This window comes from Gorilla gorilla, chromosome 14, assembly GCF_029281585.2.
Source record: "Gorilla gorilla gorilla isolate KB3781 chromosome 14, NHGRI_mGorGor1-v2.1_pri, whole genome shotgun sequence".
NCBI classification, from domain to species: domain Eukaryota; kingdom Metazoa; phylum Chordata; class Mammalia; order Primates; family Hominidae; genus Gorilla; species Gorilla gorilla.
This window is the reverse complement of record NC_073238.2, coordinates 102,277,063-102,421,241: the sequence shown is the minus strand read 5'-3', so window position 1 is coordinate 102,421,241 and position 144,179 is coordinate 102,277,063. Positions and strand designations below refer to the sequence as shown.

Here is a 144,179-nt window from a genome sequence, read left to right as displayed (position 1 = left end):
ACCAAAAGCAGCCACAACAAGTTACCTCTTTTGTCATTCAACTCTGTTTCTAACATTAAATTCATTTCATTCTGGCAATGTTTTCCAAAATTTCAATGACTACAATGTCTGGAATAACTTACAAAATGAGGAAGGGTGTGATCGACTGTAGCCCTTGCTACTGCAATTGCTATTGAACTCCTTGCTGCTACTCATTATCTCTCCATTTTGGATTCCTCTTAAAATCTAGATTCCCATTAGGTGTTTAGTACTTTTGCCTATCTAGGTGCTTCATAGGGTAGCTTGACCCAGACCTTCATGAAGGGTTACCAGGCCCTCATTGAGCTATAATTGCTATACTTGCCTATTTGGAGTTAAAAATAGACACAAGAGATTCTGTGACAGGTCACCTAAATACAAACCAATTTCTCTTTCCTCCTCTAATGTGGCAGCAGTTACTCCCCTCATGATGCTCAGGATCAATTACTTGTACCAGAACATTAACTCCTTTCTTCTCTTGTTGGCCTGTTAGCACAAGGAGCCTAAAATGGCTAGCTAGTGGCTACAGCCTAAGGTTTAGTGGGACTCCTACTGTGCCCATCCAGTGGAAGCACTTTTCTTCTGGAAACTAGGAAGGAGAGCCACAAATTACTCAAGCAGGTCACTGGTAGTGTTAGGGGGTGGGGTCACTCCTACTTACACCTTTTGTTTTCTGGGCTCATGTATTCTACTGTGATATGGGCATAGTGCCATATAATGGCATTGGATTAAGATATATATTCTATCTTGAAAGATAGAGGCTTTTTCCCAAGATTATCATCTCCTAGCTGGCTTCTCAGCTGTGTCTTCAAAATGTTATTTCATTGCTCTGTCAGAAAGAAACTTATAATGCAGCATTTGGATGGAGCAAATGGATTCCATTGTCATGTGCTCAGTACACATTCTTTGCTGGCAAGCAGATTCCTTGGTGTGAAGAGATGTTACGTGGGATCCCATTTTGGAAGATTAAATAATCTAGAAGCCCTTGGATAATGCCTCTGCAGGCTCTATAGGCAATAAAGGCAAATTCATGAAAAAATATTTGACAATCTCAATCAACATGAAATATTGCTTGTTCAGTGTGAAAGGGATCTGATCTAATCAGCATGCATCTAAGAAGCTGGTTGTTCTATTTGATGAAGGTATCATATTTGGAGCTCAGTTTTGGTCTCCACCATTGGCACGTCATTTATTCTGTAGCATAAGTAGTCAGCACTTGGTTTGAAGAACCCTGTGCAATTGGGCCCATACATATCAGATACTTCTGCCACCATAGCATTAATATTCAGGAATCCAACGCATAAGCACTGTGTTAACTTAGAACATAGACTGGCAGAAATGTACTGGCTGGATAATCAGTTCTCTATTTACTTGTTTAGTGATGCTTCTTGTGGGCACTGATTTGTGATACAAAGATCTTCACACTTGTTTCCTGTGTCCATAGGTCCATCCACATACCTCTTCCCCAGGTCTCCTTGTCATCACTATTTCAATATCACTTTTTCCAATAACCTGACCCACAAAGCAAGCCAATCTGTATTGCCTAAGAGTATGTGTACCCTTTCTTAGGCTTTTCTATCTCCACTGAAACCACCCTAGTCTGTGCACATTGAGAGAATTTCTTTTACTGCTGTCATTCAGGGCCGTTTTTGAGAACAGTTGTTGTGAAAAACAAAAAAAAAAGTCAATATTTAGCTTATATTGTCATACCAAGCTGACACACTTATGAACCAAGTTCAGGTGTTTTCCTCCTTCATCAGCTCCTCATAGAGAGGCCATGGGGCCATAGCTATCAATTGAGGAAGAGGCACTGGTTTAGCATTAGAAGGTGACATGAGGGGCCAGGCGCAGTGGCTCACGCCTGTAATCCCAGCATTTGGGGAAGCTGAGGTGGGCAGATCACGAGGTCAAGAGATCGGGACCAACCTGTCCAACATGGTGAAACCCCACCTCTACCAAAAAAAAAAAAAAAAAAACCAAAAACGGGTGACATGGGGTTTGGGGCCTATATTTATGCAGCTTACTTGTCCTCTCTGGGTATGCTTGAGCTCACTTCCATTTTGGGATGGATTGCTGCAGACCCACACTTACGACTTCGTGGATCTGCCAGTGTCTACCTCATATGAAAAGTTTAGGACATGTGGCCGCTTGCTGTCCCGTGATCAGATGCTCTTTCCAGTAGGTCACAGAAATATGCCAAGAGCTGATGTGCAAATATTTTCTAGTTTTCTGCTGCAGATGGCCTTTTCTTATTCTAGAGCCCTTGCATTTCTGTACACTATAACTGTTTTACCAATACTTGTCAATCTTAGCAAACACTTGGTAATCCACATGACATATTTTTTCTACCACAGATGCCTCAGGTGCCATGGGATCTTATATAACCCAAACAGTGGGTCCTTTTATATCACAATTTAGAGTTGTTAACAAACCCTTTTTCTGTTGTGGGCCTCATTCAAATTTAGTAGCCTTATACAACAATGAATGGGTTAGAGCAGTATTCCATGGTATGGAACATGCTGATATCAAAACCAAAAGATGTCTTCCAATCTTTGTTTTTTTTTTGTTTTTTTTTTCTTTTTCTTTTTTTCTTAGCTTTCAGAGGCATAAGGTGCAATGACTTGCCTTTCAGTTTGGGGTGTAATATCCTAGCATGTCTTATACAATTGGACCCTAGAATTTCACTGATGTGGCAAGCCCTTAAGTTGTTGTAGGGTTTACCTTGCATGCTCTAGAGCACATATGTATTAGCAAGGCATTCAGAACATTTGCCATTTCTTGCTCATCAAACACAATTAATATTATGTTATCAATATGGGTAGATGAATGTGATATTTTTCAAAATGTCTGGAACATCAGAATTCCTTTGGATTATATTAGAAAATAGGGCAGAGGAGTTACACAGCACTAGAAAAACAGAATGAGTATATATTAAGTCAATGTGAATTGCTTCTAATGTTTCTTCAATGCGTAAACTAAAGAACACATTCACCAGATCAAAGTCACAGGTAACGTTATCCCACATAAGAAAGAATACTACTACTGGCATGGCAACTACAATTAGGGATACTAATTTGTTAAATTTGTGGCAATCCACTGGCCTCTGCCATTATCCATGTGATTTTTTTTTTTTTTCCAGAGGCCAGACTGTTGAATTAAATAGAGATATCATGGTCACAAACTACATCTTTCAAGTCTTAGAGGGTGGCAATAATTTCTGCCACTTTTCGTGGGAGAAAATTTTGCTTTGAGTTTTCTTGACTAAGGGTGAGGGAATTTGAGTAATTTTAGGACTTCTGATTCACCTTTCCTCCAATAACAGGTCCAGGTCAAGGAAACTGAGCTGAACTTTTCTGTCAGCTGCGAAGTATGTTTATTACAAGTTTATACTTTAGAACCGGTGACATTATCACTGGCCATGTCTTTGCAAGCTAGGACTGGTCCAGGACATAGTTTCTTAGTTAAGATCCACGCACTGCATTAAGTTATTTTGTACCAGTGTTCATTTGCACACTGTATCCACCAGCCCTTGAAAGATTCGGATATCCCAATTTACCTCATGTATGGTTATGTAGGCAAATAATAGTAGATCTCTTAAGAGAAAAACTGAGGGAATCTCTACTGTGTAGATTTTCTGAGATATGAGTGTCTTTCCACATAACCACCTGTTTTGTCTTCTGGTCACGGTTTCTGTCTGAAAACATGATCAGGTCTGGAAAATTAAGCAAGCTATTATGACTTTCCATGATGTTCGGGTGGCTGCCCTCAGCCTTTTGTTCATCTATTAATGAATTTATATGCATGCATATTCAGTATGTTTATTTGATGCCTATCTTGCCCTGAGTCATTTTTATGTTCCTGTAACAATCTTCCACCCATAACATTTTTACCTTTCTGACCAATCAATTAAAGCAATATTTTATATGAAATATAAGTGTTTATGTCTTTACTAACAGAAGCCTAGTTCTCTAATGTTTCCTACCATCACTCTAGATTTATAGAGGTCAGTCCTTACTGATTTTTTCAACACTACATTCCATACTGCATTGTTAAATAGAGTAGCCTCCTAGCTGCTCTGAGGAATGTGGCCATCTTGTAGTTTTTTTATTGTCTTCTATAGCAACCCCCTTCTACCCCACTTAATTCCTTAATCTTTTGGATTATTTCCTCTGAGTTGATGATGGAAGTTTTTACATCTCCACTTTATTTAATTTGGAGTGTTGCTCCAAGAGCAACCTCATTCATTTATTAGTTATTATTTCTAATTATTATTATTATTTAGAGGTGTTGAAGTCATTTTGTGTACAATGGCTCTTTTCCCTTAGCAGGCCTAGCACTTTCTTAGTCTGGTAGTAGATCTCCTGGAGAGAAGAGGAAGTCTGGGAGAGATCCTAAAGAGGGAAAGCCTTGTCTTGTAAAGCAGCTGTTTTATTTGTGTTATCACCACAGTCATCAAACAAAGAAAATCTCTATTTTTTCAACCAAGTATAATGAGCCAATTCCAAAAAAAAAGAGGCTAAGAGGAGGTAATAATCTGAGAATTCAAGGTTCTGAAGTGCATATGCACAGACATCCCCATCCTAAATCTCAAAGTTCCACTCTCCCTAAAGGACCTAACTTTGGCATCTGGGCCTAAAGTGACCTTTCTCTGGTGTCTGCCATTCTTACAGTTAAGTCCAGTGTATTGTCTTCACTGCTGATTTCCAATCATAGAAATTGATTCTCCTTGATATTTCCAAAGAAGCTCTCTGATGCTCACACTTTGGTTTAAATTGTTGATTAATAGATTTGAGCCTATATTGTAGCTCGATACATAAATGATGCTTGGTTACTGGCACCTGATTTCACAGTCACATGTATTAGACTCATCTTCATATTCTGATAAGGGAGATATGTAACAGTGCTCTACAGATCAGAGGAAAAATGCATTGGAGAAATACATATTTAGAACAATTATAGTAATGTATGCTCAGTCTCTGATGGGGTATTGATTGGTTTTAGAGATGACTCAGGAATAATTTTTGTGAAAGTTGATTCTTGAGCTTTATGTTATTGAAAGATAAACTAAGATCCTCCATATATATATATATATATATATATATATATATATATATATATATATAGAGAGAGAGAGAGAGAGAGAGAGAGAGAGAGAGAATTACATTAATACTAATAGTGTGTCATTAAAGGATTTTAATCTGGGTAAAGAGATTATCTAATTTGTTGCCTAGATATATTATCTTGAGAATAGTTAGGTGTTTATTGCAATAGTTTAGCCATAATTGATGAACTTCTTAACTAAAGAAAACCAGAGACAATGAAAGGCTGGTTAATAAGAATGACTCATGGGTTTCTTGCTGAGTGCCTAGGAGGGTAGTGGAGTTGATGTCTGAAATGGGAAATGTAAGAAAAAAAATGTTGAATATATGGTTCCTATTAAATATTTTGAGTTTCAAATGCCAGTGGAATCTGAGATGAATATTGCAAAGCATTTGTTTTAAATGGGTGGCAACCAATCAGACTCTATTAGGGCATTCCTAAACATTGTAAACTAAAGGTGTAGAAGAAGGTAAAGGACAGAATAATAGAAAATGCCCAAGTTTGAGAATTAAGAAGAAAAGGGTTTAGTTGTGACCATACTTATATTTTATGTAAACTAAATATATCAAAATGCAAAGTGAAAGGTTTATCCCTCCTCTCATTTTCTTTTAAAATTAGCTGAGTCCTCCCTTGCACTATCAGACATAAATCAAATAACTGAGTCTTAGACAATATTGCACTTTTGATAAACTTTTAGAAAGGAAAGGATATGAACGCTGTCTAGAATACTTAATTATTACCTAAATTCACCAAGGCAACGATCAGCAAAAAAGGTGTCATGAGCTAAAGAGTATTCAGAACAACTGCTTTCACCTTTACACAATGGGTCATGTTACTTCATTTTATTTTTGAGAAACAAAAAAGCATAACTATTACATAAAAAAGTAAGTAATTTTTCTAAATGAGATGTAATTTTCAAAACATCTTTTTATAAGATAGGAATAACAACTTTTAATTATGATTGGGATTTGCACGGAAATACTGGTACACCAATTTAATCAAAAGCAGATGTTCCACTTTCAGTTGTTTTCCAAAATGAGGAAAGATGACAATAGCAACTTACTAACAAAAATAATAGGGGATGTAATATCTTACTAACGTTCATTTTACTAGGATGCAGACCTTGCCATGGGTATATCTTTTGTCTAAACTAGGCCTAATTATGATAATAGATTGCTAATTTTGCTTTACTTGAAGTCACTCCAAAAGCTTAAATTCTTGCAAAATGTTGCTATTCATTTTTCATCTCTTCTTCCTTTGCCACTCATAATGATGATTTGTCACTTTGTTTTAAAAATTCTAGATGGTTCTATGACAAATAAATTAGGCAGACATCCCACACAGATTAGGTTATCATCAATTCCAGATTTTCCTGGGCATCAATTTTTCATTTGAATGTTATATTTTCCTTGTGTTTAATTCTTCATAGTCTGAATTCACTCTCTAAAGTCAGTTAAAAATCATAGGATTTTTTTTTGAGTTGTTTTGCAAATTTTTCCATTATTTAATTCTAAAATAAACATAATGTTTAGAGCAAAGTCCCTTGAAAAAATATTAAAAGACCCACTTATTTTTGAGTCTGTTTTGCCCGCAGTAGTTCTTGCCACCTATCTTTTAATCACCTCGTTGTTCATTTGCAACAAATGGTAAAAAGAGAAATTAATGAAAGCAAATTTAATTTAAAAATTACGTAATAATTCAAATGAGGGAATAAAATGTCCTAACTGTGGCCCTGTTTAGGCTTTTAAAAAGGTGGCTAGAGAGCTGAGTACATATTCATCCATCATACAAAAGAGTAGGCAACACAAAGCCTTTAGTATATTTGCTGAATAATATAAAAATTATGAAAAACTGTTATGTATCAAATGTGTAAAAGGGTAATTTAGAAGAATTTGAATAAATAGTTATATTTAGTTTTAATTACATATAACAATGATTTTAACAGCTTGATAATAGGAAAAGTTGATGAAATTTTGACATTTAATTGTTGAAGAGTATTGAGAGTTTTAGGAGCAATTTTTGTTATTAACACGAAAGTTGAATATGATAAGAAGTTAATGCTTTTATGATGATGGCGATAGGCAGTGTTGACTATATAATTTGTCAGCAACCAGCAAAGCTTTCAAATTTCACAGGTTTTGAAAGTAAATATAATAATAAATATTTATGCTTTGAGTGAATTATTTATATTGCTTCACTTATGTTTGTTTGAAAATAAAAAAAATTATCAAAATATTTTTTCTTTCCTTTTGTCCATATTTTTCCTTGCCAGCAAGCAACCAAATAGGCCACACTTCAAAGGGAGTTGTTGGTAACATTGCTCTGGAATTGGTTATACAGAAAATCGTGGTCACAGGTAATCTTAAAGATATAACTAAATGTTCAAGTATGACTACTAGACAAAACCATAGAAAGAACTAGTTTCACAAAGGACAGTTCTGCCAAACCTATATTGGCTTATTTTAATGCAAATATTAATACTAAGACTGAATTTAAAATTAAAAAAGTAATAAATGCTGAATCATATGATTTAAACTATTCAAATACCTGTATGATAGGAATTCTCCTGGCCAAATTGGGATTTATATGCACCAAATAATCAGATGAAGAATGACATGTTTACATTACATCTGGATGAATAGCCAAGGGAAAAACTTTTGATATTTTCTAAAACATAAAGGTTTCTTTATGAAAGAAATTATAAAATATTTTATTTGAAATATAAAATTTTATACACAATATTTGAAGTATTCTTAATCATGACAAGTAGACCAAATGTACATTAAAATAATTATTTTCAAGGTTTTAGCAAGCAATGTAGTGTTTTTTCTTAAATGAGTACTTAAGTTATTCTGTTATTTGATTCATTTAAAAAAATTATTATGTATAATTTCCTATACAAAATTTGAGAGACATAAAATGGGTTAAAAGTTTATGCTGTTAGTTGAATACATTTCAATCTTAATATTTTATTCATGCTGAAAGGTTGAATTTAAATAAAATATGTTAATGGAAAAATATTATTAACATTCAAAACAAAGTATATTATATTGGTATCACACAATCTATTTGGTTTATTTCAACAAGCTCATTAATGTATCTTATTGTATATGATTATTATTTATTTAAACAGGTACTTCTTTATTTTTTTCTCCTATTTCCACACTCAAAGCCAGTGTCACATTTGATAACTAGCTGTCAAGGATATTTAATATCCATAATCATCTATTCCAGGAAAATTTTCCTAGCCAGATGGCCAACACTTGCAGTAGACTCATCTCCTTCAATTTATGATTAAAGAATGCTAGCACACATTTCTTTGTGATTGTTATATGTGTACACTGATTGTAATTAGTGCAGTAAATTTTTATGTATTAGCCATATCCCATGTCATTTAATAATTACCAAATGCCTATAATTTTAAAAATTAAATATAAAGTGTAATGCTTCTTTCATTATACTATTTGAAAAGTTATTTCTCTGGCACCATTTGAATTTAAATAGAAATTCAACTAATAATTATACATTTTAAAGTATTTATAAGGATAATTGACACTAAATGCCTTTTTAATGTTTGGAACCCAATACCTCTTTACTTTAAAAGTAAGCTATTTTGTTACAAACCATAGGATATAGAATTAAAAATTCAAAAGCAATGTAAGTCCAATACTAATAAAACACACAGGTAGCATTCAATATTATGTATTTATAGATAAAACATTATCATAATTTTTTGCAATATATTTTTAACTCAAAACACATGTAAAATAAGTTAAAATTATTTTTGTAAAAAGCATCAATCTGCTACATTATTTAAAAATTTTTATGCTGAAATACCGCCATTTATTTAACAAATTACTCCATATTTGATTAACATTGCCAATATGAATTACCCTATATTTGATTAAAATATGGCAATTCTATGCTACAATGAGTAACATTAATATGAGAATGTCCTTAGCATTAAGACTTTTTCCATATTTTTTTCTTTTACGATATGTCATTAAAATTGTGCATATAAAAATATGCCAACTTCATTTTTTGTTTATTTGTATTGTATTGATATTCATATTTCAATGCCTGCATGTGAACATGAGCCTTTACCTGAACAATATCCAACATTGTGTAATAAAGGTTTTGTCTGTTTTAATATCTGGTGCTATAATAGAAAAAAAGTCTCTCCTTATCATTTATTTTACTTTATTTGAACAATTACATTTAAAGTTGCTTTCATGTATTCTTCTTTAGGGATATCTTATTAATATAATGTCTGTATTTTGCTATAGGAATGCTCATTGTTTCACTGATTTGCAAAATTTTTTACTACCAAGGAAACATACTTTTTAATTTTTTGATGCAAGCAAATATTTCTCAATCTGTCTTTAAATTTAGTTTACCAATTCTCCGATATATAGCAGTGTTTTTATTTATATATAATTTATCATTCTTGTGTGCTATTTGTCATTGGAACAATGCTTAGGAAAATAGAGGACTAATTATTGTTATTTTATTATTTCAGTGTTTTATATTTAAAACTTAAGTAATTCACAAATTTGAAGTTTATTATCGTATATTTGTTGCTCCTGTTTTACGCAGGTTTAGAGTAATTCCTGGAATTTTTGTGTTGATAGTTCTGTAATTTCTGTAACATAATCTCATACAATTTTCCATCTCTCCTTTCCGTATGTTACACTTTTGAAATCTCTCTGTATATTACAGAAATAAATTATTCAAAAAATTTGAAGCCACTGAGTTGTATATATACGTATATATATATATAATATATCCTGTTTCATAATTTTACATCATATCTTATGCACACTAACTTTGCATAATATAGAGCACCAAAAGAAAGCAAAAGAGAAAAAAGATGAATTATATTACTTGCAATGTTTTTAGATAAAGAGTGGCTGGAAGCAGGCAGATATCCATTTCTGGAGAACATGATTGAGACTCTTGGCAAAAGTACCAATAGCTAAAGGTCTGTAAGTATATAAATCTATGAAATATCAGTGTTAATCTCTTGAAGTTATTCGTAATGCTGATATAACACTGAATTTGTTGGAATCATAGCTTTTCAGACCACTGCATAAAGATTCACTTGCAGCACGAAACAACTGTCAAACTAAATATGTGTTCTAATCTTTTAAAACCATTTAAGTCTCATAAAATATGGCTTTAAATAAGTTTATGTAGTAATATCCAAGTCAGTATAATGTTAATGTATTGTTCTGATTATTATAAATATAATAAGAAAACTAATTCATATTTTAAAATTCCTGATTTTCTGTGGAAATATTATTTTGAAAAATCCCTCAAGCTCATTGCATTTCTGATTGCCTTTTCTCTGTAACTTAGTAACATCTACCAGTAAAGATTCCCCAGGGAAGATACACATGTTCCCAAATCCATCCTCACTCACCTATGTCACATATGCTGGTGGCAGTGTCCTTTAAAGTGGGATAGAATATCATTGGTTGTTGCAGACTTTTCCATGGCCCTATTCCCTCAGAATAGAGCTATCATTTAAAAGTGCACTGGCTTGCCTCAAAGGATGCCCTGGCAGCTTTGTTGACTCCTCCCCCTTTAGGGTCCACATCCCCAGGAGGAGCCAAAAGCTCTCTTGCTCCCTGTTTTGGTGATCCCATCTGTGGAGGTACTGGAATCGGGATACATAATCAAACACACATATATATAATAAGCATTTACAACTATTCTCATTCTGTAAGATTATTATGCCTGGAAGAATGATTCTCCAACTATCACTCAACTACAAAGTGGCCAAGAGCCTGAACGTGACATAAACAATTGAACCTGTTGTTTAATGAATTTCCCCTGGACCCATAAAGTTATTATCAAAGGAAAGAAAACAATTCTACACTACCTTTCTGACATTCAGGGGCACTCATCTGAAATGTATTTTTGTCGGTACAGAAGCCTTTTCAAACTTTCTATCACCTGCCTTTGAAATAAACCTATCTAATATAGTATGGCATGACTCTTTCTGTTTTCTCTTATGATAAAAAAAAATTTATTACATTACCTTTATATTACCACTGAGTAGCTTTCCTAATTCATTTTCAAATCCTCTTGTAGTGTTCCTTTTTCCTTCTCCTCCTTATTATCTTTTCCTCAATAATTGGGGGCAATGTGTGGTAAATACTGAAAGTCTTACATTTCTCCGAGCTCTACAAAAGAGACCTCTTCATCCAAGAACACAAATATATGCAACTTAGAGCCACTTGGTGTTTTTAGCTCTCTATTTAGTTGCTCCTCCCAACTTTCCAACTTTTTTTTTTTTTTTTTTTTTTTTTTTTTTTTTTTTTTTTACCTATAAGTATTAAGACTTAACCTACACTTCTACAGTTCTATTTGGAGAAGTTTCTAAAGCAAAGTGGCAACTACATTCTCCTATAGTGCTAACACTGAATCTCCACAGTGTCTTGACTATTAGTGGGGTGTGTATATGAAACAAGGAGTCTGTTTTTTAGTTCTGACCATAGGCAATTACAAAGCCCTCACCTACCAAGCCTCACAGGAAAGAGCCACCCTCCACACAGCAAACCTGGCACACAGCCTGTGCACTGTGGTTTCTGAAAGGAGCTGCCATGTAGGACTCAGGCTCCCAGACCAGTCATGAGCATTTGCATTCCTAGCCCTATCACCTTCATTCTCAAGTCTCTTCATCTTTTAAGAAAGGCTGAAGTAGCTGGGACAAATATCAAGGAGGTAGGAACCCTTAAAAATTATAAGGCTCTGAAGACTTGGGATGAGGAGAGAGCCAATTCAAAATCAAAGACCAATCTGAGTTGAAGGTATAGAAATCAGGGTGGGCATAGACTATATGCAGAAGAAGAAAGAGATCAGCATGACAGGAACTTGTCTTGCTGGAAAATTTAAAGACACTTGAATGAGAGAAATGCACGTTCAATATCAATTCTACCACTCTTTAGCTATGCGACCTTAGGATAGATAAAACAGCTTACTTACTTAAAGTCAAATAGAAATTCTTGGTAAAAAGTTAAAGATGTCTTTTAAGAATCTAAAATATGTGTATTCCAGGCATTGCAGATTAATGTTAGCTATTGTTAGCGTTATTGAGTTCTCACCATGTCATGCTACACATTAAAGGTTATAAAAGGTGAAAAAGACAAGGCCCGTTCTTTGAATTGCTCACAGTCTACTGGAGAAATATTGATATATTAATTCAGCCATAGAATTTAGTCTCCTCTTTCAGCTTCTATGCTAAGCATAATGAACAGAAGCAATTGACCCTTATGCCAAAATCATTTAGCTCATATGAAATCGTGTGATGTATCTCATGGAAGCTGAAGTAAAAGAGTCAATGCTATGACATAATTAATATATTAATAAAAACATTTCTCCAGTAGGTTGGAAGTAACTCAACATGAAAATTCAGATCATGTTGATCCAACTGCAGACCATGTTACTGATAGTTTAGTACTTGGTGAGAAGACACTAACATGATTATAAGATTTTCAGCCTGGAAATAAAAAGACTAAGATAATATCAGTGATGTTTACAAATGTGAGAATGACAGAAGAAAGGAAGGACGAAAGGAAGGAAGGAAGGGAGGAGAAAGGAAGGGAAAGGAGGGAGAGAGAAAGTAAGCAGGCAAGAAAGAAAGAGAAAGAAAAGAGAGAGAAAGAAAGAGTGAGGGAGGTAGGAAAAGAGAAAGGGAGAAAAGAAAGAAAATGAGACAAAGAATAAAAAGGAAGGAGGGGGGAAGGGAGGAGGAAGAGAGGAAGAGAGAAAGATAAAAAAGAGAGAGAAAAAAAACTAAAGAAAAAGAAAGGAAGCAAGCAAGGAAGGAAGAAATTAAGGGCACAGAAAGCATAAAATTCCTCCAAAAACTCTATACCAGTAGAATGTACTATTTACTCAAAATAAAGCTCAGAAGGCAGCTATTCCATGAAGTTTGCTTTGCTGGCTTCCCTCATTTTGTTCCTTTACCCCCACTAGATTAAGGTCCCATGTTTTCAATTAAAAAAAAAAAAGGCAGGGGGAAGCTTTTTTCTGCTTATATCTACCATAGTGGTGTTAGACAAGGTTTCCAGGATTTCAGATGGCTACTAATTTCTTTTTCCAATCTCAAATACATTGCTTGACACATTGCATGAGCCAAATAGCTTCCACAGGGAAAAAAGATATGAATGTGGGAGCAATCTTTAAAAATCCTTAAAATTCTTAAAACCATTAGAATTTTTTAGAAAAACTAAATACATACTTTTCATTAAGTAAATACTGCAGATTAAAAGCATTAAAGTAAATTAAGGAACATGCAGCTATTCTGTTATTATTATGAGTATTACTGCTAATGTTAGAAATATCAATATAATGGTTTTATGTATTTAGAAGAGTAATGATAGATTAGCATAAATATCTCAAGATGTTACAAGTCAGAAGCCAAATAGAAAAGAGGTAGCTTAATTAAGCGTGGCGTTTCTTGAAGTTTTTATAAGATTTGATAAGTAATAAAAGATGAGATACTGACAAATATAATTTGCATTGTGGCATTATGCTGTAATTAGTTTATCAGCAGAATACATAGTTCAGAGTTTCCAGAACATGAAGGTTTTTTAAAAAGAACTGTAATCTGATTTTAGTACCAGATTAAGTCACCCAGAAAAACAAGAATCTCGCTCATTGTGTGCCATTTCTCCTGGTACTTTCATTCTGATGTCTATCTTATAATAAGGAATGGGCTCCAACCCAAATGTATTGTGAGTGGTTAAATGGCAGTGTGTCCTCTCTTCCAGGTACTTTTAAAGGCTGAGTCACAACTTACTTTCTGTCTGTGGTTATAATTCCATTTTCTTATAGGGAATGTATCTATGGCTGCAGCTGCTGATCAACTGCTGCTGACAGCGATTTTTGTTTCCTAAGTGGGAGGTAACTATGCCTCTTTTTGAACAATTTTTCAACATGGCATTTAGCCTAGAAAGAAACACTATTTTCCTAGATGTTCTTGACCTCCAAAGTCAGATGAACTTCTTCAAATCTTCTCTCATCCCACTTATGTACCCATTCTCTTGCCGTTATCCAGATTCCTCACTCACAGGAATTGAAGTACTCTCAAATGTGGGCTTTACCCTTGAACTTTTCTCATTCTGAGAGATTTCTACATTTCCCTTGCTGATAGATCTTCCATTACCCCCAGTTTTTACCTCCTTCACCCCAACGTATCTCAAAACCTACATGCTTCTCAAGTTTCCACTTAATCACAAATTGAATATTAAACCTAACGTTATGGGTGATATAAAGGTGAATAAAACACAATCCCCTCCCTAGGAAGCTCATGGTCTGACATGGAAAAGTGACAGACATACATTATTTAAAAAAAAAAAAACAAACTACTGGGAAGGTCATATTTAGAGAAAAGCATCAGATTTAGTGGTGCACATGAAATGACCCTTATTTGAGTATAGTGCTTAAAGAGCTATAGAGAAGGACTTTCTGCCTTAAGTATAATTTGAAGGAGAAAGATGGCATTCTAGGGGAAGGGGCAATATCAGCAAAGTCAGTAAGGCCATAAATAGCATACTATATGTTAGTGTTATGTGAAAGTGTGAAGAGTGAGGCAAGTGCCTTAACATTGAAAATAATATTTTCTGTCTTATAGACCTTAGCCTAGTTCTATAGGAAAAAGGGATATATCAGGGTTTTTAAACAAGAAAATGCCATGATCAGATTTTACAACTCTGGTAAAAGTGTGGAAGAATGAATGAAGTTAGAAAATGTTGATGAAGTTGAACCCTTACCTTATAGAAACTCGAAATGAATCAAAGAAATAAATGTAAGAGCTACACCTATAAAACTCAGAAGAAAACGTAGGGGAAAACTTTATGGCATTGGATTTAGCAGTGCTTTCTTGGATATAATACCAGATGAACAGGCAACAGCAAGAAGAAAAATAGATAAACTGACTACATAAAAATTTAAAACTTTTGTGCATCACAGGACACTATCAGTGGAGTGAAAAGGCAACATATAGAATAAGAAAAACATTTACAGATAATGTTGATCTCTAACAAGGGATTAATATTCAGAATATATAAAGAACTTCTACAACTCAACAATAAAAAATATAAACAACCTAATTTTTAAAAATCAGAAAAGGTCGTGAATAGAGATTTCACCAAAAAACGCACACATGAACAAGGAGCACACTGAAAAGATGTTCATGGGTAATCATGAAGGAAAGCAAATCAAAACCACAATGAGATATCATCCCACACACATTAAGGTGACTACTATATTAAAAAAGCTAAAAATAACTAGTGTTGGTGAAGATGTGGAGAAATTGATGCTCTTGTGCATTGCTGCCAGAAATGTAAAATGGTGTGGCTATTAAAGAAAACCATGTGAAAATTAACTCAAAGTAATTAAAAATAGGATGAACATATGATACAGCAATTCCACTTCTGGGTGCATACTCAAAAGAATTGGAAGTATTGACTCAAAGATATGTTTGTACACTCATGTTCACAGCGACATTATTCATTGTAGTCAAAAGGTGGAAGCAAGCCAAGTGTTCGTTGCCAGCTGGATGGGTAAACAAAATGTGTTATATACAGACAACTGAATATTAATTAGCTTAAAAAATGAAAAGAAATTTAATGCATATTACAGCATGGATGAACCTTGAAGAGATTATCCTAAGTGAAATAAGCCAGTAACAAAAGGATAGAGACTATATGATTCTATCTATGTATGGTGTCTGGGGTAGTCAAATTCATAAACAGAAAGTAGAATGGTTGTTTCCACAGGCTGGAGGGAGTGGGAATAGGGAGTTATTGTCACATAAGTATGGGGTTTCTGTTTGAGAAGATGAAAAATGTCCTGGAGATGGATGGAGGTGATGGGTGCATAACAATGTGATTATACTTAATGCCCACCGAGCTGTATACTTAAAAATGGTGAAAATTGCAAATTTTATGTTATATGTATATTTACCACTATTAAACAAACAGACAAATGGATGGCCTAAATTTAATTACTATTAGTAGGCAGGGATAGGAGAGAATGAGTTGAGAAATAGCTACAACATAAAATAGCAATATATGGGGAAAGAGAAATGTAACCGGAAGGGTAAACTACACTATGTAATCAAAGTAGGTTATATTTAACCTGTCTTCTTTTAAGTTTTCAGAAGTAGTGGTCTAAATATACCAGAAATGGTAAGTAAGACAAAATCTTTCACATGGCAAAATCTTCAGACCAGCAGAACCTGAATGAAGGTAGAGGGCTCAGGAGAGTCTCCAAACCATCTCTATTTTTAATAAGCTCCCTAGATGACTTAAAAGCATATCAAAGTTTTCAAATAAAAACACTGGAGAGAAAGAAAGATTAGGAGAATGAATTGGGACATCTGGAGTACAAGATGAATCATATAGGTAGGTGGAAGCTAACCAGAGATAGAGGTGCATGAAATACAGGAGCAGTTAACTGTGTCAAACGCAGCAGAGATGTCCACTAAAGAAAAATATATTTATTGGGTTAAAATAGCTAATTACTGGTGACATTAGCTGGATAGTGTCAAAACAGTTGTGGAATCATAAATACAATTAACATGGGTTGTGGAAAATAAAATATCAATTGACATGATTTAAGAAGTTAATGGTAGATCATGATTTAAAAATGGATTAAGTAGAAGAGAAAGAAGGAAAGAGGCATAATAGCTAGAGGAATAATAAGATAAAATAAAGCTTTTTCATTCACATGAAAGGTATGTGAGCATGTTCATAGACAATGTAGACATCCAGCAAAAGGAGTGAGCAACAGAAGAGAAAGGAGAAGAGACATGAAGCATATGGATTATAACCAAAGAACAAGGTAACCTTAACTGGAGGTGGCTAGTTAAACATACGCCTCTCCTGGATTTCTGAATTTTCTTCAGTGCATGCAGTAAGCCTTAAATTGCTTCGGTTGAAACTAAAAAAAATTTTGTCTCATAATTATTTTCTTTCTCAAAAAACTATGATGGTACTTACGTTGTGGTGCATATTTTAGGTACATATTCAAGGAATTCAGAATCTAAACATTTCTACACATCTCATAGTTTGTTGTCTTTTCTTCCTCAGCTTGAGATTCAAATAAAAGGCTGGAAAACTTATGTCCCATTTTACAGTTTGCTTCCTCTCTCAGGATGAGTGCCTAGGGGGCACCTCTATACATGCACTTTAAAAGGAAATGTCACACATGTACCTATGCTGCAAGTGAGGAGTTAAATGGGGCCAGCAGGACAGAGCACAGCTCTTAAAGACTATCTTCTACAAGAAATCATAAAAGTCCTTGCAGAGATAGCTTCATTTCCAGGTACTGAATCGTGATCTTACTCATTTCATTTGTAACACACAAATTACAGAAGAGATTAAGAAACACTTCAGGGTTATAGATATGCAGAAGAGCACCCCGCACAAAAAATCTCACCGCCAGCACTATGAACAAATTACACCATTTGTGTGTCCGTCTCCACTTTAGGTAAAGGAGCAGTTGAACTAAGAATCCATCTGGCCTAGGCAACAAAATATGCTCAATGAAATTAGTTTTTGAAAGTTTGATGCCAGAAGTATATTATGTCACTAGACAAGCGTGGATTATGTTACCAGGACTCTTCTATGGAATAAAATATTAAATCCTTAAGTGTCTCAAAAGAACGCCAAAGGAATAGAGCTAACTCAAAGTAGTATGATAAAATGTTTGACAGCCTTAGAGAAATTTAGAAATAATTTCCCCTATTTCAAAATTGGGAATCCTCCTCAGACTTAAACAACTAGAGGAGTGGGAGATTCGAATAATTAATTACTTCATGTAGGAAAATATGCATTTTCTATAAGAACACACAGACACCCAGAAAAAAGCAAGTGTAGTTTATCAAAGTGGTACTCAAGTGGAAGAGGCTCGGTTCCTACTTATTGGAAAATACTTATTTTTTTAGTCTGCTATTTTCTATCCTTAGGAAAGGACATGCAAAAATCATGTGTTTTTCACAACTTGTGAAAGCCACAGGCATATATAAACGTTATTTAAAAAATCCACTGTGCTAATCTGCTCTTAACGGTAATGAAATATTTTATGTAATTATGTAAAAACTACAAAAAACAACAGATGAATATTTGCCATTCTCCATTTTCTATTGTTGGCAGAGTCATATATACCCAGAAAGATGCAAAGCATTTGAAAAGCTAACCAGCGAACCGGAATGATGAGAGAAATATTACTGATACCAAAACATGAAATGATAAAAATATGTTTTTGAAACACCTCATAACCTATGTCAAACATTGTCATGCAAGTTATATTTGGCTAATTTTTCTTCTTCATCCACTGCATTTATTTATTAATTTAAAAATATTTTCTGATTGCTTTCTTTGTGCCAGATACTGGTCTGAGCACTGGGGATACTAGAGAAACCAAAAAATAGCAACAACGATAACAAAACCAAACCAAACAAAACCTGTGTTTGTAGAATTAAGTTCAAGTGAATTCACTCTATTGTCCAAACTTGACAATTCTTTCTATATATTATTGTTGGTAACTGCCTCCTCATTTCCTATTCTTCTGTCACTCTTTTCCTCTCATTGTTTAATCTGGGTCACTGAAATGCCTCCCCAAGAAATCTTCCTTTTCCAGTGATTCTCCTTTTTAACAAGTGAACCCTCCTCTATGATTTATTTTTCTTTAAAAAATTTTAATTATGAAAGAACTCTGCTCAAACGTTTAATTGCTTTCTTATTGCCTAGAAATTCGTCAACATTTATTTAAGGCAGTTTATTTATGAAAAATGATTTGATTTTCCAGAATGCTCTGCAAATTATGCCACTTAACTAATCCTAATGTTAAAAAGGACTGCTTCCTACTCTCAGGAATGTCACTTGGATTTCTGGCTTCCATGCCTTGGTTGCTGCTACACATCAGACAATCCCCACATTTCCCTGTTAAAATTTTTAACTTATTTTTCAAACACTTGAGTATACCTCCTCTTCTATAATATTTTTATAATCCCCAGGCTAGTGCATCTTCCCTCATTTTAATTCTCACAACCTCCCTTTTCATTTGCATGAGAGGCCTCACAGTTGCCTTTTCTTATATAAACTTTTCGACACATTCTTAGTTTTTTGGAGGCAGAGGGCATTGCTTCTGAGTCCTGGCTTCATTACTTACTGAGTGACCTTGACGTACTTCACTTCTGATTCATTTTTCCCACAGCAAAGTAGAAACAGATTATTTACAGAATTATTAGAAATCATGTATGTAGAAATCCACAAGGCATCTGCATGTAAACTACCATTTGAGAAGTATGGCTGTATATTCTAGAATAGAGACAAATGCTAGGTTTCTTTATGGTTACAGTCACAGTGCCTGGCCAATATCAGAAATGTAATACATATTTGTAACATATTGTACTGGAGGACAATGCTTATTTTCAATGAACGTCATGACTACAAAATGCTGAGTATTTAAATAAAACCTGAGACTTTTAAGCGCAAATATGCATAAAATTTGGGATCTATTCTAGGTACTTATAAATAGAAAATTTTGTTTTCATTTAATTTTTCTCCATTATCTTCCTCTTGTTTCACTACACAGGAAGAAATATATTACATTAATACATAATCAACGAGTAAGCTACTTCATATTGCATTATATATTTACTAAACCTATGCATTATATTTTTTATTGCTTATTCCTCATTGATGACCTTTCAAAAATTAGTTGCAATGGAAGTTTTAAAGCTTTATTACTATATGTAAATTTCTTATTAAAAGAATCTGATTTTTCAGCAAATCCAAAAGTTAGATATGAAAATTAACTTTTTCTTCTACCTTATAAAAAGAAAGTTTTCAAATCCAAAGAAAATAAGACTTCGGGTACAGATAAGTGTTAATAAATATAAAAATTTAACAATAATAATACCTTATGATAGTCTACTGATTTTCACTGCCAACAAGTGAAAGTAGTATTTTCAGGGGGAGTCAAGGGAGTGAACTTTTTTTGGTAAAAGGAAGTCAAGAGTTGTAATTACACCTACAACAATATTGTAGTGAGTAATCATTATAAACATACAGAATTTTTGGATATAAACTATAAAAAATCAAAAAGAGCAAAAGTTTAGAAAAGTTCCTGTAATTTGAAAACTAATATATGTATATGTTTTAATTTTCTGAGTTTAGTCAAAATTGTAGTATGGAATATTTGGGGTATGAAGTCCATCTGTAGCATAGAATATTTCGGATATAAAGAGATGAACTTCTTCAGGCATAGCATACCTTTCTCTAAAATACCCAACAGTTAGAAATTCTGTCCATTTTGTTAATACATTTTGGACTATTTACATTCTATTATTAAAGGAAATTACCAGAATTGCTTAAATTTTATGAATTTAGGTATAGATTCAAGTTTAATCTATACAGATTTATGGAACAAAAATTAGAATTTTTTTCTGTGATTTGAAAATAATTGATGATTTTCTAATATGTTAATCATAGTTAAGTAGAATAGTCATATATATTTGACCAACATAAACTATATTTATAGATATATATTTGTTATAATCATGTAGCTAGAATCAGAAACATATTTGAAATTACAAACACAACAATCAAAGAAACTAGAATGTCTTTAGTGTGAATAATTTAGCTACAGTAAAATGTTAGCAAATTGTTTTTATTATGCCTGATCCATCAGTTAGTAAAGTCCTATATGGTTGCCAGCATGTCTTGTAACTGAAATCAACTAATTATTCCAAGTCATGAGTAAGTGAAGAAGAATAAGAAGGTAACAGAAAAGAAAGAGGAAAAAGAGAAAAGAGAATAAACTCTCACTGTAGTGCCTTGCAGAAACTAGTATTTTCCACCTAGGTAGCTGATTCCCACATAGCAGTTAACACAGCATGAGATCCATTCATAATTTCCATTATCATTTCTGTTTTTAGTAATCACTTTTTGAGTATCCATACACACTACATTCCAAATAAATTACATTATTTCTGGATAAAAATAAAGAAAATTACAATGTACTCAAGAACTGTGACTCCTAAGACAAATAATGAATTCAAATAAATAAATAAAAAGTATTTTATTTAACGGTTATAGTGGCAAACAGACAAATTCAAATAGGAGATGAGTGGAAAACTCAGAAATACAGTGGACAGCCAATATCATACTGAATGGGCAAAAACTGGAAGCATTCCCTTTGAAAACTGGCACAAGACAGGGATGCCCTCTCTCACCACTCCTATTCAACATAGTGTTGGAAGTTCTGGCCAGAGCAATTAGGCAGGAGAAGGAAATAAAGGGTATTCAATTAGGAAAAGAGGAAGTCAAATTGTCCCTGGTTGCAGATGATATGATTGTATATCTAGAAAACCCCATTGTCTCAGCCCAAAATCTCCTTAAGCTGATAAGCAACTTCAGCAAAGTCTCAGGATATAAAATCAATGTACAAAAATCACAAGCATTCTTATACACCAATAACAGACAAACAGAGAGCCAAATCATGAGTGAACTCCCATTCACAATTGCTTCAAAGAGAATAAAATACCTAGGAATCCAACTTACAAGGATCATGAAGGACCTCTTCAAGGAGAACTACAAACCACTGCTCAAGGAAATAAAAGAGTATACAAACAAATGGAAGAACATTCCATGCTCATGGGTAGGAAGAATCAATATCATGAAAATGGCCATACTGCCCAAAGTAATTTACAGATTCAATGCCATCCCCATCAAGCTACCAATGACTTTCTTCACAGAATTGGAAAAAAATACTTTAAAGTTCATATGGCACCAAAAAAGAGCCCGCATCACCAAGTCAACACTAAGCCAAAAGAACAAAGCTGGAGGCATCATGCTACCTGACTTCAAACTATACTACAAGGCTACAGTAACCAAAACAGCATGGTACTGGTACCAAAACAGAGATAAAGATCAATGGAACAGAACAGAGCCCTCAGAAATAACGCCTCATATCTATAACTATGTGATCTTTGACAAACCTGAGAAAAACAAGCAATGGGGAAAGGATTCCCTATTTAATAAATGGTGCTGGGAAAACTGGCTAGCCATATGTAGAAAGCTGAAACTGGATCCCTTCTTTACACCTTATACAAAAATTAATTCAAGATGGATTAAAGACTTAAACGTTAGACCTAAAACCATAAAAACCCTAGAAGAAAACCTAGGCATTACTATTCAGGACATAGGCATGGGCAAGGACTTCATGTCTAAAACACCAAAAGCAATGGCAACAAAAGCCAAAATTGACAAATGGGATCTAATTAAACTAAAGAGCTTCTGCACAGCAAAAGAAACTAACATCAGAGTGAACAGGCAACCTACAAAATGGGAGAAAATTTTCGCAACCTACTCATCTGACAAAGGGCTAATATGCAGAATCTACAATGAACTCAAACAAATTTACAAGAAAAAACCAAACAACCCCATCAAAAAGTGGGCAAAGGACATGAACAGACATTTCTCAAAAGAAGACATTTATGCAGCCAAAAAATACATGAAAAAATGCTCACCATCACTGGCTATCAGAGAAATGCAACTCAAAAGCACAATGAGATACCAACTCACACCAGTTAGAATGGCAATCATTAAAAAGTCAGGAAACAACAGCTGCTGGAGAGGATGTGGAGAAATAGGAACACTTTTACACTGTTGGTGGGACTGTAAACTAGTTCAACCATTGTGGAAGTCAGTGTGGCGATTCCTCAGGGATCTAGAACTAGAAATACCATTTGACCCAGCCATCCCATTACTGGGTATATACCCAAAAGACTATAAATCATGCTGCTATAAAGACACATGCACACGTATGTTTATTGCGGCACTATTCACAACTGCAAAGACTTGGAACCAACCCAAATGTCCAACAATGATAGACTGGATTAAGAAAATGTGGCACATATACACCATAGAATACTATGCAGCCATAAAAAATGATGAGTTCATATCCTTTGTAGGGACATGGATGAAGTTGGAAATCATCATTCTCAGTAAACTATCGCAAGAACAAAAAACCAAACACTGTATATTCTCACTCATAGGTGGGAATTGAACAATGAGAACACATGGACACAGGAAGGGGAACATCACACTCTGGGGACTGTTGTGGGGTGGGGGGAGTAGGAAGGGATAGCACTGGGAGATATACCTAATGCTAGATGACGAGTTAGTGGGTGCAGCACACCAGCATGTCACATTTATACATATGTAGCTAACCTGCACATTGTGCACATGTACCCTAAAACTTAAAGTATAATAATAATAAAATAAAAAAAAACAAAAAACTAAAATTAAATTAAACCAAAAAAAAAAAAAAGAAATACAGTGGAAAACTCCCCTATGTTTTACTAATATACTGATATATGTGTGATTAATAGAAACATCAAAATAAAAATAATTCAAAGTAATCAGTATTAAAATTAATATTTGATTAACATTTAATAGGCAATTTTTTAAGCTAGGTTTCCAAATTAAAGTGAGGAAAGGAAATTACAAATTTATATCCCTTCTATTAAAATTGTATATTTTTATATGTTTCTCTGTCCATGTAGCTACTGTGTGGAGAGTAATGACTGGTTCTATTTTGTCATTTTAAAGTACGCATTGTATGTGGAATATCTCCTTGATGCTCAATGAATAAGAATCAACCTAGTAAGACAAGGCATACTCATTCATTTATTTACTTACACTAAAAGGATATAAACTCTGGCCACTATGTTAAAAGGTAAATCAAAAGGTAAATCAAAACTGGCCAATTTCTTTTTCTTTTTTTTTTTTTTTTTTTTTTTTTTTGAGACAGAGTCTCGCTCTGTGGCCCAGGCTGGAGTGCAGTGGCGCGATCTCGGCTCACTGCAAGCTCCGCCTCCCGGGTTCACGCCATTCTCCTGCCTCAGCCTCCCGAGTAGCTGGGACTACCAATTTCTAACAAGAACCATTGTCAGTTGCCAAAGAGTGACCAAAGTAATGTTGCTGCTTATTTTATCCCACACTGACCTCACTCCCAGCAGATTATGAAAACTTGCATGATTTTAGCAGTAAAAGTAAAGAGTAAGCGTTACACATAACATACCTTACAGTTTGGCCTTATTGTGCTGCTCCTTCTGAAAGCGGTCAGAGTGGCAGTCATCTGACTTGACAGGATTGTGATATATACATACACATAGTGTATATACATTTTTGCTGTCTTGGTGGCTGTCTTCTCATTTTCAGAAGGCATTTCTCTACCACTTTTTCTGTTAGCCTTATGGTCTTCAAACAGTGTTTTTTTCACAAATGCAGCTATTCTGCCTTGTCAGCAAAATGTGTCTGCTACTGTCACTTCATAGGCATAATCAGGCTGTAAAAGGTTTATATAAAAATTATCCGGCTCACATGATAGAAACCATGTAATTTCATGGTATTACTAGATAATTAGTTAGAAATCCTTCCACAATCCAGCTCAGTTATTAAGGAGGGCCACTTTATTTATGACTTGGCTAATCATTACATAGTAAGGATATCCAAAAGAATATTCTCTATTTAGAAATGTACAAAATTGCAATGGTTTCTTAAAGTTTGACTAGGCAGAGGCTGGCTTTAATGAAAGCTTAGTAATATATATATTTCATTTGAAAATTAAATGAATATTTTAAAAAGGCATCCTGGAAGTTACAGTATTATTTAGAATTGTATGTATTTGACTGAACATGAATTTTTCATAATGTGATTTTAAAAACATGAAGATGCCTACTGCAAGTATCCAAATTGCTCCACTAGAATTTACATACTGCTGCATGAAAAGTTATGGCCACACCTTTTGCATTAATACAGTATTTTCAAGGGTGTATGTCTGTAACTGAAAAAAAAAGCACTTGGCATTTAAATTGCCTAATGCAAAGTATTTGAACAGCAATTTTAATTTTAAAGTTATATATCCTTTTTCACTTTTTTCACTGACAAATTGGATTAAATGCACAGTTAAGAAATGGTTAAGAAACACCCAAAATGAATTTACAGTTGGGTTGGATTTAGCAACTATAATCTGTTTGTGATATTAAATTCTTTTCTGATATAAATCAAAGTCTAAAAATACCCAAACTTTATGCTGTCAACAAAGATAATCTAACTTACGATGCACCTTAAGTATTTATTACATTGGTTAATATTACAAAGAACTATATGTTGCAATGTTTTAAAAAATTAAAAATCAAATGTAAGTTACTAGAAACATATTTCCAGTCAATTTATAGGTTATTTCCTTCTGTATTCTTCAAATATAAAGACAACAGGAACAACTCCAATTCTAGGAAATTAATTACACATATTAAGACCTGCCAAAGAAATTCAAGGCAGGTAATAGTAGGTGAATATTACAGTGGAGAGAGAAAATCCTGGAGATGGATATTCAGCTCATGTACTAGGGTTAGATCAGCAGCTTTGGGTAGTTAAAAATAAAAGGAAACTCCTGAGGATACAACACATCTCAAGCCAAGTGATGTTCACTCAATTTCTTTTCTTTTACTGATGTTTTCCCAGCCGCTATCAATTATTTCTAATGAAGATTTCTTTCTTCCCTAACCCACCACATAATATAATGTAGCTACCAACACGCAGTGGTTTTTACGTCTAAAACAAATCCATGATCCATTTCTCTCTCCCCGCTCCCCGCCCCTCCTTCTTGTTGGTAGTGTTAGAAAGACACTGAGGTAGGGTTAAATGTTTCATTTTCTTCTTTGCCTACCAGTCTCTCTTGGCATATAGACAGGGACTAGTAATGACACACACACACACACACACAAACACACACACACACACACACACATTCAAACTAAGCTCCTAATGCTCCTACTGACAGCAAACAGACAGACAAAAGCCATCTACACATCAGAAGGAAATTGCAAGGAAATATCATCACAGAAACTAGGCCCAGGGCTTTGCATTTCCAATCAGGACTTTTCCTGGGAACTATGAATGAAAAAATGGAATAGGCACTGGAAAGTGCCTGGCATATACAGAATTCTACGGTTGTTTGGAAACAACCTCAGAAATAGTCTCTCTTCCAATTTTTCTCTTTACTCTGCTTTTGTTGTTGTTGTTAACTTCATGTTGCCACCAATGGCTGTACCTTGCGCCAGCCCCAGGAGCCTGTGAAAGTGTGGGAGGTGAGAGAGGTTTCACAGGCAGCTATCTTGAGAATCTAAGTAAGGAGAGCAGGCAATTTCAAATGCAGCAGCAGAAAAATGCTTCAGTTCAAGAAACACTAAACTGTTCTGACTATTCTTAGTGGCTATTCCAAAGTAAGATCTTTGAGTGACTCAGATTATTTTAAATATCAGCTTGTATAATCTTAAGAAGTTCATAGATTAGTGTAGTTTTCAAAATAAATTATATAAATGCGTAGCCATTTATAACCCAAACTTAACTATTTTTAAGAAGTTAGGGAAATGAAATAACAGAAGAGTTGACCAAAAAATAAAAAATGCAAACCAATTATTCTTGAATAATGGTAAGGCAAAATTCACTTATGCATGATATATTTTATATTACTCCCCAAAGAATTATTACAAGCTTTAGGAGTACTCAAAGCAACAAGGTTAAATGAAGAATAAATTTACCAATTTGCAAAATTTAATTTTATACACATACACAAATAAAACAATTTTTAACAAATTTAAAATTCATGGTCCCCCAAATTATTTTTCATTATTTAACTCAATAGGAACTTTCAGATCAACACGTAAATATTGTAAAAAATAGTTGACTCCACATTATGCAATATACTATAGCAAAGGAATATTAAAATAGTAGATAAGAAAGGGCACTGGAGTTTTGTAAAACAGGAAAAAAGAAGTCCTGTATTTTATACATTGAATATTTATCCACAATAGCATAATTTGTCTGAAAATAATGATCTACAATTATATAACAAGGAGTATCTTGGGATATTTCAATATTTTAGAAATATTTTTAGAAAATATTTTTTAGAAAAGAGGTATAGCAAATGAGAATTATGCAACTAAATCACCATTCTAAGAAAAAAATGTCAAAAATAATCCTACAATGACATACTTGAAATGTTTCATATCCAACAAGGCAAAACAAGTAGAAAAGGGAGACTAATTCACAATTAGAAGTCAATATTTTACATGGTTTTGCACTTTTGTCTTTATCTCAATTACGTGGCACCTCGTGTCAGATTACTCGTAAAAAGTCTAAAAAAGGGGGCCGGGTGTGGTGGCTCATGCCTGTAATCCCAGCACTTCGGGAGTCTGAGGCGGGTGGATCATGAGGTCAGGAGTTCGATTCCAGCCTGACCAACATGGTGAAACCCGTCTCTACTAAAGATACAAAAATTAGCCAGGTGTGGTGGCGCGTGCCTGTAATCCCAGCTACTTGGGAGGCTGAGGCAGGAGAATCACTTGAACCTGGGAGGCGGAGGTTGCAGTGAGTCGAGATTGCGCCATTGCACTGAAGCCTGGGCGACAGGGCAAGATGCTGTCTCAAAAAAAAAAAAAAAGTATAAAAAGGGAGAGATTAAAAAAAACCTCTATTTAAATTTAACCTGCATTGGCTATATTTGTACACTGAAAATCTCCATTTTTTTTCTAGATGAAAACCATATTTTTGAAATATTAGTATATTTGACAATGAAATCTGAAGATGAGTGAGTATTGCTAACATCTTGCTTACTATCCCCTTAAGATGAAAACCATATTCACTTGACAAAGTATAGCCTGCAATGGCAACATTAGTAAGCCACACTCTGTTCTGAAAACATGACAGACAGAGATGATATCTCACATGTCTTCTTGGCATCATTTTCTTCCAGTGATTGGTAAGATAAAAGGATTGCTAAAAGTATGTGCTGCTCCTTCCTTCTAATCTTCAACAGGTTCTTGTTGTGTACAATTTATAAGAAAAATGCTCATGATTGCATACAAAATATGAAATAAAAAATACACAGATTGATAAAACGAGCAACCCGCCCTGCAAAATTTGTATAACACAACATGAACGAATGTATTATATCATAAAACACATGCTGAACAACGGAGACATTGTTTGCATCTTGCTTCTTCAGTTCTCTTATGTTTGCAAACACAAAAGATAAGTTTGCTGCACCAGTTTAAAATTGCTGGCCATGTGAATTCCTCTTTATTAGTTATGTACTGGAGTGTTTTAACATATGTTACAGATAATAATGGTATTGAAATAGTGACACTATAAGAATACTTAATCATTTTGTCATATGTAGTTATATTATCTTACAGAAAATATATTTAATGCCAAACTTTGAATTTTCTTTTTAAAAATCCCAATCAGAAGACTAAAATCAATTATGTGGTTTTGATCACATTTTAAAATAATGAGTATAAAATCTGTTTATTTTAGAAGAGAAACACATTATAATATTATTATTGAAGAGCTATATTTTTACTTAAGAAACTTTAAATTAGAATTAAAAGGAATATTTTAAAAGAAAGAATTACTTGTTCATTAGAACACAGCTTTCACAAAATTTAATTATATTTATTGAAGTAGAAATAAAAGACTTATGTACCAATAAATGACTTAAAACTGAACAGTGGAATGCCAAAATACATTTTTTGCCCAAGCTCATAGTAATAATTATGTATATTAAGTAAATATACATAATTATATATGTATAAATATATACATAAAATATGCATTTTAAATTATGCATATTAAGTAAATATACATAATTATTATATCAACCAGTCAATGCCAAAAAACTGTGTATATTTTCTTTGCTTGTTTTTAGAACTGTAAGCTAGTATCAGAATAAACATAGCCGCACATATGAAAAAATGCAACTGTTAGAAATGCACTCCATTTTTCTATTAATATCCCATAAGAAAAATGAAGCAAATGCAGTTAAAAACAATTTTTTTAAAGCTCTGATATCTAGTAGTTGGAAATAATTAGATTTGGTGGCTATCTTATGTCTTCTTTAATGTTTTGATTAAATCCCCTATCAATGGATACTTTTTAACCAAGATGAAAAATATAAACCACAAAAAGGCAGGTGAGTTATTGTTTTGGAGGCCTACATTTTCTACTTGATTGGCGGGCTTCATCTTCCATGTAAGATGAATGAGTCAAAATACAGTATTTCTGTCTCTGGTGCTGAATTGGGTTTCCAGCTCGGCATCCCCTAATATCATTGCTGTCACCTATCCTGTGACTCTGTAGCTAGAGGTACGTTCTATAGACTTGAAATCTTTTTTGATATCCGAGGCACCTTCATCATAATATTACTATCATCAAGCAGAATGTCATGAACAAATTAACAACTAGAAAAAATACATTTGCAGCAACATGAGTGTAACTTCTGTAAGTAATAAACCTCGAGTTAAAATTAAATCCAAAAGAGAGAAGGAGACTGAAAGGGGAAGTATGATTTATCTACTTCAGTTTTCCTAGCATACATTAAAGCAGAGTCAGTGAATTCCTAGTTATGAACAATTAGAACAATGTAAGTATAACAAATTTTCAGAACTCAAAGTAATGTAACCATTTAAAGAGAGGTCACAATGTACCGTGATAAAGCCTTTAACTGAATTGAATATTGTCAACATGTACAAAGGTTTATAATCACTTTAAAATGTCTTTGATTTCCATATACAGACAAATGCCAAAATCCTTGTACAACAATTTCTCAAATAATATTTTGTCATTCAACATCGTTTCATTACAAACTTGATGAAGGAAAAACAACCAACAAACAGAAAAACCCTGCAGGGACCACTGTCTGTGTGGAGTTTGCAAGTTCTTCCTATGTTCTCATGGGTTTTCTCTAAGCACTCCAGTTTACTCTAGTATCCCAAAGATGTGCATGTTGGGTTCATCGGTGTGTCTACACTGTCCCAGTCTGAGTGAGTGTGGGTGTGTGTCAGGGCACCCTGCAACGGGACGATGTCCTGCCCATGGTTAGTTTTTTTTTTTTTTTAGACAGAGTCTCACTCCCTCACCCAGGCTGGAGTGCAGTATCACGATCTCAGCTCACTGCAACCGCTGCCTCCGCGTTCAAGCTTCAGCCTCCCGAGTAGCTGGGATTACAGGCGTGTACCACTACATCCAATTAATATTTGTATTTTTAGTGGAGATGAGGTTTCATCATGTTGGCCAGGCTGGTCTGGAACCCCTGACCTCAAGTGATTCACCAGCCTCGGCCTCCCAAAGTGCTGGGATTACAGGCGAGAGCCACGGCGCCTGGTCCCACGATTACTTCTTGCCTTGCACCCTGAGCTTCTGCGATAGGCTGCAGCCACTGGAGACCCTGAACTGAAATAATTGGGTAAAAAATAATTTTACTTGATTTTATTAATCATTCATATATATATGTGTATATATATGTGTGTGTATATATATGTGTGTATATATGTATGTGTGTATATATATATATATGTCTCACATACATTTCGATGTTTAGTATTAGAAGTGTTTTGCTCTTTATTTAGAAATTTGGTGATGTTTTCGTGACCAGAAATATGCCCTAGGAACTTAACTCTTGTTTACATCATTAACCTATGGTAAAATTGCTTTCCTTATGTGTTTTTTTTTTTTTTTTTTTTGCTTAGAGTCGCAGTATCCAAGAGCCTTTCAATAACTTTGAGTGAGTATTTACTCTATTTACTTTAGTTTCCAACCCCTTCTGGCTTGTTGCAATACAAGAGTTACCAGGTAAACATGCTATGTTACATACAGTGTATGAAAGGAATAGGACAATCTAGATACAGAGATAAATATTTTAACATTCCTGAATCACATATAATTATAGTAATTGACGCTGTAATAATATATCATGAAATGTAGTCCAACAATAATGTAAAAATGTTAATATGGATCATGTGAATAATCACTATATAGGAACGTTTGTACCAAGATTCCATATCCAGAATAAATAAAAATTTAATGAGAAAAATGTGAGACTCCAAGCGTCTAATCCTAGTTAATACACAATCTCATTCCAGCATTTCAGCTATAAATCAATAGAGATACTCAGCCAAAATATAAGGATATATATTTTTTACGACTGAATAAATATTTGGTAAAGGAAATGACTTTCTTTTTTTAATAGAGATTTTCTTTATAGCACCATAGGTCCGGTGTAGCAGTTCCAGATGATAACAACTACAAAGAGTTTTATTACAGAATGACTTCTAGAAGAAAAATGTGGCAACAACAATAACTTAACTCATTTCAAGTAAATGAGATCAAATGGAATTTTGTCCAGTACTTCTAATATTTCATTATACACGTCTAACAACAACGTGGAGGCAGATTATAGTGTAGTGAGATTAAGAATTTGTTTAAAATTATTTACCCAAAATTCCTAGAAGATTATCATATTTATTTATTTACTACATGACAGATACTAAGTTCAGAACTCCTTAAAGCTAACATAAGATTTATTATTTTGGCCGGACACAGTGGCTCATGCCTGTAATCCCAGAGCTTTGGGAGGCCGAGGCGGGTGGATTACCCGAAGTGAGTAGTTCTAGACCAGCCTGGCCAACATGGTGAAACCCCGTCTCTACTAAAAATACAAAAATTAGCCAGGCATGGTGGTGGGCACCTGTAATCCCAGCTACTTGGGAGGCTGAGGCAGGAGAATCACTTGAACTCAGGAGGTGGGGGCTGTGGGAAGCAGAAATTGCGCCACTGCACTCCAGCCTGGATAACAGAGCAAGACTCTGTCTTGAAAAAAAAAATATATATATATATGTATATATATATATACACACATATATATGTATATATATATACACACATATATATGTATATATATACACACATATATATGTATATATATACACACATATATATGTATATATATACACACATATATATGTATATATATACACACATATATATGTATATATATACACACATATATGTATATATATATACACACACATATATATACATATATAATACATATATATATACACACACATATATATACATATATATATACACACACCTATATATAGATATATGGATAATTTTATAAATTGTCTTAGTTTGGTAATACCTACAATCTTAGTTTCCTTTACTTCACTGTAACCTCATTTCGTCTGCATGGGAAATTTCTTGTTTTATAGAAAGATTTTCAAATGGAAAAGAATCTTTATTTATAGTACATGCAATAGAGAGCAAAATTAAACCAAACATCACTGCTCCTATTATGATGGTTACAAATTTTTCATAGCTATGGCCCAGAGTACACATGTAAGAGTATGAAAATTCATACTACTCTTGGTTATCATGTGAAAAACCCACACAAGTGTTTTTTTCTAATTATTTATAAATAAAAACTACTTCTTTAAACTAATACTTTCTTCTTTCTCTGGTACTGGAAGTAATATTGCCTATAGTATTATTCATAATACATATAATGACTAAATTTTGATGTGATTTTACTTTAAGACATTTCAAATAGAAATTTAGCCATATAAAATTTGCGTTAAAGATGTACACATTATTTAATTTTAACAAAAATAATTTAAATTTCTGAAAATACACATGGGATTGTATTTTTCCAAGTCACTTTACAAAACTATTTATAATAGGATATAATATATTATGATGTAATATATTATCAATATGTAGAGCTTACTTTTTCACACAGTTGTCTAGATGTTATGTCGTCTATTTTTCAATTTAACAAACAAAAATGTAATTTCAACTATAAATGTGGGTACTCATGCACAAGAATATCCACATTCCCACTTAAAAAGACAGACACACTGATGTTCTTATGTTAGCACTATTCATAAAATCATGTTTCATGTATTAAAAAGAGATTCAAATTTTAGGAAAAAAGCTATGTATTTTTCTTTTTAAAAGTATTTACTATGAATCAGCATATTATAAAACATCTTTAGTACCCAACATTATAATTGGTTTTGCAGTTCTAATTTGGAAAACTCATTGTTTAAATGACTTGTTTTTGATTGATTTTAGTTTAAATGTTATTTAAATGCTCAATGTAATAGCTACATTTAGTTTATTTGTAAATTAGTCAACGTATTATTTTTATTTTACACAACAAATAATGATTTTGTTTAAAAATAACAACAGAAATTCAAGTTAATTTTAAATAAATAAGTGTAAAACTGATTTGGTATGAAGAAATTAGAGAAAATAACAGGAAAAAAAGATATTTCCTAAATTCAAAAAAATCTAATTTTCATTTTGATTATATTAGTTACTTTGAAAAGATGCTTAATATTTATTTTTCATTATTCCACATAAGTATAGTATTCTTAAATGTAATCTATATTTTATATTTATCATCAGATTGCTATTGAAATGCTTTGATAATATTAATATCTCATGAAACAAAACTATTTTCTATAGGTGTAGTTCTGCAAGCATACATTTTATAATGCAAACACGATATCAATGTATCTTAATGTATTAACATTATATATTCAATATAAAATTTATTCTTATTTTGGAAGGAAAATTATTACAAGAGTTTGTAAAGGAAAAAAATAGGTATTTAAAGTACAAAGATTTTTTAGTAGTATTCCAATATTTTTAATGGGCAAAAGAAGTGAAAACAGAACTTTGAAGTACATGAATCTTAAATATAATGTTAAGGAATTAAAAGATGTGGCTACAAAGTCAAACTCCTTCACAATCTCAAATTATACATTCTCCAAAGTATTCAAAGTGATGACAGTAAGTAAATACTTCATCATCTAAGTACTCATCAAGGTTAAAGTTTGGATAGAAAGAATGAAGAATATATATTTTGCTATCAAAATAGCTAAAAGACTTCTAAAATTGTGCTGTTTGGTGTTCATAAGTGAAAGTCAAATATCTCTTTACTTATGCCTCCTTTTTTCTGATGTTATGTTTAACAAAACATGCAAATTGAAAGTTAAAATTATTTTACCTCAAATATGAATACAGCTAAAATTTTCATAGCAAATAAAATTTCCTAAATTATAATTGATGTATAAAAGCTTAGAAAAATATGTTACTATATATTCAAAAAATACTGTATCCTTTAGTCATGGTGCCTTATGACAAAATGCAATGACATCTTAAAATATTAAAACTCTTCCACTGAAATATAAGTGCAGTCAGCCCCAGAGAAAAATGTGTCCCTGTGTAGGCAACTGCCCTGAGGAATGTATTATTCCTTCTGGATTACTTTTTTACCTCGAGGTAACATTGTCATTAAAAAGATGAACTGATTTTCTACTCCCAGGGGAAAATACATGGTGCCCAGAAAAGCTTTCTAAATAGATAAACACCTCACCAGACTTAAAAAAACCGGGATCATATTCGTTGAAAATGCCTGAAAATTTCACCAGCATCTCCATTAAAGCATACCCTGAACTTTAAAACAGTAATGTAAGTGCAGAACAGCAACAATTACTTTTCTTATTATTTTTGAAAAATGTAACCAATTATACTATCAAAGCAAAATAAATAATTACAATTAAAGACTGGGAAATGAGTTTTATGCCTAAGTACTCTAGTCATATTTCCATTTTTTTCTTAACTATCTGAACTTAATTAAAACAAACATAGACTAAAAGGGAGCCATTTGGAAAATATTTTCTGTGTTTAGCATAAATATATTTAAATATCACTAGTAGCATCCCAATGGTTTTCCAAAAATTTTCATGCCAAAGTACTAAACACTCACCTGATATCCTTATCGACATTTGAGCCATCTTTGCAGTTTATGTCAAGATAAATGGCGTTACGATGGAGCACTCAAGAAGTTTTTGATATTCACTAAATTCACCTTGGTCTGCAGACATCTATAAGTACATATTTGTTAATCCATTAGGTGCTTACTGAATGCCAGGCACAATTCTAGAATATGGTGATAGATAAAACCATTATCCCACTATCTGTTTGTTTGTTTATATAGTAAATATTAACTGAAGCATTTCCTATTTTATTTACATTGTGTTTGGCCAATTAATTAGAAAGAAAAATTTGTGGTCAAAATAATTCTGGATTAATTGTCTTGCATGGGATGGAAACAACATTTGTAAAGAACAATGCAAATGTTGTAAGTTGTAAGATGATTTTCACTAAGACCTTTTTATTAGGTGTGAGTACCAGCTTGCTGCACTTCTAAAATCTTTCAAGATATTAGCTGTAATATACTGAAGTTTCTGTTCATTAATAGAGAAGGTAATGATTTATTTATTATGTTTATAGTGGACTTGTCATTGCTACCATTTTAAATTTTAATCATTAGAACTCTCTATTTATAACCCTGTATAAAGATTCCTCTAAGCATCTAAGGAGGATCTCAGATTGTCACTGAGACTAGTAAATAGCGGTAGTAATGATATTTGAAAAGTTAAAAATATAAATAGTTTTATTATTGGATTAACAGCCAAATTTATACCACAGCGGATAAAGGAAACTAGAACAACTTATATTATTAATCATTAGGTATAAGAGCAGTTGCTAAATTTAGAATATTAAAATGGTGAGTGATATATTGCATATTTATTGTACCTTTTCCAACTAATTCTGCAAAGAAAGGCCAAAGATCTTTAGATATTGTAAGTATGTTCAGTATTGTTTGAATTAAAACTGAAACAATGGAAATTACCTCACACATAACTTTAAAATGTGTTAAAAGCACATAAAATAAGCAAATAAAAATTATCTAATTTAGAAAGGTTACTCAATTTTTTGAGAAATAAATACCGATGATATATCTTATTAAATGTACTGAAAGCTCAATGTTATTTCAAAAGGTAAAAATATGTAAGAAAGTCAAGAAAACTAAACTAGTAAGTTCTTTCTTTTTCAAGGGTGTCATACTTTTAAACTTGCCATTAATTATCTACAAACAATTATTTCATTTTGTAAAATAAAAGTTAATGGAGAAATTAAAATGTTTTGAATTAATTATTTTACAAATATTAGACACATACACAGTAAGAGAAAGATGTTTTCTCTAAAAGATATAATCATCCCTTTCATAGGTGCATAATGTAAATAACAGTAATAGTTAATTATCATGTTGCTGATTTTAGAGTCACAGTTGTCATACGCCTAGCAGAGAAAACTTAAAATCTAAATTTCTTTCAGCTGTTCATAAACCAAGTTCATTGGATTCATTTTTACAATTAAAATTAAAGCAGAGACACAAAGAAAGTTGCCAAAGACACACCATCAGCCTGTGGTGGACAAAGAAACATAATTCGGAATAACAGAATCACCATTTTAATGTTTAGCCATTGGCTATCATTTGATAAAAATAACAGCAAATACTTCGCGCCTCTTATTTCCTCATTTGAGGCACAACCTATACTTTCAGTGAGGCAAAAAGCTAAGATGATGACTAAACCAAATCAACAGTGAAAAAAAATCCAACTAATTATATATTTATACACAAACATACATAATAGCAATATATAAAGCTAAGTAACATTTTGTTATAAAAATGATAGTGGAAATAAAATCCAAAATTATTTTAGATAGTATTTCAGTTTTTTGTCTCAAGAAAAACGATCTTAAAAGGAAACAAACATATTTGGAGAGTTTGAGAATTTCATTACATTATCTTTTACTTCCTGTAGGTATATATCTATTTACAAACAACCTCTCATGGACACAATAAGCAATGGTGAAGAATATATTTCTTCTACTCATTATTTTGTTCAAAGACATTGAAAAAAAATGGCCATTCTATCTTCCCCCATTTAAAAAAGTTTTGGTCTTAATTCTATTGGATCAGATTTTCCAAATTATACCTGTCATCCTAAAAGTGATTCTCATATTTGATGTTTCACATATTTCCAATGAATTGGCCATTTACACTCTTGTCAAGTATATAAGCAGTTGAACAGTTTAGGAAAAGCTTCTGTGTATGCTGCAATTATAATTTCCCTTCTGTATTCACATACCTCTTAAATTACTGCTGCCACTTCCCTTATGATGTCCAGGGGCTGTGAGAGACAGTGCATTTTACAAAATCACCTAAACAGGAGTAATTTCATCTCTGGGAGACTCCAAGTCACTGTAAATGTTTAACTTCAACACATATATTTATATTTGAAATACAATATTAATATACAACATACCAGCTCCCCCTTTTCATGTAAAATTATTCATTCTCATGTTTCTATTTGTTTTATTTCCTTAATATAAACCTACATAGTATTTGCTACCTCGTATATCACATATAAAGCTTTGATAAACTCTGAGCTCCCCAAGAACAATATCTAAAAATCCATGATTATGATAGATACATTTTAATATTAGAGGAACAAATTTTATTTAATCATGATTGAAAGTTAAAATACACTTACGGTCTAGCTGGTAATGTAAAATTATTTGAAGTTTCTAGGTTAAGACAATATGGAAATATGGAAGCTATGCATCTAGCCTAAAATCATTTGAATTCAAAAAAATTTTTTTAAGGAAATAAAGCTGATCTGATCAAATAAAACAGATTTTTCAGGAGTTACCACATGAGTCATCAGTTGGCAACCAAGTTTCTTAACGTTTGTAAGCACGCAATAGTGGCATTTTGTGAACTATATTATCTACCCTGTCAACAAAAGTGTGTAATTTAAAATATACTAAAAAAGAAATTGCCGCCTTTATGTTTTAGATGTTGTGTATTTAAAATTACTAATGAATCACAAATTCATAGTAATAATTTAAAATCCCCATCCCCTTATTCACACTAAGTCCTGCTTACATAGTTCTTGATTGCCATGTTAGAAATTGAGTCATATTTTTATTTTAATAATGTGGGGGATGTCATGAATTTGCCTTAGGATATTCTTAAAATTCTTTTGTTAGCAAAATAAAGAGATATATCACCTTCTTTTTTTTTTTCTTTCAAAAAATAACAGAGAAGTAGGGGACAGTGGTAGAATGATTCAGTTGTGAGAATTAAAGGCAATGATAGAGACCATTTTCCATGTGTCTGACCTTGGGCACAGAGCTTCTAAATGAAGAGACTAGGCCAAAACCAATAATAGGACAACGGATGACTCAGGTACATGCTATGCAAACAAATACCTTCTCTGGGGTAAAAATTCTTAAAGGAAGATGAAATTCGTTGTTAAATTACAAGTCAAATATAGTGAAAGCCATATGAAATTAGTAATTTCCTAAAATGCTTACTTTTATAGAAAGACCTTCTTTAATTTTCTGTATATATATATAAATTATATATATAAAATCTTGGAGAGGATATTTAGAATTTATAATCTGGATACTCAATAACTATCGTTTAACATTCAAAAAAACAATTTCCAGTAAAATACTACATTTTCATCTAAGAATTAGGGATCTTTCATCATAATTGGGTAACAAATATATCATTATACTGATTGAATGGGTTTAAATGACAGTCTGGTGAATGATTTTGAATATTCTCTAAAATTAGTAATTTCTGGATCTCAATATTCTCATTTGGATGTACCCATATATATGCTCATGGTCACTAGCTTTAAAAAATTGGGATGATTATATAATTGAGGTATACTGTTTGAAAAAACATAATTATAACTTAACTAGTGGTAATTTATAACTTCATATTTTAATATCTGGTACCTAAATGCTAAACAAAAAGAAAACTGTGAAGAAACCCTATTATGTGTATTGTATATCTTATGAAACTTTAGCAAGGGCAGATTTCAGCTATATAAAGAAAAATATTTACCATTAACTTTATATTTTGAAGTGAAAATTTAAAGTAGATATTAAAACAGAATTTAAATAAATTTGATAGCTACAAGTCTTTCACTATTATTAGAATTTTCAGAGTGATACACCCTTTTGACTGGATGTTAATATAGCAAAAAATATTCTATGTTTATAAAGTTAAAAGGCATATTTTTTGTGTGGATAATTTATGTAAATATATTATTACAGGTGAGATATATTTATTGGTCAAGTTTTCATTTTTATATATCAATTTTTAAATTTAATATTTAAAACTCTAGTCTGCATGTCACTGATGAACTTTTCATGCATGAAACATGCTAGTCAGAGTATTATAGTATCCTAAAAGAAATTTGCTAATCAGTTAACCTAGGATTACTGACATCCTTCAGATTTTATTTCAATAGGCAGGTACTAAATTGAAAATATGCAGAAATTTTGGTTTCAATATCCATTATTATGTGTTGTTTTTAATGAAGTATACAATAAGATTTTTGAAAAGTGTGTTAGTTGAGAATGCTAGAAATGATCACTAGTGGTAGAAATTAATTTGTGAGTAAAAATCTATAACATGTACACTCCAGAACACCAAAAACCACAGAATTTTGCTGCTCGCATAAATATATATGAATATAAATATGATTAAATATTGAAGTATTACAATCAAGAAAGAGTTGAACTTGTATGGTAATATCTTGAAAAAATTATTTAAATATACAAATCGCAAATAAGTTTGTCAATGTGGACCAGGTATAAATGAGTCTTCAAAATAAAGCCACAATGTCATCTGTGCATATGTTAAACTAAAATTAAAAACAACAACAAAAATGAAAAATATCCTTCAAAACAATGGTTCATAACTTCTACTTTTAGAAACATGAAATTTTAAAGTATATACATGTTTATTTTATAATAGAAATGTACAATATTTATTCATGATTACTAATAAAGATGCCAAAAAAAAAAAAAATCCTCAGTGGAAGATTTCCATTCAACATATCTCTATGACTATTACTTGACTATTACTTTCTTGTATAAAATGACTCTCCTAACATCTAATAAAAATGGATCTGACATACTTAGCATTGTGCAATATATCATAACATTTTGTTTAGATCTCTAAAAAATCAAATTATTTTATATTTGCATTACATCAACTTTCTATAAAACATTTCTATTTTAATCTTCAGAAATTATTTTAGGAAATAGTCTAAATCTCTCAAACTTGGAGTTAAATGTTGTTCTTTTAATACTAGTACAGTTTTTATAATACTAGTACAATTAACACGAGAAGTATTTGACCTGTGCTAGTAAGCCATGGTCTGCTAAAACTGGAGGAAGAAACAAAAAGTACTGTATTATTGTCACATTCAAAAATTTTACTGCATCAAATTTTCTGTCCCCAATCTAACATTCCTAAAACATTAAAATAAGAGTATAATTTGAAATCCTTGAAAATATTAAAATGTAAAAAAACTTGGGAAAAATGTGTGTGTAATAACTCCTTGATAATCCATCTATTTTTGTATGTCATATACATGCTACATATATTCATGGAAATATATATGGTTAGTCATAGGCATTAAATTGAATTGAAATTAATTATAATGTACAGCTGCAATATCAATGGATATAAAGTTTATGAGGATATAGATGTTAGACAATTATTTTTAGGCACATGACTAATGTCTATCCAACTACTTTAATTTTATTCTCACATATTTATTTGCAATAGTGGAGAATCTCAAAGGGTTTGTAGAAACTTAAGCATAAATAAAACTGTTAATATGGTATAGTTTATACTTTTGCAACATTTTATTCTCTTTGAAAATTAATTAATTAACTATGCCTGGTTCTAGTATTTAAATTTGTTGTTTTGATGTTCCTAGTTCCTTTTTCTTAGTGTAAAATTTATTCTTAAAAGTAGTCGTTCCAGGTATCTTGCCATGCCTGCAAATATCTTAACTTGGAGCCATCTGAAAAGTGCAAGAAGAGCACATTTCCAAATGAATTGACAGAATATTTGTGATTTGCTATGTTATCATTAATCTGGAGTCATGTGACTTTGGGAACCATCGATGGAACTCTTCAAATTAAATAGCCAGATTTTGGCATTTCAAACTAGGACTAAACTACGTTCACTCTTTCCCTTGCCTTATTGAAAAATAATGAAGAAAAAAGATAAAAAAAAGAGAAGGAAGGAGGGAAGGAGCAGATGTAAGGAAACAAGAAATAATAGAATAGAAGAAGAAAATAATGAATATTAATTTGAATATTTTGCCAACAAAACAAGGTAGTAACACAAATATAACTAATACGTAAGGCCAGAAACTGCGATCTTGGATTAAATTCTTAAATGGTAACTTTTTTCACCGTACGTGTGGATGTTCTCATTACAAACTAGTTTGATTTTCTTACTAGTATTGAGGAAACAGTGGTGAGGAACAGACTTGAGTTCCCAGGAAATTTGTCAAAAATTTCCACTTTTCATGTGTAAAGGTGATAATCTTCACTAAACAGAAGACATGTTCCAAGTCGGCTATCTATGCTAAGGTGGTTTAACTTACAACTTCAATCAATAGTTTAGCTGTAAATGATTTTTTATATTAGCATTCAAATTATCTACATTTTCTTGGAATATGTTTATTTTTTCTTATATAATTTAAGTATTTACATTATAATCACATAGACATAGAAATAATATTTTGTAATATCTACCTGGAAATATATGAGATTTATGCAACATATTAAATCGAACAAGCACAAAGAGTAAGCTTAGTTTGCATCCAAATTTAATTGGTGCCTGAAACATTACATATTTTCTTCCTCAAAATTCTGTGAAGAGAATTTGCAGGGTTTCTTACTCCAGTCATATACTACTGATATGCCCATTCCAATTATCTACTCAGTGAGCAACTTAAATCAACAAAAATCAAATATTCAACACTATACAACCTATATTCTAATTTATGAGTTAATGTATTAGCAGGAAGACGTTGGTAGGAGAAAAATGATTCATTTTTTAATTCCGTGCAGTTTCATGATTCTGAGATGATAAAAAATTTTTCACATTTATGAAAGGATGAATTTACTTTTATTTTCTTAACACAGTGGGAAAATATAAAAATTAAGGGGAACTTTTAAAAATAAATCTATAAATGTTATTTTGAAGATTAAAATAAAATATTGGACATCTTAGGAAGAGTCAGATAGAAATGAACCACCTAAAGGGAGTATATGTGACAAAATGATGTAAACTAATGCTGGTTTTACAATAAAATTTTGTAAATCTTTGAAAAATACATCACTAAACTTTCTTTGAAAGTTACTTATATTGCCCAGAACTAAGTCATTAATTTTATGTAATTCTTATCTTTTTATTTTATGTACCAATTAAGAAATAAAACTAAGTTACATGGAGGATTCCACTTTACATTTATATTTTATAATTTATAAAACTGTCATATCTATATATAATAAGGTTGAGGAAGTGATACTGACATTAAAAAAATCTTCCTGCTGCTGTGAAGAATAATACCAATCTCAATTGTGAAGTCAAATGCTAGTATTTTTTTTTTCTTTTCTAATCTTGGATCTAATATAGAGGAGGTAGATGAAGAGCAAGCAATGCACTTTTCTTCATGATAATACCATGGCATTATTAAGCTTATTCCTTTCCCCTTTGAAAAAAAAATAGAAAGGAAAATGTTGCAAAGAATATGAACAGCTTACTGTACTTGGTCAATGTAGCATTACAATTTGTTTTTTTTTTAATCCTCCGGGAAACTGGTACCACCTGTTCAATCTGAATTCAAGTAGTTACTGTCAATTTTCTCATGGGTGAATGCTGCCTCTTTGTGGCAGAATGCCATGGAAATTGTTCTTTAAACACAAAGTTCATGAACAGCCCTTGATATTGTACAAATTCCAGGTGAAATTATGGGGAGATCCACCTATAGCAATGAAGCACATAATTGAAACATTTCTTATCCTTAAATTGTGTCTAAACTCACTAGAAAACCTTATTCAAAGATGACGAGCTCATATACACCATTTTGAGCATTTAGAATACTGATCAACTTTAGATAAGGAATCCATCATAATTGTTGAAGGTAGTTTTACACAAATTAAAAATATGAAAACTATGGAAAACTGTAGACTGAATAAATAATACTGATATGACAATTACATTATATTAAGAGAAAAGTGAATATGCAATATATTACTTACCATGCTTCACGTAGTAGATGAATACTTCAGTAAGGAAAGAGTGTATATAATTGAAATAGCATTAATAAACACATTAAGCGACACATTTAGAAAATCATACTTCCCTGAACCAACAAAGGAATAAATTACATATATAGTCACGTATGTTATACATATATTACTATATATATACTCTATATATACTATATATATACTCTATATATATACTATATATAATATATATACTATATATATACTCTATATATAATATATATATAATATATATACTATATATAATATATATAGAGTATATATATATACTTTAAAATTTTGCTAATTAGGGGAAACACATTTTGTATTAGGAATAAAGTTTAGGAACTATTTCCTAAATTGTTAATGATGGAGATTCTATCAATCACACATAGTTAAGTCTTTTGCACCTTAAGTAATCATTACTTCCATCCCTCATATTTGACATAGTTATCAAGTGTTTATTCAGAAACTATTTAAAAAATTACATGTGCTGGGATACATATGAGACTGTAACAACAGTAGCCCCATCTTACAGAGATCCTGTTTGTCATTATCATCATTGCTTACCGCCCACAGGGATAAAGACATTGTATAGAGACTTGTACAGTCCATGATTTGGTCTTCTGAGGTGCCAGTACACGTGGATCTGTACAAATGCAACTGGATTTGGTCAAACAATCGAAAATCGGCTACAATAGTAGTCAAATGAACATGTCATTTTGGTTCACTAATAAAAATACTTTCAAATATTTTCTAATAAAACCCAAAACTTGCAAACAATTCTCACTGGAATGGCCCAATCAATTGCCCTATTTTTTTAAATACATTGGGATACAATCAGCTCTGTTTTCTTAAAAGAAAATGCAGATTCAGTTGGGTGGGTTGCATTGGCTTTTAAAGATTTAGCCATTAAATTCTCCACATTTTGAATGATTGAAAATGCCTTCCTGATACCACGTCAGTTTTAGAAATGCAGATCCTAATACAGTGTGACACCTCTGCAAAATCATAGGCTAAATAGTGAAGGAAAGAGGAATGCTAAATGTGCATATAAAAATAGGTGCTACAATAAAATATTTGTATATTTCATCAATAAGTTATTTTGACTAATCAATTATGGATCATATAGCTCTGTAATTTTAATGATTTGTCCACATCTATGGTGATCCTTTACAGGATCACAATACTTTTTTTTTTAATTCAAATGTCCAGAATGCATACAAACACATCCTTTAAAAACAAAGAAAAGGAATGAGAAGGGAGGGGAGGGAAGGAGAGAAGGAGAGGGGCGGAAAAAGAGAACAAATTTCCTATTAAAGTTGGGGTGTGCTAATTTCTCCACAAAAGCCAGTTAGACCCACCCATGGCTTAAAAGGGGAGAAAGAGAGGTGGGGCAGGGGCGGGGGAGGGGGAGGAAGCAAAAGAGGAAGAGTAGAATCTATGCTCTGCCATCATCCACCATTCTTAGCACTTCCAACCACTACAAAAATGACTGCGACCTTTCACAAGTCACTCGCGCAGCAAATTGGCCTCCTTAAAGCCCTTCTCCACACCTGCCCCACACGCAAGAAGAGAAAGTGATGTGCCCAGTTTACACAAATGTTTCCCACGTGTAAATTTTAAAGGAAATTGCACACCCTTTTCGTATCTTCCACCGAAGCTGAGAAATCCCGTGCCAAGGCACTTCACCCTAAACGTTGAAACAACACAATTAATCAAATGTGTTCACTGTGTGTATCTGCTTGCTTGTTTGTTTTAAATGCAAAAGCTCCAAGGGAGTTTCTTTGCTTTTAGAACTGGCTAAATGTGGTCTGTTTTTCCAGCACTTCGAGGTAGTCCGGCTCAACGTTTAGTTTTGCTTTTAACTCCAGATATTCGTTCCGGTTGGGTTCTACAAAGACAGCACTCGGGGGGCTGTAGAGCACCGGTTCCCGTAGCCTGCTGTCCCCTGCCCCCGGGTGCAAATACTGATGGGGGCGTCTCAGGTCATAGTTGGGGGAGAAAGTGTAAGCAGCGGGGCTGCACGGGAATTTGGGATATTCCGGGAGGCTATTGCCGGCGGGGGTGGTGGAGCAGTGTTTGTCTGGTTCTAAAATGCCCCTGTAAAAGCGGTCGGCGTCCTGCACCGGCGACAGCAGGTCCTCCCGGGGCTCGATGGTGCTGACGCTGTAGGCGGGGCTCCTCAAGTGGTGGCTTTCCCGCCTCTCCTCCTCCCCGGGCTGCAGCTGCAGCTGCGGCGGGGGCTGCTGCTGTGGCTGCTGCGGTGGCGGCGGCGGCTGCTGCTGCTGCTGCAGGTGGTGGTTGCTGCTGTAGGTGACCTTGAGCTCGTGCAGGTCTTTGTAATCCTCTACGGAGTTGCCCTCTCGGGAGCGGTAGATGGGGTTTTTGCACATGTGGCCCAGTGGGTGGGGGATGTATTCATACACGTGGCCCGCGGGCGTCTTCACCTTGGGCAGCGCGGGCCCGCGGTGATGCACGTGCGCGTGTGGGTGGCCGCCCGTGCCGCCGCCGCCGCCGTACACGCTGTACTGCATGTTAAAGGAGCTCACGTCGGAGTTGTTGGTGCTGGTGTGGTCGCTCTGGTTCTTCTTCCTGCGCTTCATGACCAGCACGAAGAGCCCGGCGGCCACGAAGACGGACATGATGAAAACCAGCAGGAGGCTGAGAATTAACACAGACAAGGGCACCGACGACGCCCCTCCGCCTGCGCCCAAGCCCGCGGGGGCCCCGGTGCTATTCAACCGGACCGCAGGAGTCACAGCGCTGGTCCTCGCAGGGACCTGGATAGAGGAGGGTGTGGGCGTGGAAACTACTACATCTGAATAGTCAGGGCACAGCAGCTCTGACTTAATGGAGCGCATGTCGGTCTCAGCGAATTTTTTGGGCGCCTTACAGATCACCTCGTCCACTAGGACGCCCATTTTGAGCTGCTCCACCCACAGCTTCATGCCCACAATGTCACAGGTACAATCCCAAGGATTGTCATGCAGGTCGATTTGGATGAGTGACTTCAGCTGGTCCAAAACTCCACTCACCGGCAAGGAGGTGAAGTGGTTACTCCTCAGGTTTAGCCTGAGGAGGGTCAGGCCAGAGAAGACGCCTGAGGGCATGGCCTGCAGGAGGTTGTTATTCAAGAATAGCAGCTGGAGGTTTGGGACCGGGTCAAAAGTTCCAGACTGAATCTCGCGGATGAGATTGTACTGGAGGAAGAGATACTGCAGGCTCTGCAGGCCATAGAATAACTCCGGGCTCAGCCTCTCGATCCTGTTGCCATTCAGGTAGAGGCGCCTCAGGTTGGTGAGATCCCCGAAAGCGCGGTCCTGGATCATCGAGATGCGGTTATTCCCCAGGTGCAGGAGGTCCAGCCCCGTGGCCTCCAGGAAGTCTGTCCTGCGCACGACAGCGATGTAGTTCTCTGTCAGATACATTTTCTTGGGATTGTAGGGCTTGGGCTGCAGTTCAGCGATGCTCTCGATCTTTCGCTCCTGGCAGTTTACGTTGAGGCCCAGATCAGAGATCTGCAGGTTGCAAGTGCACGCGGTGGGACACTCCAAAGGCACCGGGGATTTGGTCTGATAGGCGATGCTGGGGCCATAGTTGCTGTAGCCCAAGTCCTTAGAGGGCTGCCGAGAGGTGGGGCGCACCCTGGGCTTGTTGGGTTGGCGAGTCCCCTTAGGGGGCTTCAAAGGGGGTTTGTAAACAGCAGAGGAAGAAGTGGCCACAGAATTCACTGACGCCGGGGTGGTGTGTAAATACCCCGTGGTGCTCAAAGGCGTCTGCGGCCTCATCTCGTAGTCAGAAATAAGTCTCCTTGGGCAAAGTTCCTGCTTGGATACCTCGTCCAAGTCCCTTCCGTGTAAGCGGAAGGGGGTCTCACAAACCACATCCCCCACCAGGGCTGAGTAGGAGATGCTGTCCAACCAATCCTTTAGAGAGATCAGCTCACAAGAACAATTCCAAGGGTTTTCCTCCAGCTGTAGCTCCACAACTTTATCCATGTGCTGCAAGAGCCCTACGTAGGGCAGAAGTTTCAGCCGGTTCCCCCGGAGGTCCAAGTGCGTTAAGGGCACAAAACGGAAAAGATTGTTGGGTAAACTGGACAAAAGATTGTCATTGAGGATAAGCACCTGCAACAAATGCAGTTTCCCAAAAGCATTGGGTTCAATGACGCTGATGTAGTTGTAATCGACCTGTAGGTACTCCAGGTTCTCCAAGCCAAGGAAGGTATCATCTCGCAGAAGTTCCAGTTTATTATTGTTCAGATGCAATCTCCTCAAACCCCGTAGCCCATGGAAAGCCCCGGTCTCAATGTCCTGGATAACATTGCTACCCAGGTGCAAAATTGAAGCCCCAGTGTAATTGACAAACTCATTGGGATAGAGACGGTTCAAAAGGTTTCCGGACAACAAGAGGTGGTAGATTGGGAAACGGGGAGGGCTAATTTCAGAGAGACTGATGATCCCCCGGTTTTCACAGCTCACAGTTAAAATGCCGTCCTTTTCCTCACAAGGACATGCATTGTCACAGATTTCCCCATAATAATCGATGGTTTCTGCACACGAAAGGACGAGAGATGTTACAGCAAACGCTAGAGTCTGCAGTATCCAGCTATGCATTTTTCTGTGAAGGTCCTGTTCCAAAGTTACTGGGGGGCAGCAAGTGTGCATTTTACCTCCTGTAAGGGAGAGAGAAAACAAGGAAACAACAGAATATGACAAAAATTTAAGGGATCAGTCAGAAAGTCTCTCTCTTTCTTAACATTTACGCTAAAACCCAAAAGGAAGAGATACAAATGACACACCTCCCCAAGTAAAACACTGACATTCTCCAGATTTTATTAAAATCTATTATACATTTTGATTTAAAGGTTGATTTCATTTTTTTTAAATGAGCACACAACAAATATGCTGCTCCTTACAAGATAAGAGCAGGTTAGATAAAGTCCCATTTTAGTTTTCTCTGCTCCCCCCCTTTTCAAAACCAATCCATAAATATACATAAAATGGCTGTCAGTTCAGTTTCATGGTTCTAATTTAAGAAAAAAGAAGCACCATTTTACAAGGTTCCCCACCTCACCTATACCCAGCCCCCACCCCCCCCCCCTTCTTTCTTTCAGAACCTCTTCAGTTAACAGTTCACCGTGAAGGTCTCTCATATTCACAGAGAGGCAAGGAGCCAAAATACTTGGGGTATTTTAAACTATCGCTAGAAATGCCACGGTGGGAACCTAAAGGATACTTTTCAGAGGCAAAAAGGCTGTAATATAATGCATCAAAGGAGCCCCAAGAAGCTCTTAAATCACCAATTGTCTCCCGGAGCTTTGAGTAAGGAGAAAAAAGGAGAGCGCATTTGCTTTGATGGTGGACTTCACTACCACGCTATTAAAGCACATCAGCGTCCTAATTGCATGCACGGTACCACTTAGCAGCGCTTCCCGGAGAGCGCCCTGCGACCACTTCTCATTGATCATGTCAGCGACGCTACCAAACCGCATCTTTAAGCCACTGAAATAGTTCTGCACGATGGATTACAAAGAACTCAGCGAAGGTATCCGCAATCTCCGAATACCTCCCGATGCCTAGAGTTTAAAAAGGACGTTCCTACCGCTTACCGGGAATCAGTAAACCAAGGATCAGCACCAAAGCCTCCCTTACCTTGGGCTCCGCGTCTATTTGCAACGGTAATAGCAAGGTTTGCACGGAACTACCACCTCGACAGCATCCCCATCTTTGGAGTTGCTTATTACATTTAATTGTTAACGCTCCCCTCTCTCTTTTTTTTTTTAATCTCAGGGAAAGGACGCCTGGGCTGATTAAGAGGCAAAATAGAAAGGTGGGAGGAAGAACTGTAAGCGACTTAGGTCAGTTGTTTAATATCCGAATTTCATCTCCCACAGGAATCAATATGACCCCCTCCCCCTTTTTTTCTTGTCGTCTTTTTGTTCCCTTGAAGCCTTCCTTCCACTTCCTACTGATCAACAGCAGCACTCTTAAAGGAAGGACATAAATGGAATGAGCGTGTGTGTGTGTGTGTGTGTGTGTGTGTGTGTATGTGTGTGTGTGCGCGCGCGCGCACGCTGCGTTAGTTAATGGGGTGGAGGACATTTGATAGAAATGCTGGACTCTAGGAACCTATGCCTTTTCTCTGGTCAACCTTGCCTTTGCCTCACTACCGAAGTCTAATATCGAATTGCAACTCCAAACTAAAGCCAAGATGTTTCCGAGACAGCGGGTTCAAGCCTGGAGACCTTGCTCCTGATCCCCAAGTCGACTCCAGCCCGCGTTATTAAACGCCCCTAAATTCACACGCACATGTATCAGTGTGCCTGCGAATCATTCACGTGTGGCCACCCAGACGTGTCGAGATGAATTGGAACCACAGTGCATAAACCTCGCAAGTATCCCCGACCTCCCAACGCAACGGTAAACGTCTCCCGGCTTAAAAGCGGCAAAAACATCCCCAGTGAAAGCAAAACGTTTACCTTGAAATTTCAGTTCTCCGCTGGATCAAATCCGCACATCCATTCAGCGAGGTTGGGTCCCCTCCCCCTCCCTCCCTGTGCTTCCCCGCCCCCATTCACCTCCCACCCCATCTGAAAGCCCATTGCAAATTCTGTCCAGCCAGTATTAAACTCCAGCGTTTACAACTTTAATTCAGTTCTAGTTACCAAGGGTCGAAGAGCTTCCTCTCAACCCACTCCCTTTCCCTTCCTCCTTGCTAGCAAAGGAGACCAAAAATTTGAGAAAATAAAGTTGAATGAGCCTGGGGAGGCTGACATTCTGACGGGGAAACGCACCTCCGATGCAAATTCGCGGGTGCGCTGAACATTCTCAGATTCTCAGATTTTTTTTTTTTTCCTGGAGGGCGGGGACGGGGGGACTATTCATTTTCTCCCAAAGAATTTAGATACTGGATCACCGCCCTGTACGTCCCTGCAGTAAGCAGCATGGAGCCTCTCGGGCTGGAGCCCAGCACCCAGGCCGCACCGGAGGCTCCGGGCACAGCTGCTCAAGCGGCCGCCCAGGCAGAAGCACCCGGAGTTCCAGGACGCGAGGCTCCCCCTCCCCCACCCCGCCCCAAAGAGAAGGAAGGGAAAACGGAGGAAGAAGGGGAGGGAGGAGAGGGAAGGAAAACCACCCCGCCACATAGATACACACACACACACACACACACACACACACACACACACACACACACACACCACACACACACCTCTTTTGCAAAGTAAACGATAGACTTACCCAGTCTCACATCTCCAAGGCCCAGTCATCATAGCCACCCTTTAAAAACACACACATACACAAAAACCCTCTTTGGGGTATGCACTGGGTTTCTCAAGCCCAGGCAGGGCGAGGAGACGGCGAGCAGCGCGGTCCCAGAGGCTGGAGGAAAGAGGCGCCCGGACGCCTCCAGCCTGGGGCCGCCGCCGCGGTGGCGACCGCGGGTTCCGGGGCTCCCCAAACGGCTCTCCCCGGTGCTCTCCGCGGTAGTCGGAGCGGGCAGCAGGATTGGGGGGTGGAGAGCGGGGGGCGTTCTGCAGCGGCGGGATAGGAAGGCAGCGGGAGGGGGCGGCGGAGGTCCGGCTGGAGAGGCGCCTCGCGGTAGGGGCCGGGAGCCGGAGCCGGGCGGGGCGGGGAGGGGGAGCTGCTGGGAGGGGAGGCACGGAGCGGGAGGAGGGGGACGCGGAGAAGACTGCCTGGCACCGCCGGCCCCGCCAACGTGACGGTCAGCCCCGCCGAGCGCTCGCACCCGCTCACACTCATGATCACTCGCACACTCGCTCCAATACGTGTTAAGGCGCGATCGCGGGGTCCCTGGCAGCCTTCGCTGCACCCTCCCCCCCCCCACAGGGGTACTCACAGTTCCCATCTGCATAGGGGACAACTTTCTCCGACCCAGCTGTGGCCGCCGCCCCCTCCAGCCTCCTCCGGCTCCTCGCACCCTCCGGCCTGGGTTCGCGCCGGCCGGCCCTCCCCTCCCCCCTCGGCTCTCCTCCTCGCCGTCTTCACCACATTCCCCCCTGGTCAGTGGCGCACGCCGGGGGACGAGCCAGAGGGAGCGGGTCGCGGGGGTGTGCATGCATCTCCCGCCTTCTTCTTGCAGCGCACACTGTACATGGTAGTGAGGGGGCGAGCGAAGGTGGCACCGGCCCCTCGGCTGCTCCAGCGAAGGCGGCGGCTGCAGCTCCTGCGCTGTCCTCCGCCCCCAGCGCAGCGGCGACCACCGCGCTGGGATCCCGCCGACGCTGTCTCCGCGCCGAGCCCGCCGCCGCTGCGGCCCCTAATTAGTATTTAAGAGGCTCTTGCATCCCTTTGGCAGTTTCATCCTCACGGTGTTTGCAGGGTTTTTTTCTGTATCCCTTCCCCAGATGCGGCGCACAATCGTCATTAGTTGGAACTCTCTATCACCGACATCCTTTGGGGTTTCTGGGGGAAGGTGGGGGCGGGCAGCAACCGCGTCGTTCTATGCCTGTGGCTTGTCCTGGCAGCCCGGTGGCTCTAAAAAAAACTCCGAGAAAGTCGCGTCTTCCTCCCGGGCGCCGAGGAGGTGGCAACGCGGTAAGCAACGCCGGGTCTCTGAGACAGCTGCTCCGGAGCGGGTGCAGGGCCCAGTCCAGTGCACTTGTTTATTGTCGCGCCTCTGGTGCGAGCCAAGCTGCAGCAGACATGATGGGCCCGGGGCGAAGCGGGCGCTCGGTGGCCGATAGATGGCAGCCGAGGGCGAAGGCGTCCCTGAGCTAGGGCGGCGCAACCGGGGCCCCCTTGGATGTCACATTCGTAGGACGAGAGAGAAGTCTTGGACCATGTGCGTAATACGAGCGTGGGACTGTGCAATTCTCGGATTGGGAAAGGGAGGAGTGGAAATAACCCCGGCAGTGCCAGGCTTGCTGGTGGTCAGGAACAGATGATTGCAGCCCTGTGCTGATCGCCTGCCTTCCTCCTGCCATTCAGAGTGCTGCTGTCTCGTGTACTTACTGTTAAGGATCCTGGAAAAGGGAGTGGTTCCTCCTAGCTGCAAACAAGGGCGCTACTTTTCTTTTATCTTTAATAGAATTACGTTTTATAGGTGTGTCTAGGCAACACAAGGGAATGTGAAAGACTTTCAGAGGGAATGTTTGTGAATACATCTGGTGTGTACTAAAAAGCTGGAAAACCCCTAAGTAAATGCAATATCGATAGAAAGCGAGTTTCTTGAAGAGTCATCTGCTAAACTCCACTAGAGTCATCTCTACAGTAAGTATTCTTGGGTCTTTCCATGAAACCAGACACTTCCATCCCCAAAAAGGGGTCTTTACATTCATAAGACATGTTTTCAATATTTGTAATATTAGACCTGCCGTTCATCCCAGGTATAAGAGAAAAGTTGATCATAGTAAGTGACCCAGTGCAGGCTGAGTGCACATGTGCCTGTTCCTTTGATAACTATGTAGTTAGTTTCTCCATGTAAATATATTTTACCCACTTTATTTTGCAATTAATTACGTCTTAATTATTATTGATATTGTTTTATTCTTAGTAATATTTGGGATAATACTGTGTTATAATCTGGTTAATCATATGTTTAATATTGATATAGAGTCTGATAATATGTCTGTTCTGAGACGTATATATATCTCAGGTGATGAACATTGCAGTCTCCTGAGGTATTGCAATCTTTTTTGAACTTTCCCTTGCATATGTTGTGTGAATATATATATTTTTACTTTATACCATAAATACTTTATTTGGAAACAATTTTGTTTAAGTGTGGGTTATATTCAAGGGAGACGAAGGAAAGAAGTAATATGTAATTTCAGACGATAAAAACAAAATCTTGCAATGAACGTTTCATTAAATTTGGAAACATTTGACCTAGGAATGATAGCCACTAGCTATAGATACATTGCATCAACAAATATAACTTACACTTCATCCACAAAAGGCTTATTTCTGTATTTTTTATTCAGTCATTAACTTTTAACATTATATAAACATTTTAGAAAATTTATTTTAAGTTTAAAATTACTTCTATATTTTCAAAATGAAAATGTAATATTTAAATTTAAAATTATATAGGAATTACAGCCAGAAGCCTTTGGAATATAAATATTGAGTCTTATCAGAAACATAATTTTCAATATCGATTAACTTTGTAGAAGTTCTTAAAGGTCCTAAATTGTCTTAATCGATTATTGATTTTTTCAAAATAGCTGAAATAAAGCTGTTATATTTTATCACTGTTCTAAATCTCTATAATTTCATTCAATAGCAAAGTTTAATTCATGGTTTTGTATTATTTTTATTTTAAATATTTATTGTTCTAATTAAAGTAAATATTATTCAACTAAGAAGTATTAAATATGTTTGGAATTAGTTTAGGTTACAGTTTTGTTAGAAACACTTATGCTAATAATCTAGTTTACCTCTTGTGGTTCAAATAAGTAAATGATGAAAACTTTCTGCCATTAACAACATTAAGGATGGTCCCAGAAGCCACCATTACCTTTTGCCACTAGGTGTCTCTATAAGATGCTCTGCAAGAGAATGAAATTTTAGAAAATACTGTGACATGAACAGTTCAGAACAGAAAAACACAAGACGGAAAACATCATAGATATAAGGAAAAGCCTCAGTTATTAATCTGTTTCTTTATTTGCATTGAATGTTGACTATTGCTTAGAAAATATATGTGAATTACATAAGAGTGATCAAATATGAGCCAAAACTTTTACCCACATGAACAAATGTATCTATGTTTTAGTCTATACTAAGCAATACATGGTCATATGTGTATACATGCTTTCAGACAGCACTCAGATGCATGCACTTAATTACATAGATACATTTGGCCATTGTAAAATTAAATGATTGATCAAATATATCTCTCCAGAATTAAGTCTATTAATATTAAACATTATTTGATGGAGTTGGATGTGAAAGTCACATTTGTCCAAATGTTTGCAAATATTTTTTTCATATTAGAATTATCTATTGAGAGGGTATCATCATAAATGTATATCATGTAGGGAAATATATTTAGAAATATATTTGGGAAATATATTTGACATTTATATGGGAAATATAATTGTCATTACCAATTATGGCCATAATTTGATACCTGCAAATTTAAATTTAAATTGAAAACATAAGTAGCATACTTGCCACTTAAAATTGACCATATATTTTTGTAAATTTATATTTATTAGTTTCTAGAATTATTATTTTAGTGCTTTATGAACACAGGAGGGATTCTTATATTAAGTACATTTTTTAAGATAATTCTTATCACATTTGCATATCACTGTGTGTTATCATTAGAATTTTAAAATGCTTAGTCAAGAATTATGGTGCTTTAAGAAACAACCTAATGAGGATTATAAACAAGGAAATTCTTTATTAATCATTTCATGACTTCATAAGTGTTGATCAACATCTAAAGCCAGTAGAGCTTGCAATTTTTTTGTTGTTGTTGTTGTTAGCCTAACTGGTGAGTTAAGATTATGGAATTCTAATGCTAAGTTTGTATTCCTCCATAGTAATGGCTAAGAAGTCTGTTCAACTCAATTTAATAAATGACACATTTTTCAAGTCTAAGTTAAAGGGCATATGTCTTTAAAGTTTTTGAAATTGAAATTAAATATATATCACATTCATATATATAATTATATATAATATATGTTATATGTATATCACATATCTAAAAGGAGAAAATAAAAGTTTCTCCTGGAGGAAAATAATGAGTCACCATTTATGATTGTGTCTCTATGAAATTGCTAAATTAAATAACTATACAGCATTTGTCTTTGACATTTTGTCTAATACATTTAAAATTAAAAACAAACATCATGCAGTTATATTTATCAAATTAAAAATAGCCAGCAAATCTAATTTTGCTGAAATTATTTATTCACTTACAGACTTAATTATTCACAGCCTTAGAAATAGACTCTCAGAGGCATTACAAAAGAATATACAAAAAATAGCCAATTTTCTTCCTTGCCTCATGCAGTTCCTTGCACGTACACTCGGATATTTTTTGATATAATTACATATGAAAATATCCTTTTTGGATAACCAATTGGAAATATCTACAAAAATATATCTTTGGAACACTACTTTTTCAGAAAGTAGCCTTCAGGTGTGCCAAAGTAAGATATATAAAACACTATGTCAGAAGATATGTAACAGATGCTTGCATTTGAAAATGAGTAAGAACAAGTTAAATGTCTGACTCACGAAAAGTCATACACATCCTTCTATACCTTAGAATACTCTTCTACTTTAAACAACAGTTTGTATAGGAATACTGTTTTGCCATTTTTAGGAGTATATATGACATTACCTATAATTTGTGAGAGGCAGACTTTTTTTCTGGAAAGAAATTAATACACACAAATCTAATAATAGTGGTTACCTTTTGGAAGAAGACTGGTGTCTTAAATAGAGAGGGAATTTATTTTTCATCGTGTGCTTTTTTTTTTTACTATTTTTGTTTCTTACTGTTTTTGTTTCTACTACAGTTTGTTCAATTTTGCATACACATCCCCAATAAAAATTTATAAAAATGTGCACTTGAAAAATAAGAATATTTGGAGGGGAGATTTAAGAGCTTAGGAAGAGTTCAAGGCGATTTCCTTAAATTCATCTCTATCCCATAGTTCTCAAATGGTTTTATTTTTCAGGACACATTATTATCACTGGAGACACTGAATACATTTCTAAATATGAGTGTCAATTAATTAGTTACAATAATTTCTCAGCATTACTCATATATGACATTCAATTCTAGCTACCAGTATCAGCTAATAGAATGGTAATTAATAGAAGCTAGCTTTGTTATCTTCACACTATTCAGAACCATGCTGTGTACTGGGAACATCAGTTTTATTTGATACTCTGGTGAGTGAAGAGGAAGATCAAAATGGCTCTGTAGAGAAGATAAGTAATTGCACTTGAAGTTGTCAGCAGCTGTTCTTTACTGTTTGCTGAAGAAAAGTGAGTGTGTAGTTGTGACATTTTAAATATACAAACTATCATCAGACCCTGTTAGAACAAAGGCTACTGCCATCTGGCTTATACTAGCATTGAAATGCACACATTCCACTGGAAATGAAGTAGTTTCATAATGTAATCAGATTAGCTTTTCTATGTAACTCTCTATTAGTGCTATGATTTGTCTCTTGGGACCCATTGGTCCTTGGTTCTCACACATCTCTAGTCATTTTTAGAAAATAAGTCTAAACAGGCATTATGTTATGCCTGTGTTTTCTGGGTTATTTCTGTTGGTTTTTTTTTTTTTCAGAGAAAAACAATTAATTATCCTAAAACACAGTTAAATTACAACAATTTCAGAAGAACCATTGCTAATGAAAAATATCTAAATTGATTGTAGTACATTCAACTTTGCCAACTGGAATCCTTCATTCATCAGAAGACTCATAATCTCTTTATCCCCTCAAAATGAATCAGCCTTTTTCCCAACTCCAACGCTTTGGTTTCCACTGCCCTTTTATCTATCAGACTTTTCATTTTTCTTTTACCTACTGTTCTAGAGAATTCTGTGTAAGTCCTTTCTCCATCTGAAAAAATCTTACTTATTCTTTCTAACAATGAAGACTGCTCATCTAAACATTCCCTTGCAGTATCAAGCACTTGATCTGCACAATGCTCTATTTCTTGCTTAATGTGTTATTTTCTCCCAGACTACATTATCATTCCTTATTTTGAAAACTGTATATGGTATCCCTTCAATAGCAAGAAAAATGAGCTCCAGAAATCTCTTTGTATACACAAAATACTTGTTCATTTATGAATTTATTAATTGAACAAATATTTATTTAGCACCTAAAATGTGCTAGATCCTGTCTCTTGTATTTGAGATGAAAATAGTTGATTCATATCAGAATGCTTACAGAGATGTTTGACTTTTTGTAGATTATCTATTTTCTCTATCAAAAGTCTCTATCAAAATTAATGAACTACAATTTATGCAATAAAATTATATTGTATAAATTGTATTCTTGAATAATATTTATAGTGGCATATGTGCACCAAGCATCTACAAGAGGCTGTTCAATAGAATTTTCTGCGATAATGGAAATTAACTGTATCTGTGCAATCCAATATGATAGCCGTTGGCAACATAAGGCTACTGAGCAATCGAAATACGAATGATACGTTTCTGTAGGAGGTAGCTTAAAAAAATGAAATGTGGATGATATGGCAAAGGAACTAAAATTTTATTTGTTATTTAAATTTGATTGATTTAAATTTAAATAGCCGCCTGTGGCTAGTGGCTACCATATTGGACAGTGCAGGTCTAGAATATAAATTCCCAGAGGATTGAAACTGTGTTTCTTGTTCAATTTCTGGGATACCTTGGAAATTCAATCAATATGAACAGCTGCACTCATAAGTAATGATGGTGATTATGACACCCTCAATAAATAAGGACAATTATGATTCACATTTGGCAAGAGGCCTGATTTGCATTCTGTTTAGGGTCTCTATTCAATTCTTTCGAATTGCACTCAATTGAAGGCCTCTACTATTCTTTTAAAGATTTCAAGGAACTTTACAAGCACTTCAAAATTCTTCATTACACCCTTATTATACCTCTATAAAGAAAGAAAGGTAGATTATTTTAAATCAATAGAATTTTATTAGAAGATAAGTGCCTTTTTATGCATGGCAAAGTACTCTCTAAAGTACTTTTCTCTAGATCACACAGTGGGATGTTAGTAGAACTGGAAAAGAAAATACTAAATCAGTATTTTGCTTCAGGAATTATCTAGGATAAGTTTTGTGTGCAAAAAAAGACTTTAAAAAAACTGCACTTGAATGTTTGTGTTCCATCTATTTTAATACGAAAACATGATTTTAAAGTTTAGTGGCTTTTTGTACAATTGGAGTGGGCAGAGTTTGAACAGCAAATTATAATTAACTAATTTATAGAATGCTAATATGATCTCTAATTTCCATGAAAAGCTCAATAAACCTCAGTTTTAATAAAATGACATTTATAAATCTGATACAAAGACATAATGTCTTGATAATAAGTCCCATTCAGAAGTTATAATTTTTAAGGTTAGATTTTGTTTTTCATCAATCTATCTAAAGTATTAGTTATATTAGTGGCCTTTATTTCCAACAATATGCTTCTTCCATTGACAAAACCAATATAACTTCAAAGGAATTACACATTGCTGAAAGGCTTAAGTCCAAAATAATTAGGAAACCACCAGATCTCGCCATCAGTAAAGTGTTTCTTGAAGACCTTGAATTCATTCTTGGTTCTGGCTTCATATCATTTGCGCCTCTGCATTAATGAAAACATTTCCTCTGGGTAGATGACAAAGTTAATGTGCTATGTCTTCAATTGACTATATAACTATCACACTGGTTAATCAAATAATAAATATTAAAATGGAAACTCCTTGGAAAATATAATATAATTATTAATCTGGTCCAGGCATGGTGGCTCACTCCTCTAAACCCAGCACTTTGGGAGGTCAAGGTGGGAGGATTTCTTGAGGCCAGGAGTTCAAGAACAGCTTGGGCAACATAGCAAGACCCCATCTGTAGAAAAATAAAAATAAAAGTAGTTGAGTGTGGTGGTGTGCACCTGTAGTTTTAGCTTTTCAGGAGGCTGAAGTAGGAGGATGCCTTGAGTCCAAGAGTTTTAGGTTGCAGTGAGGTATGATCTGGCATGGGAGAGAGAATGAGAGAATGAGATCCTATCTTTCAAAAAGAGTTTTTTTAAAAAATAATTATTATTAATCTTAACTTACAGATTTTAAGTAATTCTTTTTTTTTTTTTTTTTTTTTTTGAGATGGAGTCTTGCTCTGTTGCCCAGGCTGCAGGGCAGTGTCCTGATCTTGGCTCACTGTAACGTAACGTTCTCCTCCCGGGTTCGAGCAATTCTCCTGCCTCAGCCTCCCGAATGGCTGAGACTGCAAGCACGTGCCACCATGCCCGGCTAATTTTTTTTTTTTTTTTTTGTATTTTTAGTAGAGATGGGGTTTCACTGTGTTAGCCAGGATGGTCTCGATCTCCTGACCTTGCAATCCACCTGCCTCGGCCTCCCAAAATGTTGGGATTACAGACATGAGCCACCGTGCCCAGCCCATTTTATTCTACTAGTTATCTTTAGTTAGACAAATATTGGTAATTGGATGGTAAATTCATGAAAAGTTACCTCTGAAAAACACACCTGTGCCAGCTCAGTTTTTGTTTAATATTAGATGATGCATTTTTATTCTGTGATTAAAAATAGTCCATCAATCTAATGAAGATTTTTATAGTGACACTGAATTTATAGTTATTCTAATATAGCATGCTATGATATATGCTGCAATTTTAATTGATTATTATAATTTGTAATGAACAAATAACCAATTTTGATTTAAATCACCAGTATGAGATGCATGATTCATTCTAAAATCAATCTAGGTCTTCAACTGCTTTATTATATGAGTAGTGACTGTTATACAGACTTTAACCAATTACACTACCACTTATTCATGATATGTAAGAATTTTCATATTTAAAAATATTTCACTATAGCATAGATATGGTAGCATTTAGTAGTAATGTATTACATAGAGAAAGGCAGGCTTAAATTCATTTGTCCCTCATAATAGGAATCCATTTGACTGGATTTTTTGATATGTAATGTGATGATTTTTTTATCATTTCTGAGATGAAGTCTTGCTCTGTCCCCCAGGCTGGAGTGCAGTGGTGTGATCTCGGCTCACTGCAACCTCCTCCTCCTGGGTTCAAGCAATTCTCCTGTCTCAGCCTCTCGAGTAGCTGGGATTACAGGCATGTGACACCACGCCCGGGTAATTTTTGTATTTTTAGTATATACGGGGTTTCACCATGTTGGCCATGCTAGTCTCGAACTCCTGACCTCGTGATCCTCCCGCCTGGGCCTCCCAAAGTGCTGGGATTATAGGCGTGAGCAACCGTGCCCAGCATAATGTGACTTTCCTCAGCTATGGTTAACACAAGCATTGACAGGCAATGCACATTTTATTTATAATTCAAAGTCAAAGGTAAATAAAATGTACACATACATACACAGAGTCATTTACTATTACCAGACATTTTATGTAGATTGTCTCATATTTTCATTTAATTGTTATAATGACTTCATGAGGTGTTATTATTACTTACAGATGAAATGCTGAGTTTCAAGGTAGTTGGTGATATTCCATATTGCACACAAACAGTAGATAGCAGACTATGCTATGAATTACACAAACTCTCAGGGTCTATTTGCCTTACCTATGTTAGTTCAAATTAATACCTTTGAACTTTGTTCTCAGTTTAAACAAAAAAAAGATACATTGATTTTCAGTAATTAGTCTCCATAGGGATACTTTCTAAGTGATTCATCATTTCTATCATGTCAGATATATTTTGAGAAATGAAACAGTGAAAATATATTTCAAAATATTAATATATACTATTGCTCTTTTAATTATTACAATAATAAATTAGATCTTAAACTGATCATGAAATATATTTATAAATAGGCTGTGGAATATCAAGGATATTATTAACTACCAGAAATTATTGTTAGAGTAATTCAAATATATAGGGTTAATAAAACAATACTTGCTTGTATACATAGAGTATGCTTTTTCCTTAAGTGGAAAATGTCTCTACTATGACATATGTTTCTTGTCTTTCAGTTTTTGACTATTAACAATTTTATATTTAATAACCCAAATGCTAAAACAAGCATTATACATCTCCTAAAATATCAATAGCAAAATGCAAATATGTATGGTTTATTTGAAGGGGAATTCCTTTCATGATTAAGTTTAGGGACATAACCTCATAGTCCTTTCTAACATAAATATGTTATGTAAATAATTTTAAATTGAAAATTTTGTGACATATTTTCTATTTTTTTCAAAGGCATACATGTGTTAAGATAATCCCATAATTAAGTTTCTCAATAATCAAAAAAAAACTTATGGTAATATTAATCACAAATGACTAATAAACCCTATAAATAGCTAAATTTTACTCTTTACTTTTAAACATCTGACAATCTTCTTGAGCATTGATGTCATGTAGTCCAATTTTGTTATGAATATTAGGCATGAATCTCCATAAAACTCAAAAAAATTGAGTGTTGGTGCATATCAGTATTTCCTCAATAAAAGCATAATCATATATGAAAATATTTGACATAATCATGAATCTCCAAATACTGAAAGTTTGTAAATATTAGGTTCATCACTGACTATCACCTCATCTATTTATATCCATGTTGAAATAAATACATGTGTAGTAAAAGAAAATACAAGTATCTCTCCACGTTAGCAATTCATGACGTTTCTGACCACCTTCTCCTAATATGCACTCAGAGAGCTGCAGGGGCACTGGAGACTGCATCTTGGAGCTCTTCCAGAAACTCTGAGTCAAAGAGCAATGTCTGCATTCACAAAGAAGCATTCACAGCTGTCAGAAGTTAAATGTCCATGAGACTCCTAGTACAGCTGCAGTCCTTCCAGTACACTGACAATGACCGTGGAAACTAGAATTTGATAACTATTTTTTTTCCATGGGAAAAATATCACACAAGAGTGATTAATCTAGGCCTGACTGATAATAAATAATTATGCATTCACAGCACATGAAGCATCATTGTCCTTAAAACATTACTTGGTCTGCAGTGTTTTTGCAGCTAATTTCCACTGCCAGAGAAAGTATTCTTGCTGCAATAAACTGTCAATGAACTTCTTGTAGGCAAACACCTGCAGACACCTGCTGGCAGCTGGTACATAACATTTAGGATTTCAGGAACTACAGCATAAGCCAAACCCAGAAGGCAGTACTGGGTGGGAGTGAGTGTGTAAGGGTATGCATGACCAGAGGAATGCACGCGTGAACAGGTATTTTCTGTCTCCATTTATACTTGATAAAATGAATAGACTGAATTTTCTTCTCAATTGTGTAATATAGGTGAGCAGACTAATACAAAAAGCAAGCAACGTTTGCAAATAAAGTTTTCAATTTGAGATAATCTATTCCAATTTATTATTAGGTGTTTTCAAGACCAATGATTACTATGTTGAAAATATTTAACCATGTGCTCTATATGTCCATAGAGATAGGAAGTAATCCACACTTTGCATTCCTTTTTGAAAAAAAAAAAAACCTTAATGTTCTTTTAAAAATAGTTCTGAAAATTTCTCAATGAGATTTGATATCTCTGATTCTGTAATAGTTTAGGTGAGGTCCAAATGGAGGTAAGTAAATTAGCTCATGTTAGATATCTATTCAACTTTATGTTGAATAAAGGAGCCCATTTGAAAATGTATTGATTTTTAATTTTATCAATTAGCACATCAATAGTCCCTGAATATAAAAATCTGATTCCCAACACTTAGTGAATTACTGAAGATTAACTTAAAGGATTTTTAAATCACTTCCCAGAGTAAGAATCATTACAAGCTTTTTCAAATGTCAATTTTTTACTATGTTTTGGCCTTGTTGGTATGAGAAATGATGAAAAAAAATGGAAACCCAGTTGCTTCGAATTTTAGAAGTGGCAGGGCCGATAGAAATCATGGAATACTACACTCTAGTTTAAAGGAAACAGACAGTGTAAATTCTTTAACTAAACTGCCACTCCTGTAAATAGTTACTGGCGAATTGGATAGATCTTCCAATTTTCTGCTTCCTTGGTCAGTGTACCTCACACTGAAGGAAAGTGTGTAGCTAAGTTAACCTGATAACTTATTCTGAAAAGCACAATAATAAAAATAAAACACTACCTCAGGTCCCGTGCTATGTTTTGGCAGCATTCCATGTCATTTGCATAAGACCTTCTGATACGGAATGGATTATCATAATAAATTCAGCTTGGATTATTGAAAAATTTTCTTATACAAAGTGAGCAATAGGTAAGCTGTTAAGTTTTAGTCTTGCCATGTGTGTTCACTGAGGGAAAAAATCAAGCAGATATGTTGATCAGCTTTATGGAGATACAGTTTCTCAGAGATTAAAGTGCCTTACACGTTTGTTTACACAAACATTAATTCATGCATGTTAATTATGCTTAGGCTGTCCTTACTTTGATTAGTGGACTCATCTGTACATATCCAATATCAAATAATGCATGTAAGGCCCCCTCATTTTGGATTATTTTGGTGAAGTTGATAATATTTTAACAGAAGACAATTAAAATGCAGACTCTTTCTTCTAAATGGCATTCTAGAAAGGTGCTTATATAAGGAAGTGAATAAATGTCTAAAGTATATAGTGTTTTTTCTTTCAAATCATTGTTTAGGAAAAGTGACTGAAACTAAAAAAATATTTTGCATTTTTTAAATCAATAATTCATTATGGAAATACAATAGTTTCAAACATAGTATGAGTCCTTTTGATTGTTTCATTGCTTTTTACTATATGGACTTTTGCACAGATAGTGCAGTGATTAAAAACATAGGTATGTGCAAACATTCCTTAGGATCTCAATCCTATTTCTGCCTCTTAGTAGATTTAAAATGTTATTTATTGAAATAAATATCTTTGTTTCCTCATCTAAAATATGTTTAAAATATTAAAACCTACTTTTGTAAGAGGATTAGTTGAGATAATTCATGCAAAATACATAATACGCTTTCTAGCACATTGTAGGTGCTAAATCAATTTTAGCTACTATTATTGTTTTGCCTTTATATTATTAGTTGTTACAGGTGTCAATATAGTTTGAATCTATTTGGTAAAGAAGCAGTTGGAAAAACAACATATCAGACACTCTTTTTCCAGAATAAGCATTATTCAAGAAAAGCTGCATTCATTTTCAGCCGCCCCTGCTTAGTTATGGATTTATAGCATCAAGAGTCCACCATAAGATTAAGCTGTTGCTGGCTTGCAGATTTCTAGAGCTCCTTTTGGCTACTGGAAAAAAAAATGAGAGTGCTTGCCAGACAGCACTTCCTAATGATGAATTTTATGAAACCCATGCATTCACATTGTTCTAAAAGATCTGGAGGACAGAATAGAGGAGAAACTACACTTTTGTATCTTGCGTTTACAAAGTCATGAATCCTTTACAAAGTTTATTGAAATTGTATGGGAAATTAAGTCAAGTTTGAGTGTGACACATTTTGATACACTAAAGAGAAATTATAAGCAATTCTTACAACTGTCTTCATGATGAAGATATAATTTGGCTATGTTTAAAATGTTGGCAGCACAACAATCAATATTTAGATTTGAAAATGTACTTTTTTTGTATTGTACTTTAAGTTCTGTGATACATGTGCAGAATGTGCAGGTTTGTTACATAGGTATACATGTGCCATGGTGGTAGGCTGCACCCATCAACCCGTCATCTACATTAGGTGTTTCTCCTAATGCTATCCCTCCCCTAGGCCCCTACTCCCCACAGGCCCCAGTGTGTGATGTTCCCCTCCCTGTGTCTATGTGTTCTCATTGTTCAACTGTCACTTATGCGTGAGAACATTTGGTGTTTGGTTTTCTGTTACTGTGTTAGTTTGCTGAGAATGATGGTTTGCAGCTTCATCCATGTCCTTGAAAAGGACATGAACTCATCGTTTTTCATGGCTGCATAATATTATATGGTGTATATGTGCCACATTTTCTTTATCCAGTCTATCATCGATGGGCATTTGGGTTGGTTCCAAGTCTTTGCTATTGTGAATAATGCTGCCATAAGCATATATGTGCATGTGTCTTTATAGTAGAATGATTTATAATCCTTTGGATATATACAACGTAATGGAATTGCTGGGTCAAATGGTTCTCAAAAGAAAATATTTATGCGGCCAACAAACATATCAAAAAAAAGCTCCTCATCACTGGTCATTAGGGAAATGCAAATCAAAAGCACAATGAGATATCATATCACGTCAGTTAGAGTGAAGTTTACTTTAATGGAAAAATTAGGAGAGTCAATTTAAGTTATTAAGGATAGTAAGCTCTAATGTAAGTTAATTAATTTATCTTGTGTATAGAATATTATATATGCATATTCATTAATTCAAATTATTACTCAGCTGCATTGTTTATTGTTCTTGTCAGTATATAAGAGAAATGTTATTGTTTTGTCTGCTGTTTTAAATCTATCATGTATCTATCATCTACCTATCTATCTAATCTTCATACACATTTATTTTTGCTTGTGTCATTTGAATGATTTCTGTAGTTCCTGAATTTGTTTTTAAAGCACACAAACTTACTAAGTTTGAATTATGTTATTTAATTTATTTTATAAGTACCTGTACTGAAAATATACTATTGTTAAAGTGCAATTGTGAGGCAACGAACATGGCTTCGAAAGTCAAATATAAGAAAATAATACTTCTTTTGAAGAAAATATTTTGGCAATGGGTATTATGTTTGATTTCAAAAAGATTAATTTTGGTGCATTTGGCTTACATATACTACTTTTCACATGTCAGAAAGCTGTGTAACTTCATTCTCATAGCCAGTAGTGCAGATGGATGGGATAGTTTTTATACACACACAAACACATATGAATATAAACAGAGAGTGAATTCAGATAAGAAACATATATATTTATATTTCATATACAGTTTACATATGTATGTAACATACATATATGTATTTTATATTCCACCATAGTGTATATATATATTTATATACCATACATACATGTATATGCCATACATATGTGTATATATACACGTATATAAGAAATATATATATTTATATTTCATATATAGTATACATATGTATATAACATACATATATGTATTTTATATTCCACCTATGGTGTGTATATATATTTATATACCATACATATATGTATATGCCATACATATATGTATATATATGTATATACTATAGGTGGAATATAAAATACATATATGTATATGCCATACATATATGTATATATATTATATACCATAGGTGGAATATAAAATTATAAAATATAATTTTATTATATTTTATAATGTAATATTATAAAATATCAGAGCATAATGAAATGCACTTACCATGAATGTCACCCTGAATACTGAATTTTTTTTTCTTTTTTTGCTGCCAAATTCAAAGACACTTACCTCATGTATGAAAATAACCTCTTCATGTGCTCTCACTGATCTGTAATTTCCTTGATGGTAACAATTATGCTGTACTAATTTTATGTCTTCTAGCAGCTCAATTATTTTTTGAATTAAGTTCACATGAAGATTATGATTTTTATATATATGTTTATCATTTTAAATAACAATTAGTGTGTCTAAACATTGATACTTTTTGCTATAAGAATATCCAATGATTCAGATTTTACTGCATTTTTGGAATTGAGATATTGATATAATGCTTATTTGCTTTATTATGTATATGAAGGTTACATGTTGGGATACTATTCAGATAGCATGTTTAGACACAATCCCTAAGTTTATTTTATCTATTCCTTGCTATTTTCTAAAACCCAAGTGAAAGGATTTGTGTGTTTGTTTTTATTTTGCTTTTACAAATATTATTCTCTATTTTTCCAGCCATATTCTTGCAGAATACAGAATAGGACAGTCCTCAAAGCTTGGTCACATTGATGAGGAAGAGTCTGGGGGCCACAGTAGTTGTAGCTGTTGCAGCCCAAGACTTCTTTGAATCATCAAGAGGGTTCCTGCCAGGAGAAAAGCTTTAAAAATATATAGCCATTATACTTCCTGATTGGTTGATGAGGCAGGTTGTAGCTGAGAATTTAAGCCACTGTGCCAGCTAAAAGACTAACTTGGCAGTTGTTAGAGCAATTACTGGAAGGGGCCATTCTTTGTCTGCTGTGAGCAATAGGTGACTCTAAAGTGCTCAGCTCTTGGCCTTCCAGAGTTTCTGAATTTTTAGGAAGTTATAGGGTAGTCTGTTGAATGTTTTCCTAAAATATAATACTTTGAAATGTATCTGTTTGCTTTAGAAATACGATTCTGATTGTGTCGTACAAAATAAAAGTTGGAGGTCTGCCAACACATGCAGACTATATAAAGACAATTTACGCTTCAAGGGAAAGCATAATCAGTAAGCAAGTCAATTATTATTGTTAATCTAAAGTATTGCAGTCAAATTAGCAAAGGATAATACACTGGGTACATTTTCTTTGCACAGCAAAGGAAACAATCACTGGAGTGAATAGACAATCTATAGAATGGGAGAAAATATTTGCACACCATGTGATAAGAGGTCAATCAATCTAAAATATGTAAGGAATCTAAAGAACTCAATAGCAAGAAAAAAAAACCCAATTTTAAAAAATGGACAAAAGATCTGAATAGACATTTTTCAAAAGAAGACATGAAGATGACTAGCAGTTATATGAAAAAGAGGCTTAGCATTGCTAAACATCAGGAAAATGCTCATCAAAACAACAATAAGATATTACCTCACACCAGTTGTAATGGCTATTACCAAAAAGACAAAAGATAACAAGTATTGGTAAAAATATGGAAAAAAGGGAACCCTTCCTTTGTGGGAATATAAATTGGTAAAACCATTATGAAAAAAGTGTGGAGGTTTGTCAAAAAATTAAAAATAGATCTCCTATATGATCCAGCATTCCCAATGCTGAGTTTATAGCCAAAGGAAATGAAATTAATATTTCAAAAAGATATTTGCACTCTCATGTTTATTGCAACATTATTCACAGTGATTAAAATATGGAAGCAATCTTAGTGTCCACCAACAGGCAAATGGATAAATAAAATGTGGTATATACAATGAAATATTATTTAACTGTAAAAGAAAGAAATCCTGCCATTTGCAACACCGTGGGTGAATCTGGAAGACATTATGTCAAGCGAAATAAGCCAGGCACAGAGAGACAAATAATAGTTGGTATCATTCATATGTGGAATCTGAAGAAGCTGATCTTATAGAAGAGTAGAATGGTGGTTGCCAGACACTGGGGCAGTTCGGGGGAGTGTTGCATTAAATAATACATTGTTCGTCAAATAATGCATATTTACAGTTAGAGAGGAGGAATAAATAAGTTCAAAAAATCTGCTATTCAGCGTGGTAACGATATTCAATGACAATATATTGTATTCTTGAAAGTTGCGAAGAGAGGGGATGTTAAATGTTCTCATCAAATAAATATAACTGTGAGGTAATATATTTGTTAATAGGCTAGATTTAAGAATTTCACAATGTATATATACTTCAAAATATAATGTTATACATGATAACTACATACAATTTTATATGTCAGTTAAACAAATAAATTTGAATAAATTATTATATTACATACACTCGGGTATATCCACTGGTCAAATTCAAGATATGCTAAAAATTAGTTGCTTAAAGAATAATAAATATTATTCATTCTGACCTAATATTCCTAAAGTTCTGTATGTACTTTACCTAACTTGGAAGAGTATGTATCGTGGAAATTTTGTTTCATCTGATTTTAACGTAAAGCTCTTAGGTTTATTTTCAAAACCCCATAGTTTTATATAAAAACTATATTCTCAGTCTTTATTTATGTCTTTTGATTTCTAGTATATACTTTACCAAGTAACACTGCTTATCTGTGTTTATATTTTTGAAAATTAAATTCTATAAATCCTTTACATATTTAACAATCACTTACTAATCCCTTAACATGTGTAAGGTTCATTGTCAATTTTCAGAAAGGAATCAAATTGACAAAGATAAGATTACACATTTAGAGAGCTCATGTTCTATATACAAAAATAAATATATAAAATGTGGTACATTATGTATTCATAGTGCAACTAATATGGAAAAATACACTAATTTCACAAAGACTGTGAATTAAAAGTAAATCTCCATTAAACCTCTAATTATTAAAAATATTTTCCAATGATTTTTGAAGTGATGGAAATAGAACATGAATATGTGCATGTACCTGTTCAATTATATTTATGTGTGTGTCTGTATGACTGTGTGGAGGTGGAGAGGAATAAGTGATGGTTAACATACATCTTTTATTATCCTGGCTATGATAGAAAAAAATTAAATCGGAAAATTCTCGCAAGATTTAAAAATTTATAAGCATAGCGAGCACATCTTTAAATATATGATATAAAACAAAAATGCTGAAATAGTGAAACATGCATTTTATTAATTTGCAGGAGATTTGAATGTGAACAATTACATAAATGCTTAAATATTTGTTTTTAAATACATGGATTTTTAAAAGCAATTTATTTTTCTGATGAAATGACTAACATTTACTTAGTGAGTAGTAATATTTTGGCTGCACAATTTAGTGAAAAGACAAAGAGAATACTTCCTTAACTTTGCAAGTCATAGAGTAATATAATCTAGCAGCTACGTCCCCAGAAATACTTCAAATTGAAAGAAAAACTTTGAAAAGAAAAGAATTTTGCTCTATAAAGAGGTTGTGATATTTCAGAAGGGAAGTGAAAATAAGACTTTCTTCACTATTTTTAATGGCTGTAGATGTTAGAAAACAGGCAAAAACGATCATTCTAATTTCAATATAGTTCAGATTTAGTCCTATTAATATGAGTTGAAAGATTATAGTATTTATATATGCTTTTTTGGTAAGTTATGAATTCAAACAATACGTAACATTAAAATGGATAAGCAAGTGGTCTGGACTGAATCATGCCACTTCCCCAATTCCCACGTTAAAGCCTTAACCTCCACTGAGATGGGGGTTGTAACATTAGTCTTGCTTGTCTTTTAAAAATTAATATCAATGGGTTAAGAGTATATTTTCTAACATGGATATCATTGTCTTACCATGAATCCAAGCAACAATACTTCTATAAGAATTAGATAATTACAGGGCAAAATGTTTCTGAAATGCCATATTTAATTCCCTTTTATAATTTTGAAGGTTTTTAAAAAATTTCTGCTTTTATTTTAGATTCAAGAGGTACATTGCAGGTTTGTTTCATGGGTGTAATGTGTGAGCGGAGATTAGGAGTACAATTGATCTTGTCATGCAGATAGTGAGCATAGTAGCCAATAGGTAATTTTTCAACCCTTGTCCCCTCCCTCTCCTCTCTAGTAGTCCCCAGTGTCTATTATTCTACTCTTTGTGTAGAATATTTTAGCTCCCAGTTATAAGTGAGAACATGTGGTATTTGATTTTCTGCTTCTGCTTTACTTTGCTTAGGATAATGGTTTCCAGCTGTATCCATGTTGCTGCAAAAGACGTGATTAATTTGAGGATTTTGTATCTAGCATATGACCTTTTAAAAATTAAAACAATATTCCAAATTTGAACATACATTACTGCCAGAGAATATGTAGTTGCTAATTTTGTTTACTACTGTAACATATTGATTCACATTAATTTTAATTTATGTGAATGAGTAGTTGCTAATTTTGTTTACTACTGTAACATATTGATTCACATTAATTTTAATTTATTGCATCAAAGAGATCATATCAAGGTGAAGTGGGCAGATAAGCTATTATTGAATTAAGCTAGGAAAAAATATTTAAATCTTTTGCATTGAAGTGAAACTTTAATATTGATTATTTGCACATAGAAAGTTTTCACTTTCACCTGAAAACATTTCTGGAAACTGTATCAAAAATTAAGTAATATAAAGGAAACCAAGTTTGCGTTTCTGTATTAGCAAATATCTAGGCACACTAAGGATCCCATGAATTCTTAATTAAATGAATTTAAGTTTTAAAAAGTGTTGGATTTTCTTGTTTTACTTAAGTACAAACCTGTGGTTTCAACTTATGTCTTGAAGTGTTGGTAGTAAAAGTTCTCAGTTATAGTCTAAAGGCATTAATAGCTTCTTTGGCTATTTTAAGAGGAGGAGTTAAGAATAAACAGACCAACAAAGGAAAAAAATAAGGCACGTAAAAAGGTGTATTTGATATGTGAACAATGAAATCTGAAGCACTGAAAATTGTGACTACTTATATAAATCCTTTATTTGTACCAAAGAACCTTGTCATAAGCAGTTTCAGTTTTAGCGTATGTTAATCAGATACATCATTAATTAAACTAGATTGAAATGACCATAGATCATCATTATCAAGCAATATTTACTTTCAGTGAGGTAAATATATTTTTTTCATTTTTACTAAAAATTTTGAACATGTACCCTTAACTCATGGCCTGAAATAACTTTCATAAGTTTTGTAATTTATTTACCTGCCAATTTATTTATTTATTACCCTGCCAATTCAACTACCAAATTATATTAAGCTAAATATACCACATCCCAAAGGAAATGGAATCATTATATCAAAAGGACAACCACACTCATATGTTTATGGCAACACTGTTTACACTAGCAAAGTCATGGAACCAACAGGGTTCACCAACAAATTATTGGATATAGAAAATGTGGTACATATATACACCATGAATACTATGCAGCCACAATAAAAGAACAAAATCACATCATTTGCAGCCATATGGATACGGCAGGAGGCCATTATCCTAATTGAACTAACACAGAAGAAGAAATCAAGTATTGTATGTTCTCACTTATAAGTGGGAGTTAAACAAAGGATACACGTGGACATGGAGATGGAGAAAATCTAATCTGGGGACTCCAAAGAGGGGAGGTTGGGAGGGAAGGGAGGGTTGAAACATTACTTGTTGGCTACATTGTCCAATATTTGGGTGGGAGACATGTGCACTAGAAGCTTAACCCCACCATTAAGCATGTAATACTCATGTAATAATCAGGCATATGCACCCCCAGAATCTAAAATTATAACAAAACCCTACATCATATTATTTCACCCACAAGTATTTTAGTGAGGATCTCTAAGATAAAAAGTTATTTTTAAAAGCAAGCACAACATCATTTCAAACTTGTAAATTAGCATTAATTCTTTAATGTTATCAAGTAACTTAAGTTCAAATATTTCTGATTGTTTCACAAGTTTGTATTGTTGTTTTTATTTTAGTCTATATTTTCCCTATTCTAACATGTTCTCTCTCTCCCTCCCTCTCTCTCTGTATATATATATATATATATATATATATATATATATATATACACACACACACAAACACACATATATACATCTATCTCTCTCTATGTAGATAGATATCTATATATAGATAGATGTATATGTATGTGTGTGTATATATGTATGCATGTATATATTTGTTATATATCCTTTCTCTCTCTTTTCCTTGAAAAATATCTGAGGAAGAATTTGTATCATTCTTCTGATATGGATTATACTGATAGCCCATTGTAGTGCTATTTAAGATGCTCCTGGTTTCTCTGTGTTTCCGTAGATTGCTAGTAAAATTGAGAGGCTAATAGGGGTATTTTGAAACCAGCATAATGAAGGAAAGGAATAGGAAGTACTGTAGATTCAAATAATTATTAGATGTAAATGAGACGCATAGTTCAATCACCATATTTTATAGATGATGCAACTGACATCCACAGACACATCAAAAGTCATAAAACTTGTTGATGGCATAGCTTCCAATAGAATCTAGGCATCCTGAACTAAATGAACAGGAATAGAAATTTCAGTACACAAAAAAATGCTCTTTACTAATAAACAGCAGGAGGGTATGTTAACAGAGAGAAGCGATTAGGGTTTTAAAATTTGTTTCTTCCCTACTATATACTGACCATGTGACATTAGGCAAGTTCTCAATTCTCCGAATCTATAGAAGACATCAGAATAGCTATGACTTTTTTTTTCCAGAAATGTGGAGATACAAATATTTAGTCAAATAACACTTAAGTGCCTGTTAAAGAACGCAGTGAAGTTATCTGGACTGCCAGATGCCCACGCAGAATTTAATCCCTGTCATTCAAAAGTGTACGTATCATTAACAATTTCCCAAAACCAACACGTGCCAGTTGATCTCATATGGTGGGCTTCTGAGAGTCTGGAGGGTCAACTGTTTATTGGGGTTTGAGACGTACCATGGGGAAAGCTTCTAGCTAAGGTTCCTGGTGCAGGTTTTGTTTCTGTTATTTCTCTCTTATTAAATGTGTTTGTAATAGGAAAACATTTGTACTAAATATCATGTTATTACATGGCTAAAAGCTATGACTTAAAGCTCACAGGATTTTTCCTTCCAGATTCCCTACTGGGTAAACTTTCTTGGATGGGTAATTATCCAGAAAGATAGCCCTCATAGGGACATATCCGTTGCATGAAACTCCCCCATAGAGAGTCAGTTTCTTTATTTATCATTGAGGAAGAAATGCAAACTGAAAACATTGTGTGACATCTAGGTGTTAAAATATATCTGCTTTGTTACCAAGTGAAGAAACCCAGTCAATAATTATTGAATTCAAAATAAACCAATCATGGACCATTACTGTAAAGGTGAACCCTGGAATCTGAAAGGTCAAAAAGTCCATTGTAGGACCAAAAATTTAATAATTTGTTTCAGTATTACTTCCAGAAAACCTCTGATAAAAATAAAAAAAAAACTTGCCTAGAGCTCCTTGACACCTGTTCTACAACACTAGTATTATAAGGTATATCAGATGTGTTAAACATTATAAATATGACCTCCAGGGGTGCAGAAATACAAAAATCACTTAAACATAAGCTAGCCTTACAGTATGAGTTCTTCCGGTTCACATGAGAGATGTTCAGATAGTTGGATGGCACTGGGCATGGATAAGGTGGATGGGATAGTGTTGCCAAAAGGTTGGCGAAACTTTATGAAGAAAAACGTAACGAGGTGATTTTTATCAAATTCGTCTACTTTATATAACATTTTTTGTCTAAATCCAAGCTTTATCTTTCTACCATCCCTCCAGTTAATCAGAGCTGATTTCATGGACAGCTTGCTTTGGTTAATTACTGCAGTGTTTTAACTGAATGCCCCAAGGTATTGATGTAATCAACGACCACTTCAAGCCTTGGAATACTAGGAATCTTGGCAGAACTCTGGGGACAGTTTATCAATATCTAAGGTATTCATTTTTTTTAAACTACATAAAGCCTATAGATACATGGATAATGATATGACAGTATTTTAACAGTATGATTAGCTGAATATTTCTTCAAAGCTAAAAGACATTTTCTAATACACAGGCCAGGTACTTTGAAGAACTATTAACATATGCTTTTTATGAGATAAATCTCAAGTGACTACTTTATACAATAATCCTTAGAATTTTAACATAAAATGCAATATTTTATTCTTCACAGCTATTTGGGTCATTGAATTGGGAAATAAGATTCTCACAGTATAGTAAATAGATTCTTAGCCTGGGCATCCAGAAACATAAACTTGTATTTTCAAGTTGACTACCTATGATCTGTGTGACCTTGGCGAGATAGCTTGATCACTGCCAGAAGTTTTTTGCATCCCGTATTTGGGAAAGCAGTTTACTCTGGGTTTGCCTTTCCAGATTCATCTTTCCCCATGCCACCTGCCATCTGTCAAACTCAAGGCCACGGTATAGCAGTTCCATTGCATGAATTGTAGCTGTCTGATCCGGTGATGCTCTCTTAGGTCATAGCACCTGTTTATCAATGGAAAGTTTGGAGGCAGGATCCTGCCACACTCCTCCTCTTCTCCTACTCACATTTTCCTGATTGATTGTAGATGAATGTATCTTTTTAATGCAGTATAGATGTCACTTCCTCCCTGGAACTTTTCCTGACTCTCCTTTTGTTTTCATTCTGAGGTGCTTGCATGTGCTCCCATATCATTAGGGTGAACATAAATATTTTGTTTCCAGTTGTAGCACCAGTTTACATCTGTTTTCTTAGCTGAATTATAAAGAGTGACCACTTTTACTCACAAATATTCCCATTTGTATAATAAATTATACAGTTGCAGTACACAGCTTCCTCTCTTTGTTCCTGTCCTTCCACTGTTAGCTTACATTCTTTTTTTTTTTTTTTGAGACGGAGTCTCTGTTGCCCAGGCTGGAGTGCAGTGGTGCAATCTCGGCTCACTGCAAGCTCCGCCTCCCGGGTTCACGCCATTCTCCTGCCTCAGCCTCCCAAGTAGCTGGGACTACAGGCAGCCACCGTAACAAGCCCGGCTATTTTTTTTTTTATTTTTTAGTAGAGACGGGGTTTCACCTTGTTAGCCAGGATGGTCTCGATCTCCTGACCTCGTGATTTGCCCGCCTTGGCCTCCCAAAGTGCTGGGATTACAGGCGTGAGCCACCACGCCAGGCCTGTTAACTTACATTCTTACTGCCAATTTATATGGCTGTTTTCTCCAGAAGAATGTAAGATTCTTAGCATCAAGTGAACTGTGTCTAACTAACTATCATTAGAACTTTTAGTGTTTAGCTGTTGCGCCTAATCATTTAGGCATGGGAGATATCACTCTTGCTGTTGGAAACTGACAATTTTTAAATTCCATACTCATGCTGGAAACCAAGATTATGATTGTTGATTATATCCCATCAACAAAAAATAATGCATGCAAGCTAATATGTATTTAATTATTTATATGTTATATGCAAACTACAATCTATTAATATAAACATTAGAAAATATATTTATAAAATAAATTCAAAGATATACAATAAAATAAATATACATGTTGGATCTAATTTTTTCCTATACCTCATAGAATCTTATTGGTTCCCTCCTACAGTGTGATATGACCTTTGGACATATGACCAAAGGAGATGTATTAAAAACTCCTTTTGTTATAGAAAAACTTATTCTGAATAAATGATTTGGCAAAGTGTTTATGATTATGCTTGTTATAAGCTTTTGTCTACCCTAACCATAATATTAAGGAAGGGAAAACTAGGACAAAATAGATATAGGAATAGATGTATGAGAGCCCTTGTTACCATAAATAAATTGAAAGTTCTATAAATAATGAATCTAAATACAGTGTTGTCAATATTATTGAACTTTCACACACATACTGCAAGGACTTCTTAGTTCAGCTCTTGAAATTTTTTTCTAAGTGCCTGGAAATCATATTCAATGGAAATAAAGGCATTAATATGACATAAAATTATAACCATCCCTGTCTAAATAAGGGTAACACTTCCTTCGATTTATATGGTGAGTTAATGATAACCAAAACTTTGACATATCTCATTTTTTCTTTACAAAGAACTTCTGAGATAAATAACAGAGGTATCACTATTTGTTTTCCTTTTTGGCAAAAATTATCTTAATCTGTGACATTGCCAAAGTGTCTTTTCATTCTAAATCTAGTATACCATTTCATTAGCCATTTACCTAAACATATTAATTATTAACCCAGTAATTAGTACTAATGTAGTCAAAAATTATTTAAAATAAAAACTCTTAGTTACCACTAGCTACAAGCTATTACCTTAATTCTCTTACATCAATGACATTTTACATTAGTTTCTGATTGATAACTCATTAGCTATTACTATACCTATATTACCATAGTACCAAAGGAAATAAATGATTCTCTTAATTAAGATCTTCAGGGAATTCAGTAGCAGACATTGTTGAAAACCTTTTTCTTTCTTTTGACATTGATGTGGTTTGGCTGTGTTCCCACCCCAGTCTCACCTTGAATTGTAGCTCCCATAATTCTCACGTGTTGTGGGAGGGACTTGGTGGGAGGTAATTAAATCATGGGGGCAGGTATTTCCTATGCTGTTCTTCTGATAGTGAATAAGTCTCACATGATCTGATGGTTTTATAAAGCGGAATTCCCCTTCACACACTGTCTTCCCTGATGCCATGTAAGATGTGACTGTGATCCTCATTCACCTTCAGTCATGATTGTGAGGCCTCCCCAGCCATATGGAACTGTGAGTCAATTAAAACTCTTTCCTTTATAAATTATCCAGTCTCAGGTATGTCTTTATTACCAGCATGAGAACAGACTAATACAGCCATCTTCTCCATTTTCATAGACTTAACTAATCATTATATGTCCTACACACTGAGTGACACCATAAGACATGTTACCAAGGCATGCTAAGAATACCTTGTGTGTTTAAAGGAAGCAGGAAATGGAGAGTGCTATGGTTTGAATATGTTCCCCCAAATTCATGTGTTGGAAATTTAATTCCCAATACAATAGTATTAAGAAGTGAAGCCTAATGGGAGGTGTTTAGGTCATAAGGGGTCCACCCTCATGGATGAATTAATGCAGATTATAAAAGCACTTGAGGCTTCTAGTTCAATCTCTTGCTTCATCTCATGCAATTATCTCTCTTACTCATGTTATGCTTTCTGCCATTTTATGACATAGAAAGAAGACCCTTACCAGATGGCTGTGTCATGTTCTTGGACTTCCCAATTTCTAGAACTATGAGCTAAATAAATGTGTGTTCATTAAACATTACCCAGTCTCATATTTCTGATGCAGCAGAACAAAATGAACTAATATAGCATGAATCATACTTTTTATTTTTTTTGCAAGGTGCTGTAAAGTTTATTTTCATCTTTTTCTCGTGAGTAAAATAAAAGGTTTATTTGTTTCTCATGTACCCAATACAATGGTAGACTCAGTTATACTTTACTGATAATTTGCATCAAAGTTAGGACAGATACTTGTGTTCTGGGAAATTTTTTCTCCAACTTGGTTGAATTATAGATGAGTATCAAAAATTGAGGGTGGTCATCCCCAAATTTAAAGCTTGAGATGTTTTATCTGAAACAAATATTAAATTTATTTAGAGGAGGGAAGAAATGGAATGTGCTATTGTTTGAATATGTCCCCCAAAATTCATGTTTCAAGAGACAAAAATAAAGCCTACTTTAACATAAACTAATTTAAAAAATTATATTGTCTTATGATTCATTAGATTTGTTCATTCTAGCGTCTCAGAAGAAATGTATTAAAAGTCAAGTGTGCTCTAGCAAAACACATATTAACTTTAACACCTTTAAAATTGAATCATATAATAACCAAAAACCTCACTGAAAGTTAAATTTTAAATAATGAATTTGTTAATGTTGGCTAGCCATTCAAATTTCTAGTTCTCATCATTCATCTGTTAAACAAATGTTACATTCTCACAGAAGTTTTTCCTAAACTACCAGTCCATGTTCTCTCCAAATCATGCTCCAACATTTTCTTTTGTAGAACTCATTTCTAATTTAAATTATTCAATTTTCCCTTTATTGACATCATTACCGCCTTAAACTATTCTATTTTTATCTTTGTCCAATTTTATATTGTATCCCTTTACTAGAATATAAACCAGAATGGAGGGAAAAACCTTGACTGTATTTTTCATGACCATAAATTATCTAAGAGGCACCAAACATTACCCGTATGTTTGAGTTGAATAGATATATGAATGAGTAGATGAATGGTTAACAACTATTGCAAATGAAATAGAAGTAATCGAAACAGATGGAATAACCTAGGGTTGGATTTGGGGCAAATTATTCAATCTCTCTGCAATTCAGTAGTCTTGTCTGTAAAATTAGGACAATAAAAATACCTATACCACATATCCAATGAGACCATTAAAGTGTTAATATTTCCATTATAATAACAATGAGTATTTGTGTGTTTTCAAGCTTAAATACTTAAAAGAAAGACACAGTATAGAGTAATTATTAAGAGCATGTCCTGTCAGACTGCCTAGATTCAAATGCTCACTCTACTGCTCAGAATATCTGTGTATCTTGAGCGATGTATTCAATTCACCTACACCTCTACTTTTTGTCTGTAAAACGGGGAAAAAATATTTACTGTCTTATAGTTTTGTGATGATAGAGTTTATTAGTTATATATTAAATTAATTACTTTTAATTATATATGTTAAATATCAATAATTTATTATTAATCTATTATCCAGGACTCATCTAGTATTTATTAGTGGTAGTGTTTTTATTTTTATTATCTCTGTGGACTTTTTGGAGAAAGTAGTGAGTTAAATTTGAATTTGTGGAGATTGTAGTGCTTGTAGAAATCTCAACAGGTGGCCAGGCATGGTGGGTAATGCCTGTAATCCCAGCACTTTGGGAGGCCGAGGCAGGCGGATCACAAGGTCAGGAGTTCGAGACCAGTCTTGCCAATATGGTGAAACACCGTCTCTACTAAAAATACAAAAATTAACCGGGCATGGTGGCATGCACCTTTATTCACATCTACTCGGGAGGCTAAGGCAGAAGAATCCCTTGAACCCGGGAGGCAGAGGTTGCAGCGAGCCGAGATGGCACCACTGCACTCCAGCCTGGGTGACAGAGCGAGGCTCCGTCTCAAAAAAAAAGAAGAAGAAGAAAAAATCTTAATACCTATACTCAGGGAACGGACATTGTTATATGGCTGAATACTCAGGAGAATGGTTTGTATTTTAAATCCTTACTGAAGACAATCTTACCCCATTTGAGCTAATATAACAAAATGCCATAAAGCAGGTTGCTTATAAGCTACATTAAGTTTATTTCTCATAGTTGTGGAGGCTGCAAGTCCAGGTCAAGACACTGACAGACTTAGAGTCTGATAAGGGCCTCCTCTGCAGTCCATAGATGGCACCTCCTAGCTGTGTCCTCATATGATTTGAGACACAAAGTAAGCAGCTCTCTGGGGCCTCTTTTATAAGAGAATCCACTTCATGAGAGTTGCACCCACATCATCTAATCACCTCCCAAAGACCATCACCGCTTAATACTATCACATTGGTGATTAGCCTTGAACATAAGAATTTGAGGGGGCACAAATGTTCAGATCACAACTAATGGCGATAATAAAACTGTAGATTCAAAACATGGGGTGGCTATTAAATTTTCTAAAGCAAGTATGTCCAATGAAAACACAAAATCATGAAGGAATTGAAAGAATAAGAATTTTGAAATGGCAACAAGAATCACACAGGACTAAAATGTCTGAGAGTTAAAAGAAGAAAGGAAGAATAGAATCATAGAGATTAATGAAACAAGTTTAATAAGAGGCAGAGAATTATAGATATGCTAAAGAGAGATCAAGTAACGGACAATTTGAAAAGTCCACTGCCATGGCCAGTAAGGAAGCCAGTATTGTGCTGCAGGTAGAAATCACAATATGAAGAGATGAGTGAGTGGGGTATGAAGATGTAACAATAGCAAAACAGCATAGGAACGTGATGAACAGGAAGATAGTAAGGAAGTGAGGTTTGCTTGAGAACAGTTTTAAAATTTTCTATTATTGAAATGGCACAGACGAGCTCATTTGTAAGCTCATGGGAATTACTCAGTGATGAAATTTTCAAATAATTGACTAAGCATATTTATAAGGAATGTTATCCAAAGTATGATTAAAGGTTTTTACTCTGATAGAACTTATCAAATAAGAAAAGATATCTACTATCTTCTAGAGAAGAGGGAAAGAAATAAGGATGGGAATAAGTATTTTCAGGTATTGGCTAAGGTGGCTAAAAATGTATGCCTTATACCATCTTACCATTACCATATGGCAAAATCAGATGCAGTTTCAGTTTTTGCACTGTTTTCTTGCACCTTTCAGCACTCAGATGTATGATTCTGTATTATATTTCTTTCTGACTTCATTTCTTCTGCTTCCTTCCTTTTGTATCTTCTCAATTTATTTCATTTTATTTTTATCCTTACAAAAAGGTCTTGAGGTAGATTATAGAGATAAATGAAATGCCTCAACATAGCAAATCAGAACAGAATGTAAAGGATAAAATAAAGGGGGGACAGAACTAAGGATTTAAAATGGAGTTTAAGTCAAAATGTATATGTAAAATTTCCATGCAATCACTAAGGCCAAAACCAAATTTTGACATCAAGTTTTCTTGTCACTAATGTGAATGGGAAATCTCTATGTTAAGTAATACGTACTGTTTGTGAAATACAGGCAAATCCTTAGGACAAACACAAATATTTCTAATATGTGGAATCCACTCAGGAATTCTCATAAAACAAATCCTGAATAATGAAATTAAGATAACATTTTAACAGATAGTATTACAGTCTACACACGGATGAATTTAAAACAATTACATTGTTACTTATTGTGAGTAATGACATCATACTGAAACAATGCTCTGAGGAACAAATTGAATACTTCCTATTTATATAGCTCTCTGATTGCATAGCTTAATCCTGAGTAGATTTTTGAATATATAGGAAAAATAGACTGCATAGTTTTCCTAAAAGATTATTTATTGTAGATAATATTTTATTTGATATAATGTGATTAGAAGTTAAAGATCGTAATGATTGGCCTTTCTCTATGTCACAGCTTGCTCTGCAAAAGACCTTATTTATTCTCTACATATTTCTTCACAAAGTCTGACACACTGTTCTACAATGAAATAGCTTAACCTAAAGTTTAGCAGTTTCTTTTACAAAATATTAGCCTGAGAAACACAAAACTAATGTTTATCACAAAAGAAGCTAGCATACCATTTAAATAGAATGTCTGCAATTTGAAAGGGGAGGCTTTGTCTTTAAAATGAAGAAGTGTGAGATAAATCATATTTGAATTCAAAACAAACAGTTCATGTCTATTTTTTAACCTATGATCAAAGATAGGAACTCAGAATGATTACTGAACAGTTTTAAGAATATTACGTGCTTTTGCTAATTTAATCCTCATTATATTGTGATCTTTTTGGAGATTTATAAGCCTCATTGTAATATGGCCAAATTGAGAACAGGACACCAAATAACTTATCCAAAATTACATAGTTTTTAAATCTTGTAACAACAATGAGATTTGAAATTAACCTGACAGTAACTCTGGCTGCAGAATCTATGCTCATAAACACTAAGCAGTATATCTCCTTGTGCAGAGAGCAATAATCTTGCACTGTCTATACTATCTAATGCTCTAAGCAATAGCCATAAGTGGCCATGAGCACTTGAAATGTGGCCATTCAGATTTCAGCTGTGCTGTAAGTGTAAAATACACATCAGATTTTGAATATTTAATACAATAAATAATGTAAAAATGTAAAATATTTCATCAGTGATTTTGACAATGACTACAAGTGGCAATAATATTTGGGATATAGTGAGTTAAATAACATGTTAATAATTTTAAAATTAATTTTACTTGTTTCTTTTTCTCTCTTTTATGATGCACTGATTTTAACATGATAGGTAGGCAGTCAGATTATAGGATCCAAACAAATACTTAACAAATGAATAAATTAATGGTTGATGCATTATAACTACTCTTCTGGATAAAATACCAACACTTTTGCTCAACATAAATGCACCAATATTTTGGCTTTTGTGAGAGTCTGTGTCTGCAGAACAGGAATATTACTTTTTAATTTAAAAATATTTTTAAAAAACAATTTATTGGTTTGATTGACATACAAAACTGTACGTATTTAATCTATACAAATAGAGATAAGTAAACCATTGTCACAATTTACACTGCAAACATATGCATCACCTCTTTTAAGAGGATACTACTAATAAAATAATGTAATAGCATTTTATTGAATGCTTGCTGTGTTCTAACCAATGCTTGCTTGTTCTAACCTTTTCATATGTATTACTTTATTCAATATTCATAATTATATAAAATAGGTATTATTGATAACCTTACTTCAAAAATGAGAGAAGTGGAGCCAACAGAGGTTAAATAAAAATCTGAGGGTCAACTAATTAGTAATTCAGAGTGGAATTCAAACCTAGGTAGGGCTCTGGTAGATGAGGATGAAGATAGTAATAAAGTAATAAACTGGGGGGTAATGATATCCATTTTCTAATGTTCTAATCTCATTTTTTAATTCCTTGGGTAATCTTGGTCAAGGCAAGTAACTATTTTGTGTAACAGTTTGCTCACCAATGAGATGGAAGGCTCTAAATATCTTGTAATATATATGTATTTAAGAACATCAAAGTCTGAAAAAACAATATGAATCCAGCTTTTCTTTCCAGGATTTTATCCCAGCATCCCTTATACAAGTCGTGCACCACAGCCAAAGTGAACTATTTATTGATTATTGAATACATCCAACATGTGTTCTTACACCTCACATATGGTGTCCTCTCTGCCTACATGTATTCTCCTTCATCTCTCACTATGGAGACTGTTTAATTTTCAATGCTTCTATCAACCTTTGTGTCCTCCTTTATTCTTGTTTGATTATTACCTGCACATAACTTCCTTGCCTTCTGAACAATCATTATGTTTTAGGTATATTTTGGAATTTATCTCCCTTCACATAACATTATGGTTATGGTATACTTGACTAATTATTATGCATTTATAAGCTACTTCATGTCAAATATCATGCTTTACTCCTTTGTGTATTTTCTGCATTTTACATTAGTCATAAATGCTCCAATATGATTATCAAGTTTAATAGCATCTTCACCTGACTACTAAGAAATCCAGTGATAATTTCTGTCTCTAGAAAGAGAGAGAGAGAGATACTTTTTCCTTGCTAAAAGAGGTGGCAGTTGAAACTGTTGCAATTCACTGCAACAATTTTGAGAAAAAAATGTAATTACAGAATTTATATCTTCTTTTTCTTTCTAATAGGAAAAAATATTGAGTGCACACATATATTCTCACATTAATACACATCAACTTATTCTTAAGTTAATATCAAGACATTTCCAGTAACTAATTCTAATGCGATAGAAAGTATATATTTGGCAAGTTCATAGGTTCTCTGCTTGTTCAATTATACAATCAAATATTCATTTTATTGGTTTAGTTTTCCATATTAAGATATATAAAATTTTCTGGAAGAAAATTAGATCTATATATTAGATCAAAATGTTGAGCCTTAAAATTATGAAGTGACTCAAAATATAAAATTATTTAGTTGAAGAAAGGAGTCATTTGTAAAATTTAACAGACATGCAACATCATTTTCTATTGACATATTTTCTATGTCAATCTTTTTGAGAGGGTAGGAAGTTCATTCTGGTGTTGATTTTAAGGCATTCTTTTACAATGCCATTAAAAAAAAATACCTAGAAAACAGTTAACCGAAAACACCCGCTATAGGTCAGCACTAAAGTCAAAACCGGTTGGCCTGTGAAGAAGAAAGACTGAGTTTCTGTATTCATGAGCAGGGGTGACAAGAACTCCATGTTAATTCACCATTATTAAAACATCATCAACTTTTAATAATTTGTTAAATGTTATATTAACAATTTCAATGTTCAGATTAACCCCATTATTTTAAGAACAATTTTATAGTTATTATTCTTGTTAACTTTGTCATTTTACAAATAATTTCAACATTATACTCATAAAATCTCTTTCAATGACAAGTACAAATATCATAAAACATAAATGTTCACTCTTTGAAATAATTGTTTGGCCAAACGTGTTGAACATGTAACTTGTCAGAAATGGGCCTGTATAGTTACTTCTATTAATAGATCTACATATAAAGGATAAAGATGCTTTATCAATATGTTGCTACTAGTTTTCTAAGGAATCTAGAATGTATATACACATATATATCTGTATTATATATAATTTAATATATAAAATAAGATGTTTAAATACAAATATTATTATTTAATTTATTAGCTTTATAAATAGATAATACATACATATGTATCTGTGTGTGTATGTATATGCATGAACTGTAGATTATTTCCTAATTTCTTAGAATGTGTTGAAGTGGAAAACAATTTGTATTTTATGCAAAGCTATTAGGATATTCTGTAGACCATTTATATAATATTATGTAACAGGAATTGGAATTTAGAGCAACCATAAAGAAAATAATCTTTATATAACTGGCAATCACAATATTAAAGCATGAAAACCAGGAGAATTTGAGAAAACGCATTGTCCTTTCTTAACTTCATTCCCACTCTATCTACCTTCAAATATAGGGACAGATATCTCCGTGGCAATTCATTTGAAACTTTTGCATTTCAAAATACAGTCTCTGTGAATAAATAAAAGGTGTTGTCTGGTTTAAACTGATAGTAGAATCCGGAATGATATTTCATTCAAGCAAAGTTATTACACATAAAAATAAAATAGTTCCAATAATTCTATCTCACTTATGGAACTAAACTTCTTATAATTATAATATAAAGATATTCTTCACCATTATACTTACATTATGTTTAGCCTCATAATTTACAAATATTTGATATGATTACTGGTGTAGAATTGACAGAGAAATAAATATCTATAGATTTACATATTTTGTACATTAATAGATTTAAAATAGACATACTGTTTTAAGATACCTACATGTGCATGAAATAAAAGTTAAATTGTACTAGAATTCATTTATATTAATATTGGTGCTGAATATTATGAATATATATTTCATCTAATATGGCATACAGATATGTCAATATTTTAAACAAGTTAGCTGTATTTGAAAGGAAGTATGCCATTTAAAAAATTATGTATGTATAAGAGATAGATTACTGTGTGCTCAGATTAATAGGCATCTTTGTTAGTTTTCTTTACATGTCAGTTACACATTTAACTTAAATTCAGACTCCATGAAAATTACATGGTGAAGAATGCATGGAGCACATTATGCTTCTTTCCTTCTAAAATCTCTCACTTGTTTTCTTAGTTTTTCTGTACATCAATAATTCCTTCTAGCTTCCCCTAAGAATCCACACTTTATTGTGTTATTCCTTAATTTTCTTTTATGTGAATTAAATGTTTTATTTAATTCCCTCTGGAACTCTGTAATTATCAAAGCATCCCTGAGCTATAAAATGGAGTTGTACATAAGATAACATTTTCTCCTTCTTTCAACCATTTTTTATGTCTCTGTACGTGCTAATCAAAGTGCTCCTCTTCTTTTAGACAGCCCTACTTTTCCTTAGACACTTAATTTGTCACTGCCACCTATTCAAAACCCTCCCCATACACTGTATCTTCATTGAGTTCTTGAGAAGAACCTACAAATTTGACATGCATAATAGAGAAGATACAGCCTTTGAAACTTGGACATTTTTATTCTTATTTCAACATTCATGACCTCTAACAATTAATCTTTAATGTTTAAGTTAATTTTCCCTGATGTATGAAATCGATTTAAAACCTCATGAAAATTAATTAAATTAACATATTTACACATCTAACAAAGAAGTGTCATCCTTAGGTATACTGGTTCTAGGGCTGGTTCTAGGACCTTTCATGGATACCCACATCCTCGGATGCTCAAGTCCCTGATACCAAATGGTGTAGTATTTACATATGAGTTATGCACATTCTTCTGTATATTTTAAATCATTTCTATATTCCTTATAATTTTAATACTATGTAAATGATTTGTAAATAGTCATTCTACTGCATTGTTTAGGGAATAATAACAAGAAAAAACCTGCACATGTTCAGTACAGACACAGTGTTTTTTTAAAAAACTTTGATTCATGGTTGATTGAATCCATGGGTACTGAGGACTGACTATACTGTCACACAGGAGTCATTTAGTAAGTGGTAGTTTTCTATACATTTTTAAAAAATACCATCCTGTTTTTTCTTCTTATTTCATGATGTATAATTACTCACTAACCTCCAAGTAACCTCCAGAGACCATATTAGATGCTGCCTTTAGAATATAAGGCAGCATACTTGACCTCAAGGATTTATTTTATTTTACTACATAATCTTGTCTAAAACGCTGAAATCTGACTTCTCTCTGTCACCATCTATTGAAAGTTATTTCTCAGAACTTACTATGGTATCTCATTTATTCCACATATTCAATTAGTATCTGTTGAACAGCAGCATAGTATATGCCATCATCATTTTTCTTGACTCTGAAGCATTCGACATTGATCAATATCTCCCCATTTTGAAATTCTCCTCTTGGAAGCTTACTTTATATCAATGTTCTTTTCTTTCTGCTCCTCTGATTTGTATCCTTCTGCCTTGCTGTAATTCATTCTCCCATAACCTATTACAGGTTTTTGTAATCCTATCAACATTTAACCCTCTAATTAATGTCTTAGTTCTCCCCTGACCTCACGCTGAGCTTCAGTCCTACGTTTCTAGTCACCAGCTATATATTTCTATGTCTTACCATCTCAAACTCAATGCAACCTTAAAATAATTCTACAAATGTGGACATAAAGCCTTTGACATAAAACCCATTGAACTATGAATGTCCTGTTATTACTAAAACTAATCTCACAGTCCGTCACCCTTGTCTTGATCTGTGGTGCTTCAGAATTTATATACAGGAGGATTTAGAGAGACTGGCTCAATAACATAGAAGAAAGAATCACAGATTAAGAAATTTTTGTTAAAGTTTTTCATGGAAATCACCTTAAATATTATTTTTAAATGATAAAAAATAACACAAACTTTAAAAATGCTTTATTTTCTACTTTTCTAAAATTATAAAAATATAAATTAAAATTGTATTATTATTAGAGGTATATTTAATATTGTTAATATTTAAGATGGTTTGTAGAGCAGTAATGGATATTATTAGAAGGTTCAAATCTGCCATCCCTCAGCTTACCCTAGAGAACTGTGATAGATACATTTAACTCTTCCTACATTTTTTGTTGTTGTTGTTGTTCTTTCAAACTTTTATTTTAGGATCATGGGGTATACAGGCAGGTTTGTTACATGGATTAATTGCATGTTGCGGGGGTTTGGTGTACAGATTATTTAGTCACCCACTTAAGGATTATAGTACCTGATAAGTACTATAATAGTTTTTCCAATCTCACCCTCCTTCCACTCTCCACACTCAAGTAAACCCCAGTATCCATTGCTCCCTTTTTTTCTGAGTTCATGTGTACTCAATGTTTAGCTCCTGCTTTTAAGTGAGAACATGCAGTATTTGATTTTCTGTTCCTGCATTAACTTGCTTAGGATAATGGCCTCCAGCTCCATGCATGTTGCTGCAAAGAACATGATTTTATTCATTTTATTAACAGCATAGTATGCCATGGTGCATATTTACCACATTTCCTTTATCTAGAGAATCTTGTTGGGCATCTAGATTGATTCTATGGCTTTGCTATTGTAAATTGTGCTGCAATGAATATAATGTGCATGTCTCTCTAGGATAGAATTATTTATATTTCTTTGGGTGTATACCCAGGAATTGGGTTGCTGGGTGAAATAGTAGCTCTACTTTTAAGTTATCTGAGAAATCTCCAAACTGCTTTGCACAGTGGCTGGGCTAATTTACATTCCCAATGGCAGTAGTATAAGGATTCCCTTTTTTCCACAGCCTTACCAGCATCTGTTATTTTCTGACTTTGTAATAATAGCCACTCTGACTGGTGTGAGATGATATCTCATTGTGGTTTTGATGCATTTCTCTGATGATTACTGATGTTGAGCATTTTTTCATGTGCTTGTTGGCCATATGTATGTCTTCTTTTGGGAAGTTTCTGTTCATGTCTTTGTTTATCTTTTAATAGGGCTGTTTATTTTTTGCTTGTTAATTTGTTTAAATTCCTTATAGATTCTGCATATTAGACCTTTGTCAGATGAATAGTTTGCAAATATTTCCCCCATTCTGAAGGTTGTCTGTTTACTCTGTTGATAGTTTCTTTTGCTGTGGAGAAGCTCTTTAGTTTAATTAGGTCACACTTATTTTTGTTGCAGTTACTTTTGAAGTCTTCATCATGAAATTTTTATAGGGCCTATGTCCACAATGATATTTCCTAGATTATCTTCTTTTTTATGATTTTAGGTTTTATATTTAAGTCTTTAACCTACCTTGTGTTGATTTTTGCATATGGTTAAAGAAAGGGCTCCAGTTCTGCATATAACTAGCCTGTTCTCCCAACACAAATTATTGAATAGGGGGTTCCTTCTCCATTGCTTGTTTTTGTCAATTTTGTTTATTTCTGGCTTCTCCAATCTGTACCATTGACTTATGATCTGTTTTTCTACCAGTACTATGATGTTTTAGTTACTGTAGCCTCATAGTATAGTTTAAAGTTGGGTAGTGTGATGCCTCTGGATTTGTTCTTTTTGCTCAGTATTGCTATGGCCATTTGGATTCTTTTTTGGCTCTGTATGAATTTTAGAATAGTTTTTCTAGTTCTGTGAAAAATGTCATTGATAGTTTAATAGGGATAGCATTAAACCTCTAGATTGCTTTGTATAGTATGGTTATTTTAATAACATTAATTATTTCTATTCATGAGCATGTAATGTTTTCCCATTTGTCTGTGTCATCTCTGATTTCTTTCAGCAGTGTTTTGTAACTCTCATTTTAGAGACCTTGCCTCACTGGTTAGCTGTATTCCTATAGTTTATTTTTTTGTATGTGGCTATTTGTTAATGGGATTTCATTCTTGATTTGTCTCTCAGATTGGACATTATTGGTGTATAGAAATGCTACTGATTTTTGTACATTGATTTTTGGTACTGAAACTTTGCCGTAGTTGTTAATCAGATCGAAGAGCTCTTGGGTAGAGACTGTGGGGTTTTCTAGGTATACAATAATATCATATGTGAAGAGAGATAGCTTGACCTCCTCTTTTCTTATTCGGATGCCTTTTACTTTCTCTTGCCTAATTGCTCTGGCTAGAACTTCTAGTACTATGTTGAATAGGAGTGATGAGTGTGGTCATCCTTGTCTTGTTCTGGTTCTCAGGAGAATTTTTCTAGCTTTCGTCCGTTTAGTATAATGTTGGCTGTGGGTTTGCCATCATTGGCTCCTTATTTTTAGATATGTTTCTTAGATCCCTAGTTTTTTGAGGCTTTTTTAACATGAAGGGATGTTGAATTTAATTGAAAGCCTTTTCTGCATCTATTGAAATGATCATGTGGGTTTTAATTGTTTTTACATGGAAATTAAATAAGCTGCTCCCGAATGACGTGGGTAAACAATGAAATTAAGGCAGAAAGATAATTGTTTGAAACTAAGAAAAACAAAAATACAACATATTGAAATCTCTGGAACACAGCTATATCCATGTTAGAAGAAATTTTATAGTGCTAAATGCCCACATGAAAAAGTTAGAAAGATCTCCAGTTAACAATCTACCATCACACCTAGAGGAACTGGAAAAACAAGAGCAAACCCACCCCAAAGCTGCAGAAGAAAATTAATAACCTAATCAGAGCTGAACGGAATGAAATTGAGATGTGAAAAATTATACAAAAGATCAATGACACCAAAAGCTGGTTATTCGAAAGAATAAATAAGATCGATGGCCTGCTAGCTAAGTTAATAAAGAAAAAAATAGAAAATCCAAATAAACACAATCAGAAATGATAAAGGGGACATTACCTCCTACCCTAATTCATTTTAAGAGGCCAGCATCATTGTGATACAAAAACTTAGCTGAGACGCACAAAAAATGAAAGCTTTAAGCCTGTTATTTTCAATTGTTCATGAGACTCGTTCAATTTATTTTACACAATATCTCAAACCTGTCCCTTCCTTTCTATTACCACTGCCAAAAATTACAGTCTTAAGTAAGGGTCTGTAGCCTTACATCCAGAGAATTACAGAAAACTTTTAGCTGATTTATTAGTGCCTCCCCCCCAAAGTTTTTCTCATTCAATCTATCCAATATATTACCTTCAGATGAATCCTTCTAAAGTAGGACATTGATCACGCAAATATTGAGATTGAAAATCCTGTTATCTCTGGTTTGCCTGATGGATAAATTCCAAACATTTTTCAAAATTTGGAACCCTAGATAACCTGGCATTCTTAGTCTCAGTTGCTTTCAACTGCTTATGTACATGAAACCATTAAATCAGCTTACCAAACTCTGTAAATGTACTTTTCACTTCCCCGCTTTCTCACATTTGCTCTTGATGGTTTGTCTTTCCTTATCTCTTAACATCCCCCCTAAAGTGAGGGGAAATTTACATTTTATTTTTCCCAACCAGTCTAGCTGGAACTTTGCCTCACAAACTAGCAACAAGAGAGTCTTTGCCTTTCTGAATTTTGTATATTTCACATAACTTAAGAAACACTGTAAAACATAAGCGTTAAGCTTAAGAATTTGAAGATTCTCTGATTTCTCACTTAGAATTAAAAGGCTGAGTATACAGCCATGTGTTTCTTCATATTGGGCATGTACACACATACACATAAATTGCTTATATAATTTCCATACTTATATATGTGAACATATACATTGACAATTATCCTGTCATCAGATCATCCAATTGCTGTTTCAGAGATTTAAGATGATATTGATATTACTTCTAGAGGCTAAATGTTGTATAATGATTTTAGCATATCATAGATGCTAATCTTAATTGTATTTCTAAATCATAATCTTTCCTTTGTTTCTTCCTCTTAATCTCCATGAAGAAGATTATAGATTTGAAAGGTTAAGTAAGTTAGAATAAAACCATGTTAATCATTACCTTGGCAAAAATTGTGTGAAATTCAGTATAAAGAAAAGCATTACTAATAGCCCTTCTTAAGCAAAGAAAAAGGGATACTCTATATGTGACTGATTCTAACTAAAATTAGGCATTGAATAATAGTTTTTAAAAGACACATGCACACATATGGTTATTGCAGCACTTTTCACAAGAGCAAAGATTTGGAACCAACCCAAATGTCCAACAATGATAGACAGGATTAAGAAAATGTGGCACATATACACCATGGAATACTATGCAGCCATAAAAAATGATGAGTTCATGTCCTTTGTAGGGACATGGATGAAATTGGAAATCATCATTCTCAGTAAACTATTGCAAGAACAAAAAAACAACACTGCATGTTCTCACTCATAGGCGGGAATTGAACAATGAGAACACATGGACACAGGAAGGGGAACATCACACTCTGGGGACTGTTGTGGGGTGGGGGGAGGGCGGAGGGATAGTATTAGGAGATATACCTAATGCTAAATGATGAGTTAATGGGTGCAGCACACCAGCATGGCAAATGTATACATATGTAACAAACCTGCACATTGTGCACATGTACCCTAAAACTTAAAGTATAATAATAATAAAATAAAAAAATAAAAATAATAAATAAATAAATAAATAAATAAAAACATACTGATGACTTTTACAAGTTTAAAATTAGGTAAGGGAGTATGTTCTTTGTCAGGTAAACTATATCAATTACTATTTCCTTAATTGTTACTAAGTTAATGCATTTTAGTTATTTTGCTTATTATTTTTCATGTAATTTTACTCCAGGAGTTACCCACATTACATAATATCAAATATTTTATACAAAATATTATTTTTAAAATTTATCATTTTAAATGATAAAATACATTAAATTAAATTACAGTAATACTTAGTCTCAATAAAATATGTTACTATAATTGATGTTATATAATTTTCTGGTCTTTCTCAAATTTGTATAATTACATTAATTTTTAATATACTAAGGCTATGAGAAACTAAATTGAAATTTTTGAAATGCATTGAGTACTTCAATATTGAGTTGCTTTTCAAGAAATAATTTTAATTTTTATTATAATGAACTAATTCAATAAATTATCTTTTATTTTCATGATCAAATAATCTTTATTATTTAACCATTGCCATCAACCTAATGAAACACCTGGATAAATACTTTTTTTATTAGAAGAAGAAAGGAAGAAAAGAAGGAAGAAACAAAGAAGCAAAGGAAGAAAGAAATCAAGAAAGCAACCAAAAAATAAACAAAAAAATTGTCTTTCCTCAGATCTATGTTAATGAAAACCAAGTAGCCAATTTGCATGTCTATTTTACAATGGCAATAACTAATTTTCTCTACCAATTCTTCCAAATGAGTAAAACTGATTGAATTTTTCCTAAATTAATAAAATATCTGGTTCTTCTAAAAGTATAAATTTTTTTATGCACTGATTGTCATCTCTATTAAATTTATATTATTTTCTGACTTGTTTTTATAAACAACTGTCTTCCTCAACTTTAAATACCATTTTGATAGTAGTGATTATATGATAAGGTTTAATGAATATTGTTGCTCATCGATTTCAACATTCAAATAATTTTTAAGATTTCCAATTTGGGATAACTTCAGCAGCTGATATGCTCTCAGGTTGTGTATAAATATATTTAATCAAAGAAATGAGTCCTTGAAGCATTTATTTTTTAAAGATATCCATTATGATTTAATGTGAACCCTTCATTTTATTTTGTATTTTTCTTCAGATACTGTCAAAATACAATAAAAATATAGTAAAAAAATAAGCCAGACTGATGCTTTCAATTGCTATACTGTTTATATTGAAGAGTTCTAATTCACATATCCTCTTCATTTTTTTACTTGCCTTAATAGACTTTTTAAATTTTTGGTATTATTATCAGGCACTAGGATGGGAGATTAAAGATTTGCCTTCAAAGAGCTCATCCTTTAATAGAGGAACAGAGTAATTAAAAATATGTTAACTGTTCAAGGTACTGTGGAGAAGCATTGAAAATTATATGTAGCCTTGATGGCATGATCAAACTTGATTATTAGGTAGATTACTATTGCAGCAGTGTCCAAAATAGACTAGATATCAGAAAATTTGAGAAAACTAACTCAGAGTATGATAAAGCAATTCTCACAAATAACAACAGGCACTTGAACTGAGGACGATCTAGAAATACTTTGTATTGAATTGATTAGGGAATTAGTAAGAAAATGCAATTTAAAAAATTAGTGACAGGTTTGAATGTGAAGGTAATAAAAGGAGAACTTCCAGATTTTTGGCTAAGACAATGGTCATTCAACTTCATAATAAATGCAACAAAATATACAAATTTCTTCATTTTGAGAGAAAATGATGAAATTGCTTTTGTACATTTTAATTTATTTTGGTTGCAGTATATGCAAGTGCAGATATGCTGAAAAAAATTAAATGCAGCAATGTATATATCAGGAAAGAAGTTTAGATTTATAAAAACAAGATTTAGAAATTCCAATTTAGTCACATTTAAACTTGTAGCTTTCTTGAGCTATGGTACTTAACCTCATCATGCTTCAGTTTCTTCGTTTATATACTAGTAACATTGTGGAGATAATATATTAATTTTATTAATACAAGTAAAGAGCTTAAAATAGTTCTCAAAATGTATGTATTCAATGAATATTAGCTAAAACAATGGAGACAGTGATGTCTCTATTTACAAATTTTTGGGGTGAAATTTGGTTCTTATAAAGTTGTTCTGGAATTAGACGGTTTTGAAGGAATATGCAGCAGCTTGTTAAGAGGAAACAGAAAAAATATCATAAATTTAGGTATTCTGCAAAAAGGCTAGGTCCTGGGCTCAGCTGATGGGAGAAAGTGATGCAGTAGTAGGGGTAAATATCTACAATTTGTTCAAAGTCATTCACCAAGTGAACTGAAGTCCAAATATAGCCCATGTGATTCAACATCTATTCCAATGTACTTTAAAAAATTGGTTATTCACTAAACCAACTGTCTAACCTCATGAACCAGGGCAGATTTATGGAAACTAAATAGTTCTGGACTCTACTTTGTTTTATTCACTTATACTTACATCTTATGCCAATTCCACACTATCTTGATTATGGTACTTTTAGAGATGCCTAGTTTCCATTTTCCTAAAATACAGAAAAAATAAGCAAATTTCCTCATATGTAATCCATCCAACGTAAGTTCTATCTAAAAATTATATATATAGTAGAACCCAACTCATCATTGACTTAAATAGTACTTTTTATTTTTGCCCGCATACATGAACAGAAACATGTGGTCACAAGAAATAATTCTGGAATTTTCCGATTTTACTGTTTATGTAAGATATCAATGTCACCAGGTGACAGGAAAAGGTGACCAATAGATGGGAAACAAAATATAAATTATGTTTATCTCTCAATCAGTATTTAATTCATGTATTTTTAGCACTTAATATGTCACACATGGCTTTAGGGAATTTGCAGAGAATAGGCAGATAATGTCCCTGGTACATAGACGATAACTTCCAGTAGTAGAGACAGATAACAAATACATGAATAAATGTAGTTAATTGCAATAGTAATAAATGTTGTAAAAAATTTAAAGTGGGTCATGTGCAGTGGTTCACACATGTAATCCCAGCACTTTGGGAAGCAGAGAAGGGCAGACTGGTTGAGCCCAGGAGTTCAATACCAGCCTGAGCAACATGGTGAGACCCTGTCTCTACAAAATATATATGTGTGTGTGTGTATATATATACACATATATACATATATACATATACATATATGTATATATGTATATGTATATATGTATATATGTATATGTACATATGTACATATGTATATATATATGTATATATGTACATATGCATATATGTACATATGTATATGTGTATATGCGTATATGTACATATGTATATGTGTATATGTGTATATGTACATATGTACATATGCATATGTACATATGCATATATGTATATACGTATATACATATATGTATATATGTGTATATATGTATATATGTATATATATGTGTATATATGTATATGTATGTGTATATATATACACCAAAATTAGCCAGACATGATGGCGTGTGCCTGTGTCTCAGGTACTTGAGAGGCTGAGGTGGGAGGATCTCTTGAACTTGGTTGATGGAGGTTACAGTGAGTCAAGATTGTGCCACTGCATTCCAGCACAGGCGACGGAGTGAGACCCTGTCAAAAAATTAATTAATTAAAAGTGGGCACTGTATAAGGTAAGGACTCTAAGAAGAACAAATTTAAGTAAAACAGTTAGAGAAATCTAGCAAAACAAAGCTTGTGAGTTTGCTGAACATTGGATTGATTTGAAGAACATAAACTTTACACACCTCCAGAATAGTAAAAGATGGTGAATGCAGAAGGAAATTAGTTTGCAAATGTGGCCAGAGATCAAGAAGGACCTATTAGTCTCTGGTAAGTAATCTGAGCTTCTGTTTGTTTGTTAGTTCACTGGGAAATCTTGGGAAGGTTACAAGAAAATAAATTATGGAAAATTAGAGTTCTTGCTATTTAACAGACCGCCCCAAGCTTTTTGGCATAAAACAGTATTTTCTTTGGCTCACCAATCTGCGGTTTGGTGAAATGAAGGCTTATCTTTGCTTCATCACATCATCTGCATCAGCTCAACTGGGAGCTGGAAGATTCCACTTGAAAAAGAAATCTGTCTTCCATGGGTGCAAATGCAGTTGACTAGAAACTCAGCTGGTGCTGAGGGGCAGAAGCCTCTGTTCCTTTCCATGTGAACTTCCTCAGAAAGGCTTCTCTGCTGCACTCTCTGGGCTTGACGACGAGGTAGCTGGACATAAGGTGAGCCTCACAGGAGACAGAAAGTGGAAACTAGCAGTTTCTTTTATACTTGTTCTGGGAACTGGCGCATCATTTTTATCGGACACTATTGATTATGTGTACAGAGTCCAGATTTCAGGGAGAGGCATAGACTGTGTTTCTCAATGGAAGAAATATTGAATAATTTTGGGAACACACTCTCTTCTGACCACCAATTATTTACATTTCTCCCACATTCAATATATAGTCACACCAAGAAACCCCAGGATTTTTGTGCCATTACAGCATCAGGAAGAAAATCAACGACTTAGATCTCATCATCTAAATTATGTATATATATATGGATGATGCCCTTTAGTTGCTGTTCCTTGGGTATGTCTCCTTGAGTACAGTTCTCCTTTGAAATAAAGCTATAGGAAATAAAGAGGCAAGCTCTCTTCCCTCAACATACCCAAAATTTATTGGTTGGACAGACATAGGCTAATTACAATTGTCATTGAAGGGGGTGAGTAAAAAGAAGCCCAGTCCCTTATCCATAGTAATCTTTAAATCCAGCTAAAAAATATTGCTAAATATTTAAAGGCCAGGTGCAGTGGCTCGCGCCTGTAATCCCAGCACTTTGGGAGGCAGAGGCAGGTGGATCACAAAGTCAGGAGTTCGAGACCAGCCTGGCCAATCTGGTGACACCCCGTCTCTACTAAAATACAAAAATTAACTGGGCGTGGTGGCACGCGCCTGTAAACCCAGCTACTCGGGAGGCTGAGGCAGAAGAATTGCTTGAACACGGGAGGTGGAGGTTGCAGTGAGCAGAGATCATGCCACTGCACTCCAGCCTGGACGACAGAGCAGACGCAGATTCCATCGTGCTCTCTCTCTCTATATATATATATATGTGTGTGTATATATATATATGTGTGTATATATATATGTGTATATATATATACGACACATATATACGTATATATATACGTATATATATGGCTAGTTTATTATTAATTTTTATCTCTCTCTATATATACATATATGTGTGTATGTATTTGTGTGTGTGTGTGTGTATATATATATATATATGGCTCGCTGTCTCTCTCCATATATATGTATATATATATATGGCTAGTTTATTGACTGGGTCACAGTGTTGCTTTCCAAGGGTTATTTTTAATGGCTTATAGTGTCCTTCTTTTGGATCTTTGTTCTACCTTCTGAAACATATTTTATTTTCCATAAAATGTAGCTTCTGTTCGCTCCCGAGTAGTTTTCTCACCACAAAAGTTTAGGAGTTTAAATGCCTATTTTCATTTTGTGCTGTCTTTGTTTCTTTCAGTCTAATTTGGCAGGGCTTTCACCAGAATCATTTATAGGCATTCTTTGAGTTTTATTGCTGCTCACTCAATTAGGTAGAAGCCACAACCAGAAATCTCATTGAGGTAAGCTTTACTAGAACTTGAGATCATTGTAAGGCTACTATGGGACAATAACAGCTAATTGAACTTGGGGCTCATCCTGCACTGGCAGTCCGGTATAGCTGGAGCTGGAACAGCAGGTGAACTGGGGCTGGCCATATCACCATTCTTATAGTCTCAAGGTCTTCTCATTGTGGTCTCTTCATGTGGGCTAATTTGGGCTTTGTCACATCATGGTGGCTGGGTGTCAAGAGTGAGTATCCCAACAGAACCATGTCCAGCTTGATGACCTAGCTTTAGAAGTCACATAGCATAAGACATAGACATAAGAGCCCCAGGATTAAGGAGAAGGCAACACAGACCCTCACCTCTTGTTAGGAGAATTGTCAAGGTCATATTGTAAGTGAAAGTACAATAGAACATCATATTATGGTCATTTTTAAGAAAATACAGTCTTCCACAGTTAGAATTTAGACTAAACTACTATAACAAAGTAATCAAATATGTAATCATTTTACAAAGTTTTATATATATATATTTGTATATATGTATACATATATATTTGTTGTTGTTGTTTGTTCTCATTGCAAGAGTCCAGACATACATAGGCCTCATCTGGTACCGAGGCTCCAAAGAATGGCAATTCCCAAAAGATGGCTTTCATTTCTGGTCAACTGTAGGAAATAATACTTCCCTGCCAATGAGTAAAGACCAAGGGAGTATATGTCATGTTTGTTTTAATTGCATCCTGAAGTAGCAGACATTACCTCGCTCCCTTCTAATTGGACAATACTAGTCACATGTAGTCATATGTTATAATAACCTGCAATAAAAGATGGAGTGCTTAGTCTTTAGCTGGGAAACCATGTGTCTAACACAAACCTAGTGGTTCTATCAACAACAAAGGTAAAATGAATGTCATTGGAAAACTAGCGGTTTCTGCTACAAGTGGCATAATCTAATCATTGTTTCAAATTATATATGTAGTAGTGTTTGGAGAATAAACTGGGAAGTGATAAGAGTAGAGGTAGATCCTATGTTAGGAGGCAATTACAGTGGCCTAAGAAATATTTGGTGTTGGCTTGGGCAAGATAGTAACTGTAGAGCTTGGACTTAGATTTTTGGATTGACTAACTAGGTATATAGTGGTATCATTACTGAAAAAGAGAAAAAGTTTTTTTATAGGGTGGAATTGAAATATATACTTTCATTTTCTTATATGTTAATATTCTGATTTTTTTGTGACAACTAAGTCAAAATGGCAAGTTGAAAGTTAGCTAAATTCATCTAGAACTCACAGGAAAAGTCATGGGCAGAATTTTTAATTTGGGGTCAATAGTATGGAAATGCTCTCTGTTGAAATATCTAAACTACAAACTTGCTTTGGGAAACTCAAGATATCAGAAAATAACTGAAGAAGAAAATGATGCAGAGAAGTGAGGAGCAGTAATGTTGCTGTTTGTTAAAAGGCTAAAGGAAGTCATCCGGGAGGCAGAAACCCCAAAAAGATGAAAGAGAAAAAGAAGACTGATACTGTTAAGCTTCTCTTTTTCTTTTCCTAGATATTTAGTTGTGCTCATTAGGGTAAGTAATTCAAGGATATAATTTGGTTAAGTTTCTAGAAAGTTCTTTTAAAATTTATTCTCTGTTTTGTGGTTTTGTGCTTCTGTCTTTCTGCTTAGTAAATATATCTTACTAAGTATATATAGTAAATATATCTTGCTCAGAAGCAATTACACGTATTACCCAATAGAGGATCTCCCTGTTTTTTCTCTCCCATGGTATCTAGTTATTTATCTTATAATATTTAATACAATTTAAAATTTTGTCCTACTTTGTACATTTTTTGTGCAAAATAACCTATCTTATCTAGGATTCAACATCGTAGAGCATAGAATTTGCACTTTGCATAAAACTGGAACTTTTCAAAAGTGTGATTAATGACCATTGGACGTGTAATTTGGAGTTCCATCTACAAACACATTACTGACTATATAATTAACAACAAAGAAGGGACCCTACTCAAAGAAGGTTGGGAGCATGTGACTCAGTTTTAGACTGAGTTGGGGAAGCATTGATTTTCCCTTTTGTCTTTGTAGAGTTTTTTCTTGGAGACAGCTCTTTTTGCTGTCTCTTCACCATTAGAGTCATAGTATTTGGAGAGCCATGATTAAAGGAAAGAACTGTGGAAAATGGGCCAAGAAACCCATTAGTGAAGCTTTTAGTGTTGTTCTAAAGCTTGCCAGTGGTCTAGGCGAAAGGAGTTCTGAAAGCTTTATATAATAGACTAACCCAACTCATGAATCCACTAGGGCTTGGACAAAAGCCATAGCTAGAATTGGAATGTGAACACTACTTCTCTGTATCCTCTGGCTATCCCCCTTTTGATTTTATGGCTCTAGAAAATGGGTGGTTGAGGATTCAGATATTCTATCTAGAAATCAAATATAATTTCAGTGGTGAAATAATATGCAAAAGTGAAAGTTGCAACAAGCCTAAAAAATAAGGACTTTTATTCACAACATCTAGATATCTTAACAGAGTCTAATATAAATTTTGTGATATGTGTGAGGTCACAAGACTAGTAAGTAAAAGAACAGGAATTAGATTCCAGATCTGTTGTAATACAAGAATATGCACTCTCCATATTATATCAATTTGCTTACCTAGTAAATAAAAATAGCATTCACAAAAGAGAGCCTCCTTTGTTATCCTGAAATTTTTACAATTTTACTGGGTTTGAGAGAAAGGAGCATTCCCTGAGAAATCAGACCTGTGGGAGAAACTTATTTGCAACAGATAGATTTAGATAAGAATAGGAGAGAAAGATGGATTTTCAAGGTGAGAGAGATATAAAAGGGCAAGTTAAGGCTTATAGTACCAGATGAGTGCAACTTGTTCTTCACCTGCCCCTGCAGACAAGTAATAGGTCGTGACTGAGTCAAGAGTACAATAGCCACACACTGAATTACTTTAAATGTAATTATCTTTCTTTCATGTTGTTATAACGTTGTTGCCAAAACTATGCATTTTAATAATTAATAAACAACATGAACTCAATTTTTTCATAGAATGACTTGATATAAGATCAGGATTATTACAGCCCTATTTTTCCCCTCTGAGGAAATATTGTAATAAATGTTCTTCTGAAGTTATATTTTACAATACTTCTGAATCCATCTCTCACAAATTAAAAAGATACACATGCATATTATTATGAAAATAAAAGCTTGGATTCTGGTAGACTTATTTGTTTTTAGACATTTGTTTCATTTTCAGACTTATCAAGATTTATGAGCTTCTTACTCCTTACGTGAACTTTATACCTCTCTTCACAAATCAATTGTATGAAGAACAGGATTCACTGCAACCTGCCTAAGTGTAATAAAATCAACCAAAAGAAAGCCAAAATTTCTCTTTTGCAAAATATGAATAATGTTACAGAAGAGAAAAACATTCGTCCTAGCTCTCCTTTTTACAAATTCCCCTAAAAGAATTTATGACTCAAGTGAATGACTAGTCTAGTGGGATGCAGTTTTCTAGGCTAAGATGTAAAATATCCTAAGAACATTTATTACTGCTTCACTGTACTTGAACCTTTTTCAAGATAATGACCTGAAAATCAGAGATATGTTGGAAAAAATGTGACTATTAAATTAAGAAGATAATACAAAACAAGATCAAGATATTGGAATTATCATTTATTTGTTGTCTGATCTACATTATATTCTGTGAGAATTTCTGAGTAGATTTTCACTAAATATACATCAACATCAACAATGACATTAAACTGAAAATGATATTCATTTGGTTGAGCTGTTTTGTAACCAAGTTTTTCAGAATAATTGTATTGGCCAAATACATTAGCAATTTGTTCGTCTGTATCTTTATTTTTGCTAGAGAGACAAAACCATGAAACAAATGAAAAAGTATTAAAACATTAAGAAAACTTTAATATATTTCCCTAAAATACTTTGAAATAAATATTAAAAATCTATAAAAATATATCTAATAAGCAGTTATAAAAGTATTGTTTAAACTAAGAAGTCCAGGTAATTTAAATTCAATTTTATTTTATCTACAAAGTGAACTTTTTTACACATTTTATTTCCATATGAATTATTTATAATTAATTTCCTTGTTTTTATATTTATTTTTGGATTTAGATGAACAGCTCTTATTTTTAAACATATACATGATTTTTCTTCAATTCACAGTATAGACAAATGAATATTTTTAGCCCATACGTCAAATAAAAGATTAATAATTTAGACATATCAGCTGTAAATTCATAAGAACCATATGGATGTCCAAGTGGAAGTGGAGGAGGTGATTAAGACAGGAAAAAGGCAACCATGAATGAAGACACACAGATCCTCAACCTTTAAAACAGTAAGACACAGTTTTTCACTTATATTAGCCCTTAAAAAACATAAGATCCACTGTTGAAATGGTGCATATTCCAAGAACTGTTGATGGAAATCAAATATATTTTGATGGGAAGAATTAACATAGATAACTGTGTATAATTTTCTTTCAGTGTACACTTAAATTACCTAAACAATTAAACCCTTATTTTCTTATTCTTTTAAGTGTTAGTAGTAAAGTCTACTTACTTAATACGGCTAGAGCATGAAGTAAGAAAACCAGGCATATCATATTCTTTGTGTAATGCCTACGTATTGCAACTTGCATATTTGATAGCCACTACGCTAATTTCCATTTATGACTATGTCTGTATTTTCTAGAAAGTTGTTTTGTAACCTTAATTAAGAAATGCAAAAATGTTCAGACCTTTTGTGCAGCAATTTTACTAGTAGGAAATTATCCTAAGGAAACAATCACTTACACACACATACACACTCACATACACACACACTCACATGCACACATCTATACTATAAAATTTTATTATGAAATTATTGTAAGTTTATAAAAATATTTACCAATAGAATAATATTAAGTAACTCATGGATTTTTTATTAAAACTAATTTTGGTATTTTTTAAAGGACTAAAGATATTTTGGTACAAATTTCAGGGAAAATAGGATGCTAGCCCTTGAGAACATGCTGATCTTGCTCCTTGGCTAACTACACCATTCACCTTACTTTGGCTAGGGAGGCATTTGCAGAGCTCTCCTTCTGACATTTTTGTCTAGAGGAGGCATTGTTGTCCCCCTTACTCTCAAAAGTTTCACGTGTGTTAAGGAAACTTTTTAAGTGTCTTTCCTTTTTGAAATGAGCAAGTGGTAGGTATATAGATACTTAATTATTTTTATCTTATTTATTCAAATATTTTATTTTCCTTTTATCTTTTTTACTATAGGCATGGACATTCTATTACACATTCAGAAAAGTACAGAGTGTAATAAACTCTATACCCAAGTCTATATTCAAAACCTGTTTCTATTTTTCTATATTTGCATCACTAGGTATATGTTCTTTTTAAAGTAAATTATAGATACTTTGATACTTCATTCTAAATATTTCAAGCATATATCTCCAAAAATTAATATTCTCAAATTTTGCTACAGTGCTATTATTACAGCTAAAATAATTGAGACAAATCACGTAATATTACAAAATACCCACAAATTCTGTATTTGAGCATATTCAGATATTCTAAAAGTGTATTTATAGCTGATTTGCTCACACCTGGAGTCAATCAAGAATCACACATTGTATTTGGTTGTGTTGGTTCTTAAATCTCTGTTAATCTACAATAGACCCAACTATATTTTTCTTTACTTTTATGACATAGAAAGTCTATTGCCAGTGGTTGTCCATTTTCAGATTTGTAATATAGAATTGGTTTGTTTTCATTCTCTGAAGCATATTATATCATTACATTACACAACAACTTCCTGACTTTATTCAATAAGTACATACTGAATTATGAGTGTATGTCAGCCAGAGAACATACAGCTATGACAGAAAAAAAAAAAAAAGAAAGATCTGTCTTTCTTTTTGCTCTAAATATTTTTTTCTCTTTCCTTTAGGATGCAACTGACTCACTTAAAATAGTTGTGTGGATATAGAACTTTTATCAACTACTATTTACTAAATTATATGGGTGTGTTTTTCCTCATCTTAGAATAGCATATCAATAGATGCTATAAAAACATAAGAGGTACGTTTGTAAAACGTTGAATTCGGTTCCAAATATCTCAAAATTCTTCCCTAAAGAACACTTTTTGATCGAGATTAAGACATAGGAATCTAAGTTCATCAACCAAAGATGGGTGCCTGACTGCTCATCAACTAATTTTATATGACTCAAAGAATAGGAATTCAGAAGATCTGTGTCCAGCTTTGTCATGGGTAAATAAGGAAGGCACCCATAAATCTTATGTAAGTCATAGGAAGAAGTGTGGTTCTTTGCAGTGAACCATTTCCTGGAAGACACAAGACTGGGGGGATTTTTTAACCTTGGCTGTTTTCCAGGAGCACAGGTTTCTGGTAAAATTCAACATTGTCAGGAGCAGCCAGAGTGATAAGATAACTTATACACAAGACAATCCCTAATAACTTATACACAAGACGATCCCTAATGCAAATGGCGCCTGTGTCTGGAAGAAGCAGTGACACCTTAATAAAACTAAACTTTTGCCTTAATAATATGGTGCTTTCCAGTAGAGGCAATAGCAGAGCCCAGGAGAGAAAGTACTGCCAGAAGCTAAAGTGTAGATCAAGCACATAATGCCTGAGGTAGTAGTTTCTTGAACTTATTTGTGAGCACATGCAAAAAGTCTCCTGAGTTAAAAACCACAACAACAACAACAACAACAACAACAACAACAACAACAACAACAGGGAGGACATTTGCAAAAGTACAGAGTCTCTGCAGAGCTTCTGAAAACAAGAGCCAGTAAAAATGTGATGTAGTAATGTTATTACCACACATGTGAATTCGTTTTTACATAGTTTTGATGACTTGTGGAAGTTTACGTTACAGTCACATAGAAAAGTATTTACCCCTTACCTTGAAGCACCCTGAGTTTGAGATCAAGAAAAAAAAGATACTAAATGTTTCATCTTGGCATGCCTTGAGGCATAATAGTAAGATAGATATAATAGTATCCATTAATGGCAGAATTCCATCATTTTATAGATATGACTGTCTATGTTATGGTATGTTTTGTAATAAACATGTTTTGTTTTAGAAAAGGAAAACACCAGAAATATTTGAGATGTCTGAAAGAGTGAAGTTTTCCTAGTGCTGTGAGGAGATTACTAAGAAAAAATGGCATTACTAATTTTATTTGATTAAAATAAGAACTCAATAATAGATGACAAACTTCAGGCTAGTTTTAGGAACAATAGTTCTTTGTTTGTCTTTGTTTTGTTTAGTTTCGAAGACAGGGTCTCACTCTGTTGCCCAGGCTACAGTGCAGTGGCATGATCATGGCTCACTGCAGCCCAGCCTTGGCCTCCTAAGCTCAAGTGATCCTCCCAACACAGCCTCCCATGTTGCTGGGACTACAGGCACACATCACTACTCCTGACTGATTTTTTTTCTTTTTTTAATGTTTGTAAAGACAGGGTTTCACCATTTTGCCCAGGCTGATCTAAAACTCCTGAGCTCAAGTGATCCTTCTGCCTCAGCCTCCTAAAATGGTGGGATTACGAATATGAGTCACCATGCCCAGATGAGACTTAACTTTCTAAGTAAATTAGACATAATTAAGAATCAGTAATATAAACATTTTAAGCCTCCATTTGTAACCAGGTCCCTTTTAGCATTTTGACAGAAGTTCTGTATCTTCTACTTCAATGCTTAAATTTACTTTTCCTCAGGCACCTGCATTCAACATTAATTTTAAAAAGATCCTGTCAAGTACTACTCTTGAGCTTTTGTTTAATTATTCTTATTACAATACTTCCAGAAACTACCATGAAGGAATTTACATAATTTATATTCATACACTGAAAATAAAATAGAGACTTTGCTGAAGTAATTTCTACTCTCTACTGAAAATAGAGTTTTCAGCTATATTACAAGATAAATTAAATTGTGTCGTAAAGGTCTGGGTGCAAAACTATAATTTTACCATTTTTTTTCTGGAAAATATGGGTTCGAGTTTCTAATTCATAAACTTAAAAATGTTCTGTGGTGAAATTAAAAAGTTTCTTGAAAAGTACTTGTATGAAAACTAGTTTTTCTCCGTGTCTACTACGTAGTGTTTCTCAAACTTGCTACTACGGATGCGAGAAGGTTTTTGAAAGTATTGCTTTTTTACGTTCCACAAGTTCTCTACTAAAATTTTTATTTTAGTTTTATCTTTCTATTTTGATAATAATTTGACAATAACTTTATATAAGCATATTCTTTATCAGATACAATACAGATCTGTTATTTCAGTGCCATGGCTGCCTTTGGGTTTGTGATATTTTTGGCTCCAAGTTGTATGATGAGAAGCTAATGAACAAATGAGACAGAGAAGCTACATATGCAATACATTTGTCCCAAGTGAAGCCCAAATTACACGCCAATGACACTATGGAAACAAAAGTTTGGTAGCATTTTAACGTGAGTAAAATAAGAAATCAAGTAATTTCATGGCTTAGGGTTGACTAGGCCTGTGAAACTCAACAGAAAACTTTATCACAACAATCATATCATATTTTAATTGAGGTTGGAAATTTACTGTTAACAACACATGTTCTATTATATCAAATTTATGTTGTTAATTTTAATTTTATGGGTTTATAATTTGCTTGTGCTTAGCTTATAAATTCTCTTTGGCTTTATATTCATAAATTCAAAGAATAAATTAGAGTTCATCCCAAGATTTATGTTTTTAAGTATTTAATTAATATCATAATGTAATTTAAGCTGATACTTGGATCAGCTGGAATTCTTTTTAATGTCAAAAATGTCCATAAGTTCATCAAGTTGAGATATATGTTCATTGAATCATATATCTTTTTTCCCTTTTACAAGTGCAAGATAAAGGAAGAAAAGAAAAATATCTATTAAATTAGAAGAATTATTTCCAAGTATGTAGTTCAAACTACTTGTTTAACATTGTCATTCTTTCAATCAACACATTTTTAGGAGCTCCCGTTATCCTAATATTACTTACCTCTCAATAAATTTGTTAGAACTTGAGAACAGAAAACAACAACAACAACAAACAACACATACACTGAAGGAAAAAAGAAAATATTATTTTAAGGCCAAATATGATAGTGCATCAAATAAGTAAGTAATTTCTTCTCAAACAGGAATTATATGCTACTCTTGGAAATTTTTTCAATGAAGACATCACCACAGAGAAATGAATTTACGAGTTTCAATTATTTCATTTGTTGCCATGACAGCACTATAGACAGTTTCCCTTTTCTGTTTTTTTTTTAAATTTTTTAACATAATATTTATTCAACCTGCAATGCTTATTAAATCAAGTATTTTGCCATGTGATGGAGGTATAAAATGGAACACGCCATCACTATTCTAAAGGATTTTGCTCTTTGGGGACCGGGGAGAATCTTATATTAAGTATCAAGGCTTGAATTGATTATATCAAATGCTCCTAAAGTTGGTTAAATTGTTAAATCTCTGCTTATTATTTTCAATTATTTAATAATTTGTGGTGTTTCAGAATTTTTTATATGTATTTATTTTTACTGCATTTTAGGGTGTGGTTAAGAGAAAAAAAAATTGCCATTAAGGAATCAGCAAATAGGATGTCCGAAGTGAGGATATAGCACCTATCTCTGAGATCAAAGTCATCTGACCAAAAATGATGCCTCTGAGACTATAACAAAGGAATGAATAATGAAATATAAGAATGAGGATTCTGCACTAAGTCTATGGGGAAGAAAACAATGGTAAGAGCAAAAGGATCAACATCAGCAACTCCTGTTTCCATCGATTTGTTTATAAGATGCCGTCTACATGAGTCCAAAATCTCCCAGCCTTTTTCTCCCCTGTCAAGCTTCCCTGTCTCTAAAGGAGATCTTACTCTTCCTGCACAGAAAGAAATAATAATATATCACTGAAATATTATTATTACATTTAAAGTTACTTACACTCTTTCCCATTCCTATAATTTCCTAGTTGGAAGCCCTCGCACTTGGGAAATTATTTAATGTGATTTTTTTCTTCCTGACATATAAATTGTCACATCACCTTAAATGTTGAGACTTCAGGTTGGGAAGTGGGTGGATAATATTCTTGAGGAAGCTGCCTTCCTTTTATAGATAATGTTACCTCCTTGTAAAGGTTGCTTTCTATGCAAAAGGTTGCTTTCTATGTATTATTCTACTTTTTTTCTAAGAATATACCATATAATGAAAACTGTACAGGCTTGACATCCTATTACTAAGATTATAATTGTTGAGGTCTTCAATAGAATTTCAAGTCAAATATGTTGTGTTATATGCCTATTTATATTTCACTCTTTGATTCACCTAGTTAGGATCTCAGAATTGAACTTTAATTGCAGATTTATTACTTTTTTACTCTCTTTATGTATTAATTTAAAATTTACTTTTTCCTACCTTCATCTTGGTTTGAGAAGGTTATTTCCCTTTCATTTGATTTCTTTGTTTTAATTTACATGTGCATATTTATTACCTGTATATAAGCAAAATTTATAGAAGAGGATAGTACGAGTTAATAAATAAATATATTATCAGGATATTTTATTTATATTTAATATATGTTGTAATTAAAATGCACTGTTTAGCTGAACTGTGCCTCCTGGAAACTGTAGCATTTAAAGATAGCACTACGTGAAATATAAAATTATGGTTTTTTTCTCTGTGTCTATGATTTATTGAAGTAATGTTCTTCAGGAAAATTTTTTTAATTTTCAAATTTATAATTGACATAATAATTGTACATATTTATAGGGTACAATGTGATGTTTCAATGCATGTCGATAATATAGCGATCAAATTGGGATAATTACCATATCGATCACTTTAAACATTTGTCATTTTTATGTGACAGGTGACAACATTTAAAATATGCTGTTCTAGCTATCTTGAAATATACACCAAATCGTAGTTTGCTGTAATCATCCTTCTGAAATTAATTTTTTCTGAGTTTAGATTTTCAGAACACCAAACTGGTAAACAAATTATTAGTCATATTGACAGAAAATTTTATTCTTGTTAATAAAAATACCAATTTATATTTATATTTGTAACTGCTATGTCTATTGTGAGCTGTAATCCCTTTATAGAGGTAAATATGCAAATAAAATAAGCAAATGGCAAAAAAGCAGCCTTTCAGGCTGACTACTTTCTAAATAGATCTAAACTTCAATCCAAATAAGAAAATGCAGTATTGAAATTTTAAGACTGCTAAGTCATTTTGTGGGGGTAAAGGATTAATATTAAATTTCAGGAGTTAGATTAGGACAGTGACTAAAATGAATAAGATTAGGAATTCAAGATTTTTTTCTCAAATGTATTGAGCTGTGATGACCCATGTCAATTAAAATTTTCCAGGTTACATGACAAACACTATAACCTTTACAACATAAATTGTGGAGATTTGTATTTTGAATAAGGTTCAACTAAGTAGAAATGATAACCTCCATAATGTTATTTACTACTCCTGGAAATTTTTTTTGATAAAAAATACAAATGTTATTGTAATTACAGTAGTGAGTCATATGTAATGCCTCAATGGCAATTTTAGTTTATTGTCCCCCAAAATAACATTACTATTCTACATAGCTAAGTTTATTGGTTTCAGCACGACATAAATAGGCCTACGTTTGAAAAATAATTTAACCTCTCTTATTGAGGTTATCCTTTCTATTTACTTGAACCTTATTCATCTTTCTAGGCATTATCATATAGTGAAAAATACTGAAATATACAGGTAAATATTATTTATAAATATCACAGCCACCATTTACTGAGCCATCACCATGTGTCAGACGTGTTAAGGATGTATCACACGTCATTTCCAACACTCTTAACAGCACGCAGTGTAAATTTTTTCAGCTCCATTGAAATTTCCTCCATTGCTTATAAACAAACTGAGCTTAAAAGATGCTAAAGTAGCCAAGTGCATAGAATGAGTGATTGACATGGATTCAAACCCAGGCTTGAAAACTCAATCTCTTTCTACCAACAAAACTTCCTTAGAAAACGAATAAACCAACACAAAACAATTGGGGATAGTCCCTACCTTTCAATGGCCACATTATGTTTGATTTTTATAGATTTCATGTTCTTTATTTTCCAGCTAGGAACAATTTGTCTAACTCACAAGGTTAATGTGGATACTCCCTCTCAAAAATGTTTGTTTATTTTAATTCCCAGTTCCATAAAGTATTTTACATTTATTTATAATTTGTTCTGAAATTAAACCTGCATGTTTATGGGTGTCACAATGTGATCTGAGGCACGTTGGATGACCCCAAGATCCTTTTAGTGTGTCCAAGAGTGCCTCAGTTTGTTTTCAAGTACTTATCTGTACATAGCTGGATCTTCTTTATATACTTCAACCAGAACAACATACCATAACACACTGAGTTCAGAAAAGTGGAATATTCAGTGATCTACCAAGCCAATCATTAAAGAATTTCACAAAAATACAAAGCAACACAGATCTCACTAAACCTACTTTTGCTTTGCAAAATAACCATTAGTCATCAAAATGTTACTTTTGTTAATATTTATGTATATGTTATTACTATTTTAAAAATTTAGTGAATTGCTAGGAAAATTAGTGAGTATTTAAAATTTTTCTCAGTTTTAATTTTTGTTTTGTTTTGATACGGAGTCTTTCTCTGTTGCCCAGGCTGGAGTGCAGTGGCGCCATCTCGGCTCACTGCAAGCTCTGCCTCCCGAGTTGACGCCATTCTCCTGCCTCAGCCTCCCGAGTATCTGGGACTACAGGCACCCACCACCACGCCCGGCTCATTTTTTGTGTGTGTTTTTTTTTTTTTTTTTTTTTTTTTTTTTAGCAGAGACGAACTTCACCGTGTTAGCCAGGATGGTCTCGATCTCCTGACCTCATGATCTGCCCGCCTTGGCCTCCCAAAATGCTGGGATTACAGGTGTGAGCCACTGAGCCTGGCCCCAGTTTTAATTGTTAATACAGTAATATCAATAGATACAACCTGCATAAACTAAAGCTCTTTGGGGCCTTCCGTGACGTTAAGAATGTAAGTGGTCTCAAGATAGAGAAGTTTCAGGACTACCACTGTACATTTTTGTAACATTTATTTATTTCTTGTATTGCTAGTTTATCTTTATATAGTTGCCATTTTATAAGATGTAAACGCCTTGATAATAAAAATGTTATTTATTTGCCATGTCATTTAAATGCCATGATTTGCATAATTGGCATGTGACAAATATTTGGAGATTGTTGATTGGCAGAGATTAATTAATTTACCCTCATCATTACATAGGTAGTTAAACTCAGAGCAGAAATTAAAACTGAGATTTCTAGTATTATTGTGAGTCACAGCTAGAAAATAAAATCTGTCTCTAAAGTGGGAGGATTTCATATTTTAGCATGGAAAATTATTTCCCCTTGTTCAAATATTTCAACTTCCTCCTGGTAAGTGTCCCATTCATTTTGCAGCCCAGGCTTAGGGAATAAAATTGGTATGAATTTGTTTACTGTAGAAGTAAAATTTACTTTCAAAATATAAGTTTTTAAATATCCACAATTAGGTATTGGCTGAAAGAAATTTATGTATAAAGATGAACTTTATTTAAGGAAGTGTATTTAGACTTCTCAATAGCTGGAAAGCCATCTCAGTCTTTCTCTTAATATCTTGTCTTCTTATATTTCTTTGTGTGCCTATGTTTGCGTCTCATTTCTCTACATGGCTGGTGTTATTAATCCATTCTCACACTGCTATAAAGACATACCTGAGACTGGGTAATTTATGGAGAAAAGAGGTTTAATTGAGTTACGGTGTCACAGAGCATATAGGTAACATGGATGGGGAGGCCTCAGGAAACTTATACTCATGACAGAAAGCAAAGAGGAAGCAGGCACAATTTTCACATGGTGGAGCAGGAGAGAGAGAGCATGAAGAGGGAAGTGCTACACATTTTTAACCAACCAGATCTCCTGAGAACTAGTTCACTATCACAGGAACAGCAAGGGGTAAATCGCCCCTATGATCCAATCATCTCTCATCAGGTCCCTCCCCCAGCATTGGAAGTTACAATTTCACATGAGATTTGGGTGGGGACACAGAGTCAAACCATATCAGTTGCCTGATATTATTAATTACATGTGGCTCATCAAAGCATCCCCCCCAATGCAAATCGAATCCCAAATACAGACAGTGGGTACACAGCTTTACAGGTCAATCATGCATAGCTAAGCTACACGGCATTGCCTTGTCTCCATTCCAAAGTCCCCAGAGAAAAATCCAATTGATCCCGTGTAAGTGAGTTATCTATTCTCTCTATACCATTCTCTGAGCCTAGGGTGGCAGCATGTTTAGGTTGAGAGAGGGAGTGTTGTTTTACATAAAATGTTAAGCTAAGTGTATGTTCTTTATGAAGGAATACAGAGAAGTAGATATATGGGAAAGATCTGTACCTTTAGGACTCCAAATTATCAAATCCTTCAAAAGATGTATAGGGAATCCTTACTGATTTATGAAACACTAATCCCCAAATTATATAAACTTTTGCTTAGTGGTTTTAATACTACTTGCCATAAGGCCTCTGGGAGATTTGATTAAAAATAAAAACGGTATCGTAACTACAGCAATGAGTCATATATAATGCCTAAAAGGCAGTTTTAGTTGGTTGTCCTAAAAAATAACATTACTATTCTACAAAACTAAGTTTACTGGTTTCAGCATGACATAAATAGGCCTATGTTGGAAAATAATTTAAATGTAACTGTACACATACATATTGAAACTTTTCAGGATACATTTTTACTATGAATTTGCTGTATCTGAAATGTAAAGAAATATACAATGCAGATTTTTATATAAAGCATAATGTAGGGGAAATTATGAAATTTCAAAATAAGCTTTCAGTAGCATTGTAATATGCTTTTGTAGAAACCAAGTTATCCAGAAGGCACAAGGAGTTGCAGTGTGTCCTAAGTCAGCAATGCACAATGCCTAGTTTATTTTCCTTTAAGTTTTGTGTCTAGAAGTTACATAATATCTAAGAAGGAGCTTAGAGGAAAGCTTTAAAACAAATGAAACTAAGAGCTATAGGTTGTCATTACAATATTCTTTAAGAGCTTATCTATTGTCCTGCAGTAAATATATTGCTAAAAAATGTGTTCAATAAACAAACCTTACAATAAAGTGACACTGATGTACATGATCACATACTTTTAATACTGTTTTCAAAAAATATTCATGAAATAAAATATCGAAGTCCTTTCTACATTCCAGTAATAACTAGACTACAGTTGTTGACTACAGAACATATATTGCATGTTGGTTCTGTTCACTATTAAGAATCCAGCTTAATATGAAAAATGAATATAGAATCTACATACAATATAGTAATCATTACAATTTGTGTATGTAGCTCTCCTTGTATCTTCTTGTCGAAGTAAGTAGTAATGATTCTGTATGATATATTTTTATATTATAGACTGCTAGTGGGAAGACTTAAGCATGTCAACTTTTCCTTTGTGGGAGAGGTTAGGAGGCTGAGTGGATAATCAAAAGTGCTGCAACACGGAGATCAGCTGAGTCTGAAAGGGGAAGACTATCCATTGTGCTGATTATAAGTATCCTTCCGTTCTAGATAGGTATAAGTTTTAATTTTGCACTGGGTTGGAGAACTCTAAGGAATTTAGACATATAAGTTATTTTTCTTATTCAACTTTCATTAAAGAAAACAGTTTTAATGTTTTGTTTGTTTGTTAAAAAAAAAAAAAAAAGAAAAAGAAAAGAAAGAAAAGAAAAGAGGGCCAGGCACGGTGACTCACGCCTGTAATCCCAGCACTTTGGGAGGCCGAGGCAGGTGGTTCACCTGAGGTCAGGAGTTCGAGATCAGCCTGGTCAACATGGTGAAACCCCGTCTCTACTAAAGAAAAACAAAAAATTACCCAGGCATGGTGGCACATGCCTGTAATCCCAGCTACTTGAGAGGCTGAGGCAGGAGAATCGCTTGGACCCATGAGGCAGAGGTTGCAGTGAGCCAAGGTCCTGCCATTGCACTCCAGTCTGGGTGACAGAGTGAGACTCAGTCTCAAAAAAAAAAAAAAAAGAAAAAAGAAATAAAAGAAAAGAAGAGGAAAAGATAACTCTGTTATACCAATTGCTAGGTATGTGGAAGAGAAAACAACCAACAGTGTATAAGGGCGACAGAATCAAGGCTGGGATATGGAAGGAGGGGAGGAAGAGAGGAAGAGAGAACAGAAAATAATTTTTCCAAGTATGTGGTTCTTGATCCAAGATCTGAAAATATAAGGTTTAACTTGCCAAAGTAGGGCAATGGCTTGCCAATGGGACAACGGCTGCTTTGTAAAACCATTTGCTCTGAGTTCAGATAAGTAAAAACTATTTCTCCTATTTTCCTTGACTCTCTCATGCATGATCTCAGGTTCTCTGTATTTTCCAGTTTTGGATGTCACCACCTATATCAGTTAGAGTCCACCTGCTATAGTAAACAACCGACACAATTACAGTGATTTAAATAAGTAAACTCTATTTCTGTATGTAATAGTAGTCCTGTTAGTTCCAGTTATCAGGCAGCTTTGCCCCATGAAGACATTCACAAAATCAGACAATTTTCCTTCTGGGTTCCTACTATTCAATAGTTTGTGCCCTTGTGTATTCAGTCAAAAACAAACTGCTTCCACATCTTCATTCCAACCCATGGGAGGGGGAAAAAGACTCACCCACACAAAAAAGCTTAACTTGAATCATCCAGAAGTAGCATCCAATATCTCCACTCACACACATTGTTCCAAACGTGAGGTACATATGCACACCTAGCCAGAGGAAAGCCAGGGAAATACAGGTTTTAGCTGGATGGTCAAATGTTTAGATAAAGATGTATTTATAGGGAATAAAGGAAATGAATTTAGGGAGAAAAGCACTACTTGCCTGATTTCTGATTTCTTCAAGTTACCTTCTGTTCAAGTTGGCTTTGGCTATGCAGTCAGTGGTTTGCTTTCATTATGCATTTCCTGACCTTAGTCCTATTCCTGGTTCCATTTTTATCAACCCATTACTATCTTTCATCCTCTCATGTATGCTTTTTTCTTTATTTTCTGATTCCACTCCCACCTCTCAACCCAAAATTTTGCTGTAACCTCTTTCAGCAGTATATTTTGGTACCTGGTACAGTCAAAGTGCTGAGTGTTAGGGTTCCATTAAAGGAAAAATATACATTTTATATAGTTTCATAAAGAAAGATTTCTTACAGTTAAGTAAATTAAACAGGATATCATGTACATAATGCATTTGATTCAGAAGTTGAGTTTTATGACATTTAGAAACTGTAACAATAAGGATAAAAGATACTTCTAGAAAAATTCATACATTCAAAAAATACTATTGTAATAAAAGTATAAAATTTCTATAATAAAGAGAAAGTAATACACTTTGTTGGATTTTGTGCATGCAATACATTTTTATTGTGCATCAAGTATATTCTTTACACTGTTTTGCCTGCTGGGCTTCAATCATTATCAAAATAGCTAAAACTCATTGACCATATGAATTCAGTATTCTACTGGGGTAAGAGGGATAATTAATTAAAAATACTTATCAGTGAATCACATACTAGGTTAGAAGGCAAGGCATCAAACTATGCTACTTTTCATAGATATATCTGGTTCTTTACTCTTCATAAACAAATGGAAGATTTTCCTCACTCCTTTGAGATTATGCATAAGAAAATGACGTATAGACATATTCAATAATTATTATAAACATATTCAATAACTAATATAGGCATATTCAATAACTCATACACAATTTCCCATGTTCTCTTCTTTCTTTCTACTGCTGAAGTTAACTGGGTAAACAGAAGGTGGTGGTAGAATCTTAGCTTAATAGGTCATCCATTAGCTGTATCCAAAGGAACTACAATCCCATGAGACTCCCTGCAGACCTACGTGGTGTTTGTAGAATGACCTTGGTTATTTATACCACTGAGATTTGAGACTGATTGTCACATCACTATAACCTACTTACACTGTTTGAAACAGACATTGTCAATTCAAAACAAACAAAGAAAACCAAACAAAAAACAGATTAGGGAAAGGAGAATAAACAACAACAAAGAGAAGATGATTTGCTGTTCAAAACGGGTGGTGAATAGAGATTTTCCATTGAGTATGAGACACATGAATAAGAAATGAAGGTGAGTGAGATAGCAATGAAAATATTTGGGGAAAGACAGTCCAGACTGAGGAAATAGCCTATGCAAAGGGCTCTAAGGCAGGGATTTTCCTTGCTTATTCTGTGTATAGAAAGGCCATTTAGCAGAGTGACCAGGCAATTGACTGACTGAAATCAACAAGTGGATTACTGATGAGAAAGATGGTGGGTAGATGGTATATGGCCTTTTTGTCATTGTAAGGAGTTTGACTACTTGTCTGAGTAAAACATGAGAAATGGTGTAAGTGACAAAATAGAAATTGTATTTTAAAAGAATCACTCAGACTGCTGGTTCATATAAAAAGTAAAGCGGACAACTGCAATCAGGCAAATTAGGAGTTTGTGTGTGTGTGTGTGTGTGTGTGTGTGTGTGTGTGCATTGTGTTTTTTCTTTAAGTTCCTAGATATGTGTGCAGGATGTGCAGGTTTGTTATACAGGTATACATGTGCCATGGTGGTTTGCTGCACCTATCAACCCATCATTTAGGTTTTAAGCCCTGCATGCATTAGGTATTTGTTCTAGTGCTCTCCCTCCCCTTGTCCCCCAACCCCCAACAGGCCCCTGTGTGTGTTGTTCCCCTCCCAGTGTTCAAGTGTTCTCATTGTTCAGCTCCCACTTATGAATGAGAAAATGTGGTGTTTGGTTTTCTGTTCCTGTGTTAGTTTGCTGAGAATGATGGCTTCCAGCTTCATCATGTTCCTGCCAAGGACATGATCTCGTTCTTTTTATGGCTGCATAGTATTCCATGATGTATATGTGCCACATTTTCTTTATCCAGTCTGTCACTGATGGGTACTTGGGTGGGTTCCAAGTCTTTGCTATTGGAAATAGTGTTGCAATAAACATAACTGTGCATGTATCTTTATAGCAGAATGATTTGTAATCCTTTGAGTATATACCCAGTAATGGGATTGCTGGGTCAATTGGTATTTCTGGTTCTAGATCCCTGAGGAATCTCCACGCTGTCTTCCACAATGGTTGAACTAATTTACACTCTCACCAATGGTGTAAAACCATTCCCATTTCTCCAAAGCCTTGCCAGAATCTGTAGTTTCTTGGCTTTTTAATGATCGCCCTTCTGATTGGCATGAGATGGTACATCATTGTGGTTTTGATTTGCATTTCTCTAATGATTAGTGATGATTAGCTTTTTTTCATATGTTTGTTGGCTGCATAAATGTCTCCTTTTGAGAAGGTTCTGTTCATATCCTTTGCCCACTTTTTGATGGGGTTCTTTGTTTTTTTTTTTTTTTCTTGTAAATTTATTTACATTCCCTGTACATTCTGGATATTAAGTCTTTGTCAGATAGGTAGATTGCAAAAATTTTCTCCTATTCTGTCGGTTGCCTGTTCACTGTGATGATAGTTTCTTTTGCTGTGCAGAAGCTCTTTAGTTTAATTAGATCCCGTTAGTCAATTTTGGCTTTTGTTGCAATCACTTTTGGAGTTTTAGTCAGGAAGTCTTCGCCCATGCTTATGTCCTGAATGGTATTGCTTACGTTTTCTTCTAGGATTTTTATGGTTTTGGGTTTTATGTTTAAGTCTTTAATCGATCTTGAGTTAATTTTTGTATAATGTGTAAGGAAGGGGTCCAGTTCCAGTTTTCTGCATATGGCTAGCCAGTTTTCCAGCACCATTTATTAAATAAGGAATCCTTTCCCCATTGCTTATTTTTGTCAGGTTTGTCAAAGATCAGATTGTTGTAGATGTGTGGTGCTATTTCTGAGGTCTCTGTTCTGTTCCTTTGGTCTATATATGTACCATGTTGTTTTGGTTACTGTAGCCTTGTAGTATAGTTTGAAGTCAGGTAGTATGATGCCTCCAGCTTTGTTCTTTTTGCTTAGAATTGTCTTGGCTATATGGGCTTTTCATTGGTTCCATATGAAATTTAAAGTAGTATTTTTCTAATTCTGTGAAGAAAGTCAATGGTAGCTTGATGGGAATATCATTGAATCTATAAATTACTTTGGACAGTATGGCCATTTTTACGATACTGATTGATTCTTCCTATCCATGAGCATGGAATGTTTTTCCATTTGTTTGTGTCCTCTCATTTCCTTGAACAGTGGTTTGTAGTTCTCCTTGAAGAGGTACTTCACATTCCTTGTAAGTTGTATTCCTAGGTATTTTATTCTCTTTATAACAATTGCGAATGGTAGCTTATGATTTGGCTCTCTGCTTGTCCATTGTTGGTATATAGTAATGCTTGTGATTTTTTGCGTATTGATTTCGTACTGAGACTTTGCTGAAGTTGCATATCAGCTTATAGAGTTTTTAGGGTGAGACGATGGGGTTTTCTAAATATAGAATCATGTCATCTGCAAACAGAGACAATTTAGCTTCCTCTCTTCCTATTCTAATATCCTTTATTTCTTTCTCTTGCCTGATTGCTCTGGCCAGAACTTCCAATACTATGTTGAATAGGAGTGGTGAGAGAGGGCAATCTTGTCTTGTGCTGGTTTTCAAAAGGAATGCTTCCAGCTTTTGTGCATTCAGTATGTTATTGGCTAGGGGTTTGTTTTCTCAGTGCCACATGGCACTTATTCTAAAATCGACCACATAATTGGAAGTAAAACACTCCTCAGCAAATGCAAAAGAATAGAATAAAAGACAAACAGTCTCTGAGACCACAGTGCAATCAAATTAGAATTCAGGATTAAGAAACTCACTCAAAACCGCATGGAAATTGAACAACCTGCTTCTGAATGACTCCTGGATAAATAACGAAATTAAGGCAGAAATAAAGAAGTTCTTTGAAACTAATGGAAAAAAAGAGAAAATGTACCAGAATCTCTGGGAAACAGCTAAAACAGTGTTAAAAGGGAAATTTATAGCACTGAATGCCCACATCAGAAAGCTAGAAATATCTCAAATTGACACCCTACCATAACAATTAAAAGAACTAGAGAAGCAAGAGCAAACAAATCCAAAAGCTAGCAGAAGACCAGAAATAACTAAAATCAGAGCAGAAATGAAGGAAACAGAGACACAAAAACCTTTGTGTGTGTGTGTGTGTGTGTGTGTGTGTGTCCGTGTGTGTGTCCATGTGTGTGTGTGTGTGTGTTTTAAGAAGGTGTCTCACTCTGTCCTCTAGGCGGGAGTGAAGTGGTGCAATCTTTGCTCATTTTAACCTCCGCCTCCCGGGCTTAAGCGAACCTCTAATTAGGAGATTATTATATTAATCCATGTGAGATGATGGTGGCTCAGATTAGAACATTAGCATTAGAGAGGGTGACATATATCCTGATGAATTACATGTGAATGTGAAAAAAGAGAGTATTCAAAATGACTCCAGGCTATTTTGGCCTACACCACTGGAAGAAAGAGAGGAGGAAAATTGAGACAGAGAGATAAGACAACTTTTAAAAAATGCTTTCCTGAGAAAGTAAGAGGAGTACAGAGACGGAGAATTGCAAGAGATGCAGGCCAAGAATATATATATATATATATGTAGCTTGAAAGAAATAACACTGCTTTTATGATGATGTGAATGTTGATGGAGACGACCAAAATAAATAAATTCTGAAGACAACCTAAGTGTGTGTGTCTGTGTCTGTATATATATATATATATATATAAAATATACACACAATATATATACACACACACACACACACACACACACATAGGTATCAAAAATGTGAAGATCTTAACAACACCCAAAATTAAAGATAATTTTACATGCAAAGAAATGTCTATTACAAAAAAACACAAGAATCAATGGAATCAAGAAGGATATTCTTATAAAACCTTTGGAAAGATAAATAATAGTTGATAAGTTTTACTACATTACAGTTACAAAATTGTTTATTGAAAGATTCAGCTGATAAAATTAAAAGCTACAATTTATAAAACATATTGGCAACCCATATTTCTGAAAGATATCCAAAATATGCAAACAACTTCTATAAATTAATACCCAAAATAGAACTAAATACTTATGAAGAAATTTGAAAGAGGAGGAATAAAAGTAGTGATTGAACATATGAATAAATGAAATCAAGCCTCATTACTCATGGGGAAATATAAATTAAGACCTTCATGAAAAATTATTTTCTAATTATCCCAGTGTCAAAAATTAGAACATCTGATTATATCAAGTGCTGGAAAGCCTACATATCAATTTTTACTTTCAGACATGACTGGAAAGAGCATGTATCAGTGCAACCATTATTTTAAAAGGTTTTGAAATTACTTTATTCTCCATTATTAAATTTTTTGTTACACTTTAATTATCAGTCTTTCAACGGTTTCCTGGAAATTCCAAAATGTATTTGTAACAATATACTCTATCTAAAATTATCAATTTTACTATGTCCCAGACAATAAATGTAGAATGGACAAATGATATTTACTCCAGCCTTTTTAGATTGTTTTCATATGTTAAAATTCTAACAATTCATGTTATAAAACTCACAAACATTGTTACTGTTGTTACTTCAAACATTTTCACTCCCATGCTCACATACCTGCATGCACACATACACATTTATGTTTTTTTCTGTGCTGTTTATTTCTAATTAGAATTCTAACTGGTATCATTTCCTTCAGAGTGAAGAACTTTATTTAGTTGTTCTTGTAATGCAGGTGTGCTGGTGATGATTTCTTTTTGCTTTTTTTTTTTTTTATTGAGGTACAGGTTGTTTTGCCTTAATCGAAGATTTCTTTCATCCAGTGTGTAACAGTCTAGATTGACAGGGTGTTTTTCTGTTATTGTTCTTGTTTTTATCCATTTCAGTAATTTTAAAATGGGGTAAAAATCTATAAAATATCTCAAGGTTCCATCATTTAGAATATAAAAATCTATATTTGGATGAACAGGAGACTATAGGATTCCAAATATATTTAATTAAATGATGGCTCAAATACTGAAACCTGCTGAGTAGATAGTTGTTCTTTCCTTGTTGGCCCTCAATAGAAAACCGGATTTTGTTGTTGTTGTTGTTGTTGTTCATTTTGCTACTTTATAAACTGCATGATCTTTAACTGTGTTGCAATTAATATTTTATATTGTTTCATGTTTCATTTTATAGAGCTGTGTATCATAAACTCTTTCTTAATAATAATATTATTGAATGTAAGATTTAAACTTTTAAAACAATTATTATATAGCATGGCAGGCAGAATAATTTCTTCTCAAAAAAAAGTCCCCTTATTAATACCTGGAATCTGTGAATATGTTTATTTATATGGCAAATGAGGCTTTACAGATGAGATCAAAGCACAGATTGAGATGAAGAGATTATCCTGGATCATTAGGCTGCAGCTAGTGTAATCACCAGGGATTCAGTAAATGAAAGACAGAGTCAGGAGGATCAGAGTCAGTGAGATTTGAAGATGATGCTTCTCTGCTGGCTTTAAGGATGTAGGAAGGGGCCTTGAACTGAGAAATACAAGAGAGGCCTGTAGAAGATGGAAACTACGAAAGAGTGGATTCTCCAGTAAACCCTCTAAAAGAAATGCAGACCTGTCAACACCTGCACTTCAGCCCAATGAAACCCATTTCAGACTTTATACCTCCCTACCTCCCAAATTGTGGAATAATGACTTTATTTTATTTTAATCCACTAAATTTGCACATATCAATCTTTTTGAGCTCTGGTGTGGTGAGCATATAAGAAGGGAATGTGAAAAGAGAATGGAAAAGAGACTTTCAGGGAGGTTTGTAAAAACAGTATTAGGATTGCCTTGACTTTCTCTTCACTGAGCATTAGCATTTTATCAAATTTGTCCACAAAAAGGGAATATATATACACACATATACACATATACACACAAATATATGTGTATATATATACACACACACATAATTTGTTTTTTAAAAAGAACACTTTTTTAAAAAGGTTGAATATATGTATATATGTGTGTTATTCTCTGTATATACATATACGTATAATTATTTTTTAAATGGCACATATAATTCATTTTTTAAAAAAGTTTAAATATATGTCTGTGTGTGTGTCTGTGTGTGTGCATGTGCACGCGTGTGTATAGGGTTGAGCCTGGAACGTGTGGGTTTGAACTGCACGGGTTCACTTATACTGAGATTTTCTCTCTCTTCGGCTACAGCTGTGATATAGCAAGACCAACCCATCCTCTTTCTCCTCCTTCTCAACTCAACGTGAAGACAACAAGGATGAAGACTTTTGATGATCCACTTCCACTTAATGACTAGTACATATATTTTCTCATCCTTATGTTTTTCTGAACCCCATTTTTCCCTAGCTTACTTATGATGTATTGTAAGAATATAGCATATAATACACATGACATACAAAATGTGTGTTAACAGAATGTTTATGTTGTCAGGTCAGCGGTAGGCTATTAGAAGTTAAGCTTTGGGGCAGTCTAAGTTATCCATGAATTTTTGACTTCATGGAGGATGATACCCCTACCTCCAACATTGTTCAAGGGTCAACTGTATGCAATACATATAGCCCCCTCACCCTTCCAAAACGCACATTCTCCAAAACTGGCAGGGTGTATGGGCAGGCTGGAAACTTATACTGGATTTCCATGTTGCAATCCTGAGGCAGTTTCTTTTTTTTCCAGGAAACCTCAAATGTTTTTGCTTGTAAGTTCTTCATCTTATTGGAACAGGCCACTCAAATTATTGAGGTTAATTCAAATTTTTGAAAAGTTTAAATTTTATTTATGACTTATTTTAAAAATTGTTTGATAACTAAAAGTATTTGTGGTGTAAAACATGATGTTTTGAAGTACATATACAATATGGGATGGTTAAATATAGCTAAATAATAAATGCTTTATCTGACATGGTTATTATTTTCACCATAAGAACATATAACATCCACCCTCTTTACATTTTCAAGAATACAATATATTAACTTTTATTATAGTCACCTTGCTGTACAACAGACTCCTTGAAATTGATTTTTCCCATCCAACTATATTTACATACACTTTGGCCAATGTCTCCCCAAATCCCAAATCCTCCTAACCACCTCAGTTTCTGGTAATCACCATTTTACTTTTTACCTCTATGTGATTAGTGATTAATGATTCTAGATGCCATATTAGTCAGGGTTCTCCAGAGGGACAGAACTCATAGGATATATGTGTAAGTGAAAGGGAGTCTCTCTATACAAAATATATATGTGTATATATATATAAAAATATATTTACGATTATATATTATATAACATATACTATACAACATAAATATATAGTGTATATATAGTATATATTATATATATAAGCTTGCTAATTTATTGTAATTCCATTTGTCTATGTTTTCTTATTAAAATATGCAAAACATATATAAGTATATATACTATATATACTAGTATGTATAGTACTAAGACTAGTATGTTGTACTAGTATGTAGTATATATAGTATACATATGAGATATATATATCTATATATACTACATTATATGGATATATATAAGTATATATGTATATATGTATATATACTGGTACATATATATAATATAATATAATGTGGTAATATAATATATAATATAATGCAATATTATAATGTAATAATATATTATATATAATATATAATATATTACACTGTATATAATATAGTATATAGAATATACTACAATGTATATAATATAGTACATATAATATAATGTATATAATATATATATAGTGCTGTCAGAAATGATTAACATTTGAGTAAGTGGACTGGGAGAGGAAGACTAGTATATAATATATATATCACATTTTCTGTATTCATTCAATTATGGACACTTAAGTAGATTCCATCTCTTGGCTTTTGTAAATAGTTCTACCATAAGCATGGAGAGCTGATATCTCCTCAACACACTAATTTCAGTTCGCTTGGATATTGGCCCAGCAGTGGGATTGTTGGTTCATATAATAGTTTTAATTTTTATTTCTTTAGGAATCTCCATATTGTTATCCATAATGGCTGTATTAATTTACATTTCAATCAACAAGTGTTCAAGAGTTTTCTTTTCTCCACATACTTGTAAGCACTTGATATCTTTAACGTTTTTAACAATAGCCATTCTAACTGGGGTGGGTGATATTTCCTTGTGGTTTTAATTTGTATTTCCCTGAAGATTATTGATGTTGAGCATTTTTTCATGTCTGCCAGCCATTCGTATGCCTTTTTTTGCAGAGCATCTATTTAGATTTTCAGCCCATTTTTATTTTAATTTATTTGGTTTTTGGTAATAAAAGTTTAAGTTTCTTATATTTTTTGGATATTAACACCTTGTCAGGTGTATAGTTTTCAACTATTTATTCCCATTCTGTAGGTTGTCTCTTCATTCTGTTGATTATTTTGTTTGTTGTGGAGAAGCTTGCTAATTTATTGTAATTCCATTTGTCTATGTTTTCTTATAAAAATATGCAAAACATATATAAAAATATAACTGTGCTATGATGACTTAGCCAAAAAATTCTTGCCCAAGTCAATATCATGAAGTGTTCTCCCTGTGTTTTCTTCCAATAGTTTCATAGTTTCAGGTCTTACATTTAAGACTTCATTCATTTTGAGTTAATATTTCATATGGTGAGAGATAAGGGGCGAACTTTATTCTTCTGCATGAGGTTATCCAGTTTTTCAACAACATTTATTGAAGAAATTGTCCTTTCTTGGTACCTTTCTGTATTCTTTGGTTCTTTACTGAAAATCGGTTAACCGTAAATGTGTAGATTTGTTTCTGGAAGCTTTTTTTCTGTACCTTTAATCTACATGTCTTTTTTTATGTCAGTACTATGCTGTTTTCATCACTGTAGCTTTGTAGTATACTTTGAAGTAAGTTAGTCTGATGCAAGTCTAAATCTTTTAGTTAACATCAGCTGACTGTAAATGTTAAACACATCTAAAGACACCTTCACATGAGCATTTAGACTAGTGTTTGAATAATACCTGGATTTCATAGCCTAGCCAAGTGGACATATAAAATGAACCATCACAGTCCACTCCTTGTCAACTTGTCACACATACACATCTCTTAAAATCGTATTTAATTTCCAAATAAAGATAATAGCAAAGAATATTTCTTTCTGACATGATACAATCATCCTGCATAACCCTGAAAATCCACCAACTCTTTCCCCAGAAGAGGAGGTAAAGGTCATGGGTGGTGTTTTCTCTGATATCATGTAACTCAAATGCAATGATATACAGTTAATATTTAAGTACTATGTTGCAAAGTTAATACAACTTTTTTTTATAGAAAGGGATAATATAAGAGAAAGCAAAGGTATTTGTGTATATGTGTTTGAGTGTATATACATACAGAGTCACACATATGTATACACATATATATGTACATATACCCCACATATATATACACACATAGTTACAATTAAAACATATTTACAATACAATAAAGTTTCAGTTTTTGTTTCTGAAGTAGACCTGTGGTCTTAGCTGGTAATTATAATTGCTTTCTTCTGCTATCCATTGTATATTACATTTGTCTTCAGCAATCACCTCAGCTGGTTGTGGTTCTTTGTCAAGTAATATAATCCATATAATCCAAATCTTTATTTCTTAAGGGTCTATGCCTTTTTTTTTTTTTTGATGGGATCTTACTCTTTTGCCCAGGCTAGAGTGCATGGCCCTATCAGAGCTCACTGTAACCTTAAAATCCTGAGCTCAAGCAATCCTTACACCTCAGCCTCCCAAGTAAATGAGACTACAGATACATGACACCACACCAGGCTAATTATTTTTTGTCTTTTACTTTTTGTAGAAGTGGGGTCTTGCTATGTTGCCCAGGCTATTCTTGAACTCCTGGCCTCAAGCAATCCTCCCACTTTGGCTTCCTGAATTGCCACGATTACAGGTGTGAGCCACTGCATCCAGATTTTCATTAACTTTTTTTTTTTTTTTTTTTTGAGACGGAGTCTCTCTCTGTCGCCCAGGCTGGAGTGCAGTGGCACAGTCTCAGCTCTCTGCAAGCTCCGCCTCCCGGGTTCACGCCATTCTCCTGCCTCAGCCTCTCGAGTAGCTGGGACTACAGGCACCTACCACCACGCCAGGCTAATTTTTTGTATTTTTAGTAGAGATAGGGTTTCACCATTCACAGGATGGTTTCGATCTCCTGACATTGTGATCCACCCGCCTCGGCCTCCCAAAGTGCTAGGATTACAGGCGTGAACCACCGCGCCTGGCCGATTTTCATTAACTTTTAACCACAGCAGGATATGGTAGTACTCAGAGGCACTAAGGGATCTCGTGTATTGTAGATATATTCTTCTTTACCTCAATTGCAGAAGTCTAATTTCCCTTAACATTCAAGACCAATCACCTAGCGAGTATAGTAGCTCCTTTATTTGCCTGTTGATTCAGAGTCATGAGAAATCCAAATTGACTGAGCAACAGTCTTAATTTCCACTTCGATGAAATCATTGTTCTTTCTCTTGGTGCACTTCTTCCCTTTGGAATGAAAACTTCTAGACCAGTAGGCCATAAAGTTGCTGGGACAGAAGGCAAAAAATTTTCCTAGTGGATCATTAGGGATTATAGTGAAAAGTACCATTCTTATTTCTCCTCCGTTGATTCCTGGACCAATAAATCCTGGCTGTGGGAGAAACAGCAATTTATATGGGGCACAGATTTAGAGCATAGACAGCCTCCTGAAGGAAGAACATTGCCCCAATCCTGCAAGATATTTCCACCTAGCTGTCAATGTAGCTGAATCTTCAAAGGGCCATTCTGTCAAGCCAGCTGCTTCAGAATAGTGGGGAATATGGAAAGACCAGTGAATTCTACTACAAATTTGAAAAGAGCAGGCAAATGTAACAATGCAATAAAAACACCAAATTTCCCTATCCCCTAAAAGCAATAACTGTCAGCATTTATTGTGACCTCTTTCTTTTTTCTTTCTTTTTATTTTATTTTTTTTTTTTTGAGACGGAGTCTCTCTCTGTAGCCCAGGCTGGAGTGCAGTGGTGCGATCTCGGCTCACTGCAAGTTCCACCTCCCAGGTTCACGCCATTCTCCTGCCTCAGCCTCCTGAGTAGCTGGGACTACAGTCGCCCGCCACCATGCCCGGCTAAGTTTTTTGTTTTTTTTTTTTTTTTTTTTTTTTTTTGTACTTTTAGTAGAGAGGAGCCTTCACCGTATTAGCCAGGATGGTCTCGATCTCCTGACCTCGTGATCCACCCGCCTCGGCCTTCCAAAGTCTTGGGATTACAGGCGTGAGCCACTGCGCCTGGCCCCTATTGTGACCTCTTTCTACACATGTGTTTTGTCTGCTTTTATTTATTCTTTTATTTATTTTTGTATGGCTCATCCCTGTAATCTCAGCACTTTGGAAGGCCATTGCCTGGTTTAAAATTTATATTTTATTCATAGATTGTGTGCTCTCTTTAATCTATAGTCATCTGTCAATTAACAGAAAGGATATGTTATCAGAAATGCATTGTTGAGCAATTTTGCCATTGTGTGAACAACACAGAGTAGATTGGCCAAATTTAGATGATATAGACCACTATACATCTAAGATATATGGTATAGCCAATTGTCGTAGGCTACAAATGTGAACAGCATGCTTGTTCTGAATGCTATAGGCAATTGTAACACAATGGTAAGTATTTAAGTATCTAACCATACAAAAAATATGGTAAAAATGTGGCTTACAGATAAAAGGAACACCTATATAGGACACTTACCGTGAGTGGAGCTTGTAGGAATGGAAGTTGCTCTGGGTGTGTCTGTGAGTGTGTGGTGAGTGAGTGTGAAGGCACAGGTAGGACATTACTATATGTTACCGTAGATTTGCAAAGGCAGTACACTTCAGCTACACAACATTTATAAAAAATTTTCTTCAATAATAATTTAGCTTACTGTAACTTTTTTCTTTATATACTTTTAAATTATTTTCAAATTTTAACTACTTTGTAATAACATTATAGCTTTAAACATAAACAACACATTGTGCAGCTCTATGAAAGTACTTTATATTTTTATTCTATAGTTTTAAATTTATTTTTTCAATTTTCATTTTTTACTTTTCAAATTTTTTGTTAAAAACAAAGATACAAACACACACATTAGTCTAAATATACATAGAGTCAGGATTATCAGTATCACTGTCTCCCACCTCCGTATCTTGTCTCACTAGAAGGTTTTTAGGGACAATAACGCACAAGGACCTGCCATATCCCATGATAATAAGGCCTTCTTCAGGAATATCCCTTGAAGGATCTCCTCAGGCTGTTTTACAGTTAATTTTCATTTTTAAGTAAGCAGAGGGAGTATATTCAAAATAATAATAAAAAAGTATAGCAAATACATAAACCAGTAACACTTGCTTATTGTCATTATTAAATGTTAGGTACTACACATAGTTGCATGTGCTATACTTTTATAAAGGTGGCAGGGCAGTAAGTTTGTTTACACCACATCACCACACACATGTGGGTGAATGTTTTGGCTATGATGTTGCAATGGCTAAACTGTCATTAAGCAATAGGAATTCTTCAGTCAGTGTATATTTTAAGGTTTTTCCATGTCACACAGTTTTGCCACTCTCAATGGCTGCCACATTGTTCACCTTATGGTTTTAGCATATTGTGTCTGTTTATTAGTGAAGATATTTACAGTCTTGTTATAGCCTTTTTCTACTTAGCATATTTTTATATATTTTTTCAATTTAGTTAATTTAAACAGCAGTTTTCTATGAATTTGCTATCACCTATTTAGTGGCTCTGATTGATAATTTAACCTTATATAATAGAGCTGCTTCACAGTTACACTTCAAAGGTACACAGTTTTAAAAAGTTGAACTATTTAAATTACCTAGGTTATTGTTATTGTTTAGTGCAGGATGACTAAATAGTTTTCTCTAAATAAAAAATGAATTGCTCTACCTCTGTTTGTGGGATTTCTTTACAATGCTTGCTTAATCATAAATAATTGTTTGTGTAAACTACCTTTTTAAAATTTTTTAAAAAATTTTTGAGTTGGAGTCTTGCTCTGTCACCCAGGCTGGAGAACAGTGGCATGATCTCCACCCACTTCAACCTCTGCCTCCCGGGTTCAAGCGATTCTCCTGCCTCAGGCTCTCGAGTAGCTGTCCCTACAGGTGCCCGCCACTGTGACTGGCTAATTTTTGTATTTTTAGTAGAGACAGGGTTTCACCATGTTGGCCAGGCTCGTCTCGAACTCCTGACCTTGTGATCCGCCTGCCTCAGCCTCCCAACATGCTGGGGTTACAGGCGTGAGCCACCACGCCGGGCCAAAAATACATTTTTATAGGCTAAGGTTCTTCATATTTTCTAAATTTTATAAAACAGAAAACTGAAAACTTTAAGAACCTATTAATATTTACAAAATGAAACATTATTTCTCAGGATATAAATCTAAGCTTTGTAAATATTTTACTCACACTGAAAAACATTGAACCACCGCACCTAGCATTAAACTAACATTTCTTTATAGAGTGTCTGTATGAATACATGGATTTACTTTTTGTCAGTGCTTATATTAATGACAAATTAATGAAATTATTGATTCATTTAAGAAATAATTTTTAAAATTTTTAAAAATGTTTGTGAATACATAGTAGGTATATAAATTTGCGGGGTATATGAGATGTTTTGATACAAGCATGTAATGTGAAATAAGCACATCATGGAGAATGAGGTATCCATCCTCTCAATCATTTATCCTTTGAGTTACAAACAATCCAATTACATTATTTATTTTTAAATATACAATTAAGTTATTATAGACTATAGTCACCCTATTGTGCTATCAAATAGTAGGTCTTATTTATTCTTTCTATCTTTTGTACCCATTAGCCATCTCCACCTGCCCTCCAACCACCCATAAGTTCAATTGTTTTTATTTTTAGATCCCACAAATTAGTGAGAGCATGCGATGTTTGTCTTTCTGCGCCTAGCTTATTTCACTAAACATAATGCTCTCCAGTTCCATCGTGTTGTTGCACATGACTGGTTCTCATTATTCATATGACTGAATAGTACTTCACTGTGTATATGTACCACATTTTCTTTATCCACTCATCTGTTGATGGACATTTAGGTTGTTTTCAAATCTTAGCTATTGTAAACACTGCTGCAAGAAACATAGGAGTGCAGCTATCTCTTTGATACATTGATTTCCCTTCTTTTGGGTAGTTACCCAGCAGTGAGATTCCTGGATCATATGGTAGCTCAATTTTCAATTTTTTAAGAAACTTCCAACTCTTCTCCATAGTGGTTGTACTAATTTACATTCCCACCAACAATGTATGAGGATTCCCTTTTCTCCACATACTCGCCAGCATTTGTTATGGCCTGTCTTTTGGATGTAAACCATTTCAACTGTGGTGAGGTGGTATCTCATTGCAGTTTTAATTTGCATTTCTCTGATGATTAGTGCTGTTGAGCACCTTTTCATATGCCTGTTTGCCATTTGTATGTCTTCTTTTCAAAAAAAATTCTGTTCAAATGTTTCACCCATTTTTGATTGGATTATGAGTTTGGTTTTTTTTTTTTTTCTAAGAGTTTGTTGAGCTTCTTATATATTCTGGTTATTAATCCCTTGTCAGAGAGGTAGTTTTTGCAAATATTTTATCCCATTCTGTGGGTTGTCTCTTCACTTTGTTGATTGTATCCTTTTCTGTGCAGAAGCTTTTTAACTTGATGTGATCTCATTTGTCTATCTTTGCTTTGGTTGCCTGTGCTTGTGGGGTATTGCTCAAGAAATATTTGCCCAGACTAACATCCTGGAGATTTTCCCCAATATTTTCTTGTGGTAGTTTCATAGTTTGAGGTCTCTTTGGTTTAAGTCTTGAATTCATTTTTATATATGGTGAGAGATAGGGGTCTAGTTTCATTCTTTTGCATATGCATATTCAGTTTTCCCAGCATTATTTATTGAAGAGACCATCCTTTCCCCAATGTATGTTCTTAGCACCTTTGTCCTTCCCTTCAAGGCAGTGGATTCCTTTCTGGCCCAGGGTGTATCTAGAAATGTCCTCTGGGAACTAGGACCTGGAATGCAAGCCTCATGACTCTGACTGGTGCCCTATTCTGTTGTGGCTGAGTTAGTATCCAAAACGCAAGACAAAGTCCTCTCCAGTCTTCCCTCTGCTCTCCTCAAGTGGAAGGAAGGGGTCTCTTTTGGAGCCTGGAGCTGGGCAGCCAGGGGTTAGTGGAGGGGTGACGCCAGCACTCCTTTGGTTGCCCCAACTGGTATCTCAGATTGTGACCTGTCCCCTCAGTCCACTGTCTCTGGACCTAGTTCAGCCCTAGGAGTTGCCTATGAGTTGCAGTCCTTATGGCCTAGACTGCCTTTTAAGTTTACTTAGAGACAAAAGCACTTTGGCCTTATGTGACGACGTTTTCCAGGCACTCAAGTTTGGACCACTGGGATTGGCAATTCCCCTCTGGCTAGGGCTGGTTTAAATGCTCCCTCCTTGGGCGGATGTCAGCTGAGTTTCGTCTGGTTTTCCTTTCTTCTCTAACAGGACAGCACTGAGTTCAATGCCTCAGAATTGCTGTGTTCTGCTCCCTCAGCACCCAGAGACACTCCTCACACCACACGTCTGCTGCTGGGGTGGAGGGCGGGTGGCATAGGTGATTCAGGACTGTTTTTTCTATTTCTTCACTGCCTCTTTCAGTAATATGAAGTTAAAATCAGCTACTGTGAGTGCTCACTTGATTTTTCGTTCTTATGAAGGTGTGTCATTCTGTGTAAATAGTTGCTAACTTGGTGACCTTGCTGGGGAGATGAGCAGTGGAGCTTTCTATTTTGCCATATTGTTCCACCCATCCTGGAAATCATTTCTTGACAGCTGACTCTAGATGCTCAAAATGGTCATCAATACAACTGACATTATCTTCCTTGTGTTAGGATTTATAGTGAACATGGAATGCAGATATTAAATAACGCAAGTGGAATTTTTTTTTAATACGAAGCACAGATTCTACAGTAGTGGATAACGTAACTCATTTTGGTGTAAAATAAGATATGTTCTAGAAGAATAATTAGCTGAGAGGTCAGAAAGTTAGGAATTTAAGTAATTTCCAGGGCTGAAAGAAATCTATAATACGTAGAGAGAGAAGGAAGAGAGTGATACAACAATTGGGAGAACAAGAAGATCAAGACAACTGCATTTAGTTTAAAGTCATGCTAAAAATTAGAACCAATAGAAAGTGTGGATACTGAACCGAGAATGTGAAGGAGAGAAACCAAGGTTCTTTCTGAAATTTTTTTCCTTTTAAATTGATAGACAATGTTGCAATTTACTGACATAAGGCAGACTGCAGGTGGCAAAGTTCTGAAGGGAAAAGCGGGAGCTTATGTTTTGACAGATGAAGTTTGAGGGGCTTATTAATCATCCAAGGAGGAGGTCTCAATGAGACATGTAGACCTAGAGGCCTACAGATATAGCAGTCTTAGGGTAGAAAACTGTATTAGAATCATAAATTTAGAAATATCAACGCTTAGTATTTAAACTAATGAGGTGGGATGAGATCACCAAAGTAATCAGTGTATATTGAAGGGTGCTGTATAGAGTTATGTTGGGGAAAAATGTGACAGTGTATTTTAAAGCACTTGTCCAATTTCAATTCCCATCAGGGAGCTAACCATTCCAGATTATTTGCTAATTTTTTCTACTAGCTATTTAGTTTGGGTTTGAGGTTTTTGTTTATGGGGTCATACTCTATATATTGAACTGCAATTTGTTTTGTTCTCTAATTGACATGATGAGGAACATTTTCTCTATTAGTATGCATAATTCTATAGGATTACTTCTGTTTCATAATTTTTAGTGATATTAATATACCATAGTTTAATCATATTTGTATTTAGATAACTTGCAACTATTAATATTTAGTTATACATGGAATTGAAGTTGAGCACAGAAGAAGATTAATCAATAATAGAGGAGTTTATTTAAGTGTTACAGGTAATACTGCCTACCATCTAATAACATGCATATGTTTTTATACGAATATGGGTTTTTTTACATTTTCTCATTGGGTCTCAGATTCAGCTTCTCTGATAATAAGAGCATCTTACCATGGGGAGTAGCATTCTAGTGTCTGTAAATAAGAAATTTTAGTATCACAGGGCTTGCAAATCTAAGAGCACTATGTCATTTGGTGATCAATTGGATAGAAAAGTATCTGCTTAAAGTTATAGGGAAATATGGGTTATGCTGGATTGACTAAGGGATACACTGTAAGCCTGTAAGTGAAACCTTCCTCTCTATATATTTACAAATAATGTCATTACTCAATATTTACTTCTGTGCTACTCTTAGAATCTACGTTCTGCGTGGGATGCCATACCACGCTAGAAATAACGGCATGACAAAATTTCCTAGTGCATGCTAGATAACTTAGTGTACATGGAAATAATTCCGTGGGATGTATTTCTAAAGTGGAAATGCAGAGCCTAAGGATTTATCATTTGTAAAATTTTCATAGTACCTTTGGATGCTAAACAAACTTACACTCCCTCAGCATCTTGTGAGAGCTTCAACTGCCCCACCTTTGATAACATGGATATTATCAGTCTTTAAAATTTTTGCTGATGTGATCATTATTGTTTTAATTTTCATTACTCTGCTTAATACTCTGATTGAGCACCTTTGCCTATATTATTCCCGTTTGTATTTTTAAATTCCTGTGCATCTCCTTGACTTCTTTACATTGTTTTACTTTTCTTCGCAATGTTTTTATTTTGCTCTTTATAATGAATCCATATTATTTTTGAGTCTGCAGTCTTCTCAAGATTTTCACCCAGCCTGCATGTATGTGGATTTTAACTTGCTTATGGTTTCACTTATTATAAATATTCTTTTTCGCGTGTGACTGTGAGTGCATTGCAATCTGTGTGTGTGTGTGTGTGTGAGTGTGTGTGTTTACTGCAGTTAAATCTCATCTTTTACTTTATTTTGCACTTTCTGTCTTAAGTGATCTGCTAAGACCATGAAATGAGTTTGGAAGTTTTCCAATAATTTGTGTACACCAGAATACTTCTAAAAAATAAGAATTACTTGTTCTTGAAATATTGGTGGCAGTTCCCTTAACACCCTGTGCTGGGATGAAATTTAGGTATACTTCTTGCTTTGTTTCTTATCCAGCTTTAGCAACAATACTTTGCTGGGCCTGTTTGTTTAGTTGTGTGCTTTTCCAGACAATTTGCTCATTTCTGGGATCTTTTTCATTTTTTTCCTACCAGCCAAATAGAAATACTGAGTTACTGACAACTAAACTTCGTGGTTGTAATGGGTTTTCTTGTCCAGAATTATATTTCACATGTTTTATGCTTCTCATCCCAGCCAGTCAGCTTTCCTCTGAATTAGAATTTAACTGTGAGGTTTTTTAAATTATACTCTAAGTTCTGGGATACATGTGCAGAACATGCAGGTTTGTTACATGGGTATACACATGCCATGGTGGTTTGCCACACCCATCAACCCGTCATCTACATTAGGCATTTCTTCTAATGCTATCCCTCTCCTAGCCCTCCAGCCCCCGACAAGCCCCGGTGTGTGATATTCCCCTCCCTGTGTCCATGTGTTCTCATTGCTCAGTTCCCACTTATGAGTGACAACAATTGGTGTTTGGTTTTCTGTTCCTGTGTTAGTTTGCTGAGAATGATGGTTTCCAGCTTCATCAATGTCCCTGCAAAGGACATGAACTGATCATTTTTTATGGCTGCATAGTATTCCATGGTGTATATGTGCCACATTTTCTTTGTCCAGTTTATCAATGATGGGCATTTGGGTTGGTTCCAAGTCTTTGCTATTGTGAATAGTGCTGCAATAAACATACGTGTGCATGTGTCTTTATAGTAGCATGATTTATAATCCTTTGGTTATATACCAAGTAATGAGATTGTTGGGTCAAATGGTATTTCTGGTTCTAGATCCTTGAGGAATTGCCACACTGTCTTCCACAATGGTTGAACTAGTTTACAGTTCCACCAACAGTGTAAAAGTGATCCTATTTCTCCACATCCTCTCCAGCATCTGATGTTTCCTGACTTTTTAATGATTGCCATTCTAACTGGTGTGAGATGGTACCTCACTGTGGTTTTGATTTGCATTTCTCTAATGACCAGTGACGATGAACATTTTTTTCATGTATTTGTTGGCCGCAGAAATGTCTTCTTTTGAGAAGCATCTGTTCATATCATTCGCTCACTTTTGATGGAGTCATTTGATTTTTTCTTGTAAATTTGTTTAAGATCTTTGTAGATTCTGAATATTAGCCCTTTGTCTAGATGGATACATTGCAAAATTTTTCTCCCGTTCTGTAGGTTACCTGTTCACTCTGACGATAGTTTCTTTTGCTGTGCAGAAGCTCTTTAATTTAATTAGATCCCATTTGTCTATTTTGGCCTTTGTTGCCATTGCTTTTGGTGTTTTAGTAATGAAGTCTTTGCCCATGCTTATGTCCTGAATGGCATTGCCTAGGTTTTCTTCTAGGGTTTTTATGGTTTTAGGTCTTATGTTTAAGTCTTTAATCCATCTTGTGTTAATTTTTGTATAAGGTGTAAGGAAGGGATCTAGTGTCAGTTTTCTGCATATGGCTAGCCAGTTTTCCCAACACCATTTATTAAATAGGGTAACATTTCCCCATTTTTTTTGGTCAAAAATCAGATGGTTGTAGATGTGTGCCATTATTTTTGAGGACTCTGTTCTCTTCCATTGGTCTATATGTCTGTTTTGGTACCAGCACCATCCTGTTTTGGTTACCGTAGCCTTGTAGTATAGTTTGAAGTCAGGTAGCATGATGTCTCCAACTTTGTTCTCTTTGCTTAGGATTGTCTTGGCTATACGGGCTCTTTTTTGGTTCCATATGAAATTTAAATTAATCTTTTTTCTAATTCAGTGAAGGAAGTCAATAGTAGCTTGCTGGGGATAGCATTGAATTTATAAAATAGTCTGGGCAGTATGGCCATTTTCACGATATTGATTCTTCCTTTCCATGAGCATAGAATGCTTTTCCATTTGTTTGTGTCCTCTCTTATTTCCTGGAGCAGTGGTTTGTAGTTCTCCTTGAAGAGGTCTTTCACATCCCTTGTAAGTTGCATTCCTAGGTATTTTATGCTCTATGTGCTTGATATTCTTTCTCTGTTCTGTTTCTAGAAAGATGATTAGGAGATGTACGTCAGGGAGAATATAGAGGTTAAGCAGATTTAACCTTGAGGCACACTGCTAAGATATGAGTTAATACTGTGCTACTAATTAGGTTTTTAAACCTAAAGTTACATAATATAACTGTGTCTCAGTTTCTTCAGTACTTAAGGGGATAACTAAGGAAGTCTTAGTTATATACTTCATTAGTTGTTATAACTCAACTAATGTTATCTCATATTACTATTATCATTTTATTGGAGGAAGAAAGATTAAGTGTGAATAATTATTGCAGTCATGTAATATTTTTGTTACACATAAATCTTAATCCTCAAATTCACATTTGTGGAAATTTATAAATATTTTCTATTGTTCAATTGCATTTTCACATTTTTAACCTTAACTGAAATATAGCATATATTAAAGAAAATGCACAAAACATATATGCTCAATACATTATCACAATTCAACTAACTATGGAACTGCAACATGTTGAAGAAATAAACTGTTGCTAACATCTTAGAAGCTTACGCCTTTTTCCAGTTGCTACTCCTTTTTTGCCTCTGCCCTTAAGGTTTCTTTATTTCAACTCTTAACTCTGTTATCCAGTTTTGCCTGGTTTTGAGCTTAAAATAAATAAAATCATAAGGTGTTCATTATTTTATGCCTGGCTTCTTTTACTCAACATTATGCTTTAGTCTATAGCTGTGGTACATTAATTTTCGTTGCTACTTAGTAACATTCCATTATATAAAGATAACAACATGCAACCATTCCACTAATGGTAAACATTTCAGTTATTTAAATGTGTGGCTACTATAAATAAGACTGCTATTAATTTTATATGTCTTTGGTGCACACATGTATGCACTAATATATACACACAAACGCATGAGTGAAATTGTTAGGTGGTAGCATAGATACATATGTAGCATACGTACATATGTTTAACCTTAGTAGACAAAGCTACATTGTTTTTTTTCAAAGCATCACTGTTAGGCTGTCAGTGTTTATGGGGTTTCTGTTTCTGCAAATCCTTGCAAACAGTTGGTTTAAATATTAATAATTCTGGTTTATGTATTATCATATAACTTACTGTGATTTTAATTTGCTTTTTATAATTTCTAATCAATTGTTCACTTTTTCATGTATTTGTTAAGTTTTTGGGTATCCTCATTCAGGACAAGCCTATTCTGACACCTTGCCTAAATATCCATTTCTCATGGTTGTGTAGGAGTTATTTATAGTTCCATAACTCTTTTCAAATTCATGGATTGCAAAATGCATGTTCCATATTTACAATATTGATTTTTGTATTACTTGAAAATAATTTTTTTTTACTTATTTAGGTTTTCTTTAATTTTTCTACATTATTAAAATATTTTTTTCTATAGAGGTCTTCAAGATATTTTGTTATGTTTCTTCATAGTTATTCATATTTTTAAAGAGTATCTTTTAAAATATCCTTTAAAAATACTTTATATATTAAATTTATAGGTGGTGTCCTACTAGGTTTTGAGAAGGCAAATGTGCTTCGGGTGTTTCTTTTAGGAGAATCACATCTATATTGTGGAGGGCAGTTGCAAAATAGTGGAGAAGGAGAAGGCCTTTACAACAAGCTAAGTGGTGGATAGTTAGGGCTTGATATAGAGAACTAGGAATTAATAAGTGATGAAAATGAGCAAAATCTAACAGTCTGAGTCCACAGAAATTGGCATCTTTTGAGTGTGAAGAGTGATGGATATGATGAAAGGTGAAAGGTTACTGTCCTCCCAAAAATTTCACCATTTATTTTCTTCTGGAAGAATAAAATAAGATATTGCTGTTCAATGGGAGTCAAGGGAAAGTAGAAGAAGACATGACTATGTTTTTACAAATGTTCCTGGCAGCTGCTTTTCACATTCTTTTTTCTGATGTGCTCACTACGTATGCGCTCAAAACAAAAATTAGTTAAATTTTTTTCTCCTTCTCTTTGTGCTTAGTCATGAGAAATGCTCAGCGACTGCAGACATAAAGAGAAAGCTTTCAATTAAAGTTTCAATGATGGGATAGGAACTGAGAAGTCTGTGGAGTTTTCTGCCTAGGAGTACCCTTGGAAAAGCCACTGCTATGCCCAACCAGCACCGGGAATCCCAGATCACATGCAATCATAGGAGTTGCCCTGGAGGCAGAAGCTCAGCACATGTTCTGGTACAAGGAGATTACAGTGTTGTGCAAAGCAAAGGGATGAATGATGCCCAACTCTCTAACATGGGCCTCGGTTTCCACATAGAGGTTGGAAATGAGCTAGGAAGCAGATCCACCATAAATGGAGAAAGAAGAGAAACAAGTTGAGCTTTTAATGACCCCGTAGCCTGACTCTTTGGTATGGAAATGGAAAGAGATCCTCATGGAAACATAAATAAAATATATCACATATAACTTACACCAATAATTATTTTCTCCCCCAGTACCTCAATTTTGCCCAGATTGGACTCTATTTTATTTCCTTATTTTTCCACAGTAATTTACTTAAGTAAAACCAGGATTTATTTTACTCATCTCCATGTCAGTTGCTAAGTCCAAGGGATGTATATAGTTTAAAAAATATCACAAAGGATGATATGGTGAAATTGAACAACACATTATTACCTGATGTACAGTCATTGATTTTGTATACTAGCCTTTACCCCTGGCTACTGATAATTTTGGATTTTGAAGATTCAAAGACAGAGACTTGTAAATACTTTAGTTTTTACACTTCTTTATCATACTCATACCTGGGGTGGAAAAGTATCATTTAATATATTAAGAACATTGTTATAGTACATGTATTTAAATAACTCACAAGAGCAAGTAATCCTACCTCATGTCATCTATTTTTGAAAAAATATTTTATGTATTACCACCTGCTTCTTCCAGATGACCTTTAGCAAAACTTTGTGAAGTTTCATTGTGGCTGTTGTCTTAGAAAGATGGTCTTGTTAATAAGAAGGTCAGTGTTTTAGCCTTGCAATATAAGATGATGTGCATTTGTTTAGAGGGAGACTTTAGGATACAGCGAAGTGTTTTACAAATGTTTACCATTTTTATTTTTATTAGATTTTTGAAAGTATTTGGTTTAAAATTTTCTTCTTTTTATTCAACCAGCTCTTTAAATTACCCATCAATTCTTGTTAAGAGTGTGTATTGTGTATCTCTCTATACATTTCATGTATTTTTGTATGAATTGTGCTATTTTTATAATTTTTCTATTTAGCCTCTGTATCCAATATGATTCAATGTATACATGGATGCCATACATAGGTACTGATTATTTCCTCTTTTATTATTAATAAATTCTAATTTATTTCAATGTGTTATCTCTGTAATACATAATATTCTAGACAATATTGACTCCATTTTTTATGTTTTAGAATTCCTAAATTATAATTGCATATAAATTAATATTTTAATTGTCTTGATGGACACAGTGTTCTTTTACTATGCATTGTAATATTTATCATCCAAACTATACTTTCAAATGTGTTTTATTCTCCTCCATTTTATATCTTAGTGAAGGTGTCCCTCCTAAACTGAGCTATTAAATGAAATAAATAAACTATGAATCATTCCACAGTCTCTTTCTCCATTAAGCCATGCTGATTTTCCTCCTCAATGGTTCTTAAATTCAGTCTTTATTTTTCTTTCCCACACTTTTGTTCAGGGCAGATGCTTATCATTGTCTTTCCTGGATTGCTGGCTTAATCTCTTGATCTTTTTCTTCTCTCATGTCCTGCCAGACTCATACCTGTCCTCTAACCTGTGGCCAGAGTGCCTCAACTGAACATGCTACTCAATTTCTGAGAAACATTTTTTAAAACCTATCTATCAATGACTCTCCCTTTCTTGATTCAACGTTCTTCACAAAGGGGTGACAAGTGTGATTAGATATTGATGTCCTCTGCTCTCAGGACCACAGCAAGGGTCCCATGGTTGCTGTAGTGCCTCAGCTAAGAAAAGCTTAGTGCTTACCTTAGTGCATTATGCAAGCTTCCTAACTTTCTGAAGATTGCTTGACATGAATAAATGTGGAGAGCATTGAATTAGAACATTAAAAGTCCTTTTAATGACATAGAAATCTTTCTAGACTAGGAAGCGCAGCTAAACTATATAATACCCTTGTGCAAATCTGTAAAAAGGTATCATTTAGCCCCAACAGATGATTTTTAAAAGATGCCACAAGTAGACATCAGGTATATTTGATAGTACCTTTTTGGAAAGAAAGAAAGAAGAAAGAAAAAGAAAGAAAGAAAGAAAGAAGAAAGAGAGAAAGAAAGGAAGGAAGGAAGGAAAGAAAGAAAGAGAAAGAAAAAGAAAGAGAAAGAAAAAGAAAGGAAAGAAAAAGAAAAGAAAGGAAAGTGAAAGAAAAGAAAGGAAAGAAAAGAAAGAGAGGAAGGAAAGGGAAGGGACGGGAGGAAGAGAGAGGAAGAAAGAGAAAGAGAAGAAAGAAAAAAGAAAAAGAAAGAAAGAAACAAAGAAAGAAGAGAGAGAGAAAGAGAAAGAAAGAGAAAGAAAAGAAAAAGAAAAGAGAAAAGGAAAGAGAATTACATATTACTTCTCTGGGCCAGATTCGGCCCTCTGTTAAGTTCCAGGAATTGGGCCAGTTTTATAAACTGCATAACCATGAGCAGAGGCCAAACTCCCACTACCTGATCTCTTGGTGTATCGCCTTTCTTTGAGGTATTCATCATGCTGTTTTAAAATTATGTCTTTTCTCTTTTTGTCATCACTGATTTAGAAAAACCTTACTCTGTTTCCTTACCTATCCACACTTTCAATTCGTGTTACTTTTACCTCCAGCCCAATCTTGCTTCCATCAAATTTAATGTGTAATACTATCATAGCCATTATCATGCCATTTTCTGTATATAGTGTTTGTGTTTTCCAAGGGGTGAAAACACTATAAAGTTACACTACTTCTCAATCCAGCAAATTTACAGTTAGTTATCTACCTAAAAGAAATGAAAACATATATCCACACACACTGGCCCTACAGTGAAAACAATCTAATCGTGTGTCACCTAGTGAATGAATTCACAAAATTAGAGAACTCTTATGTATGAAACTATGTACCTGATTTTCTTACCTAAGTTCTTTGAAAGCACAAACACACTTTTTTGTGTATCTTTTAGTTGCATACCATGCCTGGCTCAGAGCTTTGCCTGAAAAAGGCCCTTGATAAATGGTGGATGAATGAATAAATGCATTAAAAAAACAATCTATCCATATGATAGAATACCACTTAGCTATAAAAAAGAACAAACTGTAGATACATACTACTATGTGGATGAACCTCATAGTTTTATACACACTGAAAGAAGCCAGGTACCAGAAACCACATACTGTAAGATTCCATTTATACAAAATGTCCAGAAAAGACAAATCTTTAGAGATAGACTGGTGAATGGCTTGAACTGTGGAGAGGGACAGCGACAGTTAATGTGCACATGGTATCTCAGTGAAGTGATGAAACATTCAAAAACTGATTTATGGCAATGGTTTCAAAGCTTGGTAAATTTACTAAAATATCATTGAATTCTACACTTGAAATGGTTGAATTATATGATATGAAAAGATGCCTCAGTTAAGTTACTTTTTGAAACTTAGATTACTTGTCTTTTTCTTATTGAGGTTTGAACCAGCAGCCCAAGATCTGGCCTATGGACAATGTTTTGATGCTTATAGCTCTACCATTCTCTACTCAACATTTTCCCCTATTTAAAAAAAAAAACTTTAGTTATTACTCATTTGTTTATAATAAGAATATAGAGGTCTTATTTCCAATTTGGTAGATATTTTGATTAATATGATTAATATTAAAAAGTCAGACATGATTGTAATATAGTTGCATAAATTCAGTATTTTTTAACTAGTCACAATTCATTTCATGTTTTCCCATTGTTGAAAAAAAGTTTTTTGGTCGCAATCCCTAAAAGATTCTGTAATAAAATGAAGTTTGCAATATTGCATGATACGGTCCTTTCTTGAAAGATTCATAACAGGGACTAGTGTATATTTTTAGGAATCTTGAGTCTGAAGCTTTAAATTTCTTTCTTGTTTGACTGTTGCTATGATAATGCTACATTTTTAAGAGTCAAAATTATAGTAGTGCAAAATAATATACATGAATTTTTCAATCACAGATCTGAAGACCCATTAGATGTGGATCTAGTTGCTTTTTATACATCATTCATTCCTGGACCTGAGTGAAGGGACAGATCAACCTGGGGCAGGATCTTTTCCTGGTGAATAAAAGGAGACAAGAGACCATAATACACCACACATACGAAACTTTTGCTTGGATGTGGCATATATTATGTTCATGAATGAGAGCCATAAATCAAAGATATGAGGAACTATATCTTACCCAGAGTGAAGTCACAGCAAGGGAGGGAATGAAAGAAAGATATGTGACTTTCTATTTGGAGTTTTCTTACTTTTAAATGGATCTCACTACCCTCTTTTTCACAATAAATTTTTGAATCCTAGATTCATGGATTATATTTTGAGAAACAACAATAATGTGAAATTGTAATTCTTATCTCTGAATGCATATTAAAATCACATGTAGTGTTTTTAAAAATATTGATATCCACATTCCACCTACACCAATTGAAACAATCTTGAGGGAGTGGAATTCAGGCATTGGTATTTTAAAATTCCCTTCGCTTAATCTATGAATATATAAGAAAAGGTTGAGAACTACTACTGTGGGGAAATGGAATGTGGCAGAATATTTTTCATACTCTTCATTTGAACATTTCTACCTAGAATTCAATGTTTTTATATTCCCTAAGCTTAAGTACATTTTACTTCAGGCATATCTGAATTTTAGTCTGTTAGTTACAGACAGAGTAGTCTTTATTGAAGTTTGATATGGAGCTTTATTTTAGCCTTATTGGGATTATATATTCCATTCTCCTTGGAGTGAGTTTGTAGAGAAGAACAGATTATAAATCGCTTTGTATAACTTTCAGTGCCTTATATTTCTCTGGTATATTTCTACATGGAGGAGAGAATATATTTTAGGCCATAGATACACTATGATTAGGTATGTCTTCCGGGAGAAATAGGAAGCACAATATGGTTTCAATGATCTATATTTGCATAATTTAAAAAATGTATAGCCAAGGAATTACAACATTATTTCAGAAGTTCCAGAAGATGTTAAATTTTTGTAGCCCCAAACACTTCAATCACCCTGTGGGGAACTCCTATTTTTTACAATAAATTAAGCATCTATTTTTTGGCTTGAATATTTTATATATATTGCTTTTTAAATTAGCTTTCTAGCATTTTGACTATAAAACATTATTTAATAACCTACATTTAATAAGTCAGAAACATTCTGCTTATTTTTGTCACCTTTATCATACTTATGATTTGAATCTTGGAGAATAATACGTAACATGGTGATTCAGAGTATAGGATAATAAGGAAATGAGAAGCCTAAATCATATTAAAGCATATAAAGCAATACAAACGGAAGAATCAATACAAAAGAAAAGCATAGTACATAAAGCAGGATGAAGTAATCGATAGCAGTGTATTGTAGCATACAATCGCAGATGATTACAGGAGAACCCACTTGAGTTATGTAGTGATACTAAAGAGCTACAACAAATTTCCACTGCATGTTGGCATCAGACAAAGGATTAAGGGAATTCTGAACAACATTAGAAAAGTTTAACTATTACCAAAGAATATCAAAGCTCTAAAACTTTCTGAACATTTTTAAAAATAATATTTGAAAATAGTTTTGCTTTCAGGCCACCAAAGAAGAAAAACAAAGTGTCTGGGTTCTAACATCTAATAGGATTCTAAGCTCTAATAAGATCTAAGATCCATGTCAGGATTCTAGGATCCTAATATCTAACTTTACCCTGTGGTAGCCTAATTTTATGTTACCACTGGATGAAATTCGATATTACTAATTAGTTATTACTTATTTTCTAAGGAATTAATATGAATTATTCCAGTTTCTTACTACTACACTAAAAAAAAATCACAAGAAAATTGGTGGACTAAAACAACAGTAACTGTTTAACTCTTCTTCCCCGTGTTCCTAGGGGCTGGCTGTTCTCAGTTCAGTGGTTCTCACTCAGAGTCTTGCTTGTGGTTCCAGGGAAATGGTGTCTGCGCCTGGAATGATTTCAAAGGTTTTTTCTCTCACATGTCTCCATGTGACTTGGGCTTCTTCACATCATGACAGTTGAATTTCAGTAACAAGCATCCTAAGGGGACCAAGCAGAAGCCAGAAGGTTTATTCCTATTTAGGACCTAATTTTGGAAATCATAGCATGTCACTTCCTTTCTATTCCAGACATTCAAGAGGATACACAGAGCCCATTCTTTCAATGAGAGG

At 34.1% G+C, this 144,179-nt stretch overlaps 1 protein-coding gene and 2 long non-coding RNA genes across 6 annotated transcripts; 2 read left to right on the top strand and 1 right to left on the bottom strand.

The window, feature by feature from the left end:
* Positions 1–43,513: 43,513 nt before the first annotated feature.
* SLITRK5 (SLIT and NTRK like family member 5) lies at positions 43,514–51,745 on the bottom strand. Of its 3 annotated transcripts, none has more exons than XM_019039964.3 (2): positions 50,937–51,745; positions 43,514–47,751 (listed from the first exon to the last, which is right to left on the bottom strand). In XM_019039964.3, exon 2 carries the CDS (start codon positions 47,741–47,743, stop codon positions 44,867–44,869), a length of 2,877 nt encoding a protein of 958 aa, XP_018895509.1. In that variant the 5' UTR covers positions 47,744–47,751; positions 50,937–51,745; the 3' UTR covers positions 43,514–44,866. The 3 variants fall into 3 exon arrangements, with proteins under 3 accessions (XP_018895509.1, XP_004054686.1, XP_055215542.1); XM_004054638.4 differs by lacking the exon at positions 50,937–51,745 and adding an exon at positions 50,318–50,404; XM_055359567.2 differs by lacking the exon at positions 50,937–51,745 and adding an exon at positions 49,558–49,620.
* On the top strand, positions 48,202–49,859 carry LOC129526133 (uncharacterized). Its single transcript, XR_008670739.2, has 2 exons — positions 48,202–48,756; positions 48,869–49,859. It is a non-coding gene; the product is annotated as an uncharacterized lncRNA (long non-coding RNA).
* Positions 51,746–51,889: 144 nt separating the features above from the next.
* Positions 51,890–139,167, top strand: LOC129526132 (uncharacterized). 2 transcript variants are annotated; one of them, XR_008670738.2, is made up of 6 exons: positions 51,890–52,309; positions 107,063–107,255; positions 112,986–113,124; positions 113,943–115,712; positions 121,800–121,904; positions 137,776–139,167. It is a non-coding gene; the product is annotated as an uncharacterized lncRNA (long non-coding RNA). The 2 variants fall into 2 exon arrangements; XR_008670737.2 differs by having other exon boundaries at positions 112,986–115,712.
* The last annotated feature ends 5,012 nt before the right edge of the window (positions 139,168–144,179 follow it).

What these genes read in the sequence shown, in the direction of transcription:
- SLITRK5 (XM_019039964.3), bottom strand. Translation starts at nt 47,743, where the DNA reads ATGCACACTTGCTGCCCCCCAGTAACTTTGGAACAGGACCTTCACAGA.